Source organism: Crotalus tigris, unplaced genomic scaffold, assembly GCF_016545835.1.
Source record: "Crotalus tigris isolate CLP2741 ecotype Arizona unplaced genomic scaffold, ASM1654583v1 scf7180000017536.10889498, whole genome shotgun sequence".
In the NCBI taxonomy this organism is placed as follows: Eukaryota; Metazoa; Chordata; class Lepidosauria; order Squamata; family Viperidae; genus Crotalus; species Crotalus tigris.
The window spans coordinates 3,376,869-3,509,144 of NW_024096460.1; the positions used below are offsets into that span (position 1 = coordinate 3,376,869).

Here is a 132,276-nt window from a genome sequence, read left to right on the forward strand (position 1 = left end):
TATTAACAAAAGGGAATTCACTGCTCTTCCGATAGGAACATATGCAAATTTTTCTTTCAACTGGAATATCTGTAGAATGTGTCTAGTCACAATATTCTTTATTATGACTGAAGGATTCAGCTAATAAAATGCAACTCATGAATATTCCCAAATATTATACGTGCACAATACATCTCAAAGGGGTTGTATAACCAGTAACAAATTGGAGAAATACGCTAAACTGAAAAAGTTACTTGCTTCAGGTCCAAAGGGATGATTGTTTGAGCTACCATATGTTGTTTGCTCTGAAATTCATGTTTATCTTTTCCTTAAGGCAGCTGTTTTTACATATATGCATATACTTAATTCCCTGTTTACCTTTTAATGATTTCATCCTTCTGTTTGTTTCATGCAACAGATTTCAATGCTTCTAATAGATCAGCCTGAACTGTTCTGGAATTTGCCTGTTGACGTTTGCCTGCAGGATGTATTTTCAAGTCCATATGTAAGAAAATGTAAATATGTAATGTTTAACGATGATGGGGACAAACACTAGTACAAATGTTTTCTTCCAGGCTATACTTCAATAAGAAGAGAAAATCCCAAGTTTATTTTGGGATCTGGATATAATACTGAGAAGTGACAATATTTGAGTTATAGGTTGGAAAGAAAAAAGAAAAAAAGTTATCAGTTCCTTGAACTGAAAGGATTTGCTCATTATATGGCTGAATTCTATGCTCAAGTAAGGATTAATTTCCAGAATCTTTATCAAAGATCATATCAAATAAAGGATAATGATGATCAAAGTCCACAGTTTTGGAGGGTCCCTAAATTGGAGGAACCCTAGGCACACCTAGGTAATAGGCATTGTCCAGCTTTGACTCATTATTACATCACAACGCCTATGTGACGAATAGACAGCTATGTTTTTCAGCCTTAGCAACTTTGAAAAGTGTGAATCTCAAACTTTGTTCCCTAGAAACTTTGGGAGTCAAAGTCCACAAATCTTAAACTTGCCAAAGTTAAGAAGCACTATTCTATCTGTTCATTTGAGAAAATTTCTCATCTCCTCTCTGAACTGAAACATTTGTGCTTTTTTGCCCAGGTTGCTACATAGCACAAATGAAGGAGGCACAATTCTCTATCCCAGTAAGGTTCCAAGTCCAGCATTTGAAAAAGCCTCCATGCAGCTACAACTTTTAAGATAAGGGAAACAGAAATGTAAATGAATTTTGTGAGGGATGGAACTAGTCACATGTGAAATCCTGATAGTTTTCCCTCTTCTCTCAAAAAAAATCAAACCACATCTATAGAGGGACCAGGGGAGGATTGTACTTTTTAAAATAGATGCTGGTGGTCAAAGGGTCACTTCCATTTTCAGTAACGTTTAAAATCCTAATATATGTTCCAAATTATTTGCACATTGGCTTCTTTCTATCCCTGCAGCATATTTTAAGGTTTAAGATGGAAGGTTTAAGATGGAAAAAAATCCATTGGCTTTAAAAATAAATAAATATAATCTTCAATTTTCAGATTTATAATCAACATATCTGCCATATATTTTATTTCAGATTTTTTTAAAAAAAAATCTTTGGAAAATGTTAGACCAGAAATTGCCTTACAAAAAGAGACAGCAGAATAAGGAACAATATTGTGGCGGAATAATACAGTTACAGATAAACAGATTTTTCCCCCTTTATCATCTCTCCAGATCTGTCATGAGAACTTCTGTCTTATGTTGTACATTTTACATTATATTTATAGTGTACTTAATTTTAAATCATTGTCAGTATATGAAAGTATATGAAAGGCTATTTTGATCCTCCCATATCACCATTTTATCTTGATTTGAGTAGTTTGAATAAACAGGAGATTTTTAAAAAACTCCCTGTCAAATGTTAGTGCTGATTGCCTAGAGACAATAAAGGAATAACTCTGTTATTCTGGAAACACGCATAGCACAACTTTAGAAATGTAGGAAGTCTAATGTGAAAATAAATGCTAGAGTGTATATTTTTGTCAAAGGTAAGTAACGGGAAAGATGTTCTGGAACAGCCACTTAAATTCAGGATAACAAAGAAGTTTGCAGAAGTGTAAAGGAAGAAGTGCTTATCAAATCATGATTACAATATCAGTTGTGTTCCTTGAAAAGAGGAACAGTTGTCTTTTATATAGTCAGAAAAATATAAAATTATAGCTCTTGTTTTCATCCTCTCTCTCCAATCAATCATATAGCTGTGCAAGATATTCCTGATGAAAGTTATTTAGTATTATAACTCAGGAATTTCAGGAATGTGAAAAAATATCGTTTGGGTGAAATAATCACACAGAACAAGAGATAGACAGATTGGGAGCTGTTATAATTTGCAGTGCTTGAATTTAGTGCTTGAACTGAGTGATGGGAGGCTAACACGTATAATACATGCTAGTATATGGATGCTCTGCATCTAATGTTGTATTGGTTTTTAATCACTGAAAAGGTCTGCTTTCTGCATGTATGTGTGTGTGTGTACTGTGTTTATTACATTTCATCTTTCTTTCAGGAGCTGATGGCACCATCATACATACTATCCCCTCCTTCAATCTTTCCAACAATAGTTTTGTGGTATATGTTGGGCTGAGTGATAGTGATGGCCAAAGTCACTCAATGAAGGTAGACTTAAACTTGATCTGTCTATATGCTAGCTCACAGTCTTAATGATTAGAGCAATACTGGTTTAGAATCTAGGGTACCTTCTGAAATGTTCCTATCAGCTTTAAGAGAGAATGATAAATTCTGAAGATCAAAATACTTATTTTGAAGTTTGTTATTTGTGCAGTGTTTTGTAATGTTTCTACAGATCCTGCGCTAGGTCAAATTTATTTTCTGACTTAATGCTGCCTGAAGGATTCTTTGTGGACTTGCCTTTTTGGTAAATATTACATCATCTTTTCATGTGTCTTAAATTGCCTACTTCAGAACAAGAATCAACTAGTTTCCAGGGGCACCAGCATTTCAAACAAAGTTAAAAGCTTTTCTTTAAACTAATATGCACCAATGTCTCCTGCACTTTAAATGCATTCACTCAGCACATAGTGATAACAAATGAAGACTTGTAAAGACAGCTTTGTTAATAAATAATGCAAAGTTCTTTTCATTATTATTCTTGTAAATGTACAAATTCATCTGAAGAGTGGTGAATGCAAAAGGTAGGAGGAAGATAGAATTAAACAAATCCATGCATCAAATGGATCCCTTTGCTTTCTTATCACTATCATTTTCACATATTATTGGCACAATTGAATCATATTTGTCCTTATACAAAACCCTAAGGAGCCTGAGGCAAAGCATTATTTCTTAGAATGGCCATATGTAATTTTTTTTTTTAAAAAAAATGGTGCTTTAGAGGAAAAATTTTCATAAAGTCTTCTTTTAGTTATAATAATAATAATAATAATAATAATAATAATAATAATAATAATAATAATAATAATAATAATAATAATAGTAAAGTTGGGAGGGACCTTGGAGGTCATCTAGTCCAACCCCCTGCTCGGGCAGGAAACCCTACACCATTTCGGACAAATGGCTGTCCAGTCTCTTCTTAAAAACCTCCAGTGTTGGAGCATTTACTGCTTCTGGAGGCAAGCTTTTCCACTGATTAATTGTTCTCACTGTCAGGAAGTTTCTCCTTAGTTCTAGGTTGCTTCTCTCCTTGATTAGTTTCCACCCGTTGCTTCTTGTCCTGCCTTCAGGTGCTTTGGAAAATAGCTTAATTCCCTCTTCTTTATGGCAGCCCCTGAGATATTGGAATACTGCTATCATGTCTCCCCTTGTCCTTCTCTTCATTAAACTAGACATACCCAATTCCAGCAACCGTTCCTTGTAAGTTTTAGCCTCCAGTCCCCTAATCATCTTTGTTGCTCTTCTCTGTACTCTTTCTAGAGTCTCAACATCTTTTTTACATCGTGGTGACCAAAACTGGATGCAGTATTCCAAGTGTGGCCTTACCAAGGCATTGCAGAGTGGTATTAATACTTCGCATGATCTTGATTCTATCCCTCTGTTAATGCAGCCTAGCACTGTGTTGGCCTTTTTGGCAACTGCCGCACACTGCTGGCTCATATTTAAGTGATTGTCTACTAGGACTCCGAGGTCCCTCTCACAGTTGTGAGTTATGTCCAGGTACAAAACAAAAAATCATAAGAAGGATTTTAGAAAGACCTAGAAATAGCATATTAACATTCAACATGGATAAAGTATGGTTGGGGTTTTCAAGTACAGGTAGTCCTTGATTTACAACAGTTCATTTAATGACTGTTCAAAGTTACAAAGGCAATGAAAAAAGTGAGTTATGACTGTTTTTCACTCTTATGACTGTTGAAGCATCCCTATGGTAATATGATCAAAATTCAGATGCTTGGAACGGACTTATATTTATGACAGTTGCAAGGTCCTGTGATCACTTTTTGCAATCTTTTGACAATGGGGAAGCCAGATTCACTTAACTGTTATTAATAACTGCAGTGATTCAAGAAAAGTTGTAAACTGAGGCAATACTCACTTAATAGCTGTCTCACTTAGCCACAGAAATTTGGTGCTCAATTGTTGTCGTAAATCAAGGACTACCTTTGATAGCCAAATAAAAGTGAAGGGCTTCCTTAATTGTTATATCTTGTTTAACATGGCTTCTTACTAAGGCTGAATGTTAACAGAGGTTTTGGTATAGGTAATATACCAGGTAGAACATATAAAACTCAGTGCAAGCTAAAATTTATGCCTGCTGAAACAAGGCAGAGTATAAGATAGTTTTAAAATTGTGCATTAAAATAATTTAAATCTCCAAAGCATAAGAATAATTACATGGAATTAATATCAAACTGCCTAAAGACCATTATTTTCAGATAGCCTTGGGTCTTGTGCATAACACACCCAATTGTTCCTCCTTGTAGTCAAAATAGTACATCTGATTATATAGAGTTTGCGTGTGTACTCATAATTCATTTTCAAAAAAATAATTTGCTCTGATATTTTCTCTGCCTTAGAATAGTGCCAATTGCTTCCGAAAATGTGCTATAGCACTTGCTTGTGTTATATCAACACATAGTATGGTACTTTCAGAGAGCTTTGAGTCAAATATTACATTTCCAGGTGCAGAATTCTTTTTACTACCCTTATTTTTATGGATAAGGTATTTCAGAGAGGGGCAAAAGATTTAGTTCAATGGATCGTGCTTCTAGAAAATCCCATTAGCAACTAAAATGATTAAAGGCCTGGAGACTATAAAGAATGGTTGCAAGAACTGGATATGGCTTGTCTAGTGAAAAAAAGAACTAGGGTGATACAATAATAGTATTCCAGTATTTGAGGGGCTGCCACAACGAAGGGGGGGGGTCAACCTATTTTCCAATGTACCAAAGGATGGAACAAAAAAACAATGGATGAAAATTAGTCAAGGAGAGAAGCAACCTGGAATTAAGGAGACACTTCCTAATAGTAAGATCAATTAACCAGTGGAAATGCTTGCTGTCAGAAGTTGTGGGTGCTTCATCATTGGAAGTTTTTAAGAAGAGACTGGACAACCACTTGTCTGAAATGGAATAGAGTCTCTTGCTTGAACAGCAGATTGGACTAGAAGACCTCCAAGATCTATTCTATTCTATTCTATTCTATTCTATTCTATTCTATTTTATTCTATTCTATTCTATTCATACCAAAGCACACGACATTAGATTTAAATATGCAACCTCCATTTTGGATTTCTTCCTTTTTATTTTTTGCTTTTCTTCTTTGAAAAATGACCTTAAAACAACTGTGGACATTTCCTGCTATAAACTTTCCACTTTACTTAAGTTAGTCCATAAAAAGCATGTCTCCCATGAAGTGTGGCCAACATTCTCCCTTGTATGAGACAGGCCAACACCACAGAGTGTAGAAAATTAGGGAACTTTGGTGGCGATCCAAGTAGCATCATTTGTTTACACCATGACTACAAGAAAGTTTATTTCAATTCTCCAAATATATCTAAGTTCCAATTTCTTTTCTGTGAAAGCTGTACCATGTTATATTGTTATGATCATTATTTTGTTTAATAAAACAAAGTACATTGAAATATTTATTTTACAATCTAGTCAGCACCTATTGCAAGATGCAGGTATATGATACAGTTTCCAGCTAGGCCAATGCCTCTGGGACTCAGCAATACAAGTTCTGACTCTAATTGCAAAGCAAATTAATATGAAAAAAAAAGAATATGTACAACTATCTCCTTTCAATTTCACTGCTCCATTTTCTGCCCCTGTTATTATAGTTACTTTCAGAGAAATCAAGCAAAGTTTGTGGGAGAGAAATTATTGCCAGGAAAGATCACTTCTAAAAAAGAGATGTTTTTCTGGCTTCATGGACCTGTCCTCAGATTTCCTAAAGTTTTACATGCATGGCTGCCAGTCTGCAGAATTAAAACATCTAATCTCAAGGCTGAAGCTTGGTTTGTACAGACAGAAACTGAAGAGACAATATTTACAGAAGTCAGTGCAAATATTTTACCCTGGAACAAGTTGCTTTGGTTTAAAATAAGACAAACATCTCAGAATTACATTAAAAAGCCATCAAACTTCACCTGTATTCATGCTGATGTTAAAGAATGTGATTTAGAAATAAACTATGCATTGTTTCGAGTGTGACAAGTGCAACCCCCCCCCCCAAATACATCTCTTATTCAATAGATTGTGGAAGATTTTGACTGGCTAACAAGAGGATGGGCTGTAGAAGATTTGGGCAAATCAAATGGTAAAGAGAATGTGTCTCCTTTACTTTAATAGTTGTCTAGAAGACAGAATCAGTAAACATAGAGACTACTATTTGGGACCACTTGTTCTGTTCTTGGTTTGTGATGTCATCAGGCTTTGCAGTTTTTCATTTCCATCCCAGGAATGAAAATTGAAAATCTCATATCTTGAGTAGACATGATTGTGAACAGGGTAATGTTGAGTGATAGTAACCTGAGGAGAAAAAAAAGTGAATTTGTTGCCAAGTATCGTTAAAGTAAATAAATTGTATCTGTAATCACACATGCTTATCAGTAGATAGAAACAGTATTATTATTACCCATATTATACCTGGGTTGAAGAAAATCCAAAAGACTATTAGGCAACCGTAAAGAAATTTTGAAATCTTTCTTCACATCTAGTAATTGCATGAATTTTGTATGGAGATTTTTTTTAAAAGTCAAATCTCTTCCTCCTACTGGGATAGCATGACTAATAGACCACAGCATTATAGGAGGAGCAAAAAGACAGTTAAGGGAGGAAATAGACTCATTATAGAAGATATATTTTAACAAGAACATGAGAAGATTCAAAGTAAATCTGCTTTAATTAAGCTAAGTAAAGGATGTGTGGGGAAATTACTTGGTTAGACTTTCAAGACTAAATGATACTATCCTACTTTCGTAAAAAATCTTCCCAGATATATATTTCCTCTTGTAAGGTTTGAATATTTGTTTAATCTAATTGCACTTAATCGTGGCATAAACATGCTATTACAACATGTTTTTCTGCTGGATTCCCCATAATGCAACCTATGTGGATAATGTGTTTGTGTGTTGTTTTCATTTATTATATGGTCCACTGAATTCAAAATGTGTTTACAGGTTGCTGTGAATAAAACAGGAGGCAACATATGAACATCTAAACAAGAGGTGTCAAACTCAATTTCATTGAGGGCCGCATCAGCATTGCGGTTGCCCTTGGGAGGCTGGGTGGGTGTGGTCAGGGTGGGTGCAGCCTACTGGGTGGGCATGGCCAGCTCTACATCATTCATGTCAAGGGTGCCTGTCGGGGCCTGGGCAGGAGTGGAACAGATCTGAGGGTTTCTGGCAGAAGGGGGTGGAACCGGGGCAAGTGCCAAGGCATGGTCCATTTCTTCATTCCTCACAAAGGATGATGCTTCCCCAGCATGCACCCAGGGGGCAGGGCTGACACGGCAAGGGCTGGTTCCTCGCTGTTTCTAGATGGCCTTGAGCTAAGACTGAATGCGTTTCAGCATAGATGGCCACCACAAAATTGTACATTGTACATTGGCTCCCGGCCAGCCAGTTCCCTCACTGTTTCCAGGATGGCTTCATGGGCCACATGAAACTACTTCATGGGCCCTATCCAGCCCCCGGGCCTTGTGTTTGACATGTCTGATCTAAACCTTCCCTAGAACTAGATGAAGTACTCATCCTTTCCTAAATGAATATAATAAATCCTTGACCACATTGTTTATAGAGACTGCATTCAGATGAATTTAATCAGCAGCAATAGGTTAAATAGGAGATATTGCCTATCATTTCAGGCAAACTAGAGTTCTCAATCTCTAGAGTTTAAAACATCCAGAGTAACTAGACAAGTAGCCCCAAGTGCAACTACTGTCATCACCAAATAAAAGAGGATGGATGAAGGGAAATAATTAAGAATGGAACAAATTATCCATAGAGAACCAGTAGTAACCTGACCAGTAACCGGGAAAAAAAAAAGACCTAAAAGTGTCTATCCTGTGACAATAAGATATTTCTTTGCTTTGTCACCTCGCTTTTCCTTAATAGTTCTTTAATAGTACTTTAACAAATATTCATTCAAATTCATACTGTATTCTTTCCTTTGGACTCTGTAATTTCTTTAGTTTCATAGGTCTTGGCTTCTTGGAAACCCAGTGGGTTCACTTGGAGGGTAATTAGGTAACACCAACCGATGCAGCTCTCTTCATGTTCAATGGATCAGTTAGGGAAGATTAGGAAGAACTATTCATCAGCCTTTGAATAATGTTGATACCAATATCAAAACAAGCTGTTGTTGCACTGTAGGGGGTCAGGACAACTGTGATTTGATTAAAGTCAGCCCACTGAAGTGAAGGGTGTCCAGCTGGCTCAGTAATTTGATAGCTCAGAAACTGGGAGTGAATGAGTTGAGTGTGACTCGGATTAATTAGACCTGAGTCATCAAATTCTTTTCACCGGATCAGTGATGAGGTTTGCAATACTTGAGGAATCATATTCACAGTACATGTTTTTAATTAAAAAAATCTTAATTTAAACATATTTAAATGTTTGATAGGACATGTCATTTATCATTGAAAATGTTTTCTTCAAAGAGATGTAACACAATCTTGCAACTTTCTTTTTACCTTCCACAATTATAGTGTCACCATAGTAATTTGCTTAATAAACGTAACTAGAAGCCCCAGTTTTAAATAGCCTTTGGGAATTCAGAGAACATCTAATTTTTTTAAAAAATTGTCAGATTTTAAAAAAGAATAACCAAGAGGCATCGTTTATCTTGTCATCGTGGAAAGATCTTTGAGAGTAACCTGAACCTTTTCCTTAGATAGACTGCCTATGATATTATAGCTTGGAAATTAGCCATTGAACCATAGAGTAAAAATATTTTATTTTATAGGAAATTTGTGGAATGTGCTTCCTATATAGGTGTAATCTATTTTAGGGGACAGTCAATTGAAAATAGAGATAAGCAATGGCTCAGATCTTCCTGTTTCATTGAATCACCTTCTTTTATTTCCTCCCTCCCTCCCTCCCTCCCTCCCTCCCTCCCTCCCTCCCTTCCTTCCTTCCTTCCTTCCTTCCTTCCTTCCTTCCTTCCTTCCAGTTTGAACATGCTATCTTAGTAAACATGACCTAAAATAAGCAGGCTGAAATGCTGCTTCCTTTTAAGCATTTTGTAGCCAATTGCCCTTGCACAAATTCTATTTTTCAATTCATGGATTTACAAAATAAATGCATTTCATTCAATCAATAATCCTTACCTCTTCTCTCTCTTCCAGCGCACATGGCTATATAAGATTCCAAAGCAAATGTTAATCCAGGCATTGCCTGTTTAGGCATGCTTATCCTGGAAAAAAAAATTACATGGTTTCAAATCAGACCTAGGATAGAGATGCAGAACCAGCAGCCTTCAAGATGCTGCTTAGCTGCAACTTCCAATATGTCTTCTGTAGTTCACATTATTATTTTTGTTTTTTTAAAAAACTGTAATTAGGAGTCAGCAACTTGGATATCAGGGCCTAATTTCTTCCATTTCTCAATCTAATTTCAAAATTGTCTGAAATACATCAGGCAGAAGAAAACAAAGATATAGGGAAACCAAAAGATGGGTATAACTATCCCCAAGATAAAGAGATTTGTTTGAAAGAAAGGATTCTCTACTTCCACTTACAAAGTATAAACCTATGGCAATAATTTGTGAAGGACAGACTAAAAGTATTTTCCATCCCTGAGAGGCTGTCATGGCACACAGTCAGTGTGTGACATTGAAGTTCTTTTTCTGGGACATTCCTATCAGGAAAGCAAAACAAAAACAAAAACAGAAGAGTGTTACTAATGGCACTAGTTAATTCTGTGTGAAAGATAGAGTTTTACATGACCTTATCTAAATATCATTGCCCCAGGGCATTTTTTCCATGATTAGGATCCACGCCTAACTTTGGAAGTATTGGCTTTTTTGGACAATCTTTTTTATGCTTGTACATTTCTTTACATCTTCCATATAACAGTTTACAATTCTTCCTGTACTGAAAGAGAATCAATAGGAAACATCAGGTGGTGTGTGTGTGTGTGTGTGTGTGTGTGTGTGTGTGTGTGTGTGTATACTATAATTTATAATCCAGGAATAGGTAAGAATCCCTGAACCATCTTTGATTAACATTCTGTATAAAATCTATTGCAAGCTTCTACTAAAAAGCGAATTAAAAATAAATGGAACATGTTTTAAATAAAAATTAAAGCCATCTTGGTCTTCTTTAGACTGAGGAGAAATAAAGTGCTTGTCATATGGTGGAAATATGTTAAACTTCAAAGAAGGAATTAGAAATGTTCAGGATGGCAACAAGTTTCTGATTTTTCTGAGGTTTGAATGTTATGCCAACTTTAACATTATAAAAGATTAATATGTCATTCTATTGGATAGTTAAGGGGGGAGGGAATGAAAAGTTTTCAATTTTCCCCAAAACATTGGATCATTCTTTGGAAGGATAGCTCCTTACTTAAATTGCAAAGCTGGAGCTTAATGCAGGCTTCCATTTAACTTAATCAATCTACTTTATATTCTCTATCCTAAGGGAGCCGTTTTCTTTGAGGTAAGGCCCCACCCTAACACTTTATGAAGTGGAATGTGTGTCTTCCAGAATAAGAAATCAAGCCTCAAGGCAGACTGTGTTGCTTCCACTGTAATAAGCAGCTTTAAAGTAGAGTAGGCACTCTATTGTTCTCTTCCCTTCTGCTGTTTTTTATGCTTCCCAAGAGTGCCTACATTAGGCAGTTGAAATGACAATTGTTATGTGCAAAAAGGACATACTTGTAGATAAAACCCTGGAACAGAAGTTTCTATATTCAAGTGGAGAGGGGAGTGCAACAGATCTAAAAAAGAAACATAGAAAAGAGATACATAACAATAAAAAGTAAGAGCTCTCATTTTCTTGTAATATAATTTCTTGGTTTTACTGTACTCTGAGAAACCATTTAAATTACCCTCAGAGCATAATAAGAGCTGCCAGGTGAATAAACAATGATTTAAATGTAAAAGTAGAATAATGAGATTTTCTAATTCAATTCTTCTTCTTCCCCCTCCTCTTTTTAAAATTCTCCTACTAATGCAAATCTAAAATGTTGCATTTGCACTGAGAAAGGATGATATTTATTTATGAGACTTATTTTATTTATTTATTTATGAGACTTATATACCGCTTTAAGTGCAAGCACTCTCTAAGCGGTGTACACCAGTAAGCAATGTATATATATATTTACTTTGCCCCCAACAATCTGGGTCCTCATTTTACCTACCTCGGAAGGATGGAAGGCTGAGTCAACCTTGAGCCGGTGAGATTTGAACCGCTGACCTGCTGAACACAGTCAGCTAAAGTGGCCTGCAGTACTGCACTCTAACTGCCATGAAAGTCCTGTAATGTAACTTCTAAAGACACATGGACTTCATATGTCTGAATGTAGTACACAGCTAATCTAGATCAGAAGAAATGTTACTTAAATAGCCACCAATGATTTCTTCCTTGGCCAAAATGAAGTACCCAACTGCATTAAGTTTTGTGCTCTATTAACTTTTGGGCAAATATGATGCACATTAAAGTATTCTAAATTAATTTTAGAAAATGACTTCAAATAATTAGATTTAGGTTACAGTGGGAACTCATGACCTTGGAGTTAACCTTTGTTTTAAGGCTCTCAACAGGTTTCAGTGACATAAACACATTACAGATACTTGACCAAAGAGCTATGGTGGCACAGTGGTTAGAGTGCAGTACTTCAGGCTAACTCACTGTTCACTCCAAGAGTTCAGTTCTGAGTGGCTCAAGGTTGACTCAGTTTTCCATCTTTTCAAGGTCAGTAAAAAGAGGATCCAGATTGTTGGGGGCAATATGCTGACTCTAAACCGCTTAGAGAAGGCTGTAAAGTACTATAAAGTGGTATATAAGTCTAAGTGCTATTGCTATTGGTATCAAACTGGGTTCGGTTGTGCACATATTCATGAATCAGTAGTAGGGCTTGGACTACTTACGTGCAAGGAAAGCATGGGGGATTGAAAGAAGCTGAACTACTAAGCAGAAGCATTCTTCACTGCAATATTTTGTTGCAAAACTGCTTCTTTTAATAATCTTTTTCATACACATACACCCCAATCCATTTCAGTTAAAGTCATTTGTTTTCAACATCTTGTTATTATAGGTGTGATGTTTTCCCCACCCCAGTTTTCCATTTTCTTTTTGTGATTACTACTATCCCACATACATTTTCCACATAGTATCATCCCATCCCTAGCATAGCTTTTAGTCAGACCTACAGCTATCTAATTTTTTCTCTCTTCCTTTTGAAACAAGGAAAAATGTGCTATTCTATGTATCAACTTTTGATATAAATATAAGCTTAGAGTTTCATTACTTTCCATTGATTGGCTTAAATCCAAGAAACAAACTGAACATGATACAGGCAAAGTGATGGCAGGAAACTGAGCAGAGATAGATCAAAACTTCTGTAACTCTTTGCCTGTGCCATTATCTCCTGATCTGAATTTCTCTTGTTCCTAATGCACTCATAACACATAGTATTTAAAGACTGTAAGAGGAGAAGAGAATGTTTCTTTAAATGCTCCCTTCCGACTCATATCTACTTCTCCCTGTCCTGAATATTTTATTATTATGATCTTCCTTCATGACATTTTGTCTATTCAACAGAGGTTCCAGTACACAGGACCATACATATAAACTCAAAATTTTAAAAGCATTCTTGGGATCCAGTTTAATGTATTAGTTTTACAGTCTGAAATAAACATATTTTCTTATGAACTCAGCACTAAACCATAACTTAAATGGAACTAGGGCAATTGCTCCTCATAGCCTGCTATTTATAATGTAAGGGAAAGTTTCAGTGCCAGAGTTATATCTCAGACTTGCCTACCAAAGTTCTTATTTCTGTTCAATCCTCTTCAGTAAAAGTCAGTTCTATTCCCCACAGAGTCATTGGACTATAACGGGACACTGATAAAATGGATGAATTTGTTAATTAAATCAGTCACAACCACAATAATTGTAAATCCATTGTTTAAGCACAATATTGCTAATTATAGGAATGAATCCATTTTAAATCCATTTACTTCATCTTTGCTTGCTGGGGATTTGTTTTCCTAATGACGTGTACTGAAATGCTTCCCAGTAACCAGTGGCACACTCTAATACACACAGATTTTCCAGACACCCTCATTTGTCTAATTCTATCTTATTCATTTTATTTTATTTATTTATTTGTTCAATTTATAGGCACCCTGATTACCAATGACTCTGAATGGGTTACAATTAAAAAGTAATAAAAAATTACAGAAGTCAAAAAGAAGTAATAAGTGGTCCGAAAGCCACAAATAACAAAGCAAACCCCATCTAGTAGAGGTTCAACCTTCACTTCTAAACCTGGAAAAATAGCCAGCATTTTAATTGCTTCCTGAATGTCATCAGGGTGGCAGCCATCCTGATGGATATCATTCCAGAGGGCATGTGCCCTGACAGAGAAATCACACTTCCTGGGTCCCAAAAGCTAGATTTAATTAATTAAATCAAATGCATTAAATTTGTTATACTTGCCCACAACATTAGGCCCTGCACAGGTTACAGAATCCAGAAAATGATTAAAACAAACACCCATAAACAGACAGGACTAAAACCAACAGACAGAACAATAAACCAAACAAGTGTGAGAGGAGCTTCATAAATACATCATTAAACACAGTAAGCTCAGGCATGGGAAAACCACCAGGTTTTAAAGGCTTTCTGGAACCCCAGGAGAGTGAACACCATTTGTATCTCTGTGAGATGTTGTTCCAGAGGGCAGGGACAGTGACATAGATGGCATGCTTTCTTGGTCCCACAAGATGGCAGTGCTTAATAGAGTCATCCCTACATTCTGTCTGTCTGAACATAACAGGCAGTCAGGAACAATTGGAGATAAGCAGTCTTCAGGTAAAGCCTATGGGGATTTATAGTTAGCAACCAGAATCTTGAATTGCACCCCGTAGGCATTGGCTAACAATGCAGCTCACACAGCACTAGTGGTATGTGGGTATATCATGAAGTTCCTGTTATGAATGTGCTGCTGCATTTTCTACTAACTCTAGCTTCCTGGTGATCTTCAAGGACCGCCCCATGTGGAGTGCATTGCAAGAATCCAGTTGTGAGGTGTCCAGGGCGTGAGTGTCTGTCTCAAGGGCCTCATGGTTGAGGAAAGGATGCAACTGATGACACTGCTTGATCGAAGGGATCTAAAGCATGATCACTGCCTGATATCACTGAAAAAGTAAGTATAACCAGAGACAGTCAATCCCTCAAATCACCTGACCCTATGCCACAAAGGACTTTATAGGCGACAAGCAGGACTTTGAATTGTAAATGGAAGCCAATTCATAATCAGTGCAGCTCACAGAGTACTAGGTAGCATCACATGGATATTGTGGGGGCAAACTGACAATAAAATTCATGCAATTTTACTCCATAGGTGGGACCAAATCACCACTGTTCTCTTCAATTAGAATTTTTTTTTTTTACATTTCTTATCAAGGATCTTTAGCCAAACCAGAGAAATTCCATTAAGCCAAAGAAAATGAAAAAAACTGTGGTTTAAAATATGTGGTAATACTAGGAATGCTTGCTTGAAATCGCTTTCAATTATATAAGCAAATGATATATCTCCAAGTTACTGATCAGAAATATATATTTTATTTTTATTTTATTACTTATTATTAAAGTCAATTTAGTCCCTGAAGTTTACTTGGCAAGATTTCAAAAGTGGTTTGCCATTGCTTCCTAGCTAGGGCTGTGAGTGAGTGACTGGTCCAAGGTCACCCAGCTTGCTTTGTGTCTAAGGCAAGATCTAGAAACCAGTATGCTAGTTACTAAAGCGCACACTAAGCAGATTAATAATGGGTTTACTTCCATTTTGGATTTTAGGCATATAAATCTATGTCTATACATAGATTTGATCACTGACAGCTTTTAACCCTTGCCTTTAACTCTGATTTTTTTTTTACGTGTACCTCATGTAATACTTCAAAATGATGACATCAGCTAATATGTTCCTAGGAGTTCAGACTTAATTATTCAGATTAAATACATGATAGCTATTTCTTTTGATGTAATTTCTAAAGCATTTTCTCTACAATGCTAAATATATACAAAGGAAGTAAGTGCACACTGAAGCATGAATTAGAGTAGCCTGCCTAGTGTTCTCTTAAAATTACTGCTTTTTAGAAATGTGTGATTAGTCCTGGTGAACTTTTCTACTTTGGTTTTTGTCCAAGAGTCCACTTCATTTTTTTTTAGTAAAAAAATATTTTCTATATTCTTTACAAAGGAGAAGAAGATGTCAATTAAATTCTCAAGCATGAAAGATGGTAAGTAGTTATGAGATGACAAAAGATATATGATTGTTCTGCAAAACCTCTCTCTAGCAGCCTTCAACTTCTCTGGCTTTCCATACTTGTTAAATGCATACAGGAAGACAAGATGTGTCATCTTCTCATTGTTTTTCTCAGATTAAGAAGAAAGAGTCACCAGAAAACCTAAGAGGGATTGGGAGATTTCTAAAACAAAACCCCTACAACCAATAGTTTCAGACACCTGATAATAAAGTATTGTCAGAAACCATCAAACGTAATGAGAGAGAAATTTTCAAGCTGAAGAAATATTTAAGCAAATTATAAAATGTAGATTCATAGTGTAATATTATCTGCCAGCTGTACAAAGCAAGAAAAAAAAACACAGGCATATTATCACTCCTGTCCATTTTGAAATACCTCTTCCCAAAACATTGGAAAGCAGGATCCTTGGTGCTCTCTGAGCTTGGTAGTTTTGTTGCAGACATTTCATTACCAAACTAGGTAATATTATCAGTGCAACCCTGAGCTACAACTATTCTCTTTGAATGGTACATACAAAAGCACTGTACTACCCTGTTGTATAGTAACATTATGATGTCATGTGATTCACAAGAGACCCAAAGAAATAAGGGAAATTTTATTTCTTTTGACTTGTTTCCATTTTGTATATTACCAATTTTGGAGAGAAGCATAACAGCTTAGCAGAAATCAAAGGTTAGTTGAATAGTAGAGCCAAAGGATTTCTAGAAAACAAAAGAAAACAGACAGAACTTCAGGTGCTTCCACCTACGACATCTTTAATAATTGAACTCAAGAGTTCAATGCTCAAAGCACACAAAAACAGTAAACATTATACTTAGTATTCTAACTCTCAACTTGTAATGAATGCTCATTTTAGTAAAAAAAGAAAAGAAGTAGTATTCTATGCTATAGTTTGACAGCAGACTGAGTAGAAATGCTAAATCATAATGAAAAATATACTAAACAATTATTTGTTATTCTGTAACTTTCAACAAAGTCCATAAGGAAAATGCATCTTAAGCATATGTGGTAAACAAAGAGTAAAAGTATTTGGAATTGTAAAATGAGGAACCAACTTGCAGGAAGTTCAGTCATATTCCTAGCTTTACTAGAGGTCTTTTCAAACATATCTCAAATATGCTTGCCTGGGTGGTCTACCTACCACAGCATTTCCAACAGTGTAAGCTAGTTTGTTTACCAATGCAAGTATGATAACAACATGTGTCAACAGGCCCCAAACAGATTTTATTTTGTTAGTAAGTTTTAAAAAACCCTGAATGTATCTGTCTTGCACAAAATACCTTGTTCTTTTGCATGTATAAAAAGCTGTTCTGTTAAGCTGAGTAATTTTCTGTGGAAAGACAGATGTGTACCAGTAATTATCCTCTTTGAATCAAACAAATCTGCCTCCCTCTTAATTGCAAAATAAATAAGAATTCATAGCCATATGTGGGCAACTGTGCATACTCTAATAGCTAGTTGTAATAGAAAGGAACAGAATGCAAAAGTCATAGTGTCCTTAAAATGTTGTGGATACAAGCAGTAAATACCTGAGGATGTGCAGATGGGTAAAAATCCTGCCTTTACTATAGTAGAATGTTTGTTTTCCATTCTGCTATTTTTTTCCTGTGAAATCAAAACTACAGTCATAGATTTACAATTTGCTCTAATATATAGCTTGGATGCATATAAAGGGAAAAATATGATCTACCTTAAAGCAACAGCAGTATTTTTTCTTGCTGGGATCCCCAGTTTTAAGTAGCTAAGTAGTTCCTTCACTTTTTCTCATTATTTCCACCTTGCCAATGACTCCAGACTATAATGTGATCCCCGTGTTTGTCTGTCTTTCATTCTAGGCTTTGTTAATGTAAATGTGTCCGACGTGTGGGTGTTAATTTTTGTTCAGATATGTGCAGGTACAGTAATCCTCAACTTACAACAGCTCATTTAGTGATTGTTCAAAGTTACAACGGCACTGAAAATGACTGTTTTTTGACATACTTTTGACCGTTGCGGTATCCCCATGATCAAGTGATCAGAATTCAAATGCTTGGCAACTGAGTCATATTTATTTTGGGACTATTTTGCAGTGTCCCAGGCTCATGTGGTCACCTTTGGTGACCTTCTGTCAAGCAAAATCAATAGGGAAGCCAGATTCACTCACTAATTTAACAACTATAGTAATTCACTTAATAACCATGGCAAGAAAGATCGTAAAATGGGAACAAAACTCATTTAACAAATGTCTCACTTAGCAATAGAAATTTTGGGCTTAATTGTGGTCATAAGTTGAGGACCGCTTGTAGATGTTATTGGAGTCAGATAGAATTGATGTCCAGATTCAGCAGAATGCATTTAAAAACATTTATGAATCCACTCCTATTGAAGTCTCTATAAGACATGTTGATCCCTAAATAGCATTGCAGCAACCAGAGAAAGTTGGTTGCAAAGTTTTTCTTGATTATTTTTCTATGGAGCTATTGATCATTATCTTTTTTCAAGGTATTAGCGATATTTTTTTTGAACTGGACTGCTCACATAGAGACAACCTACCTTGTCCTGACATTAAGAATTGCAGAACTGCAGACTTTCAAAGCTTAAAAATATTGGGATGGATTTAAATATTATGTCCTGTGAAAGGAATATGCATCTTCTACCTGTTCCATAAATTTTGGATACAGACCACTTTTCCATGAAGAAAAGATGCCATTATCTTTTTAAGCAATGTTAACATACTTGTTATTGTACAAATAGCAGAATTCTTTTGAAAGCCAAGGGCCACACTGAATGGAAATTCAGGAAGTCAAGTCCAAAATAGTAGTAGTGGGTTAAGACAAAACTTTTTATTTTATTTAAATACACTGAGTAGAATATTTTCCATCATGTACATAATACTCTTTTCATTTTGTTACCGTAAGAATGATAGAACAGTAATAATTTGTGTCCTCTAAAATATGCCCTTCTGGCAGTTTTACAGCAGTTAGATGACAATACATTCCATAGTTAATCTTCATTTTGTACAACAAATCATAATTCTAAGGATTATAATTTGGTGAAATGCTGAGAATTCTCTCCTGTCACTTATAACAGCATTCTCGATGTTTCGTAAGAAGAAGGAATGGTTATGTAAGTCATACCAGCTTCCATTTGTCACCCATAAAAGAAATTTATTTCATATGATTCTTAGACTTTTAAATCTCATTTATAGTGTTTATCAACAGGAGTGAAGTGGCATAAATCCTGAAATAAATAAAATAAAACAAACAAATCAATAACATATGTTGTGTTACTGACAACAGTTTTTGCAGTAATTTCCTGAGGTGAAATGAAATATATCAATCATGATGGAAATTAAAAAATTACTGCTGTGAAGCATAGAACTAGATGCAGAATTAAACAAAAACCTTTAGGGAGCATTGTGATGGTTGTTACAAGACTACAGAATTTCTAAAAGTAGTAATTTGTTCTAATTTCCCTTTTCCATAAACTACTAACTGACAAATGGCATATGGTCCCAAAGCATTTCTCCTTCACTCAGGAGAAATTTAATCTCTCTTATTTCCTGTATGTACAATTTAAAAATTTTAAAATATTTCTCTGTGTGTCATTTTGTATGCATTAGCTGATCGACTTGAAATGTATACACTAATGAATTTGGCAGAATATTTATACAAGTAAAATGTGGTGAAAAGGTCAGGCAATATCCTAATATCTCTAAATATGGAAGTACCTGCCAAACCTTTGACAGGAATATTGTGAACATGTTTTACAGTAATGTCTAAAATATACACCAGTAGAGGTAAAGCTCACTAATAATATTACTTTACCATTTTTCCTTCTTTATATTTTACTTTTTCTCACACCTGAAAGTTAAGATACCCTTTCCTCAGGATATACCAAGGGAGTAACATTCAAAAAGGGAGAAGAGAATGTCAAAACTTCGATTTATTTTATAACGGAATACAATTCAAGAATAAAATTTCTTCATCAAATAGTAACATATACTGTTCCAATTCAGCCTCAAAGCCTTGATTTACTTAGCTGAAAATCAACTTACTGAAATCTATAGAATTTACTTCTGAGTAGACACGTGTAGGGAGCTAGTTTTGTACAGTGGTTAAGGCACTAGGATAGAAAGTGGTAGACCATGAGTTCTAGTCCTGCCTTAGGACAAAGCCAGCAGGATGACTATTACTCTCTGTCAGCCCTTTTCCTTAACAAAGTTCAAAGTAGCTAAGAGCGATCAGTCTAAACAAAAGGTGGGCAGAATGCAAAAAGATATATTGTAGATTAGAATTTCTTGCTGATTGTAAATTAAGGAAACTACTCATCACATATCATGTGGCTGTCAAGTTGTGGAAAGATGATTATCTGGGGGTTAAAACATGGCAGCTGAGACCTAGAGTTGCCTCCAGACAAGTAGGGTGGCATATAAGTTGAACAAATTAATAACAACAAACACTGGTTTCAAATATGATCAAGGTGATTCATAATACTGTATATCCAGTTATATGAAAAAATATTTAAAGAAAAAACTTCAAATCTCCTTATGGTATTTATTTGACCCAAGGAGCCCAGATAAAGCATTTTCATAATACTACATGCCTTTAAGACCCCAGGTTGAACAAGATTCTTTTTATATTTCTTATGTTCAAACTTTAGAAATCTTTCAATTTATTTTTATCTCTCTGTCTACCTATGGAATGCACATGCATGTTGTCATCATCATGGAAAAACTGGCCTCCCTCAGAATGATTCATGGAACTCTTCTTCTTAATAGAGAATGGCTAGGCCAGTTACAGACACAAGATGTGTGTAACTCTTGTCCCTATTTGGTGTAGTTCTTAGCCTTTGCTATTTGCAGAAGAGAGTTAAACTTGTCAGAAAAAGAGTGAAAAAGAGAACAGAAGCAAATCGAGTTTCACATTCATTTACAGTCAGCTCTTTCAAGTAGAACAGGTCATGGGGCAGAAAAATGCAAGAACTACTGAAATTGCACTTCATTGCTATGAACTTCATGTTTTTGCTATAACAAAATCTGAAAAGCCTTGTAGGGTTTCCAAAGAAAATCAAGGTGAAGTTATCTTGAGTCTCTTTCTCATGACCCTTTCTTTCTCAGGACGGAATTGCCATTTACTTTTTCAAAATGGCTCTTTCACTTCTTCTTCAAAGATATCTCCAAATCTTACTGCTGACTTCACTCCCCTCTCCTATTTATCTTTTAACTGGCTAGCTCTGAACGAGTGACCAGCTCCACAGTGGGGATCGAAGTTCTTAGATCTAGTTAAATGCTGATTCTTATGAGATGCTATTTCTCTACCAGATCTAGAGAGAGGAAGATGCAAGCAATTATTTTTTCAGGCATGTAGACATAGATATGTAATTTTAAAATAGACCAGGAAGAGCTGTTTGATAGAGAAGATTTAAAATAGTATGTGCTCAGTCCATTTCCCCCCTTCTTCTGTTTCCTTCATGTCTTCTTGGGCTTCATCATTAAGCAAATCAAACTCTTGAATGTTTAGCAGCTGGCATTGGACCTGCAGAATCTCAGAGTTTCATGAAAAGGGGAGCAAATACAGAGGGGGAGGGGGAATCCTGGAGCATGCTTACCAGGTGTTAGCCACAGCTAAAATCTTCTCCATATGCAAGCATGTGTTCACAGTTGAAGAGACTCTGAATAATTGCATGTGTGAGACATCTTCTCTTTAATGTCTCCAGCATGTTCAAAGGCATCCTTACTCCCCTATCCTCATGAAAACACCATCAGTGACATTGGTGTTGTGACCTTTGTTTGTACTTAAGTGGACACTGCTTCATGCCATAAATATAATTGGAATCATTTGTGCAGTCTTGTTCACTGACAAATATTATTTGTATCTCATTTGCTATTGGCTGACATGGCCATTGCAGTTCCTGAATCATAGGATAAAAGAGGCAGGTATATTAATTCTATCCCTTTAGAATTTAGACTGCAGAGATTATCATTAGAAAACTTCAAACCACTAGTCACTTTCTGCTCTTCATTATTGAATATTTCTTAAGGCAAGGAGGCTATATCCATGAACATCAATACTTTGGTGTAACCTCCTGCTTTTTCTTGTCGTTCTTGCTTATTAATAAGCATACACTTCATTATATACCTGGTGGACATCAGAATACTGGAAATTATTTTTTTACTGTGTTGGCAGTCTACATGAATAATAACAGCTTACTAGCAACTAATAACAGCTCTCTAGCAACTTTTCCAGACCTACCAGGACATTCTGTGTATAAAATATGTGCTGCATTATAACTATCAATACTATTATTATTTTTTAAATCATTACTTCAGCCTACCCACCATTAGTACTTTTCAGTTATACAGAGGGTGAGTCACAAAATTTGAAGGAAAGCAATTCATCACAAAATGCCCTTACAATATAAAAATCACATTTCAAGTCACAGATAATTCTGCTTAAAGAAAGAAGAGTTTCTATTTAGAAAATAAGGTATATGTCTTCCTTCATTATGATACATACTTTAGCTACCAATACTTGCAGTGTATATTTATCATATACATCAATAAATTTACTAACAAGAAATTGTTTCCTTGCATTAACTCAGTCCTGATTTGCAGTCAACTTGAACAAAATAAGCCAATTATTGTCACCCAAAATCTTGTTTTTTAATGTATTGACCCACAGTGATATATTTTCATTCACTGGTATTAATGCAAGATATTCTGCATGGATGATGTGTTTCAGTACAGCCATTCAGAATTTTGGAGTCAGCGGACATCAGCATGTTGATGTTGCTCAATGCTATAACTTCATATTAATTCCAAAGAAATAATTAACTAGATAATTAGACTTCCCCAGAAACAGTTGGATCACAGTTTGTGAGTGTTTCTTGGCTCCTATATGTGATGGATTTATAGATGATGGCTGAGATATGAACCATATTTGCAGAACAACATGCATGCTGACTACAATTCTTTCTGAGAAACTTTGGCTAACTATAGTGAATAATATGTTAATTATATCTTGTCTTAACTATTGCAATGTGCTTTATATGGGGTTATTGTTCAAAAGTGTCCAGAAATTACAATTTATATAAAATAGAAAAACCTGATTGCTAACTTGTGCAAGATCAAATGATTATATGATCACTGTACTGAAATATCTACAATAGTTGCCCATTGATTACTGAGTATAATTTAAGGTGCTGGGGTTGATTTTAAAGCCCTAAACTAAGTTATTTAACATAATGATATAAGATTTTTCCCCAGTAAGAGAAACACTGAATTATTGGAAATAAATGTATTATTTTTCTCTGTGTTTTGGTTTGACAATTTTAACTTGTTTTACTTCCATGTTTACATTTCTATTGTTAGTCAACTTTGGCTTACTTGACAAAAGGTTTAGGGTAAACAGATTTATAAATAAAATAAAACAAATCCATAGCAATCTCTTGTTTAGGATTTTCTGGAATAATTACTTCACTTTTCATTTTATATGAAAAGAAATTTGTGTAACACAAAGGCCTTGTGTATAAATGATTTTGACTTGTGCAACCCAGTTTATCCAAAGAAAACATATGAAAACATCTGGTTATTTTTTCTGTTTCTTGCCTGTATCCCCTTCGTCTGTATTTCATGTCATTACATTTTAAAACATTGTTTCTTAATGGATATGACTTTATCAATTTTCCAACCACAGGAATAAGATTTAGAGGAGCTTTTAATTAAAAGAATTGATTTGGGGGGCTTTTTATTGATTTGGGGTTCCTTGAGCTTTTACCAAAGCTTTTATCTCTGCCTGCTTGGCAAGAATTATTCAGTCTTACCCCCAATCCCAAATGTAAAAAAAAAAAAAAAAGCAACATTTTTCTTTTTCTTTGTCTTTTACTAATTGGACTTTTTTTTTTTTTTTTTTTTAAAAAGAACAATGTTTAATGACAACAATCACATCTGAAGAGTCAGGAGTTCTGGAAAAAACTGCACACCTGAAATTATTTTTATTCATGTTGCTTATCTTCTTGAATTTCTCTTCAAAGTAATCTTCCTTAGCCACGTCATTCTTCTCCTTTTTTGACTATAGAGGGCAGCACTGATGAAAAGTCAAACTTCATTTACACCAGTGTTTCTCAACCTTGACAATTTTAAGGCATGTGGACTTCAACTCCCAGAATTCCACAGCCAGCATTGCTGGCTGTGGAATTCTGAGAGTTGAAGTCCACATGCCTTAAAATTGTCAAGGTTGAGAAACACTGATTTACACTAACAACAATTTAAGGTATTAATTAAAGTAAGAGTGCTATACATCACCCTATTTGTTAGGAACTCAAACATCCTGTAAAAAACAAAATTGTACCAATGAATGTGGAAGGGCTGATTTCTCATTATTCTAATTATAAACAAGATTATCAAACTGGGCATTTTCATTGCAAAACTCTTCAGATTTTTTTATTGCTGAGCAGAAACTAATTTACTGACGTTATAGAAAAGGAATGAATAGTAAGAGCAATTAGGTTTCATTTTTAATTAAGGAAAGCCTCAATAATGAAGAAATATATGATGTGCCTTGAGGCTGCCTGTGTATTTGATTCTCATATTACCTCTAATATAGCTACCGGGAGACGGGAAAGGAATTCTTGCAGAAAGGAGTATGTTAAATCTGTCTCCCTGATCATTCTACAGGCTGTACTCCACAGAACAAGGAGGGTTTTTCATTCAGATGTGTTTGAGACAGACTTACCTGAACTAATATTAGGGGTCCCTTTATACTTTAAAGTGATGGTAGGAAAACCATCATGAAAAGGGGTATTTCTTATTTCTCTCCCTCTTTTAATTATCATGTCTCCTTCTTTAGCAGCTGTTACATTATTGTGGACTGAAACTTACCTGTGAGGCAAAGTAGATGCAGACAGAAGGTCAAATTGCTCATCAGCTATTAATTATGGCTGCCATCTAGCTTTTCATCTCTTGAAGATGCAAAATGTTTCAAATAAAGAAAAATATTTGTAGCTCAGAGTTGATATGGTGCTCTCTGAGTTGATTGTTTTCTTGCAGACATTTCATTACCCAAACTAGGTAACATCATCAATGCATTTCATATGGATGGTTGGCTCCTTGTTATTGATAACAGTATTGCTCAAACAACAAAACAACCCCAGTTCCTTTCCAAAATTCTGGTACACATTTTTTGGGAATAAGCCTTTATGACAGTGTTTCTCAATCTTGGCAGTTTTAAGATGTATGGACTTCAACTTCCAGAATTCTGGGAGTTAAAGTCTATACACCATAAAGGTGTCAAGGTTGAGAAACACTGCTCTATGGTTTGAATGGAATCTAGTTCAAAAGAAACAGGCAGAAGAGACATTCATTAGTAAACTGTTTCTGCAAGGATAGAAATGACTAATTGTTTATTAAGAGGAATACATGACCTGTAGCTGAGGGACACATGTTCTGCTAAAGCTTTTTCATCCAGCAAAGTCCTGTCCTCAGCATGTGGAAAAGGTGGGAAAGGGTCAATGAGTAGGGATCAACTTATTAAAAAAAAAGAAAAATAATTGAATGAATTGACTTTCCTTCTTGTCCTGCTGTCATGTGAGTTCTGAAATACCCATTCTGGATGTGTGCTGAACCAAAAGGTTGTATATCCATGTTCTTAAAGAAGCTCTGGGAATACTGGGAAAAAGTACTCAGCTTATGATCTGCTCAATGAAACTAGTCTGATTCAGGCAAGCTCTTTGTTTGAAAGTTATATGTGTATGATAGTAATATACATATAAAGAGTGCAATAGCTCATTCGTTGCTCTCACCCTCCTTTGGGAATGGAGGAAGGAGGTTCTCTTTAGCAGAGAACCAACTTGCTCTGTGGAGGGTCTCCTAGTATTTTAGAATTTGAGCTGTGAGAAGTTAGTTACTTATTATGGACAAGCAGGTCATTTCCATTTGTTCAGAAGAGTTCAGTCTACTTCATTTTCACTTCACAATAAACCCTGCTGGATTTTAGGGCTCAGATTCAGCTCTCCTGCTGGCTTGCTGTGATAATATCAATAGAAAGGCCACTATATGGATTACTCAGATAGGATGGACAATATTCTCTCTCCTTTCCCAGCTTTCTCTCCATGGGGTTGTGATAACATATGTTCAGGGTGAGAAATGCTGCAAAATGTGATGAAGTCCATCCTAAAACAAATCTTACCCCAAATCCTACAGTTCCCAGGCACTCCTCTTTCCAAAGTACATAAAGTTCAAATGAAAACCTTCTTTATAGTGCCACCCATTTTGCTTTTATGATTTGGATTCCTGTGTTTTCCAAATTCCTGTAACAGTATGTCCCCAACAGTGCATCTGTAGTTCATGACGTTCAAACATATTAGGCCCAGCAGTATATTTTACTTTTCTGTGTAAAAAAAAAATGAGCCTCCTAGTATTTAAATTTATTTCAATAGCAATAAGGCTAATATATTCCAGTCTTTAAAATGTACAGGAACCCTGGATTCTGGTTAAGGTAAAATATCAGCATTTCTCCACCTGCACTTCTTATGCTTCCCGGATGATATTAATAAATATCTGTGACAACTCTGAGCAAAACAGAATCTGTCTTTTTGGCATTGATAAAGTTCATGTACACCATTGAACACATATATGAATACACAACAATAGGAAATTAGGAGGGAAGAAAGGAGAGATGTAAGTCAAGATAATTATTGTTTTATCTTTTGTAGTCTGGAAATTACAATATGGCATCTGTCTCATAGCTTGAGACAGATGGCTCTTGAGAACTTTCCGATCAACCTTAACATTTTTCAACACAATTAATTTACACATCTATATTCTAAAGCTATAATTTATATTAAAAAATTCTTTCAACATGAGGTGTACTTTTATTTGAATCAAACTTTTCTCTAGAGAGCTTTGTTGTCAGACCTTTTCCCTGTAACATAGGAAGAATGTCTTTGCAAATTTGAAGACATTTTTCTGTCCCTCTGACCTTTACACAAGGGCACATGGATTGAAATGATGATGTCCAAGATATGCAACTGTCACGGCTGGAAGAATTTTCTGATCATATCAAATGACTTCATAAAAATTAGTTGCTACATTCATTAATTTATCATAAAGTTGTGAGATATTGAGATTTGAAAAAAGCAAAAGAAGTTTCTAGTGTCAAGCTGAAGAGGAAGAAGTTTGCATTATTTTCATCCAGATATTGTTATTCCCAGTCTATCCTACAGCTCTCTGATTTTCTGATTATCTCCCATTGTAGATGATTCCATAATCATCTACAGATAACTTTAAAGAAAGAATCTATCATTGTAGATGATTATGGAGATAACTTTGAAGAAAGAATGTAAGAATGGTTACATAAATACCAACTTGTCCCTGAAAGAGATGAGATGAAAAAGAAAGTCAAAATAACTCCACCTTGATTCTTTTTCTGGATTCTCTTATTATGCTATATAATAATAATGTAGTCCTTGCATTGTCTGTTCACAATCAGGCCTACCTCAAAGGGCTGAAACCTGTAAAGGACAGTTATGCAACCTTTGTGATCTAGTGCTATCACTAGATCTTTACCTAGATTTGGATAAAAAAGGTTTAAAGAGACAACTATTATTTGTTTTTAGGTGATCGTTAAATAAATATTCTGATATATACTGTACTCTCATGTGTAAGGGCTTAGTATCTTTTATTTAGCATTCCATACCTCTATGGCAGGCATGTCAAACTGCCGACCCATGGGCCGGATGTGTCACACTGAAACCGTGCCCACCCCATTGCTGGCAATGGGAAAAAGTTGTGATATGTTGCATGACGTCCTGTGACTCGCAAGTTTGACATGCCTGCTCTATGGTGAGATCACATTATTTCTATCATTCTAACTTTCCTAAATTAGCATATTAAATGAAATAGTATAATGTTAAATAGATAATTGGAGATACATTTTAATCACAATAATTTAATAAATTAACACATCCAGTCTCTAATTTTGAGATATGAAAAACTTAATAATATATTATTTTATTACAAGAAGGAGAAGAAAATTTTAAACAAGTGTGAAATATATTATGAGATTTGTAAGTGATATAATAAACCTAGCAAGACACAGAAATAGTAGCAAGAAAAACAATCCATTAACAATCCATTAAAGTGAATAGTGACTCTGCATTGATTTTACATTGTACATTACTGCATAATAAATTTAATTGACAGTTTAGCTAAGAAGGAGTTCCTCAAATAAGTAACAAAACTACCCATTTAATTTATTGAGCAGACATTTGGAAATTGAAAGATAATAAAATTAACATATATAATTAATATTGACCTCTACAGCATTTTTCTTTGGGCACTGAAAGACCTTCCAGTATTTTATAAAGTGATGAAGCATGTTATTTTCCTTGAAAGCACATATAAGCTACTTTGTTATATTGTCACAGCTAAATTTACATCTCAAAAAGACCCACAGGATTGTTTTTCCTACAGTTGCTACTCCTAATTGACAAAAACAATTAGAAGAAGAGGTGATTATGTTCTTTGTTGAGAACCCTATTGCCTGCTACATTATTTTATAGCTCTATAAGTCTTCAAGCTAACTGGGCAATGGTTTCTAAATAAATGTTCACTCAATTGTTACTTTATGAAACAATGGCCTGAGACAAATGACCTTTAGGTTAAATTCTTTAACTCCTTTTTCTGCACTATTCCTAAGAGTTTTGTTTGTTCAAGAAATGTGTAACTCAGTTTTTTTTTCTCTAAGGAAAAAAACACTTTTTTCAAAGTGACATACAATTAAGATGCTAAAATATATTTATTACAAGATAAAAATACTGGTAAAACCAAAAGCACACACACAGACACATATATACCCATTAACACATACCAATTAGCTATCTAGGAAGATGACCTAAACTGTTGGAGATAATAGTTCTATAGAAGTGACATTGCCACTAAAAAAAATCCTCTTGAATTCACTTGGACAAAACCACATGGAAAAAGTTTTCCTCCTATTCATCAGACCATATGATCTAATGTTGTCATATTGATAAGCTCTTACTCAGTTTGTATCTTTAGGTGCACTTTTTATGCCTTGATAAAAACGCTCTTCCCTTACAGCTAATTTTATCAAAATAATAGAAAGATAGTGTCATTCTGCCATGCCTTCCCATCCTGTCTTATTATTTCCCTATCTTCCTATCTTTCCTATTTCCCTATTCCTTCCTATCTCCTTAGATGTCTCACTGCCATCACAAAACATAACTGCTGACACTGAGTGATTTATCTTCCTTCCTAAGCCTCCCCTCCCTTTAATCCCTTTCCATATCAGTTGACAACTCCATCATTCACCCTGTTTATCAGGCATGCAGCTTTTCTGTATCTCTGATGCATTCCATCCTCTTCTCTTGTCTTTCATGTTCAGCTTATTGCCAAGTTGTACCACTTTCCCTCTTTCCCCTAAACTCTCTCCCCTAAAATTTGGTTCATCTCTGATTTTGTCACAAGCTTCTCTGGCCTTTCTTCTTACTCCCATTACTCAGAATTCCGATTTCTGCTGCTCCACTTTCAAACCTTTGTGTTGGCTTTCCAGCATTATCTCTATCACCAATATAGGTTCTTTAGTTTTACAGAGTTTTAAAAAATAATAGAAAAACATCTTTTCTATTTCTTCATCTCTTCCACCACATGCCACTTGAAAAGCTCTTTAGAACTCTGTTCTTGCAGCCAGAATGGTTGCCTGCTTATGTAATTACCCATCAACAAAAGAATTATATTGTCATCTGAGATGAATAAAAGTGAACTGATCGTAACGTTTGATAGGCAAACTAATCATATTAGTATAACCGCATTAATTTTTATAAAAGGAAAAAATATCCAGTTCTTTAATTTCTCAATCTTGAAGTTCAAATGCAGAAAAACCATGGGGTAGTTTTCCTGAAATATCTAGCTTCTCCAAATGCTCCACTATCAAAAATATAACTGAATAAAATTGTTCTATTATATAGAAGGAACATAACGGTAAGCCTCCTTTGTAACATACAATTATCAATATATGTCTAAGTTATCATATACAGAACATCCCAATACATTACTAATTTACATTCTAAAATGGCATTCTTAATGAAGGAAAACCTGTACTTATCTTCTGAATGTATAAATTGTATACATGCATATATAATGTTGATAATATATTTAGTCACTCATAACTACCCTTTTCACTCTTCTTTTGATATTATAAAATAATGACTTCAGACTTAAGTATTTTACTCCATGCATAAAATAAAAAATATATAGTTCAACAGGACATCTTTTGCTCATATCCATACTGGCTAATATTGATTGATTAATTATGTGCTATCAAGTTGTTTCCAAGTCTGGTAACCACATAAATTTTCTTCATGAACTGGATATATGAATGCATAAAAGAAAGTTTTTTTTAAATTAACTGTATTTTTTTTATATCATTTCTACAAAAATCTTTTTTGAGATTTTCATTTTTTCACCATTCTTCAGAATTACCATATGAATACTATAATCCCTCTTATTGTAATATGTTCATGTGATGATCTTTCCTGTTAATCATAGTTTACTTTACAAACTAAGCCCACTGAATATCTGACTAGAAACATTTTTCATATGGATTAAATTGGGTAGTAAACAGGGTAGTAAATAACCGTTTGCATGTTTACAGATCAGGCAAGATTACAGATGATGCATGCCATGTTTATATTCTGCTCTATATAAGTAATGTAGAATTAGATTACTCCCTGCTTTTGGAAAAGGTTTAGAGGATTAACCATAGATTTCAGAATTAGATGATTGTATTTGATTGTAGAAAAACTTTAATAGCAAGCAAAGAATTATGTTTCTGATACTTGGCACCAAGAAGATAATTTTTATCAATATTTTATTAATTTTTTATAATCACAAATCCTTAATATTTTATCAGCAACATGTTATCTGGGTTCCAATATTTAGCTTAGTAATACAATGTTAAACTTTCTCTCTACCTCATTTTTCTAGTCATTGATAAAATGTATCCCATGTTCTAAAGTATTTTGAATCTTCTTTCTTTTTCATTTTCAATATAAGTCTGTCCATTTCCATGCAATCCAAAATTTTCTTAATTGTTTCTTCTTCCGCTGGTAATTCTTCATCTTTCCAATGTTGAACAAATACAATTCTCGCTGCAGTTAATACATGTAACATTAAATATACACATTCTTTCTCATAATTTCCTACAATTCTACCTAGCAAAAATAATTCTGACTTAAAATTACATTTTTTATCATTTTCTCTAAGCATATATGTATTCTTGACCAAAATCTTTTAGCCTTAAGGCATTTATTTATTTATTTATTTATGAGATTTATTTATTTATTTAAGTGCAAGCACTCTCTAAGCGGTGTACACCAGTAAGCAATGTATATATATATTTACATTGCCCCCAACAATCTGGGTCCTCATTTTACCTACCCCGGAAGGATGGAAGGCTGAGTCAACCTTGAGCGGGTGAGATTTGAACCGCTGACCTGCTGAACACAGTCAGCTAAAGTGGCCTGCAGTACTGCACTCTAATTGCTGCGCCACCTCGGCTCATTATAGACCATGGCATGTCCATTATAGACCACCTTGGCATGTCCAACAAAGATGATAATATCTGCCTGATTTTTGTCTATATTTCCAACAATTACTAGATATATTTTTGAACATTTTTGCTAACTTCACAGGTGGTAAGTGCCATCTGTAAAACATTTTAGATAGGTTTTCTTTGTTATTTTAGAGTTTCTTTTCCAAAGGCTTTGTTATGCCCAAAGTTTTTGCCCATATTATCATTGTTTCTTTAACTTGTTCCTCTTCCATCTTTAAACTTAACATATACTTATAAAGTTTCTTAATCAATTTTTCATCTGATGCCAATAGTATCTGGTCAAATTCTGGCTGTTCTTTATAAAATCCTAAGTTTTAGCATCTTTTTCATATCTCATTTGAATTTGCAGGTCTGGCCACCACGGTAAATCAATGCCCTGTCTTCCAGTTCTTGTCTAGATTTTAGTTGCCCTTCAATATTCAAAATGTCTTTATAAGTCACAATTTTCTCACAGTTAATTAGGTTTGAGTGAAAGCAATCTGGATATTTTCGCTTTTACCCCTTCCCATTGTAAAAGAAGTGCATTTCTTATACAGTGGTTTTGAAAGTAGCTATGTATTTTATTATTCCCATACCACAGGAAGGCATGCCATCCAAATTGTAGGTTATGCCCTTCTAGGTATAATAATCTTGTAGATGGGAAGCTGGATTACAGAAGTAGCAAAATAGGGAGAAAAGGAAGGAATACACTACCTAAGACTTTCTTCAAAATGGAAGAAGAAATTTGTATACAGGATATATGGAGAGAAAAGAACCCCCCAAAAATCACAATATATATTTTACTCAAACAGGCACAAATCATGGTCTAGAATTGATATGATACAGTTATCCCCTGAATTAAGCATGATTATACAAGAGATCGAGATAGAAACCAATATATGGGCAGATCATAATCCGATAAGGATGACTTGGAGAGGAGCTAAGAAAAAAACTAAGATGGTCTCTGAAGCAATCTTTACTGAAAGAGAAAGAATTTATACAAATAGCAACACAGGAAATGGATTTTTTCTTTAAAATAAACAAAAAAGAAGAGAATGTGTGGGATACAACTAAGCATATTATAGAGGTTTGGCTATAACTTACATGGTGAAAAAGAATAAAGAAAAAAGCAAAAAAAAAAAAATGAAGTTAAAGGAGGAATTTATAAAATTGGAATCAGAACTACAAAGAGATCCACAAAAGAAAACTCTTAAAAAGCAAATGGAAATAATAAAACATAATTTAAACTTAGCAGAGGCTGAAAAAATGATCCAACATATTAAAAGGGCAAAACAAAACTTTTTTTTGAAAATGCTAATAAACCGGGTAGGTGGTTAGTATACAAAATGAAAAAAGAAAGAGAGAAAAAAATTGATAAACAAATTGCAAGATTCAAAAGGCGATTTACAATTCCAAAATGATATAATTAAAAAAATAATCAAAGACTTTTATGAGACACGTTACAACACAGAAGAAACTTCTCAAGAAAAAATAAAACAATAAATAAAAAAGCTGACTTACCAAAAATCTCAGAGAACATCCAAAACATGCTAAATGAAAAAATATCAATGATGGAGGTAACGGAGGCCATAAAAAAGCAAAAAAATGATAAGATCCCGGGCCCAGATGGGCTACTTGCAGAGTTTTATAAATGCCTACAACAGTGTTTCCCAAACTTGACAATTTTAAGGTATGAGGACTTCAACTCCCAGAATTCCACAGCCAGCAACGCTGGCTGTGGAATTCTGGGAGTTGAAGTCCACATGCCTTAAAATTGTCAAGTTTGGGAAACACTGGCCTACAAGATACATTAAGCCCATTAATGAAAGAATTGTGTAATGAGGTATTCTTACAGGCTAAAATACCAAATACTTGGATAGAAGCCAACATTATTTTAATACCCAAAGAAGATTCAGACTTGACCCAGGTAAAGAATTACAGATCAATGTCCCTATTAAACATGGACTATAAAATTTTTGCTTCAATAACAGCAGAAAGATTAAAGAGATTTTTGACTGAATTTATACATACGGACCAAAATAGATTTTTACCTAAGAGATAAATAAAAAGCAATTTAAGAGTGATTTTAGATATTTTGGAATACTATGAAATGTACCCAGGGAAGCAGATGGTGCTAATATTTCTAGATGCACAGAAGGCTTTTTATAACGTAAACTGGCAATTTATGATTCAACAACTAAACGAAATGGACTTTGGAGAAAACTTTATAAATATAATTAAAACAATTTATCATAAACAATTAGCTAAAATAATCATAAATGAGGATTTTACAACAAAGATTCAGACTTGACACAGATAAAGAATTACAGACTAATATTCCTATTAAACGTGGACTAAAAATTTTTTGCTTCAATAATAGCAGAAAGATTAAAGGGATTATGATTGAATTTATACATACAGATCAAAATGGATTTTTAACTAAGAGACAAATAAAAAACAATTTAAGAATGATTTTAGATACTTTGGAATGCATGAGGGAAGCAGATGGCGCTAAGATTTCTAAATACACAGAAGGCTTTTGATAACGTAAAGTGACAATTTATGATTCAACAACTAAATGAAATGGAATTTGGTGAAAATTTTATAAATATAATTAAAACAATTTATCATAAACAAATAGCTAAAGTAATTGTAAATGTAGATTTACATTTTAATATTAAATTTTAATATTAAAAAAGGCACAAGACAAGGATGTCCATTATCCCCATTATTATTTATACTAACACTGGAAATATTGAATAGAAATATTAGGCAAGACTCAGAAAATTAAAGGAATGGAGATAAAAGATGGAAAATATAAACTACAAGCATTTGTGGATGACTTGGTTTTTATATTAGAAGAGCCACTTGAGACAAGCTTCTGAAAAATATAGAAGAATTTGGAGAAGTGGCAGGACTGAAAATAAATAGAGAAAAGACCAAAGTGATAACCCAAAACCTCACAGATAAACAAAAAAAAATCAACTGTCAGAAAAAACAGATCTTCAAATAGTTAAGAAAGTTAAATACTTGGGAATATACCTAACAGTAAGATGTGCAACAATAAAATAAGATAATTACATAAAATTATTAAAACAAATAAAACTAGACTTGGAAAAATGGTGAAGATGAATATTTTACTAAAATTACTTTTTTTATTTCAAACAATACCTATAAAACTGGGGAAAAAATTCTTTGATGAACTAAATACATTGATCTTGAAATTTATTTGGCAAGGGAAAAAAAAGCCAGAATTAGATTGAAAATGCTACAAGAAGCAAAAGAAAATGGAGGATTTGGGCTGCCAGATTGGTCCTTATATTATCAAGCATCTGTATTAACATGGTTAAAAGAATGAATAACTCTTAGACATAAGAAGATAATTTTAATTACCTTGAGTTCTTGAATTATATGTATTCAGTTGCAGGGATGGTAATATTTCAGAATATTTCAGTATTCTGTAACTAATATTATGTGGAATCCTCTTTATAAACAACAATCTTTGACATTTCTTGGTAAAATGATTTAGTAGTTGATTTAAATGATAGAACAAAACCAAACAGCAAAGGTGTGAGATTTATATGTTGTCCTAAATCCTGGAACATACACATTTATTTACCTATTTATAAATTGTGCTTTCTGCCTACCAGGTGCCTGTAGAAAATAGAACAATCTCACAGTAATTTATAATACAACCAAGAAATGCATGATCAAATCTTTATCACAATAAGAAAATGAAAAACAGGATTAAATTTGCCAAGTTACATACTGGAAGAATTTCACACATTAAAAAATATGGACAGCAAAGTAAACAAGGAAACAATCTCATTTGCTTGCTGATTGTCTTCTTTTTTTTTCCTTCTATCTTTCCCAGTATTTGCATAATGTATCCAAAATAGGATAATTTGAGCCAAATCATTTTCACATAGAATGAAAACTCTGGATAGATTTGTTCAGTGGTGGGATTCAAATATGTGAACAACCAGTTCTGTGTGGATGCCGCTTCCAGAAATCTGTTCTGGGCCTGGACAACAGAAAATTAGCTGCCTACAATATCACAAAGAAAAGCATGGCCTACATAATTTAGATCTATGCAGGTCTACCTACAACATAGCATATGAATAGTTTTCTGAGGAAACTTGAAAACTTTAATGTAGTCTTACGATAAGCATAATTAGAAGTCCAAAAGATCTTCAGCTCTTCTGTAGCAGCATTTTGAATGCCATCCAAGTTTATATGAACAACTTCCATTCCTGCCACAAAGGCTTAGTACAGTGGGGCTTGAGAGGGCCTCTATTCCAAACCATGTATTAATTAGGAGATACAGATAGTTAGATTGCATTAAAATTTATAGAATTTCTGAAGCATTCTTAATGGGAAATGTTAAGTCCTTTGTTTAATGGCGAATGAAGATCACACATGGTCGAACCAACAACTCTTTATTTCTCCTTCTGCTCACTCCAACAACAACCATGAGACTCGTAGGTCTCTGCTTTTGTGTCCGGATCCCCGGGCAAAATGGTTACAGATAATGGCGCGCTTTTGCACCTCGCGCATGTGCGCAAGGCTTGTGCTGCTCAGTCTGGTCCCAGGCACCTTGCAGCAACCCCGGGACCATAGCAATGTCCCGAGCTGCTTTTGTAGGCTCAGGACACAACACTCTTCCCCCCAGATGAAACTTTCTCCGCACACATGTGCAACCTCTCTGAAGGGACGTGGTATAAGTTTCCATCAATCACATGCATGGACTGTGGATGTTGATGTTACTCGTGGATCACACCCTTGTGTGATACCATACTATCGTTTTGGGAATAATTGTACCTGACACTCCAAAAACAAACCAATAACTTTACCATTCATTTATGGCATTACTGCCTTGTTTTCCCCGTGACTTGACAGCCACTTTACAAACTCCCTAAGGTGTTTGGGTGGGTATTTAACCCGTTGTGACCTCCTCGGACCTAGGGAACACCCTTGGCTTCCCTGCTCAATTACTGGGTTTGGGGTGCCCACTGTTTGCTGCCCCAGTTGCCCAGGTGACCTTGGTTCTGTTGCCTGGCCTGCTTGCTCGCCCACCAGGCTTGACAGACCAGGACTTTGCTCCTCTCCATACTCAGTTTACCTGCCAAATTGTAGTCTGGCTGGACCCTCTGAGTCCCACCCAGTACTCCTTGGACTTGTGATATTCTCCAGGTCCACAATGGACCTTCCTTGGGAACACAACCCCTCATTCCCCAACCCAGCAGATGGATTGTCTGGGGTAATTGCTGTGCCCCAATGCCTTGTGGCCCCTCCATTCAGTACCAGAGGTGCCAGAATCAGGATTCACCTCTCTGTCTACTCCTTTCCCATTGACTTCCTTCTGGGAGCAGTTGCGGAATTGGGCCAGTTCCCTTGGGTTGATGCCAATTCTCTTGTATTCTTTGATTTGTTTGGATACCCCCGGTTAGTCTCCCTGTCTGGAGTGCTGTATGGTGTGGGGAATGTTTCCCATTCCAATGAATTCCTGTTGGGAACACTTGCAGAAACTTGAGATGGGCCTTCCCCGGCCTCCTCAGCGGCCAGTGACTGCTCATAGGGATCCCCAACATGCACACTATAACCCTCCTCCCCGCCCCAGGAGTGGAAGAGGAAGAGTCCAGTCTCATACACAGCTGGTCTATATGCCACCGGAGAACGCGGCCGTCGTCCATGGACACCTCATAGGACAAAGGTCCAGTGACCTTGCAGACCACAGCTGGAATCCAAAGATGACTGGGCCCGTAGTTCTGGGTCCAGACCAGAGCACCCACTTGCAAACACCTAGGTGCCTGTGGCAGTGAGACTTGAGATGCCACCCGATCACGGTGCAATCTGTCAAGCTTAGTTATTAGTCTGCGACCCCAGTGGAGTTCAGCTGGGCTCTTTTCCATGGATGTACAACGTGTGGTGCAGTGTGCAAGAAGAAAGTCTGCTAACCTGTGATGCCAGTCACCGTAAGTCAGTTTTTTGAGGGCATCCTTGGTGATGCGCATCATACGCTCAGCCATACCATTGGTGGAGGGGTGGAAAGAGCCGAAGTTGCATGACGGATCATGTTGGCCTGAAGAAAACCCTGGAATGCAGAAGAAGTGAATTGAGGACCGTTATCTGAAACCAGAACATCTGGAAGGCCATGTGCAGCAAAAATGCCTCTCAACACCTGGATTGTCCTGGCAGCAGTAGTGGAGGAAACAGGAACAACCTCTAGCCACTTTGAATGGCTATCAACAACAACCAAGAAGAATCGCCCCTGAAAGGGCCCAGCGTAATCTATATGCACTCTGGACCACGGTGATTGAGTTTCCTCCCACCTATGAACTGGGTCCTGGGGCATTTCTGGCTGTGACTGCTGGCACAACTGACACCCATGCACCTGAGCTTCTATATCCTTATCTAGCCCAGGCCACCAGAGATGGCTGCGCGCAAGCGCTTTCATTCTGACAATGCCAGGATGTCCCTCATGCAGAGAGACCAAGATTCTAGGCCTCAATGAGGCTGGGATAACTACCCTGCTACCCCACAACAGGCAACCCTTAAAAGTGGACAACTCGTGCTTCTTGAGCCAGAAGCTTTGAAACTCCGTACCTGGACTTCTGTCAGGCCACCCTGACAATACCCATGATAGCACACATGTAAGAGTGTGATCTGTGGCAGTTTCTGCAGCCACATCCCTGGCATTGAGGGAAGATTCTGGCAACTCCTGAATGGAGAGAATATTGGTGGCAGGAGCAGGGTCTGCTTCTACCAGCTTCAGAGGTAGTCTGCTTAGGCCATCAGCGTGGCCCATCTCCTTACCTGGTTTGTGAACTAAAATATAATCATATGCTGACAGGAAAATGGACCCCCTCAGCATTCTAGGGGAAATAATGTGAGGGGTTTGTTTGTAGTTGTAAACAACCCCAGCAGAGACTTATGGTCTGTGTAGACCGTGAAATGGCGGCCATATAAGAAATCATGAAATTTCTTAATGCCAGCCACTATGGCCAATGCTTCACTGTCTATTTGAGGATAATTATGCTCAGCAGAAGACAGAATCCTAGAGTAATATGCCACAGGAACCTGAGTTCCATCAGCCCTCAAGTGACTAAGTACAGCTCCCACCCAATAAGGAGATGCATCGCAGGCAATGCAGACAGGTAATTGTTCATTGAAATGTGCAAGCACATCATTGGACATTAGCAAGGCCTTGACCTCATTGAAGCTCTTTTCGTGGACTTTTGTCCAATGCCAAGATGCCTGCTTGTCTAAAAGCCTATATAGTGGTTCTGCTACAGCAGCTTTGTGAGGAAGAAAAGCATTGTAAAAATTCAAGAGGCCCAGAAAAGCCTGCAGCTCACTTTTAGACTTGGAGCTAGGAGCCTGCTGTATAGCCTTCAATTTAGATTCAGCAGGGTGAATACCTTGGGCATCTATTCTGAATCTTAAGAAATCAGTAGACATGACTCCAATAATATACTTATCTTTCTTCAACTTAAGGCCTGCTTTTCGAAATGGATCAAGATAGCCCTTAACCTCTCTGCTAAGTTTTGAGAAGATTCTCCAGCAATAAGGACATCATCAAAATAGGGGCAGACTCCAGGGATACCCTTAAGTGTACTCTCCATGACAACTTGGAATATGCCAGGGGCTACATTTACCCCAAATTGCAGTATCTTGACTTTGAATGCACCCCTATGAGTTACAATGGTCTGTGCTTCAGCAGCTGCTTCATCAACAGGTAACTGTTGATATGCCTGTGCCAGATCGAGCTTTGCAAAAACTCGCCCCCCTTTGAGGGAGGCCAAAATATGCCTGACTACTGGTACGGGGTACACGTACTGTTGCAGTGCCTTGTTTAGTGTGCACTTGTAGTCTGCACATATGCGTATGTCCCCATTAGCCTTGAGAGACGTGACTATGGGGGTTTCCCATGGACTTGAATCTACAGGTTCTAAAATACCTTGCTGGATCAATTTATCCAGCTCAGCATCAATTTTACCTTTTAGTGCAAAAGGTACTCTCCTAGCTTTCACCCTAATGGGTGTGATGATAGGGTCAAGCCTCAAAGAAACTGGAGGCCCCTTGTAGGACCCAAGCTGTGGACTAAACACATCTGCAAACTGCTTGCAGACTTCTGCTAGGCCCAATGTTTGCAAATATTGCAGCCCAGTAACCTAGATTCCCAAGGCCTCAAACCAATCAAGTCCTATAAGACTCGTTTATTCACCCCCAACAACCAACACATCTAGTGGACCCTCAAAATCCTTGTGTTGCACTGTAAGGGTGGCCTCCCCCTTTACACACACCTTGGAATTTTGAAAATCTATTAGTATTATGTTGGAAGGCCTAAGTTTGGCCTGAAAGCCACTGCTGTTGCAAATCTTCCTAAATGTATGAATAGAAATAATTGAAAGAGTGGACCCAGTGTCCAGCTTCATGGCTAAAGGAACCCCTTGCAACCTAACCTAAAGTGACAGCTTTTTTTAAAGGGGTTTGCGTGTGCCTGTTCTGCAAATACTCCTGTGCGACATGCAGAAACCTACCCTATTTTGGCAATTCTTCTCAAGGTTGTACCTTGTGGCGACCCAAACAAACAGATGCTATGTGGCCTTGCCACATGCTCTGCAGATGGCAGAATGGAACCTGCAGTCAGCTCTCTTATGGTGACCTCCACACCTGAAGCATTTGAGCGCTGCTGGGGCTTTTTCTTTGCCTTCCTTCTGCCTTCTTTCTGCTGATTGGTAAAGCCTATCCACCTCTTCTTCAGGATCTTCCTCCAATCCTTCTTGGAAGCCCTCCTGATGCACAGAGACCACCTCCAGATTGCTTCTGATGGGCCGCATGTTCTTGACTGCCCCACCTGCTGCTTCCTCAGCCGTCACCTCTCTTAGAGCATCTTGGAACGAGATATCTTCCTTTGCAAAGATCCTTTGTTGTATGTCCCTGTTCCTTAGACTGCATACAAAACGGTCTCTCAGCCTTTCCTCCAGACCCTTGAACTCACATGGTTTGGCTGCTCTCCTCAAGGCCACAATAAACTCCTTGGCTGATTCACCTGCCCTCTGGTTCCCCTGCTCAAACATGTATCTCCATGCAATAACAGACATCTTGGGCTAGAAATGTTCTTTCAATAGCTTCTTTAAGTCTGTGTATGTTACAGACTCCAGAGGAGCAGGGGCTGCCAGATTTTCCATGATTTCAAATGCGTCCTGACCACAGACACACAACAGAGTTGCAGCCTTCAAGCCGTCTTCTCTGACCTGGTTTACTCTGAAGTAGTTTTCTACTCTTGCAACATAAGACTCCCATCTCTCTGGATGTGAAACATCAAACTCAGATAAGCGACCTATCTTCGCCATCCTTGCTTCTTGCTTGGGAAGGAGTCTATCAACTGAGCTTACCTCCAGCAACGCTGTACTGGCAGGCTAATACGCTGAGTTTAACGCCATCTTCCATTCTTCAAGGACTCCTTGGGTAAGTCTTACAGCTTTTCTTCTTTAAGCTTGCAAGCAATCCCACCTTCGTCGCCAGTGTTAAGTCCTTCATTTAATGGTGAATGAAGATCACACATGGTCAAACCAACAACTCTTTATTTCTCCTTCTGCTCACTCCAACAACAACCATGAGACTCGCAGGTCTCTGCTTTTGTGTCCGGGCAAAATGGTTACAGATAATGGCGTGCTTTCGCGCCTCGTGCATGCATGCAAGGGTGGCACTGCTCAGTCTGGTCCCGGGCAGCTTGCAGCAACCCCGGGACCATAGCAATGTCCCAAGCCTGCTTTTGCAGGCTCAGGACACAACAGGAAATACTGTACAAAAACACCCAAAATCACTTTATATGACATGGGCACTCAATTTTCAATAATATCATTTTTAGTGCTAGACTGCATTTGCATGTGGGTACATAAAGACTCAGAGAAGCATTATTTTTTATACAGTTTGGGGAATCATTTTAAAAATGGTTTCATTCAAAATGGCATGCTACATGACTTTCTGTTTCTAGGCAGCTAGAGGGCCATAAAGAGCAGCTTTGTGTCTCATATATAAGAGACTTTGTTCGTCTCTTATACAAAGAGATATACTGTAGAGCTACTCTTAAGAGTCTGTATTATTAGAAAAGATGACCATTTAGGACAGAAATTCAAAGAAGTACTTGCTGGAAATAACTTTATGTACATCTTTGAATGAAACTATCTTTTGTAAAAACGAACAAAAAGGATGGTTAAAGTATATAAAAAAGCTGATTTAAAACACTGCAGCCTTTTCCCAGCAAAACCCTCCAAATTCTTAGAACCATCATTTTGTGCTAGAAAAATCATTTAATAACGTGAACAGCTGAATGAATAGCTGAAAATACCATGAGTAATGCATAGAGAAGCTTCTGGGTGAGGATCTATGATGGGCTAGATGTACTTGAACGAGTGGAGATGACATTTCAGCAGTGATTGGTAACCAGATGGCAAATTTTGGCTAGTGCAGTTTTTATGAATAAAGGAGAGATTGCTCAATCACCCATTTGCACTCTGTTCAGCTGCTCCTTACAAATAGACTGAAGGACCTAAAGTTTTTGTGGATAATTTATGAATTGAATTGCTGGGAATCAAGGGATTTCAATCAAGCTAACAATTGTAATGCAGCCTATATGGATACAAGGATCACAAAGGCTTATAACTATAAGAGAAGCTTCTGAAGCTATTAAAAAGATTAAACCAGGAAAGGTAGCTGGACTAGACTGATTATCATGTTCTTATTATAAATGTTTCGACAATGAATTCTTGCAACCTTTACAAAACTTGACCAACTCTGTCTTTCAGGAAAGAAATATGCCAGAGAATTGGAAAGAGATAAATACAGAAATAATACCTAAGGAGGGACAAGATTTGACTTTAACAAGAAACTATGAGCCAATATCATTAATCACAACGATTCTGGCTGATGTATTGAAAATACTTTTGCGATAATTTATTCATAATAATCAATAGATTTTTTTAACTAAAAGACAAATAACAATCTTAGAAATGTATGGGATATTTTGGAATAGTTGTAGCAACATAATGAAAAACTAGCCACACTGATTTTCTTATATGCAGAGATTATCTTTAACACTTTGAACTTGGCTTTCTGGTTCAAAGTCTAGAAGATATGAACTTTGCAGAAAAGTAGGTAGGATCAATTTGTACTTCACAGATTGAGCCAGTAGTTTTTACAAATAAATGTGGGGATTTGATTTCTGATTTTTGAACCAAAATAGGCTGAATACTAATACATAATGAAAAAGTCTTTAAATAGAAATTATTAGTGACCAATTGTGGTTCCTTTTCATTTTTATCTTATGCCTGCATTATTCATTCAAATAACATAATTTGTTATCTCAGTATGCACTGAGCAATATAATTGATTGATTAATTGAATGTGGGCTTGCTTTATTCCTGCCTGGACAATTATTAAAATTTTGAAAAAAACACTATTACTGTTGGGCATCAATCAGGAATAAATCAGGATAATTTCCAGCGAGTAATTTCATAAATTTCATAAATCTATCTGTATACAAGGCTCTCCAGCCCAAGATTAAAGAAACACTAAGAAAGACCAACAAAAAATATTTCTATCATTTGAAACCATCATAGGACACAAAGACTTAAACAAAGACTTTATTGTTTACTTACAATAGATTATAAATTATTTGGATTTTTGAATGGGTCCTTTTTACAAAGTTTTCTTTAAAAGACAAAAATGATGATTAAACTGAGGAGCTTCCCCAAAAGTCCAAGCTAAATACACAGTACTTTCTCCTGGTTTTATCCTCCTAACACAGTCCTCTGAAAAATATTGGAGAGAAAATAATTGCCCTCAAATCATCTTGAATTTCCATGAGCAAAGTTGTCTAAGGAGATTCTCAGTCATCCAGTCACGGTTGTCCCAAAGGTGCTTTTTCAACAGGCAACTGGTCTTTCTTGTTTTTAGACTAGACTAGACTAGACTAGACTAGACTAGACTAGACTAGACTAGACTAGACTAGACTAGAATAGAATAGAATAGAATAGAATAGAGCTGGAAGGGACCTTGGAGGTCTTCTAGACCAGCCCCCTATTCATCCAAGAAGCTTCTTCAGCTGTGACTGGATGGTGGGGAATGGATGGATTTATATTCCTTGCAGACAGTTGGTCATTTGCATTATTTTAGAAAGTTGTTGAGGCCATTTGGAGGTTTATCTGTGTCCTCAATGTCATCTGAGTGGTGTGAAGCATTCTCCTTTCAGCAGTTCCAAGAAGGCTATACACCCATTTGCATCACAATAAGAAAGTCTAGTTGCCTCTGGAAAAACATTTTTGGGACATGATTCCTACTGCAGTGTGGGACTAAACACATGTACTGTAGGGTCTCACAATCAGATATAAGTGACAATAATCTGGCACAGATTTGAAATTTTATGCATTATATTAGTGCGGAACTCACAGAATCATTTACTGAAATTGTGAAGTTTTTCTTGCTCTCCCCTACAGAAAATATCCTGCTTTCTTTTATTTAAGAAGGAAAAGAATTTTAGGAGTAGACAGGGAGGAAAGAGTCTTTCTTAAGAACCTTTATCTGAATACTCTGTGGCTTGTTAGCAAATGTTTCCTTAGCTTATTTTGTTTCCTATTTTAAACAACAATAACTTTGCTCACTCTCCATCAGCCAACTTCTGTTGGTCTAGTCTCAGGCCAAATGCTTCTTTTTGATGAATTTACATTCTTTTTCTCATTTTAACAAAGACAAGAGATTACCTGTACTATACAGTTTCTCTTCAGATTTATCTCTTCTTTCCTAGAGATTTATCCTGGAATTAGTTATCATATCATATTGCAAAGTACTTGTTAGGTTATTTTGTCTGTGAGAGGTTAGCTCCAGTAGTCTTATCGTGCATTCCCTTAGTCAGACAAAGTTCCCACTGACATCAAAAGGCCAAAGAGTGCATGATTAAGTTGTATATATAACTAAAATCCAAATTCACCTTGGTTCCCAGCTTCATTTGCACACAAGATGAAAGTAAGCAAAGTGATTATATGTTCTCAAATAATTGCACACATTATTAGCCTGTGGTGTGAAACAAAGCCTCTTTATAAACAGAAGGTTTATCACTGCCAAAGGTCTCCTTTAAAGCTTTCAGCTGACCAATTTCACAGGGCGCTTCTTAAAAAGTTGTTTTTCTGCTGACCAAAATCTCCTTCACTCAAATTTAATTATCCTCAGCTGAAAAGCTACAGTCAAATAATTTATGATGCAGAAATATTTTCTTAGATTGTTTTTAAAAAAGACTTTATTTTTAAAAATAATGATTTTTTTCCCCCTTTCCTCCCTGCATATTTGCAGTCCACTGTTGTCACAGATTATCGAATATAGAGATGGGATAAATAGACAGCCACTCAGTAATATACATATCAGTTTGAACATAGGTATTCCTTTTGTTTGTTTGTTTTTTCTTTGAGGAAAGTAAAATCTGTCAACATTCTTTGGACTTCACGGTGTGTGTACACGTTGTATTTTTTAGACTTTCTTTATGATTCATGCCCTCAGGGGCTAGGTTGTCATGAAGGATTTGTGTTTGCATCATTATTATGTGTATTCAAAGTTCCACATTCTTTTTAACTGCAAGTAATTCCACATCTGTTTTCTTGGCTACTTGCCTTAACATAGATATGGAACTTCCTTTTATGTATATGCTTTTATGCCACTTTAGAGCTGAAAAATATTTTGAGGTTGATGCTAGAGCAATGTTTGCAAAAAAACATCAGTGTTCATAGTGCCTGAAGGTTTTCTATTAACTGGTCCTATCTTCCAGGAGAAGGTTATTATGTTTCCATTCAGATTCACTAATAAAAACAACTACCTATCTATGAATGAAGTGGAGATGTTGGCAGATCTCTGTTCAGACATCCTGGTCATCCTGAACCATTGGGGACAATGGTAATTGGAAATCACCACTAGAAGTGAACAGAAAATATGACAGAGAATATAAGCTTCAAGTGCAAGTTCTACTGTCTTTTCCTTCAACATCCCTTTGCAAAAGTGATTTGTAAATCCTCTTTACAACTATAATCAAATTTTGCAATTGGCTAGATATTACATCAACTCCATGACTTTCTTTAGCATATCTAGCATATCATTTGCTGGCACATACATCTCATGAAGAATAACAATTGGTATACTGAGTTTAAAGAAAACAAGGAGCATTATTAACATTGTCCATGGGGTCGCGATGGGTCGGACATGACTTTGCAACTAACAACAAAATTTCAATATAAATTTCCATTTGTTCTATTTCATACACTGCTGTGTGAGTCTGTACATAATACATTGCTATATAAATGTGTTAAATAAATATTTCCTTTAACCTTTTTTTTTAAAAAAGTCATAGGTTTTCATTGAAAGAGTTTAGTCTTCATTCTCTTAAGCAACTCTGTAAATTATGAGACTGTTGATGCTATGATAGATTTCATTCTGGTGGTTTCTTACTTGAAAACAAATACAAACTAAGATTCTTCAGTATCCTTTGGATTTATCATTCATTGCTTCTACCAAGAGTGTATTGATAAAATCAGTTGTTAAAATTGGAGGGCAGAGTATTCTGTTATGGACTTAAGATCTTGGAAGAAATGTTTCAAATAAATCTAGTTAATCATCATTATCATCATCATTATCATCACCATCATGAACAGTAAAGTGTACTGACAGCTATCCCTGACAACTGATTGCTTGCCAATATTTTCTTTGGCAAATGTTAACTTTCACCCCATTATCACCATTCAATCTATGCAACAAATTCATTTTGTACACCTAACTGAGAAATTGGCCAACACACATAAGACTAATCCTGACATTAAATTTCAAGACCAGAGTTTTCTTATTTACTGCTACACACACACACACACACACACACACACACACACACACACAACACCCAGAAGGTTATTTTGTTTGGAAATCCCGGAATAATTTGACAGTGTTAGTTGCTATTCTTCCTCAGATAGCAAAATATAAATATCACCATGAATCAGAAATCTACACAACAACAGTAATACCTTTCCCATACCTTTACCTTCCAGTGGAAAGAGACCCAGAACACAAAGTAAGTGTATTTGCATCAAATATTTTTAGATTACATTCCAGTCATAAGCAAACCTACAATAGGTCTCCTTAAGTGCTCCTAATGCTTAGTGGTCTTCTCTCATGCTCCTGCACTCTTCACTTATCTTCTTCCAAATGGAAGAGAGTCTGAAGAAGCATTGGATTCATTAGAAGAATGGAGACAGTTTCATGGATATACTTCATGTTGATAGGAACAAAGATGTTTGCTAAATGCATATTCAAGGAGAGGAAAAGTATTAGAGAACTATTGTTTTCAAAAACTACCATTGTATAACATTAATAATTCACAGTTTGCTCAGTATCACACGCCCTACAAATCAGCTACAAATAGTTTTTTATGTGTGAATTCAAGATGGGTTTTATATTTATTTATTTGTTTATTTTTGTGCCTTCATGTTTAGATTAGTCCCTTCAGTTTTCTTGGGAATGGTTTTTCAGAAAGGATTTACCATTGCTTTCTTCCTTAGGCTTCATATAGAACTAAAACTCATGATGTCCTAGTTTTTAGCCTGATGCCATAACCATTACACCTACTTCTGAACTAGTTATACTTCTTCAATAATGTTGCCTGGGATCATTAACATATTCAGTTATTTTGTTGTAATCCTCTTGGATTGGTGTAAATGGTGGTCAAAATAATGAATACAGACAGACAGCAGACAGATACCAATAAAAGGGAATATTTGTAGCTCAGGGTTGAAATGAGGTCCTTGGTGCCTTCTGAACTTGGCTGTTTTCTTGCAAGCATTTCATTGCCAAAACTAGGTAACATTATTGGTGCTAGTGATGTTAGCACTAGCAGTGATGATATGTTACCAAGTTTGGATAATCTTCAATAAAACAACCAAACTCAAAGACAGATACATATACACACACATGTCCAAAGTCCCAATAAACAAATGCTATTGTTACTAATGTGTTGCAAGGTGTGAATACTGTACAGCCTTTGACGATCTGGTTGTATACATCTGGCCCTATATAGGAGATCAGAATTTGAGGATTTCTACTTGCAGAAACATAATACAGAATACAACTGTATTATTTATCCCAAACCAAAGAGGCACTGCTGTGTATAAAAACTGTGTGGGTAAGTCCTTTTTGAAGCTAGTATGCATCTGCATCCCATTCTTTAGGGTAGAGATGCTGTGAAGACCTGGAAAGTATTTAATATGCTTTTGGATGTGTAACCAAATTTATATTATATTCTGGCATATATGAGATAAAGCAATCTTTTCAAGATGTCTGTCATATATTCTGGCAGACTAACTCAGCAAATCACAAAGACAACAACTGATTCTAAAGCAAAGCAACATATTCTAGAAAGACTCACCAAACCATATAGAATGAACTCAGGAAGGTTGTTACCAAACAAGTTTTAATGTAAATTTAATAACAAATTTTAAGGAAGAGGCAAGAGACAGAGGTGATGCTGCTTATTATGTAAGTGTATGAATGAGAATTACTTAAAGGTTGACACCTTAAGCCATTATTGCTTTGCTTGAGGTTTGTTGAGATAAATGTCCAGTTATACTGATCATACTAAAGAAGGACGCAGTCTCCAGTATTCCATCTGTAGCTCATTCCTCACTTGGGTATATCATGTGCTTGTTTGTTTCTTTTTCAAAAATAAAGAGAAGAAAGATCTTTAGGAAGTAAACCTCTCTCTAAACCATCTTTAATGTCATCCTATCTCTAAAATAATCTTTTAGAAAATCAGTCTGAAAATTGATAATTTCATTTCTTGGGGGCAGTTGAGGATTTAAAGTAAGGGATGGGAAAGATTATATAGATCTCATTGAAAAAAGATCTGATATGAGAAATAATACAGATATAGCTCTATTTTTTCCTAAGTTGCCAGCATAAAATATCCTTTTTGTTAATAACTCTCAAATCTGAGAACATCTTGCAAATTCCTCATGGTACAAGATATTTTGCTATTAAAAGTGATGGTTACTGTATATGACAGAGATGACATTTTCCATTGAATCCTGGCCTATTATTGTGTTACAACATTAAATGAAATCGATTTAATCACTTCATCTTGATTTCTAAAGCACAAGAGTCTGTTGTATTAGCCAATAAGAGCAGCAATCTTTGATATACTTCTGATGCAATACTGAATATTAACAAATACATTGACAGCTTCTGTTTATCTGCATCCATACAGCTTTGCCTATACATCCAATTTCAATTTTGCAAGTTGTGATTAGCCAATATATTATAGTAAACCCCATAGTAGTGCCTTCTGAAATAATCTTTCTAGCTGATTATTCATTCATTCATTCACTATTTTCATTCATTCATTTATTCATTCATTTTCTATAGCCACTCATCCCAGTCAAGTGATTGACTGATTGTCTATAGCAATAGCACTTAGACTTGTATGCCACTTCATAATGTCTTGCAGCCGTCTCTCATTGGTTATAGAGTCAGCATATTGCCCCCAACAATCTAGGCCCTCATTTTACTGAGCTTGGAAGGATGGAACACTGAGTCAACCTTGAGCTAGTCAGGATCAAAGGAGACATTTCTTTCTTTGAGAAGTCCACATATCCTAAAGCTACCAAAATTAAGAAGCACTTCTCTAAAATGTAGGACAACATTCTATGTAGGATAACTTTTACCAGCTTGAACTATCCTTTTTTTTTTAGCTTTCTTTTTAGCTATCTGCTCTATTCTGTAGGTTCAAGGCCAAGAAAGCTGTATCCCATGATTTGTAAAAACATAGACTCCCAGAATTTCTGCATTCTGTGAACTAGAGCATATTATGGATAATAGCCCAATTATGCATATTAACTTAATGTGTATAGATTATTTTAAAGATGAAAGGCAGACATGGCCATTTTGTAACAAAAAAAACCCCTTTGTATGCAAAGTACCTTCTGAATTGAATTTTAGATGCCTTTTAAATTGTTCAGAAGGTTTCAACAGTCACTGTCTACTGTACCCACACACTAGTTTGTTACACTTGGTAGTTGTGAGAGGGACAACATAGCATGCTGAGTTGATGTGATAAAATTCTACTTTTTAAGTTGAGCTTTATTGAATGACATCAAGAGCAGATTGTATACAGCAAAAGAGAGTATATGTTCATGTTTAGAATGCAATTAGGATGTGTTTATCATTCCATGTGGCTAGCAGTGTGGCTGGTATTAATTATGCAACCCTTCTTGCATTTCCATAGGCAAACCTCAACAATCATGCAGTTTCCTAGGAAAGAAAGGCATTGTCTACTTGTTAGTGAAATAATTAGAACAGAATTTGGCACACCCTGTTCTCCAGGGATGGGATGGGGAGGGGAGAAAACTCATGGCTTATGCTTTGTCATAACTCCATGCCAACCAAATGCCAAAACACAGACAAATATACAAAATGTTCCGTAGGGGGGAATTTGAAACCTTTTGTTGGAATGCTGCACATTAGTTGATGAACAGCAAAGTTCTGTGAAAACAGCATCTTTGTCCAAGCTGTAGGTTGTCTCCTTTTTTCTTTCTTTGAAAATGTTCAGGATCTTGTAAAATGAGCCACAATTGACTGTTATGAGCAAGTGAAATTGACAGACATCTGGATCTGACACAAGAAGGAATCCAGGCCTGCATTCTCAAGGTTATCCTATGTGGTAAGAGAACGCTTCATTTTGATTGAGTTAGATTTCCCTTCTACTAACTTTTAGAATCTACATGCAGTAACAGAAGATTTGCAGCTCAACACATTGGCAATGGAACATCAGATTGTGGTGGTGGTGGTCGTGGTGGTGGTGGTGGTGGTGGTGGTGGTGGTGGTGACTGATTGACATTTAGTCCTTGAGATTTATGGCTCCTGCTGTTCAAAGTAGAATTATAGTGCACAAATTTTAAGTCCAGAACAGAACCCTTTCTTCTCATCAATTTTTCCCTCCAAGTGGCTACCATTGATGACATCATCAACATTAATTTGTTTGTCAGCACTGTGGTATACCTCACTCAGTTCACTTAAAACAAAGATAGTAAGCTGATAGTTTCCAAGATATTCCTGAATAACATGCTGGACATAAATTTAATAAATAAATGTCCCTACTGTGTCCTATTGTCGATTATCTATGGACCTGAGGAGATGTTGGACTCCTGAAAATTCAGGAGGACACAGTTCTTCAGCCCAAACTATTTCTCTGTACATAGGGGAAAGTAGGCAATTATTAATTTTGTGCACTGGGTCATTGCCAGTTTTATAGCTAGAATTCCTATATGATTCCAGAAGCAAAGGAAGTGCTAAAGGTTGATCCCTTGGCCTCTGAGAGGAACTCAAATGATAATTTATCTCCAAATGCATATTAAGCTCCCACTAATTGGACCAGAAAAGGTTCAGTACAATTGTTTCTTTTATTCCTGAATAAAACTATCCCTGGATTAACTATCGCTCAAGCTTGACCAGAGGCATGTTTGTTATGATAAACACATGGACACCTGGGCATCTATTTTTAGTCGTCTATTTCTCTGGATTGTTCAATCCTGAGAACTCACATTGTATGAACATTTTTTTAAATACAACAACCAAAAGTTATAGGGGAAATATTGTATGCAGCAATCAAACTTAACTGGCTTGAGTAATCTATAATTCTGGGGGAAATGGCAGGATAGAATATAAGGCAATCAGCAGCAAAGTGAATGGATTCAATTGCAACAGGATAGGTACATTGTTTATTTGTTTTTCTATTTTATTTATTACATTTTTATCCCAACATACCATAAATAACACAAGGAAACAGACATGCCTAATGCTCCTTCCTTCTCCTATTTCCTCCACAATAGCAATCTTATGGCCCACACTGGCCCAGAGTTAACCATCTGGCTTTCATGCCTAAGGCAGAACTAGAATTCCCACTAACTTGGTAAAAACTGTATTTAACTTAACATGCTTGAACATAAATAAACAATTATATAGTTTATATATTTATTTATTTAAAACAATTATATAGGCGCCCATTATATAACCAGTTCTGGGCAGCTCCCAATCAAAAGTTAAAGCATTATACAGAACTATATTAAAACTATAAAACTAAACACATTACACATTAAAAAAATAATTAATTAAACAGATACATATTTAATTTATTTTATTAAATGAATTATGACTGCCCATTCTAGAAGACTCTAGATATCTTAAAACATCCAAATAACTGTCCAGCAAATAAAATTCTGAGCCCACCACTTTGGCAGCATAATCAACTTATTGTCCAAAAAACTATGGCTCTTCAAATATTAATCAAAATAATAAAACAATACGTTGGACTTCAAAAAATGTCTTTTCATATCCTAAGACACATGCACTATAAGACCAGTGCACTATTCCCTCTTTTTTTTCTGCCACTCAGCAGGAAAAAAATAATTTTCCTAAAATAATTATTAGCATACTACAATTATGATGTAAGTTATTCTTAAGGTGATTGTGCCATTCTGTATTATTTAGTTATATGTCAGTGCTGGTATAATGCAATAACATGTGTGATGGGAGTTTTAGAATCACACTTAGCCATGTATTAGAGAGCAAACCCGACTCCCTTCTAGCCCTGATGATGTTACCTAGTTGGGTAATGAAGTGTCTTCAAAAAAAAAAAAAAAAAATCAAGCTCAGAGAGCACCAAGAACACTGCAATTCAACCCTGAGTTACAAATATTCTCTTTTATTGGCAATACATATTGTTTGATGGTGCAACACTTTTTTTAATAACTGAGAGAGAAAGAGGAAATTATCAAGTTCTGAAGAACAAATTGGAGCAATAAAAAAAGTCAGCAAAAGTATTAGTCTTTGTGTCAATACAATTTTCCTTATAAGGATTTTACAGGGCATGACCCATTTAAATTTGACATTTCGTATATTTTACCTGACAAGAAACTAGAGCAAGGTATAAAATAACAAAACTACATTTTGCCTATAACAAATGGTGCTTTTATTGGAAAGAACGTACAGTTTCTTCTGCTAGCATTTATATATTAAATATGGATGTATGTATAATTTTTGCATTAAACTTATGACTAGCCTTTAATTATTTCTCATCACTTTACTTAGTAAATCCGGTGACATTAGGTCAAAATGTTAAAAATCTCTTCTGTTATTCTTTCTGATATTTATATTTTCAGAAGCTTCCATATTTCCGTGTAGAGAATGTTAATGTAAATCCATAGGACTGAATCCAAAGGTGAGCACATGGAAAATGTCACCATTTAATTTTGGTTGATTCTATACTTCCACATCTTATTACCATTTGATCTGGACTATGTATAAGGCATGAAACAATGATGATGCTTTTCAGATGGTGAACAGCCCGAAGGAACTGGGTGTGGAAAAAAAATATATCCATGGTTTCTTGGCATAACTTTGGATCCAATCTGTAATAATGAACTTTGTGAATTTTCCAAGTGCAGGTTGTCTATGCTGGCAGATTTGTGGACATGATGCTATGGATGTGATTCTAGATTTTATTACAACTTTACAGAAGTTGTATTTGAAAAATTCAAGTATGTCCAGACATGAAATATCAATGTTTGCCTATCTCAGAAAATATTGTTCTTACTTCTTACAGCAATGTTTTTATACTTGGCAATTTTAAGATGAGTGGACTTCAATTCTGAAAAGGTTAAGAAACACTGGTCTACAGGATCTCTTTGATACAAGGTAATGATCCAATCACAGAAATCTTCCAGCTTTTTAATCCATCCCCTTCCTGTCATTCCAGTTGCTAAATTCTAATCAGTATCGTGGGAAAAGTAAAAATACATTCCCAGGACAATAAATGGAAGGACCTCTAGATTCAGTATATGATGGTGTTAGAAAAGGGGTGTCAAACTCGCTATGTCATGTGACATGTCGTGATGTATCGTGACTTTTTTCCCATTGCCAGCAATGGGGTGGGCGCAGTTTCGCTCTGACGCATGGGCCGGCAGTTTGACACCCCTGTGTTAGAATGATGTATATGCTACCTTGATGGACAGGTGATTTCTCTTTATTCTTTTTTACACCAAGATCTCCAAGTAAATTATAAAAGTTTCAGAGGTTAAGAATTAGAGGAACTAAAAAAGTAATTTCCTTCATTTCCTTATGCTTGAGTTTATTTACTTTAATTATTTTTACAATTGCTCTTTTTGAAAGTTTGAGCCTTTAAAACCTCATCAGATACAATTATTTTATAAATTCACAAATTATAGCAATGACATTAGAAGTCATTTCCCTGAAGCTAACAATAGTCATGGTAAGAAAAATCTATTGGGAATTTTATTTTTCCTATGTCTGATGAACAAAAGTGTCATTTCTTTAAGTATTAATCAAGAGATGCAAAGTTCTTATAATTGAGCTTCTAACAATCACCCTTCAATGTCTATTAATCATATATGGCCAACATCCTGAACACTCAGTAAACCAAACAAATTTCTCTTGATGAAGCATGCAGGCTACAAATCTAGCTGAACTACAATCAGATTATTTTCATGAGTCAGTCGCAGATCATTCAGCTATTGAACTCAGTCATGGAACTCTGAACCAACAACCATTAGACTTTCTAGTTTACATCCTTTGGAAGCAGTGTGTGGTTGTTTACTATTAATTTATCTCCTCCAGAATCTAGATTATATGTTTCAATATGTTGAACTCAGATTGTATTATGTTAAACCTACTATAGTGTTGGTCTAGTTCAGGGATAGGCAACCTTGGCTCTTTTATGACTTGTGGACTTCAACTCCCAGAATTCCTGAGCCAGCGGGCTCAGAATTCTGGGAGTTGAAGTCCACCAGTCATAAAAGAGCCAAGGTTGCCTACCCCTGGTCTAGTTTAATGGGTCATATAACCTTCCACCACCCCCCAGCCATTTGTAGCTTGGAATGTTATGTAAACAATCATTATAATGTGATAATTCAAAAGAATTGCATCTAGCCTAGTAGATCCATGCTAATGTGTAATGTATAAAGTGTAAAGAAGAGATATGCAATTCCTCTTCATAAATTTAATTAGCATAGAGTTTAATTACAAGTTTGTTAAGAGGCTTATAGGGTCTCCTCTAGTCTGAGTGGGTGATTGAGGACATATTTAATTATCACACTCGTGTATGGATTGCAAACATTCCTTATATGCAGTGCTTTTTTCCCCCTTTCATTCCCATTCTCAGTTGGTCTCACTATTGATATTAGAATCAAGCCAAGGAAAAATGACATCAAAAATAGTTTGCATTCCTATCAAGTACACCCTCAAACTACTTTTGCTATTTAAATAGGATTCTGTTCTGTTATGAGCATGACTGGAGCAGAGTCATATTTAAATGAATAGATTCCTATCCTTTAATATGTATTAATTCAACTAAAATTGTATGAATAATTTAGTTGGTGTAATTTTTGAGGTTTGCAGAATGATACAAATAGTTAAAGAGATAATTACTCCAATAAAATGTCTTGAGGAACATAGAAAGCTCCTGTAAATATTGTGCAAAAATGTTTTTCCTTAGATCAGCCTTTGCCTAGATTAATATATGATGGTGGTGGTGGGGGAAGTAAACACTCATTCTCAACTTTGCAATAATCAAGTAAACCAAAAGTCATAAAAGCTGAAAGAGACTGAAAACTGAGGTGGAAAAACAGACGAACTTTTTCCAGATCCTGGAGAAGAAAACTTTGGAAATTGGAAGGTATCTTGCACCACAGCATTTATGTCAACATCAGTGATGCTATGTTTGCACATTCTAATCTATTTTCTCAATCCTGTAACAAGAGATGCTATATAAACAGAGATCCCATGATTAAAATTCCATGCACATGAGATCCCTTAAAGAATATACACCATTAATGTAACCTTTCTTTACATCACTGTAAGTGAAGAGGGAAAGAAATACTGACATTTGTCCTCAATGCCTGCTTTCTAGATTTGATTATGCAGTTATGGTTAGGATTCTGCTTCATAACATATTAAAGCAAATGTAAGTTTTGTTGGAAACTATGGAGATTAGAAGTGGTTTAGAATAAAGTAAACAGACTAGGTTCTCACTAAGAATGGGTATTTCTAAGTAACAGAAGAGGAATCACATTCTGATGGAAACTCACTTCTCCAACATTCTTCATTATGAAGCCATGTCAAATTAGGGCCAAACACTAACAAATTTACAAAGTGGTCTCCATTGAGAAACTTGAAACTCCTCATTGTTATGCAGTGTGCTGCTTCAAAGGAGAAAACAGAGATGTCAAAAAGCCTGTTCCACATTTTGCGTCTGTCTCAATTTGTATACCACCTTTGGATAATTAATCACACATAAACTAGCTTATGGGGTCTCTGTATGTTACAAGAAATGTACAAGAAACATAACTATAAAATGAACAGTTTGCGGGTGTATGAAACACACAAACACAAACACATATACACATCTATATATATCCATATAGATGTATCCTGAGCTTAGAAGCAAACTACATATTACACTCACAATGCTTACAAATTTGGGGGACAAACAGCTGCATGTATGTCACCTTAACTTCTCAAAACAAAACAAAAAAGCCTACCAAAACTTTTGTTTAGTTGCTTATTTATGATCAAAGACCAAAATTGCTATATGGTAAAAATAAATACAGCATAAAATACTATTAGATAAAAATAGGCTAATTAATATATTGTTAAAAAAAAAACCTGGCTCTTAGATTTATGTGGAGGTGATCTACTTCCCTGAGAGTATAATTTGATCTTTGATTATGATGAATGAGTTTCCTCCTCATGATGCACATTTACATATTATTGCTATTCGATGTGTGTTCTTTTTTTTTATTCTTATGCTGTTATTAAACTTTGATGTATAAATTGTTTAGAGTTACTTCAAGGAATAAATGTTTTTTTAAAAAATAAAGTTCAGTAAACTGGAATTAACAATTTTGGCATTATAGTCAGGTCCTCCTTGCAGCAATTATCAGTGGGCAGTACCCACCAGCTTTCTTGTATATTTCAGGAAAGCATGACATTAGCAGGAAATAAATATTTTTTGCACAGGCTGATCCAAATGATACAGCTAATGGGGGCTGTATTATGACAGAGGGCCAATGGAACAATGTGACATATGGAACTGAGAGTGCTGGTCCTTTCAAACTGGAACAGAGTTGATCTTATAGAGGGATATTCTATCTCCCCTGCAGAACTATAGATGTAATTAGCCCATGAAAACCTATTAAAATGTGACCTTCTTGACAAATGTTTTAATTAAAAAAACTTATTTTTTTTCTGAAGAAAGACTTTTGTCATTTAAAGAAAATGGCTTTATTTTATTTATTGTATTGTTATCTTTTGGCTTCTCTTATACACACATACAATTTCTTTTCTTGAAAAGGAAATTTGGTGTATTGATTTCCTGACCCAATGTCAAATCTATCCATACATATAATCCCTGCTTTAACTGATTACTTTTACTGTCATCAATGAAACGAATTCGTTGATGTGATGATTTCAAATTTGCTCCATGTGCAATTGTCCAATTGGCTCAGTCTTTTAAAAAGGCCCAATAAGTTTAAGGACTGTAGCAGCCAGTATACAGTATGTACTCCAATTTATTGTTCAAAGTAGTAAAAATCTTTATTCAACACATTCTGAATTCTATATGTGACCTTTCAAGTGGTATCTAATCTTCTACACTATTAACCAGTACAATGGAAATCCTCTCCATATTTCACCTTATTTTCAAAAGCTCTAGACTGAAGTCTCCAATCTTATGCACATATGAAGGTAACTTTCGTGATAATGCCCCAAACATCAGAGAAACAAATAGTTAAAGGTTTTTAGTATAAAGATTGATATCATCAGACTTTCCACTACAGCAATAATATATTGTTATAAGCAGTGGTTTTTTGTAAAAAAAAAAAAAAAAAGGTACCAGAACTCACACATAGCCTTGCCTACCCTACAAGGTTCCATCCAAAAAAGGTGCCGGAACTCCGTTCTGGGCGTTCTATGACAAAAAAAGCCCTGGTTATAAGCTTATATTTATTTTCATACAAAATATTTTGGAAGGGTTTAATTGGAACAGAGAGTGAAAGCCTACTCTTGATTTAGAACTTCTTTGACAGAATAGCTAGGAGGGATTCTGTAGAATATACATACACCTGTATTTCCAAATACTTGGTCCAGCTGAACCCAATGAAACAATTGTAGGAGTAGACATAAGCACAATTTCAGTATGAAGCAGAGAAAATGTTTTATGAGCATATTTTATGAGTCTATTTTACAGTCTGATTTTTTATTTCTCTTTTGATCCATATTTGCTGTTTTGTGTCAGTGGCATTACATTATAGGAGAGTCTCCATGGATAGTTAATCATTCTTCAGAACAGAAACTAAATGGGCATGTAATAGAAAACAATGGCATCTAATCTCTGGAAGTAATTCAAAGAACACGACATTTGTAATAAATATTTCTGAGTAGCACAGAGTTCAGTAGCACAGAGTACATACTAGTGTTCCATCTACTGACCCATAACAATGACTTTGAAGCTCATGAAAAATGTTTGCAATGCATCAAAAGGTATTCACATATTGTCTTCATACCGGATCTAGTCATGCTGCTTTCACCCCCTTCAGACATTAAAGCACATTACTCAGTCACTGTATAAATGGTAAGTATTCTGGTTTTGTTCTAATCCATTAACATGTGTAGTGCTGCATTTTAAGGATGGCAATAACAACAAATATTTAGGACAACCTTATATTGTTATTCTATTTTAAGTCAGCAAGTCTTATTTCACAGCATAGCAAAAATTTCCACAGGATAAAACATTCTCCAGATTAATTATTGGAATCTTCAAAGGACATTAAAAGAACCCAACAAAAGCAGACACACCCATTTGAAAAGACACAGACATCCCCCTCAAGTAAAAGCACATTATTAACTTTAGAAATACAAATATAAATTCTGAAATATAAAAACAAATGAGATATTTCCTTGAAAAAATATTAGTAATGTGTAGACATATATTCTTCTCTCTACAATCTTCCCAGAGATCAATGGTGAATAGGAAATAGCCATGCACAATAGTTTTGTTATTCACTGTTAAGTAATAACTATTGAAAGTAGATCTACAGTAATTTTCTGAAAGTATCCATAGAAAGGCTTTCTGAGGAAGATATTCCTCATATACTCCATCTGATAAATTTTGGATCTCTTTGGCAGATTAAATTTATGTTTCTTTGTGCAGAGAATAAAGAATATTACCTTGTCAAAAGTTGTAGGAAAAGAGCAGGCATAGTTAAGCAATTTAATGTTGACCAGATTAATGTCAGGAACAAAAAATCAGGACCATTCGTAAGGTTGCAGCATAGAAGATTTATTTAAGCCCATACACAAGAATCTGGTCAATAAAATTCAACACTAAATTGGTGCTGGATAAGAATCAATGGGATTCAGGAAGTATTGGATTTGGAGAACTTGTGGGAATGCAATGACACTGAACTGATGACATGCTGAACTCTACCACCACTACCCCAGCTCTGCCTGCCCTTCTCCTACAGAAATATGCAATATGCAATAACCATCTTTTAAGCAAAGAGAATTGAAACATTTTTTTTTAATTCTGAGAAATAAGATAATATTTGGAACCCTATTCTTTGGGTTCTAAAAGATAGAGGAGGTAGAGGACATCAGATTTTTAAGATTTTCTCTCAATGAAATATAGTTCTTGTCCTCCTATAGAGATTCCTGATCTAATCTACCTAAAGAGGCTGACACTTTGGCAGATAAACATGTATCAATATAATTAATAAAGGAGACATTTGTAAGAGAAATCTAAGATAAATATTCCTTTATCTATCATTCCAGAAGAAGTATCTGAAGTGGGAACACTCATTTTCAAAATGTAATTAAAACTGCAAGAACATTGTCATGTCATAAGACAGATTCTAATATCTGTCTTTGATGGCCTTGGATAGCCTTCCTTAAAGAAGTATTTTTCCCCTTTATATTTTTTTCAGAATTTTCAGATTGTGTAATAACTCCAACAAATCTGTTACACTAATATGTCAACATTGATCATATTGTCTGAGGATTCCAGAAACATATAAAGGAGAAGTTGAGAAAACATAACATTCCTAGAAGCTCCTTCAATTAAATCAATTGTGTGCTTCTCTATACCCCAAAATGTGCAAGTACAAGAAAAACTGTAACATGAGAATTAAAAAGGTTAAGAAACTGTGAAACACTGAAAGATCTAAATAACCAAAAGTCCTGTTCTTTTCAAACAGTTCCACGGATTTATTGTTTGTGTATTTAATATATCCAGTAGAGCATAAGCTCATGCAGTGTTTGGTACTAGAAATAGATAAGTGAATGGATAGTTTATATTGCTAGCTAGTCAGACCGCCTTCCTACTGTTCAAAATTCCAGAAAAAACACTTTTTCAGTAGAATTATGGCTTTGTATTCACGCAGTGACTATGCATTATAGATCTTACGTGTCAGCAAAGTCCACTGTGGAATCCCGTTGACTTCCTTGTAGTTAGCCTGAGCAGCAATACAAAGCAGTGAAGTCTGCCAAAAAGTTCAACAGCTTTCGTTCCTCCTTAAATGGTGAAATATCAAGAAGCATCCCAAGATGGAACCAATAGATTCCTAATAAAGAAACCAAAAGTAAGAAAAGGTATTGGAAGTCTACACTAAGGGCAAAGAAACCACTCAAAAAAACCTGACTCAGACCAAGTATTTTTTTTTTTTTTTTAGGAAATGATGTCTATTTGGTAGCTGATTTGGGGGAACTAATAATAAAAATCACAGAATGCCCTCCCTCCATTCTTATTTTAATGTGTTCGTGTATAATGTGATATGCTTTTAGATGCATATCAACCATTGATGACCTTCCCTACTAGCGTCTGGCAAAAGTCAATGGGGGAAACTGGATTTGCTTAATGATTGCATGATTCAATTTAAAACTGCCATGATTTGTTTAACAACCATGGGAAAAAAAGGTTATAAAATCAGGCAACACTCACTTGACACAGTTCTGCTTGGCGGTGGAAATTCTGGTCCTGATTGTGGTCATAATTCAGGAATATGCTACCGTAACTAATATTTCAAAGATGTGTGCATATTTCTTTATCAACATTCCTCCAGTAATTCAAAGATAAGCACAGCCAGTCTTGAGACTGGAATTCTTACCTCTTTGCTTATTCCTAGAAAGGAGTAGTAAATTCAGGATAAGCGGTGTCAGAGGACATATATTTCTGAATCTGCATAAAAACTATAGAACTTTTGTGGGGAATTCTGATGTCTGGTTGGGGATTCTAATATTAAAAGACTAGATTTGGCATAGGAAAGATTGTGTGATTTTATTGTGGATGTACAATGGTAATTCCAGTGGGTTTGGACATAGATTTCACTAGATGGTGCTGTAAAAAAGATTTTTCCAAAAGTGAAAAAAAACAGCTCTGGAATATCTTTTTTTAAAAAATCAGAATTAGAATATTTTTTATATTTAAAAGAGCCTTCCTTATTATACATGGAGCCAAAGACCCTGAGTGTTTCAATTGTTATTCCCTTTTCATTTGCTTAATTGAGTCATTGTATTTTAATTAAAATGTAACTTTATTTTCTCATTCTATCTACTATAGCACATTTTTCAAATTTTTGACGTACTAAACACAGAAATAGACTGCCCTTCCTTTATTCAGAAAGGTATTCTATTTATTTAATCTTTTAAATATTACTTCAAATAATCTTTCAAAGACACATATTAAATCAGAAAAATATTTTTTTTCCATAATGGCCTGTCTGTCTTTGCTCTTCCTATGGGCCATTTTGCTAAACTTTATGGAAAGAAATCATGGCATATAACTAGAGCTTTCATTCACAAACCATCTATCATTACAATAGGTCTTGTGGAGCCCATGGGACTACTCTCCATGCCATGTGGTTTATAGATGTCTGTGTTTGCTATCACACTCTTCACCTTTTAATTAAAGTCTCTCTGTCAGAAAGAGAAAAATAAAAGGGGTCCTATTTGTCACAGGAAATTTTACAGCACTTAACAAAGGGATTCTCAGGTGTAAGCTGCCAAGAAAGAAACCCAATCTTGGTTACTTTTTATTAAAGTAACTTTACCCTGTTGACATTCGCTTCTGTCCTTATAAAACTTCCCAAATGCCTGCAAGACTGAAGAAAGTAGAAAAGCTAAGCATGGAAATATCTGGGGAAATGGAGTGTGATTTGCCACTTTGCTATAGATGCAGCTTCAGGTCAGATTCTAACAAAGCTAATCCTAGTGAGCAATGCATTTAAACTAACTGGAATGTACAACTATAGGACATCAAAGCCACAATATTCATGACATCATCCAAATAAAAGCTGCTTCTAGTTATAACATAAAAGGCTGCGTTTATCTCAGTGTGCTGTCCAGGTATGCTCACAGCCTACCTCCTAGTGTTTTATGGAATATTTTGAAGTACAAATCAGTGTTAACATATATCAGCCAGGGTTTTCTTCTTTCCTAGAATGGAAAGAAACCATGGAAAATATAACACTGAAGGGAAGTAAATGTGTGCAGGACTATGCATGCAGTGTTCTTCCACATATACGCATGCATATGTATCTTTATGTCACATAGTAGAACCAATTCTGGATTCTTGTTTAACCTGAATATAATTCCAGTCTAGTACTAGAATCATTAAATCTCAGTAGAAAAACACAACCAGCCCAGAAAAGCTATGAAATATAATGAAGCAACTTACTTTAGACCTTCAGACTCGTCTTTCACGCTACATCTGGAATCACATTAATAAAAATCTAAGTACTCGGGTGCTCAGTTGGAACACTGAGTGGCTTTTAATTTAAAACAAGAACCCCCCACAGTCTATGATGACAGAAAAGTCTTAAAATGGAATATGGTGAATTCTACATAAAACATACTGAAGTCATTTACGTTAGAAAACTAAAGTTCCAATTACTAAATTATTTCACAGGGCGTTGTTGAATATCAACTCCTTCCACCCTCCTTCTTGCTTGGTTTCAAACATTTCCATTAATTTTTGCAGAGTTGGGTAGCCTTTGAATTAACTAACCTAAAACTCCAGAATAAATCTAAAGACTTGTAACCTCTGGTCTTGTCTTCAATAATTTGGCAGTTCCAGGATAGATTTGCCTGTTCTGTGTTTTTATGTAAATCAAGCTGGTTTGCTTTTCTGGATTTGTAGATCAGCATGCCATTATCATTTCATTTTGTCACTTTATCACGTTTTCGATGTTGACTCAAAAATATATAAAATATGTATTTTAAAATACCCTCAAAATATATCTTTATAGCACAATATACCCAAAAGGTTTAATTTTAGTGTAAAACATACAAAATCATCTTTGTGATGCACTATGTTGTCATTGAATATAAATCAGGCAAAATAGACTAAGAAATGTAGAATTGGTTCAAATTATTTGCCTCTTCTGTACATATGTTACAAGAAGAGTATGGAAGCATCAGTCCTTCCTGATGTTATACAAATACCAGGCATTCAGCAATTTGCTTTTGAAAACAGAAGAAAATAGTCTAATTTTCTAAAGAGCTTCAAAAGAGCTTCAGAAATGTTTGAAAGATGTCAGCCAGCTAAAAAAAGCAATAATTTCAAACTGAGTATACATCCCAAAGATTAAAATCCCTATAAATATAATTAGACCAAGCCATATCAGTTTTTTGTGGGTTGATTGATTTGCTGAAAAAGCTATGCCAATGCAACTCTAACTCAAACTCTATCTAATCAGGAAATATTTCATAAGATAAACTAAGAAACCGCTTTCCTAGGTCTCAAATAATATTTGACAAATAGATTTATCTTCTTAGTTATCTTTTCAAAGTTTAATATAAAATAAGTTATGATCTCACTCGTAAGGTGTGATAATTAAAAAAATTGTATTCTACAATTGGGAATACAAAGACAACAAGACACAAAGAGATTGTGTGTGAAAGAGTTAGAGTGAGTGAGAAAGAGAGAGCAACAGTGAAAGAGTGAGCGAGAGAGTGAACGAGAAAGACAAAGAGAAATAGATGTCAGTAGTAAGCTGTATTTGAACCAATCCATGCAAAGAGTAAAAAAAGAAGGAAAAAATATATATGTTTCCAAATTATATGAACTTTTGGCCTGTTATTCAGTTTAATTCTTTTTAAGGAACAGGAAGTGAATAAAATAGGGAGTGGCAAGAATTATAGAGAATAGGAATATATGAATCAATGAATATTTTGTCTAAGTTAGCACAAAGGTATTCATTAACTACTCTATTCAATTTGGTTATTTATTTGCTCATTTCTTGCTTGGTTAGGTGACATTAGGTTGGATTTAAATCTTGTGACCATAACAACAATAACAACAACAATAATAACAACAACAACAATAACAATAAAGTTGGAAGGGTCCTTGGAGGCCCCCAACCTTTTGGGCACCAGGGACCAGTTGTGTGGAGACAGGTTTTTCTGTGGACCGGAAGGGGTGTGGTTTCACATGCTGCTTACATCCCACAGATGGGGCTTTGCTTGTTTGTGTGGCCCAGTTTCTGGCATGCTGCGGACTGGTGCCAGTCCATGGACCTGGGATTGGGGGACCCTGTTCTAGTCCAACCCCTGATCAGGCAAGAAACCCTATACCATTTCAGACAAATGGCTGCCCAGTCTCTTCTTAAAAATTGGAGGCTAAAACATATAAAGAATGGTTGCTGGAACTGGGTATCTCTAATTTAATGAAGAGAAGGACGAGGGGTGACATGATAGCAGTGTTCCAATATCTCAGGAGTTTCCACAAAGAAGAGGGAGTCAAGCTATTCTCCAAAGCACCTGAAGGCAGGATAAGAAACAATGGATAGAAACTAACCAAAGAGAGAAGCAACCTAGAACCAAGGAGAAATTTCCTGACAGTTAGAACAAATAATCAGTGGAACCACCTGCCTCCAGAAGTTGTGAATGCTCCAACACTGGAAGTTTTTAAGAAGAGACTGGACAGCCATTTGTCTGTAATGGTATAGGGTTTCCTGCCTTAGCAGGGGCTTGGACTAGAACAGTGGTGGCGAACCTATGGCATGGGTGCCAGAGGCGGCACTCAGAGCCCTCTCTGTGGGCACACATGCCATTGCCTCAGCCTTGCCTCCCCCGCAACCCCCTCCACACCAGCAACCCATGCGTTACACTGCAGCCAAGGACATGGCAGCCAGACAGTATAGACAAGACTCTGCCCTCACGCCCCATCACGCACAGTTGATGCTATGGGGCATGGGCAGAAGGCGTGGCCGCCATGGCCTGCTTGGCGATGTGTGGCAGGCCCTGGAGGTGGTGAGTGGCCCTGCAGGCAGGCAGGGTGGGGGTTGGGCAGGGGGGAGTGGGGGCAGGGCCAGTTTTTGGGCACTCGGTCTCTAAAAGGTTCGCCATCACTGGACTAGAAAATCTCCAAGGTTCCTTCCAACATTATTATTATTATTATTATTATTATTATTATTATTATTATTATTGCTGCTACTACTACTACTACTACCACTACTACTACTACTACTACTACTACTACTACTAAATTCATATTATGATAATCCATGATTCAGAATTAGAGATTAAACCCAGATATCCCACATATTGGCCTAACACTTTAGAAGAAACTGTGTGCATAAATTAAAATTTAATGGGGAAATAACAAGAAAGTTACACACTGAGGAAATAAGAACAAAGAAGCAGCTGAATTCAGGAGAAGAACCCAGTTAACAGTACAATTTGAAAGTGATAATAGTCTGCAAGGAATATCACACACAGACTACATTTCCAACCTTTCAAAAAAAATGTGGCTTAAATCTCAGGCTCCTCCATTGCATATAATCTAAATTTGTGTTGGGATATAAATCTAACAAAGAATATGTAGTTGGAAAAAAAGGATAGAGAACAAAAATATGTCATATTTGCTTCATATTTTAGCTCCAACTGATCATGCCTTAAAAAATATAGATGGATGCCCGCACAAACACTTTGGGCATTTCAGTAACATTTATGATTTTTTTTTATGGATAGCAGGCTGCTGTCATTAAGTTATTTGCTCTCTTTTAAGTAGTTCTGCACTTATTTCAACAGGCATCAAATGATGGCTCATTAAAATGTGTTATTATACATAACAATGAAACATGTATTCCTTTTATATTGTATTTAATAATTTGTTCTTTTTACTTTATTTTATATTGTTATATAATCCCAGTATATTAAAAGCAAAACCAACAAAGCTGGAATAAATTCCAAAAGCTGTGAATATTGTTGTTCTCTGTCTGGATTTATAACTTTCCACATAATAAAAGGAATTTTTAAAATGAGAAAAATTTGTAGTTATAAATATCAAAGGAAAAACCCTTGTATATTTATCCAAATAACTAATATTGCATGTTATTTTCCTACCCAATTCATTTTTGTTTTTCCATTCAGTGAATTAAATATTTAACAATTCATCTATAGAATTTATATTATCTTTTAATATCTCCAATTTATTCCTATATCAGCTGTCCTTTTTAAAATTAAAAAGATTTTAAACATTGGTAAAATGAGTATAAATGATAATTGTGATAAAAAAGACTATTTTTTATTTTCTGAGTTCTTCTTTGTGGTAAAACAAGGGATGGAGATTTTATTATTTAATCCTTTGTGGTAAAACAAGCGATGGAGGTTTATTATTTACTCCTTTGTGGTAAAACAAGGAATAGAGTTTTATTATTAAAAGTAAAAAGATAGTACTTCATCACTAATGCAGCAGAGTTTTGTAGAAAACTGTTGAAGTTGGTGTGGCAAGAATTGATACATTCCAATGTACTTGTCCAGCATAGACAAGTAAAATAATAATAATAAAAAAGAAATAAAGTATCTCTGGATCAGTTATGTAATTTTGTTGCTATAAGGTTTCTAAGCTCAGAATTACATGTAATCAGTGTACATTTTAAAAAAGACTTTCTGTGACCCAAACAGACTACAAAGCCAGCCTTTTACTCCAAGTCAGGTTTAATTTAGTGTCATAAAGAGACAATTAATTGTTTATTGCTTTGATTTAGTTATTAGGGCTTAAGGCTCTCAAGTAACATTGCTGCCACTTAAATGACAAAATTGTCCACAAAGATTCTGGACTGTGCAGCAGTGGTGGGATTCAAATACCTGAACAACTGGTTCTCTTATTGGATGTAGGCTTGGGCCTCTGAGGTCTAGAACAGACTTCTGGAAGTGGCATCCATGCACTTCCGGCGGGCCATTCTAGGCCTGGGAAGCATCTTCCAAGCCTCCGATGCCTAGAACGGACTTCCAGAAGCAGTGTGCATTCAGCCGGTTCTCCGAACTCAGCAAAATTTAGCTGTTGGTTCTGCTGAACCAGTGCGAACCAGCTGAATTCCACCACTGCTGTGCAGGCAATTTCTAATAAATAATTGAAACACTTCATTTCAACCATGCTGCTTCTGTGTACGCTGTGCAGGCAAAACAAATCTTGTCCAGAAAAAGGAAAAGGAAAGATTCAGCTACAGATAACTAAGCAGGATTAATATATTTAGCCTTTATTAGTTCCTGATTATTTAAGTGATAGCAAAGCATGGAATAGATCCAGTTACTGAGCAGCCAGCCTGCTTCCCAATATCTTTCTCCAATGCAGAAGAATGGGATGCATGCAGGAATTGAATTATCTAGTAACGGAAGTTTCTTCTGTCATTTGGGATGTTGAAGTCTACCTGATGCCCCATTTCCAAGAAATAAATGGCAGTGAACAATTATCCTTTCCAATCTGCTTCCCAAAATTTTTCCTTGCTATGAAAACAGCCAAAGCCATTGATTTGACCAAAATCGGCTTCCATCTAGAGCAGGGGTTCTCAACCTTGGCAACTTTAAGACTTGTGGACTTCAACTCCCAGAATTCCTCAGCCAGCACACCCATCTCAATTAGGTAGCTGCCAGTGCAAAATATTAATACTCTACCATTCAATTCTTGGCAGGCAAGGGACATTTGAACACAGGTAAGCTGAGACCCAGAACATCTTGTTCTATAGGGAAAATTGTGGTGGACAGCACAGGAAGAGAGAGATCTTTGTGCACAGGCAAAAGCTCTCCGAAGGAAGGGGATTGCAGCCTGTGACTTTGTTTCCTTTTGCATTCGGCCCTTTAAAAAAATATAGTTTCTTACCATAATTCAAATAATGAACCAAGCCCATCACAACTTTAAGAAGTTCACCTTCAAAATATCTAAAAAGTTATAATGATGGTAGAAGAGTTACAAATAAAAAATTGAGAGTCTATTCTATTTCTAAATTAAAGAATGGAAAAGGTAAATATTAAAAAGTCAAGAGTCCCTTCAGATGAGCTGGATTCCTTATGATTGAACATTTGTGTAATCTTCGTTATGACTATATGGAAGTAGTTTTCCACTGTCTTCTTGGATTTCTTCTCCCATCCAAGTATTAAGAATTAGGTGCCAGGTTGGTGTAGTGCAGGGCTTTTCAACCAGTGGTACAGGTACTACCTGTGGTACATTGGCAGCTGGCAGGTGGTACGCAACCATCCTAGAAAAGTGGTAGCGGAGGAGGGGAATGAGCTGAACCAGTGGCAGCACCATATAAGCCTGAGCGAGAGATGGCTGGAGCTACAGGGCTGTCAGGGCTCAGTGGAAGCGCCAGGATCAGTGCTGCTTTCCAGCTAATTGGCGCTTCTTTGGGGCTGTCAGGGCTCAGTGGAAGTGCCAGGATCAGTGCCAGGCTCCAGCTGGAGCCCGGCGCTGATCCTGGTGCTTCTGTTGAACCCTGAAGAAGCACAATCAGCTGGAATGTTGCAGCATCTCCAGGGTCTTGTGATTTACATTCAGATGCTTGGCAACTGATTCATATTTATGACGGTCACAGTGTCATGTGAAGTGACCAAATCCTGCTCCAATCACCCAGCAGATGGGGGGAATAAAAACCAAACATCCCCCTACCCCACTCCTGCTGCTAATCCTCAACAGAAATGCTCACAACAGTGAAAACCTCGGACAGGAGGAAGAGCGCCGCCGGGCGGGCAGGCAGGTGTCTTGCTCAGCTGTGGCTTGGGGGGCACTTTTTTCAGTGCCATTGTAACTTCAAACAGTTACTAAGTGAAATGTTGTAAGTCGAGGACTACCTGTAGTTTATTACTTTTTTCCTTTTTTTTCGTCATTGAGTTTTTGACACCTTGCTGGTGGTACTCGGATGTTGCCATATTCTAAAAGTGGTACAATGGGTGAAAAGGTTGAAAAGCTCTGGTGTAGTGGTTAAGGCATCAGACCAGAGAGAGTGTGAATTCTAGTCTTGCCTTAAGCATAGATCAAGTCATTAGTCAGCCCTGGGAAGAAGGAATGGCAAACCACTTTGGAAATCCTATCAAGAAAACTTCATGGACTTGTTCAGAAAATTGCCAGGACATTAACATCGACTGAAAGGCACCCCCATCCAAAAAAGGAGAGATTTCTTTTCTCATCCAAGTATTAAGTGCATTATAAGCTACTTAGCTTTTCTGAATTCAGTCAAGGTTAGTTACACATCTCTGTAACTAATGGAGTTTTATTTGCTGTTTCTACTTTGTCCAGATCTGAAATAATATGGAACCAATTCAATTTTTTGAATGTATTATTTTTCTGATTCAGTTTATTTGGGTTAGCCCCCTCATTCTTCACCTTGTAACAGTCTAAAAAGATTAGAATAAGAAACCAGGCTTGCTGCCTTCAAGTCACCATACAAGCTCCTTGGAGAAGAAGACCTTGTCTGGGTTCAGAAACTAGATTAGGGAGCCAAAAATTATCCTGGCAGAACACTACAGCAAACAACTTTGGCAATGCTACCTAGAAAACTATATAGACATCTCTATAAAGCTTAGCTCAGAAAAACCCCAACTTTACCTTTCTCCTGTCAGCAACTTTCCTATTGCCCGTTATATCATTTCCCTTCATCTTGTAGCAAGATCTACTTCCATCATAATTATCTCTATGGCAAGTAGCCATTTTATGCCATTCTGGTGGAACACATCATTTGCCCAGTCACTAACCAAAGAGCAATCCAAAAAGTAGTGTAGAAAGAAAGAGAAGCCACCAGTTATTCCATAAAGTTTTCTCTTTCCCCTTATGTGGCTTCAATGGCTTTGAGTTAACTGAATCCAGGATTCTTCCCAGATTACAATTGTGCATTTAGCTATAGCAATTTCTCAGTATTTTTCATTTTTCACACTTTTCTGCTATTCAAATGATTTTCCTACAAACTGAGCAGTGTGCACACTCCTTTCTGCCATTTCATTCAGGCATGCCATTTTTTAAAGCCACCATTGTATTTCTCCTTCAGCTGGTTTTTAATCCTTTCTCACAATCAACCAGCCAATTGTTATTGAGGTACTTTGAGTTTTCTTATTAGCTTTTCTTAATAGTCTTTTCTTCTTGCAAACTTCACAGATTTCCCAAATGTGTTGATATATCTGTTGAGGTAAATAAGACTGTTAAATTTACTGTTCACATATACATCAGCATTCAATGGCTAAATATCAAAAATAGAAAAAAATATCAAAAACATGCATAGGAATAATTCTACCACTGTGCCAAATTTCTAGCTGGTCCCTCTGTGTTGTCTTTATCCTTGTATCAGGCTTTAGATAAAGTTTGTTAAAATTATTAGCAATGCTAAACTTTCAAAATAATTTGCTACCTTTGGCTTTTCATCCTGAGAAAGCCTGGGACATCAGCAGATCATTAAATCTTAATGCTAAGAATTACATTCTAAGCTTTGCGATCTGCATCGTTTACACAAACAACATGTTCTTTCTTTTAGAGATAGAAATAGAACATTTATGCTTATCTGTTCTTTACAAATAGGCCATGAAATGTTCAAAGCATAAAAAAGGAAATATGACTTTGCCTGTAGCTGTTTAGAATGAGCCCAACTGCCATGAAATCTGAAACTCTCCAGAGTACCTTACACGTGGAAGCTACTATCTTATTAGCTATTCCATGGTGAAAATAAAAAGTTGCCTTCAGAGATATTGATGTATTGAAGGCAGGACATTTGGATAATCTGTAAGCCGCACTTAACAGAACATGCAGGAAGGTTTCCCCAAAGCAGCATAATTTGCATGCTCCATTTGGAGTGCAGTGAGGTGACTTCTAAAGAAAAAGGGAATGCCTTTAACCAGGATCTGAACCCAGCAGCATCTTCAGGTGGAATCAAAAGAACAGGACGTGGGTTATGGCATCTTTTTGTCCTTTTCTACAGCATAAAATAGGTGAGCTTTGTCGAAGGACAGTGGACAGCTTTAGCTTTTCTTTCCTTTTGTTGCTTTTCTCACTGGGACTAGAAGGCAGCCAGAGGAGCTCTGGACCAATTACAAAGAGAAAGCACTGATAGCATCTGAGTGGAGGAAGTGGCAACCGAGAGAATGAAGCAACTTTCAGGATAAAGTGCAATTTAGCAAGTGGCTGATTGGAAGACAGGAATGGAGTCCAGTAAAGCTAGAGCAGAAGAACTGAAAGAAGAAGCAGAGCTCAAAAGCTTCTCCAGTCCAGTATATCATATGTGTTAAGTAGTAAGTTAAGGAATAAGTACATTTGTTAAGCTTTGGGTATAACAAAAGCCTCCAGAGAAATGTAGAAGTAATAATAGTATTTTTTTGTTAATGGTCAATGCCATTATCCAAAAGAACCCTTCACAGGCTTTGATCACAGGGCTGAAACTCCCATAGATAACATGGCTGGATTTCAGGACTGAAATTTACAACTCACAATTAAGAAGGTATAAATGCCATTCAAGAGCAACATATAATCAAGATAATGCTAAGCAAGAGGAGATAATCATATAAGACATGATCCATCACATGATCATTAAAAAAGTAAAACATCTGTTCACTCATTGTATGAGGTCACTATACAGCTTTCACTTGCACTTCAGACATCATGCATGAATACAGGGTACGATATAATAGACCTGTTCACGCAAGAATCAACCAGATTAATGGGAATTATGTGTTTGAGACCACTACAAAGATGTGGTCAACTATAATGTAGTGAAATTTATCAATTTCTCCCACAGATGGCCACTTTTGCCCAAGGTTAAATGAAGTCTTGTCATTCCCACTTGAACCCAGTCAAACTTTAGTCATTATGTTTTTTAATTCAGTGTTTTTCAAACTTGGCAACTTCAAAATGTGTGGACTTCAACTTTCAGTATTCCCCAGTAAGCCTAGAAATTGAAACCCACGCATCTTAAAGTTGTCAAATTTGAAAAACACTGACCTGACTGATGCTCTCAAAACAAAGAATCATTAAAAAGGCAAGCCCTTCATTACATAACTGACTACCAAGATCCAACAGCACAGAACACCTATTGAACATTGAGTGACTGTAAAGGGCTGCCCTAGTAATCACTGGCTGGACGCTATAAAAGATGACACTGGGATGACCATGGAGAATCTGAAGGAGGCAGTGCGAGACAGAGGGGCATGGAGAGTACTGACCCATAGAGCGGCTGAGGATCGGACACAACTGAATGGTTGACAATGATAATGAAACATAATGCTCACAGTTCAAACCAAGACACTCAGTGCACAACACTTGATTTAACCAACCCCTTCTCTGGAGTCAGCACATGCACATGCTCACTCCCCACATTGTCATCCCAGAATCAGCAAGAACACACTTCTACACCCAGGACAAGCTCCCGTATAAAACAACCCCATTGCAATCGGTAACCATGGCAGACAGAACCAGACAGCTACATCTGTTACTGTCTGCTTGGCCAGTGAGAAAAAGGTGATCCTGATTATGTCATGAAAACTTGCCAATATTGAGTAGGCATAAGGGTTCATTGGCTATAAGGCATTTTAAGAGGAGGAAGATTCTGTATTCCTAAAATGGTAGTGTCTGTGGTTGCATGCTACCAAAAGCACAGGTAAGGAGATATAAATTATTCCGGGGCTGATTGGGTTAAACTTGTTTTATGAAAAGCCAGTGTTTCATTCCAGGAAGCATGACTCATGGGAAGAGCTGGTCACACTTCCTGGAATGACTTTGGAGAGCACAGTATTGTCATACTTGCAAAAAATATACAGGTTGCCCTTCTTTGTTCCTCTTAGAAGCAATGGAAGAGATTTCATTTGGGCCTCATTCTTCATGTTTTTTTCCTATTCCTTATCAGATGCAGTTATCCTGAAGCAACATGATTACTTTCAGATCCTCATCAAACATATATGTAATGACAACATCATCCATTCTATGCTTATTTAGAAATCACTCCAAGGAACTTACTCTTAAGTAAGTATGTACAGGATTTTGAGCCAAATCATTTTGAATCACTGTCATTTCATAGAGAGGTCCACCTCCATCCATTATGCCCAGGCATACACATTCTTGTAATATTAGAATTCCTAGGTTTGCGGTTTAGCTTTCAGCTCGTGCTTTGCTCCAAAATTGCTTGATTTTTTTTTTCACATTACAGTGTTGTTGAAAGATTTGTGGAACAGGATCATGTTATTCAAAGCCTGTTTAGACAAACCTTTTTTATTACTCTACTTCCTTATTGTTAAGAATCAGATAATTTTGCTTTTTAAAAAATAATGATTGATGTATGTAACATTCAGTGCCTTTGGTAGGCTTGCACAGTCTTGTCATTTCATTTCATGCTGGATGAGAGAAACTACCTCATAAGCTACATTATTGATTTGTGGTTTTCCTTAACAGCTATAATTAAATTCTTCCAGTTCCCCTTTATTGGCATATTTGATTTGGTAACAATAGAACAATTGTTTTCCTTTCAATTTTAGAGGCTTAGAGAGCTGACGCTGCAAGTTTCTGTAGTGAATTTATAATCTCTTAATTCACTTTATTATTGTTGTTACTTCTGTTAAACAATACATTTTTAAAAAAGATTATAAATGCTCAACAGATGAGTAATAGATCTTAACTGCTCCTCTTTTGGACAAGCAAAGATAAATTTCCACTACTATCAAGTGTGTTCTGGGAGTATCCTTAATATACTGCATAAATATCCAGGTTGCCGGGATATGGACAGTAGGATCAGAGAGGCCAACATGTACAGAATAGTGTGAGAACACGGGATTAAGTTGGGTTTTAGTGACATTTGTTACTGACAAAAATATGCCCAAACTCACTTGTACTATTCTTAATATTAACAACTGTATATGGGCCCAGAAGTAAAAAATATAACAAGCAAAGGAATATCAAAACACATCTATATGTGCTTTATAGAAACCTTCAATGTGTTGACCATTGAAAATTCTGAAAATGCCTCAAAGAACTGGGAATATCACCACACCACCTCCAGTACATTAGCCATTGTATTCTAATCAGGCAGCTACTGGTTCAGAATTGGAAAAGGCATTTGACAAGGTTGCATCCTGCCCCCTATAATACTATTTAACATGTATACATTAATAGTTATGAGAAATGCACATTTGGAGGAATGTACCCATTGGGGTTAAAATAGGTGGTAGGAATACCAACAACCTCCAATATGCAGATGATGCAATATTGCTCACAGAAAACACGGAGGTTCGAGAGTGGCTAATCCAGAAAGTCAAATTTGAACTACACCTTAACATCAGGAAAACAAAGATAATGACAACTTCAGAGAACACACAGGTTAGAGTGCAGAATAACAATGACACCATCAAAATGGTAAAGGAATTCATCTTCCTGACCTCTAAAATCAACCAAAATGGTGACTCTAGTCCTGAGATTCGAAAGCGTATAGCACTTGGAAGAACTGCAATGTCTGGCATGAATAGCATTTGGCAAAGTAAAGACATCGGCCTCACAACCAAATGCAAATTAATTAACGCGATAATTTTTCCAATTGCTATTTATGACTGTGAAATTTGGACTCTGAAAAAGGCAGACAGAGAAGGGTGGATGCCTTTGAAATGTGGTGCTGGAGGTGACTATTATGTATCCCATAGACTGCAAAAATAACAAACAAAGAAGTCCTAGACCGAATCTCACCAAAATTATCACTTGAAGCCAAAATCACCAAACAGAGGCTGTCAAACTTTGGTTATGTCATGAGAGCTGACTCATTCAAAAATTCAATCATGCTGGGAGTGATCAGTGGAAAAATGAAAAGGGACTGCCTTAGCACCCACCCAGCTGGACACTATAAAAGATGACACTAAAATGATCGTGGCAGATCTGAAGGAGACAGTGCGAGATAGAGGGGCATGGAGAGTGCTGATCCATAGAATAGCTGAGGGTTGTATATGACTGAATGATTGACAGTGATGATGACAAAAACCTTGATTGATCAAAGCTTTGATAGGAGATGGAGGTCAGTATCTATAGGTCATCTAGTAATTTTCATGACATATTGAAAATTGTGACTTTACTGGAAGAAGAATAAATGGTAAAATGGATGAATTAATAAATTGAATGAAAGGCAAATAAATATGCAAGTAAGCCAAAGTGGGAACATGTAACAGAATTGGATGAAGGTATTCTGATGTTTTTGTAATGTGAGTTTGGTGTGGATGGCAGCATGGAAATGAAAGAAAGAGGGAGGAGAAATGAAAGAATCTAAAGTAGGCATGTCAAACTGCTGGCCCGCAGACTGGATGCATCATGCCGAAACCATGCCCACCCCATTACCGGCAATGGTGAAAAAGTCCCAATACGTCATGACACGTCATGTGACATTGTGAGTTTGACACCCTTGCCCTATAGAAATGAAACATTAGCATGAGTATAGGCAGAAACAACCAAGGGAGTAGCTTATGAAATGTATTAAGGGAAGGATTTGGCAGAATTCTGATAAAATGGTATGAGAAATGTCTATGAACAAAATTTGGGAGTGGGCACACCATTATGTTGAACAAAGATGCACAGACCAGATTCTTGCCTCTCCATAGGTACCTGAGAAAAATATAACTGTCAAAAAGAAAGCTGACTTTATGTTTGTTGATTTAAAGAACACATATGATGAAAGGGTTTGGTGATAGACACAAGTGCTCATGTGCTAGATGAAGTCTCTGAATGATTTCCAATGCTTCTTCCCATATTTCTTTCCACCAGGGCTAAATTTCCATTATGAATTAAGTTTTCAGTTGACTTGTTGGCTTTTTCTGGTTTATTTATTTATTTGCCTCCTTCTCCTCCACTCTTTCTCAGCTTCCCTATAAACTCTCTTAACAGTAGCCAACTATGAGTTTATGGGAAAATTCCTAGGACTTTTCATATTCTTCAAAAGTTAGCATTAGAGGCACACTGTCTTAATACTAGAGCTAGTATCCAGTCATCATGACTAGATATTCCTCAGACATTTGAAAATAATGAAAATAATCTGTAACCTTTATCCAAGCTATAAGCTACCCTTCTCTCTAAGATAATAAATTCTGTCTTTTTAATATATTCTAAATCAAGGAGTATTACTACAAATATAACTATTTGTATATCATGAATTATCATGTATAATTCTTCCATTCTTTCTCTACTTCTGGTGAAGCAAAATCTGCAGAGGTTATAAACTTTCCTTATGAGGCGTTATTATGTCAGCATAATAGATTTGAGTGGTATTTCTATAAATATAACTGTTGCTTCATAAGAATATTCTATATAAACTTATTCAGAAAAAGACAAATTATTATACTTTTATAATAATTCATACTTCATACATTTTAAAGAGACAGAAATCAATTTTCCCTAACTGTCAGAAATACTTAAATTGTTTTTGTGTTACTTTCCCACCAAAATGAAATCAACAGCTTTCTTTAAAAGTTGTAGGCATACAGTTATTTCTCTAGAGCCAAAATAGGACATGGAGTATGCCTGATGGTTTTGGACTACAACTCCCCAAAGTCCTTGCTATAACCCAGTGGTGGCGAACCTATGACACGGGTGCCAGAGGCAGCACTCGGAGCCCTCTCTGTGGGCACATGTGCCGTTGCCCCAGCCTCACCTCCCCTTGTGACCCCCTCCTCACCAGCACCCCCCTTGAAGGAGAGTTGCCCCTGAGCGTGGTCCACGCGGAGCAGCGCAGCCAAGGACATGGCAGCCAGGCAGCGTAGACAAGACTCTGCCCTCACATCCCATTGTGCACAGCTGATGCTGCAGGGCACAAGCAGAGGGCGTGACCGCCATAGCGCTGCTGGGCTGCCTGGGCGATCTGTGGTGGGCCCTGGAGATGGTGTGGCCCAGGTGTGGGCAGGTGGGGCAGGGGATGGGGGGAAGGAGTGGGGATGGGGCAGGGGTGAAGTGGGGGCAGGACTAGGTTTTGGGTATTCGGTCTCTAAAAGGTTCGCCATCACTGCTATAACCTATGCTGGCTGATAAGTATTGAAGTGTTAAACAAATTGTGTATTTTGTGTATGTCCCCGGGGGGGGGCGGGATATGATCGGACATGTTGTATGATTGTATTATTTTATTGTTTTATTGTTAGATTATTGTTTTAATTTTGTACGCTGCCCTGAGTCCCTTGGAATTGGGTGGCATATAAATAAAATTAAATAAATAAATAAATAAATAAATAAATATTTTTGTTATAGAAAAGTACAGTAGGTAGCTACTATTTATTATTAGTTTTGCTGTTGTTGTAGCAGCTCTCAACAAGCCACTATACTGGAACCTTGATAATTGTGCCAAATGAAATGGAGAACATCATTTTAATCTTCTATACTAACTTTGCTTTTCAATATATATGTTAAATTACACTTCAGGAAGCTTATTTCAGCTCTTTAGATTGACAGTTATAAGGATTTCTATTGGATATAAATCCTATTTATCAGATACAATGTTGAGGAACCCTGTATAGCTTATGGATAATGCCACGTTTCAATATACTAGCTAAGTTCGAGGGTTTAATTTATTGCATTGGATAAAGTATTTTCTTTTTTATTGGTCAATTAGCTGATTAAAGATACTGACCAAACATTCAATCTGGCCTAATGGAATGCATAGTATTTAATTTAATTAGCATGATCCCTCCATTTGGGGAGAGATGCTTTTTCACATCTCTTTCTATATGAAAAATATACTAGTTTTTGCTAGAGATAACTATATATTTGAAAACATTGTTCCTGGTAAAAGGAATTTTTATGTCTGCTGCACTTATTTGATATTCTTACTGGCCAAGGATTAATCTACATAGCATGTTTCCACTTCTTTTACGTGGATATAGTTTCATATTTATTTGAAACGGAAGTAATTCTTTTCAACAAACTAGGAACCATTCGGATAGCCAAGACCTCCAGGAGTTCTTGTTTTTCAGATTCTAATGTGTGTCTCTTTCCTGCTTTGACATGTTATTTCTGCAGAGTGTTAAAATCTCAATGACTTAATCATGTAGATTTTTATAGATAAGACAAATAGAAGCTATAGAAAATCAGTTACAATGCATAGTAGAAGTTGAAGGTTTTTTTTTTTTTTAAAAAATGTTTTTTGCCTTCGCCATTAGATAAATTGCTAGCCAAATCTCATGTGTCCTAAATTTCTATAACACAAACCAGGTTGCCTAGTAAAACAGGGTTTAACCCAGTGCCCCTCATCTCTTAATGGCCCCTTAGGGAACAACAAATTGGAACTACATAATTTTGAGCAAGGGAGTTTTATGACATTGCAAACATGTTGGAAAATCCACTTGGGACTGAAAAGACTGCATGAAACTGAATGGGAGAATTGGCTGTCATTTAGCCAAGTTACATATCTGTTATTTACATGGCTTTCAGATTGAAGTAACAAAACAGATTTTTTTTTTTAAAAAAGGCATAACATGCAAATTGATTTTCATCCTCTTATTCCTTTAAAAAATAGAATGATGATCATTATTATAATGAGGAATAAAACTAATCTTTTTGTTCAGCCATTACATGCATATTTTTTTAAAAAAAAAAATAAATTCAGAAAACAGATTTCTGAGAAAATAATCATTTTATTTGCTGAATTAAGGTTTTATATATTCAGCCTTTATGTGATAGGATTTAAACTTTTGTACACTTTTGGAGGGATAACATCTGCTGTTCTTCTTGGTTCCACTTCTTCATTTGTAAGTCAAAATCTTATTCTTTCTCAGCCTTGTGTACCATAAGCTTTAGCTTTGTACTCTTTGAATGATGTCAAAACACAAAGTGTTTCATAATACTATACATTTTAAAAATGTGAAGTTATTTTTTTTGTTTACTTTAATACGCTGTTAAGAAGGAACAAGAGCTGACCTTCTAGCCACAAGGAAGTAGTTCTTCTTCCTGTAATCTTAATACAATAAAAGAAACGATGTGTGACTATTTTCCCCATGCGGTAGATACAAATCATTATAAATTGAATCAAACAATATTTTTTTTGAGGTTGCCTATTAAATTAGTCACTAGAGACAACTTAGTTTGTTTCCATCTGTAGCACTGGGTAATCTAATAGCTTAGGTCCTGGCAACTGGGAACGTGTAGATGATTATATCCTGGTAGGTAGTTAAGGTTAAAGTCCAAAAATCTGTGAAATAAAAAGTTGTTTGTTTTTCACATTTGGCTAGAAACACAAACAGAGGTGGACCACCCACAGACTGCCACTTAAGAGACTGCGAAGTGTTGAATATGCTGAAAGTCAACTATGGAAATCCAGTTGTCAACAATCTGTTCAAAACTAAAAATACATATATGTATACATATGGTATATTGATGCTAAAAAATGTAACCAGTGACCAAGATAGAGATATATTATCAGATACAATGCCACTTAGTTCTCTGTATCCTTTTCTTCATCCTACTTCATATCTTCCCCTCAGATCAGTGTACATTATTCTTCCATTTGGAAGAGAAGTATACAGGGAGGTTTCAAACCCCTAAGAGGCAGAAACTGGATTTGAAGAATATTTGCAATGCACATGCAGTACTGTGCAAATGTGCTAGGCAGTTGTGCAAAATTGCTGTAAATTAAGAATGCTTTCAGAAATAGAAGTATTAATCATTCATTTTTATCAATTAACAAAATGGAAAGCAAATGAACAGAAGAAAAATCCAAATCAAATCAATATTTGGTGTGACTACCCTTTGCCTTCAACGCAGCATCAATTCTTCTAGATACACTTACACAATTTTTGAAGGAACTTAGCAAGGTTCCTTCAAGGTTGTTCCAAACATCTTGAAGAACTAACCACAGATTTTCTATGGACGTAGGCTGCCTCAAATCTTTCTGTCTCTTTAGCTAATCCCAAACAGACTCGATAACGTTGAGATTAGAGCTCTGTGGTGGCCAAACCATCACTTCTAGGACTTCTTGCTCTTCTTTAAGCTGAAGATAGTTCTCAATAACATTGACTGTATTGTCCTGCTGCAGAATAAATTTGGGGCCAATCACATGCCTTCCTGATGGTATGGCATGACGGATATGTACCTGCCTGTATTTCTCAGCATTGAGGACACCATTGACCCTAACCAAATCTCCAATTCCATTTTCAGAAATGCAGCCCCAGACTTGCAAAGAATTTTCACTATGATTCACTGTTGCCTGCAGACACTCATTATTGTACCTGTCTCTAGCCCTTCAGCAAGCGCTGCCTCCTGCTACAGCCAAATATTTCAAATTTTGACTCATCAGTCAAAACTTTTGATGCTGGCATTTTTCTGCACTCCAGTTTCTATGTTTTCATGCATAGCTGAGTTGCTTAGCCTTGTTTCCATGTCAGAGGCATGGCTTTTGCAAAAATTCTTTCATGAAGATCATTTCTGGCCAGACTTCTCTGGAAAGAAGATCAATGTACCTGAGTCCCACTTTTTTTGTGCCAGTTTGTGTTCATGGCACTGATGGAAATCTTCTAATGTCAAAAGGAAGTAGGCATGATGTGTCTTTCATCTGTTGCAAATTTCTTGGTTGATCACTGCATTTACAACATTCCTGTTTCTTTGTCCTTCTTCAAAACAGCTTGAACAACACATCTTGAAATCCCAGCACATCTTGAAATATTTGCCTGGTTGAGACCTTTCTGATGCAGTATAACTACTTTGTGTCTTGTTCCTGTACTCAGTTTTTCCATGGTGTGTGACCAGTGGTGGGATTCAGCCAGTTCGCACCAGTTCGGCAGAACGGGTAGCTAATTTTTTGTTGCCCAGGCCCAGAATAGACTTCTGGGAGCGGCATCCACACAGACAACTGGTTGTTCATATATTTGAATCCCACCACTGTGTGTGACCCATAACATGAAACTGTCTTCCACAACCTCATCTAGCAGACTTTGGCTGTTCCCCAGTTTTAAGCCTCCTACACAACTGTTTCTGTTTCAGTTAATGATTGTGTTTCAACCTATATACAAAATTGATAATCATTAGAACCTGCTTGGTATAATTGGTTAATGATACACCTGACTCTAATCCTACAATATCCCTGACTTTGTGTAAGAATTGTTTTTGTTTTGAAGACAAAGGATGGTCACATCAAATATTGATTTGATTTGGATTTCTCTTCTGTTCTTTTACTTTCCATTTTGTGAATTGATGAAAATAAATTATTAACAACTCTATTTCTGAAAGTGTTCTTAATTTACAGCATTTTTGCACACCTGCTTAATGCTTTTGCACAAACTGCACAACTGCTTAACACTTTAAAACCTTTTACATACAATACAATACAGAGTGTTATACATAATATAAAGTACAGACTAAGTACTCCTTAGCATCAGGTTCCATCTCAAAACATGGAGATGAAAATAGGAAGATTTCCTTGACTATGCAAGTGTATATCAATAATTTGAAAAGAGGCACCAAAACCAGAATGTGTTCTACTAAATTCATAGCAGCCAGAACTTTCCTGAAATCATCAGGAGTTTAAAGGTACGTCAAGAAAAACATGGAAACAAGAGAAAATAAAACAAATGCAGACTTTCAAATTCTATTTAAGAAAAAATATTTCAATTTTTTTTTAGTGGCAGCAGAAAATCATCATAGCATTACATTTTCCTCCCATTTCATGGATAGATTGAATGAAAATATGGTTCAGGGGAAAAAAACCTACTCCTCTTCAAATATATACAATAATGTTGACATTCTTTATGACTGTTTAGCAGGGAAAGCAGTTTATTATTGAAATCACAGATTTCATACAAACCTTTAGACTGGCATTTTCTCATTGAATAGATGTACAGGTGCAGACTGGTCTAAACATGAGATATCTACTTTCAGGCACTTCATATTTTTTTTTTTGTTCTTAATGATTTGTGGTGTTCTAGTGTGAATCCGATTTCCTTTTATATTTCTCCTTCCTGTTCTGGAAAATGTATGTCCGTTTACAGCATATATCACCACATCTCATTTTATAAACAACTAGGGACTGAATTCTTCAGAGAAAGATAAATTGAAGGCAATTTCAGAGTTGTGTGATTTCACAACTGAGAGGGTTTGTTTTGCCTTAGGCTGAGATTTTGGCAAATGCTGCATGAGTTCTGTTCCTTAGCTAGCTTTTTGCTTCAAGAGAAATCCTCCTGCATTAATTTGATACAAAACAACTTGTTTTAGAGAACCTTTCGAATGAAAGGCTATTTTCAGAAAATTGTTAAATGTGAACAGTGGTGTATTTGAGTTATGAGATACATATATAAAGTTGTGGTGGCGCTTTGGTTAGAATGCAATATGGCAGGCTAACTCTGCTAATTGCCAGCAGTTTAATCCCGACCAGCTCAAGGTTGACTCAGCCTTCCATCCTGCTATCCTTTCATTTGTCTATAGACTTGGTCTATAGGTTCCTTGGCTTGCCAAGCTACCTTCTGATATTTTTTTTTCCTGATCCTTCCCTTGGAGATTTTCAGTAAGCACTGCAGTAATAGCTAAATGTAAGTCCATCACTTGAGAAACTGTTGAAGAATTCATCCTTCTCATGAAGAACTTTAGATAAAATATTCACCCAATTTGTATCCCACAAATGTTGTAGACTAGAGAATTAAGAACAATTGTTATTGTTATTATTTATGTATTTAAATTTATTGCTGCTGTCCACTCCAATATACTCTGGATGGCTTACAAATATGAAAAGGCCATTTGTACCCTATTTTAATGCAGTTTTGATAAAAATCTCGTAAAGCAAGCTGTATTTATTTATTTATTTACTTACTTACTTACTTACTTACTATCTTTCCTAGATTTCTGTTTTATTTTAGTTTAGTTTAGTTTAGCCTCAGAATAAGATGATAACCTCACAAAGAAGTTATTATTCTCATACTGTCAAATTATAATATCCCTAAATCTAATTTTATGCAACTCTTTTTCTTTTTAGAAAAAGCAGAATACCATAATGTCAGAGTAGAAATAGAATCTATGGAATAAGAATATCTTTCTACACTAGAAGCTTGATTGTCCTTTGGGAGGTAAAACCTTTTCTCCAATTTTCACCAGTTCTGCAGAAATGAATGAAAGCTGTCTTTCTTTCACTGGCTTGAAAACATTTTTCCATGCAATCTGGTGCTAATAAATCAAAATCCCTAATTATGTGGAGCAATTTAAATGTAAGCACAATCTGACAACTTTCTGAAAGGCCCAGTAATTAATGGGATGATTCTTAGACCTAAACAACCAAAAGATAGGAGAGAAATTCATTAATAGTTTAGCTTATAAATAAGTAGCACAGGCTGCAAAAAGCTTGCCAGCAATATACATGTTCAAGATTTCCTCCTAATTTACTGATAAATAAGTGCTAGACATTTCTATCACAGTTTCCTTGAGTCTGGGCCCTAAATCTTTGCATTAAAACATGTTATTGAAATTAGTGTAATTTTTGGTTCCTCAATTGTTACCTGCTGTGAAAGGTTTTCCACATAATTCCTCTTCAGAACTCCCAGCTGAGTCAAGAAGAAAAAAATGGCGGGTAGGTTTGTACCTGTTCTCTGCAGATTTGGAGCATTGAAAGGTTCCTCTGATACCTGAGTCTCTTCTACATTTAACTATTTTATTTTATTTATTATTTATTTTATTTTATTTTATTTTACTTTTTTACTTTAATTTACTTTTTATTTTATTTTCTTGCCTTTATTATTTTACAAATAACTCAAAGTAGCAAATACATTCAATGCACCCTACTGGTCCTCATTTCCTCACAACAATAACCTGTGAGGTGGCTTGGGCTGAGACAGTGATTGGCCCAAATTATCTAAAATAGGAATAAAGATTAAGAGACTTTGCTTCTTTGACTTCTTTCCCCCCCCCTACAATACTACATTTTATTATAAGGAAATGCATTTAATTATCTGTATTCTCTGTCATGGCCTCCCTCTCTAACAGCATTCCACTAGAAAAATGATGCCCTCTCATTAAAAGGGTTCCCAGATCCCTTTAGATCTGGCTTTCATCCCAGACCTGATATCTGAGATTAGCTGTCATGCTTTGTTTTAAGGGCTGTTTTTTAGCCTGGGCTATTTTGTTTTGTTTTAATTATTTTAATATAGTGTTATATTTTGTAACCACATACAGACTCTATTAAATTCAATAGACCCTTAGAAAGGATTCAATAGGTGGACAAAAATGTGAAATCCAGTTTAAATATCTGGCTGTGTAACCAACAATAATAAGTCTAATTGTCGAGGCAGAAATGTACACACTATAGTTTCAGGATAGGATACCATCCTCAAACCGTGGGCAAAGCCCCAATGTTTAATGTCATGGGGAAAGAAACTATGTGTTTAATGTATGCCATGAATTAAAATTCTATTAAAATGATCGTTGTCATGCTTAAATCTGGAAGGCTAATTGTATATGCCGATGCATTCCTGCTTTAGGATGATTGATGGCCACCATCTCAGGAATTAGATGACAGAAAGCTATTAGAAAACAGAGAGTATGTGTCACAGGTCCAACCTGGGACAGGTATCGTTCCCACTAAATTTGGCCCTAAAAGAATACTCTGCCTTAAAAGAATAAGTCTGAAAAATAAATATTGTTTCAGCATATGAATGGGGGCCAGTGGAGGAAGAGAATTATTGTAAACAGAAATTTTAGGGCCACCTTACCTTTACACAATTTTTTCCCATATATAACATTGTGGGTAATGGTTCTCGGCATACAGTACTTTGGACTACAATAGTACAGCTCATTGTTTTAGTTACACAGTTAAACCACATTAATAGATTTGGGCTATTATAAATTATACTGTACTGAAGTTTTATCCAAAAGACAGGTATATAAAAAAATAAAAAGAGCAATCTTAAGATTTCCCTAGCTGTTCTGAATTCCTGTGCTGATACATATAGATCTAATTTCTGAGCAGGAAACCGGTTCTAAAATAAAATATTTTTCATTAAAATAGGATTATAGAAAGGATAAAATTGAACAGTTAATGCTAAAAATACTTTAAGAGCTTTGTGCTATGATTTCATGGTGGCTTTTGAATGATATATAAGGTTAGATATGACACTCTATACTGCTTTATATGATCCATCTGGCAATCATTTGTCCTGAAAATACCCATTCCCCTCTCCTTATAGAGAGACATAAAAAGAAATAATAAAACTAAAATTGATAAGGAGGTGGCTGCTGTTAATTAGCTCACATGTCTGTTACGTATACTTCCTAGTCATTCACTGAAAAGGAGCTTAGCTCTATGAATAATATAAAATATTTTTTAAAGCCATAAAAATATAAATAGAATCCTCCTTTAGTATATTTGCACAGTTTTTAAGCTTCAGGAACTTGAAATTTTCAATAAGTCATCTATTTCAAAGCCTGAATACCTCATTTTATTTATTTATTTATTTATCCCACCTTTCAGATGGTGAATATGCCTAATATTCCTTCTTCCTCCTATTTTCCCCACAACAACAGACCTGATTGCTCATTTGGGATGAGAGAGAATGACTGGCCCAAGGTCACCCAGTTGGCTTTAATGACTAAATGAAACTAGAACTCACAGTCTCCTGGTTTTCCACGTTCTCTGTGTTTGGATCTTAAAAGGGCTACAATTTTAACCAGACCACTAAGTTTCTGTGTCACAGGCTACAGAAATTCAACTTTTCCAATCTTATAAATCTCAGCTGTCCTGCAAATATATTGAATTTCAATCCCAATTTATCAATGACCATGACAGCAGAACATTTTGGGATTACAGTCAAATATATGTAGAAGACAACAAAGGCTGGGGTTATTTGTCATTCAGAAGCATTGGTGTTATTAGTTCATTTGCCTCTTAAAAGTTGGCATCTTAACTGAACAAAACCACCCTGATCTTGAAGCTCATATCTCTGATTCTCCCCAACCAGGCCATATTGTTGAACTGGATTGGGAACAATTTAAACCCTAACTTGATAGCCTGTTAACAACAAAGTGCACATTTCAAGAGACAGAGAATAAAACCTGGCTAGAATGCAGTACAGTCCTAAACAAACCAAGCAAGATGTATTGGAAAATTAAAATTTCACAGAACACTTACCTGTTTTGTTTTAGAATTCAGCTAAGCTATTCACTGATGAATTGCATACAATGTGTGTGCTTCTGTAAATATAGCTGAAAGAAAAATTACACCTTTGATTTTCAAAATCAAGACTGAACCATTTTTGAAATAGTAGTGTTGAATTTTGTCTCATAATTTGACATCTCATTGGCATTGCCTGATATTGTTATACTTTAGGTCATTTTTGCCCTGGATAGCTGCCATGTGTAAGATTGTTGTATTGTATATCAGCTTTGATAATAGTCATGATTCTTAAATTCATTACACTCTGTGCTTTTCCTAAAGTTTCCCTGTCACAAGCAGATACTTTTCTTGACATTCATTTTCAATTCTGCATAAAAGAACAAGTCGTCCAACAAAATTTTCTTTGAGAATGAACAACTGCTGATAGTAAAGGAGATAGAAAAATAATTGAAGAATATGTCCACAGCAGTCTAGCCTGCCCAAAATAAAATCAAGTCTGAATACTTTGTTAACTAATATTTTCAGATGAATGCAATTTTTTATGAGTAAGCTTGTTAGCTAACTAGAAAATTTCAAATAAAATCTTCGTAGATGATTCAGTGAAACTTATTACAAATTTGAAGGAGTTATTGGGAATGCATCCTGTCAAATATAGGAGGTTTTATTTATAAACAGATATTCATAGGCCCACTTTTTGTAGGTACTACAAATATAAAATCTGTGACTTTCAAATTACTGAATTAGAATTACAAGCCAATCCTAACAAAGTTGTAAACTGTATGTAGAGGAATAAGGATAGTCCTTGATTTACGAGCACAACTGAGGCCAACATTTTTATTGCTAAGCAAGACATTTTTAAGTGAATTTTGCCCCATTTTACAATCTTTCTAGCCACAGTTGTTAAAGGAATCACTGCAGTTGTTAACTTAGTAACACGGTTGTTAAGTGAATCTGACTTCCCTATCGACTTTGCTTGTCAGAAGATCGTAAAAGGTGATCACATGACCCTGAGACACTGCAACCGTCATAAATGCATGCCAGTTGCCAAGCATCCAAATTTTGATCATATGACCATGGGGATGCTACAACGGTTGTGTGAAAAATGGTCATTAAGTTACTTTTTTCAGTGTCATTGTAACTTCAAACTGTGCTAAATAAATGGCTGTAAGTCGATATACTTGTATATAGATAAAGTGGAAGAAGTGATGCTAGATCCGTTAAAGCTAGAGAAGAAAAAAAATCAATTCTGAAAGGAGAAGAGATGAAAAAAGAAACTCAAAATAACCCTACCTTAGTCTGTTTGGTATAAAACAGAACAAGGGATATTCTGGCAGGCTTTCAATATTCTGTGAGTATACCCATATAGCAGTAAAATAGTCTTTCTGCTCTGTCTGTTTCTGACAAAATGGTTCAGTAACTTCTGGATGGTCACAGATTTTCCTTTTGCTGTGCTAAAAACTTTAATCAATCTTTCAATAGAAAGCAAAGGATAGAATTGACCCATAAGATCATTCGAATGTAATAGCCAAAGTTAACTGGCTTGACTATTGAACTTCATGTAATTGGAAGAAAAAAAATAATGCAAAAGTTTTTATTCTTTCTTTTCCATTCTGGTTTCCAAAAGACTGTGGTGGGTATAGAAGAGGAGATCATGCTGCGAAGCAATGTGTTTCTCTTATATAAATGCTATAGAAGGATTGCTGAGTATATAAAGTGGAAAGCTGGAGGTCTCAAACCTCAGTTTCCAGAAGCCTTCTGGATCTGTTCCCAACTCTTGCTTTGGGCTAGCGACTGAGTAATTCTCGCTGACATCTAAGTTCCAGGTGCATCTCATTTGGAAACTTCCTTTTCTCACTTTGGTGCCTGAAAAAGATAGAGTCCCCTGTTGCCTTTCTGATAATTAAAATTAAATAACTGAGATAATTACAATAATGGCATCTCCCGCCTGAATAGGCCAAAATTGTGGACTAAAGGTTTCACCTATGTTCACTCCTTAGAGATAGATCAATCTCACCAGATAGTCAACAAAGTCAAAATTAGAAAAAAGAAAAGAAAGAAAAGAAAAGATAAACCATATAAACATCTTTTTAAATGTGAAATATCCAAAAGCAAATAGAAATCAAGTTAAGATAGGCAGGAAAATGGCAAGTGAACACAAATGGTAAGTCTAGCCTAGATGAGTTCAAATCACCAGGACCAGATGGATTACACCCCAAGTTTCTTAAGGACCTGGCAGATGCGATCTCAGAACCACTGAACTATATTTTTCAAAGATCCTGGAGCACTAGGGAACTATCAGAGGACTGGAAAAGAGCTGATATAGTTCCCATCTTCAAAAAAGGGGAAAAAAAGGACCCAGGAAATTACAGACCTATCAGCCTGACCTCAATACCTGGGAAGATTCTGGAAAAGATAATCAAACAACGAATCAGCGAACACCTAGAGGCAAAGTCATTACTAAAAGCCAACATGGGTTTGTCAAAAACAGATAATGCCAGACAAATCTTATTGCATTCTTTGACCAAGTGACAAAATTAGTGGACCAGAGGAATACTGTGGATATAATTTACTTGGACTTCAGTAAGGCATTTGACAAAGTAGACCACAATCTACTCCTACTTGAGAAGATAGAAAAATGTGGGTTAGACAGCATCACCACCAGATGGATCCATAGCTGGCTGACCAGCTGTACTCAGCGTGTGGTCTTCAATGGAACCATATCTACATGGAGGTAAGTGTGTAGTTGGGGTGCCCCAGGGCTCTTCAACATCTTCATCAATGATCTGGACAAGGGGATAGATGGGGAACTCATCAAATTTGCAGACAACACCAAGCTGGCAGGAATAGCCAACACTCCAGAAGACAGGCTTAGGATACAGGAGGATCTGGACAGACTTGAACACTGGGCGCTATCTAACAAAATGAAATTCAATGGTGAAAAAAGTAAGGCTCTACATTTAGGCAAGAAAAACCAAATGTACAGGTATAGTATAGGGCAGGGATAGGCAACCTTGGCTCTTTTATGACTCATGGACTTCAACTCCCAGAATTCCTGAGCCAGCCATGCTGAGGAGAAAGGGAGAGGTTTCCAAGCTGAGCCATGCTGGCTCAGGAATTCTGGGAGTTGAAGTCCACGAGTCATAAAAGAGCCAAGGTTGCCTACCGCTGGTATAGGGGGTACCTTGCTCAATAGTAGTAACTGTGAGAAGGATCTCGGAGTCCTAGTGGACAATCATTTAAATATGAGCCAGCAGTGTGCTGCAACTGCCAAAAAAGCCAACACAGTGCTAGGCTACATTAACAGAGGGATAGAATCAAGATCACGTGAAGTATTAATACCACTTTACAATGCCTTGGAATACTGCATCCAGTTTTGGTCACCACGATGTAAAAAAGATGTTGAGACTCTAGAAAGAGTACAGAGAAGAGCAACAAAGATGATTAGGGGACTGGAGGCTAAAACATATAAGGAACGATTGCTGGAATTGGGTATGTCTAATTTAACGAAGAGAAAGACGAGGGGGGACATGATAGCAGTGTTACAATATCTCAGGGGCTGCCATAAAGAAGAGGGAATCAAGCTATTTTCCAAAGTGCCTGAAGGCAGGACAAGAAGCAACGGGTGGAAACTAACCAAAACAACCTAGAACTAAGGAAAAATTTCCTGACAGTTAGAACAATTAACCAGTGGAACAACCTTCTTCCAGAAGCAGTGAATGCGCCAACACTGGAAATTTTTAAGAAGAAACTGGACAGCCATTTGTCCAAAATGGTATAAGGTTTCCTTCCTGCGCATGGGATTGGACTAGATGACCTCCAAGGTCCCTTCCAACTTTATCGTTATTATTAAAGGCAAAATAAAATGCAATACTGAAAGTACAGCAAATCACATGTTTTTTGGCTGCTACCAACAGACCTGGCCATAAACAGAAACAAGGTAGAAAGTTTCAAATTAATGTTATAGATTAGCAGATTTCTGTGATGATAAAAATTTTCTTGAAAAAAATCTAAAATAGGGAGCTGAAATTTAAGCATTCACTTCTTCAACTTATGCAATAACTCAACCACATACACAGAAATATAAATCAAGAGCCTTTTTTACTGAAATAGCATTTTTCAAAGCAGTTCTTCTACTTCGTTTACCTGGAACTTTTCCAAGCTCCTGTTTAATTAGAAGCTATTTAGGAGATAGTCACATTTTTGTTCAGGTATCCCTTTGGGCTTCTTTCCAGTTCATGTGTCTTTTGTTCTTACCAAACTAAATGTATGCATGTATGTATGTAAGTACCAGTATGTATGTATGTATGTATGTATGTATGTATGTATGTATGTGTATTTATTTGTTTGTTTGTTTATTCATTCAATTTCTATAGCTGCCATGTTATTCAATATTTTCTATCTATAGCATGGGAATCTAATTCGGTATGTGACCAAGATCTATATCTTACTTGCTAAAGCAGACTGTCCTGGCGTGAGGCTGGCCTGTTCTGAATATCAAAATCGGGAGGGAGGCATTAATTATAATGGAACAATGAAACACCCTATGTTTAAAAATATTCCATAAATCCACCATTAATGCAAACTGACATCTCTTATGTCATATAGACCCTTCTGATTAAGGGCTGGTAGATCATTGTAACAATGTTCTGTTTCAATTGGCAACACAGAAATCTTACACCATTTTTTTCTTTTTTGAATGTATATATTTAGGGGAGAAAACCCCCACAGTTGTAACTGAACTTTCATACATTTCATCTCACCTTTCCTTATAAAAAAAATAAAAAGGCATAAAACATACCTAATGGAAGGGAAGCTATTTAAAAAATTGTGCATAACAGTGGATATATATGCATAAAAATATAAAAATGCATATGAATATATACACATGTTTTTGTCAATTTCACAAGGTGATAAGGAAATTGGTCTAAATAAATCAAGGAAAATTAGAAACAGCCATCCTAAAATACTATACAATGTGCTAAGCATTTTATAGTCTGATGCAAATAATTATCCAGATTTTTTTTTCAATATCAATTGATTTTCTCTCCTCTACTTTTCTTTTCCTTTTAGTAATCTCAGAAAACAGCACAAAAAGCTACCATCGCATTCCAGAAAGCCTCATTCTTTAAGTATGTGCTTTAGAGCCCTGCTTTTCAAACATGGCAATTTTAAGATGTGTGGACTTCCGCTCCCAGAATTCCCTAGCCAAAAGTTCACAGATCTTAAAATTGCCATGTTTGGGTTTTAAAGCATCGAAAATACCACTGCCAATGCGATGAAACACAAAAAAGGCCCTTCCCAAAGAGTAGTTATATAAAACGGTCTTCTGGGCATCCAAAGGTCTAAAGTTCAAATTGGCTAAGACCAAGCAAAACTCTAAAAGGATGGGGATTAATTACGTTGGTTTTCATACCCAGGCAACTTTCAAATGAGTTATTTGCCAAGGTTTTTCTGTATTCTCTTTTGTCACATTAGTTTAGTTGTCTGCTTTTTCCATTACCGGACAAATCAAGTCATTCTGTGTTTCTTTGATGGCTTGCTTTGCTGAAGGTTTAAAAGGAATTATAGACTGAAGGAGGGCAGAGCTCCATTTTAAATCCACAGAGAAAAGACGCCAAATGTTTATATAACCACAGAGTCTTAAACAAATTTGTAGTTCAGCCATAGTACATTCATTGCTTATACAAACAGTGTTATTATTTTGTCAGATAAACCGCCCCTCTAATAGTGTACTTAATCTGTTCACATTACATGCTCTGAGACAATTAGAGTCTGTTCTTCTGTCAGTCCCCAGAATAATGTATAGTTGAATGGTTAATTATTCCTACTCCAGTCAGAGAGTCTTCAAAATAAAACACAGTCTTAATAGAAGCCATTTCCTCCTTATTATATTACCAAAGGTCAGGAAAATCGAGTAATGCTGGCCAAATTCCAGGATATGGGGTACATTTTGACTATGTACACTGAATAAGACAAGACATGATGGCAATAACAATAAATCAGAACTACCTCAACAGACCTTACTTTTCTGGGAATTGTATAATGAGGCTTATTTCCTGGTACATGTATTCAGGATAATATTAATACCAAATAACACACTGCCTGTATACCTGAAGCCCCTCATTTAATATTATTTTCTAACTTATCTCTCAAAGGTAATTCACTTTTATTATCCCCGTCTTACAGATGGCAGCACAGAAATATCCATGCAGATGTGTCAGAGCAATTCCCAAATGCATGTCCCTGACTCACATAATATATAGTGTAAGCCGCATACTGTATATCAATTGCTTTGGTTCAGATGCCTCTAGTTCTGTTCAATTGATAATTTGATAATGTTTTTTTGATAGGACATTGACTTATGATTCCAGATTTAAAGGTCATCCCTACATTTCATTAACTAAATTATTTAAATCACTCATTCTAAGGGCAAATAAGATGAATGAATGCAAAGAAAACTGAAGATGAAGAAAAATTACTGAGAAAAATGTCACGGCTATCAATACGTTTAAGTGAACTCTGAAGGAGTACAGAAGTTGTATTTTATCCTATTCAAATCTTCACTTGAATGTGTCAGTCCTGCTGGGGAGACAATGGAGCACATACTAGACTTGCCCCTCTCTTTCTTTGATCTTCCCACCTTCACTGAAGAGGTCTGAGGGGGAGTATTTACTCAACAATAGGCAGTTTTTGCCCAATATGAAATATGGCGTTATTAGAATCTTAAAGCTTAAGCCCTATTCTCTGCACAATTTGAAGTCCTCCATGCACTCAGAAGAATGTCTCTGTTGTGCCCTGAGCCTGCAAAGACAGGCTCGGGACATTGCAATGGTCCCGGGCTGTTGCAAGCTGCCTGGGACCAGACTGAGTGGCACTGGCCTGCACACATGCGCAAGGCGCGGAAGCGCGCCAGATTACCTTTTTGCCCGGGGATTCTATTAAAGGAGACAGAGAGGCCTGCGAGCCTCTGAGTTATGTCGGACAGAGCTGCTGAGAATAAAGGCTGTTAGAATCAACAGAATGTGTGCTCTTCTTTCGCCATTGACTCGAGGACTAACACTGGCGACGAAGGTGGGATCGCTTGCAAGATTAAGGAAGAAGACTTGTAAGCTTACCCCAAGAGTCCTGGAGAGAGGACTCAGCATCTGGCCTGCCAGTACAGCGTCGCTGGAGTAAGCTGGCTGATAGACACCTTCCTAGAGTAAGAAGCAAGGATGGTGAAGATAGGGAGATTGTCTGAATTCGACGTTACTCACCCAGAAAGATGGGAGTCTTATGTTGCTAGAGTAGAAAATTACTTTAGAGTGAATCAAGTTAGAGAGGATGGCTTGAAGGCCGCTACTGTGGTCAAGATGCATTTGAAATTGCAGAAAATTTAGCAGCCCCTGCTCCTCTTGAATCTGTCACTTATACAGATTTAAAGAAGTTATTGAAGGAACATTTCCAGCCCAAGTTGTCTGTTATTGCGTGGAGACACATGTTTGAACAGAGGGATCAAAGAGCTGGTGAATCAGCCAAGAATACATTGCAGCCTTAAGAAGAGCAGCTAAGCCCTGTGACTTTAAAGATTTAGAAGAAAGGCTGAGAGACCGTTTTGTATGCGGGCTTAGGAACAGAGACTTGCAACAGAGACTCTTTGCAAAAGAAGACATTTCCTTCCAAGATGCCTTGAGAGAGGTCACTGCAGAAGAGGCAGCAGGTGGGGCGGTCAAGAATATGAGGCCTATCAGGAACAACCCAGAAGCAGTTTCCGTGCACCATGAGGGAGACCAAGAGAGCTTGGAGGAAGATCCTGAAGATGAAGTGGATCATCTCTACCCATCTAAAGAAAGGAAGCAGAAGGAAGGCAAAGAAAAGTCTCCAGCTGTGTCCAAGTGCTTCGGGTGTGGAGGTCGCCACAAGAGGACCGACTGCAGGTTCTGTTCTGCAATCTGTAGAGCATGTGGCAAGCAAGGCCACATAGCAGCTGTTTGTCTGGGCCGTCAGAAGGCACAACCTTGAGAAGAATTGCGCCTGAAAGGTACCAGGGTCCCCAGCCAAAACAGGGTGGGTTTCTGTGCATCACGCAGAAGTATCTATAGAACAGGCACACACAGGCCACTTAAAAGAAACTGTCACTTAAGGTGAGGTTGCAAGGAGTTCCATTGGTTATGGAGTTGGACACTGGGTCTGCCCTTTCAATCATTTCTATCCACACTTTCAGGAAGATTTGCACTAGCAGTGGGTTCCAGGCCAAACTTAAGCCATCCAATATAATCTTAACAGATTTCCAAAATTCCAAGGTGTGTGTAAAGGGGGAGGACACCCTTACAGTACAATATAAGGATTTTGAAGGTCCATTAGATGTATTGGTAGTTGGGGGTGAACGAACGAGTCTCATTGAACTCGATTGGTTTGAGGCCTTGGGAATCCAAGTAACAGGGCTATACAATTTGCAAACGCTAGGCCTAGCAGAAGTCTGCAAAGAGTTTGCAGATGTCTTCAGCCCCCAGCTTGGAGCTTACAAAGGCCCCCCAGTTTCTTTGAAACTTGACCCCACTGTCACTCCCATTAGGGTGAAAGCAAGAAGAGTACCCTTTGCTCTTAAAGGGAAAATTGATGCTGAATTGGACAAATTGATCCAGCAAGGTATTTTAGAACCTGTTGATTCAAGTCCATGGGAAACCCCCATAGTCATGCCTCTCAAGGCTAATGGGGACATTCGCATCTGTGCAGACTACAAATGCACACTAAATAAGGCATTGCAATAGCATGCATATCCTGTACCTGTAGTCAGCCATATTTTGGCTTCCCTCAAAGGGGTGCGTGTTTTTGCAAAGCTAGATTTGGCACAGGCTTATCAAAGTTACCTGTTGATGAAGCTGCTGCTGAAGCACAGGCTATTATAACTCATAGGGGGGGCATTCAAAGTCAAGAGACTACAATTTGGAGTAAATGTAGCTCCTGGAATTTTCCAAAGTGTTATGGAAAACACCCTGAGAGGTATACCAGGGGTTTGCCCCTATTTTGATGATGTCCTTATTGCTGGAGAATCCACTGAGAGATTGAGGGATGTTCTGCTGCGTTTCAGAAAAACAGGCCTAAAACTTAAAAAAGACAAATGCAAAATAGGAGTTTCTTCTACAGATTTCCTGGGATTCAGAATAGATGCCAGGGATATTCACCCTCCTGAGTCTAAATTGAAGGCCATACAGCAGGTTCCTAGGCCTAACTCTAAAGCTGAGTTACAAGCTTTCCTAGGCCTCTTGAATTTTTACAATGCTTTCATACCTAACAAAGCTAATGTAGCAGAACCACTTCATAGGCGTTTAGACAAGCAGGCAGTGTGGCAGTGGTCCCAAGCACATGAAAAAATTTTCAATGAGGTCAAGGCCTTACTTACATCAAATGATGTGCTTGTACATTTTAATGAAACTCTTCCTGTCTACATCGCTTGTGATGCTTCCCCTTATGGGGTGGGGGCTGTACTTAGCCACTTAAGAGCTGATGGAACTCAGGTTCCTGTTGCATATTACTCCAGAACATTGTCCTCTGCTGAACGAAACTACGCCCAGATAGATAGAGAAGCCTTGGCCATTGTCACTGCAATTAAAAAATTCCATGATTTTCTATATAGCAGACATTTCACAGTCTATACTGACCATAAGCCTCTGTTGGGGTTGTTTACCACTAACAAACAAACACCCCATATCATCTCTCCTAGAATGCTGAGATGGTCTATCTTTTTGTCAGCCTATGATTTTTCATTGGTTCACAAACCTGGCAAGGAAATGGGCCACGCTGATGGCCTAAGTAGATTACCTTTGCAAATGGTAGAGGCTGAACCTGCCCCTGCCATCAATATTCTTTCCATTCAGGCGTTACCTGAGTCTCCCTTAAATGCCAGGGATGTGGCTGCTGAATCAGCCACAGATCTCACGCTTACTCGTGTGCTGTCATGGGTTTTGTCTGGATGGCCTGAAAGTTGTCCAGGTACTGAGTTCCAGAGTTTCTGGCTCAAGAAGCATGAGTTATCCACTTTCCAGGGTTGCCTGTTGTGGGGCAGCAGAGTAGTTATTCCTACCTCATTGAGACCTAGAGTCTTAGCTTCCCTCCATGAGGGTCATCCTGGCATTGTCAGGATGAAAGCACTTGCGCGTAGCCATTTATGGTGTCCAGGATTAGACAGGGAATAGAGGCCCAAGCACATGGATGCCATTTGTGCCAGCGTTCACGCCCTGAAATGCCTCAGGCTCCTGTGCATAGATGGGAGGAGACACAGTCACCTTGGTCTAGGGTGCATGTAGATTACGCTGGGCCCTTTCAGGGACAATTCTTCTTGGTCCTTGTTGACAGCCATTCAAAGTGGCCTGAGGTTGTTCCTGTCTCTTCCACTACTGCTGCCAAGACCATTCAAGTACTGAGAGGGATTTTTGCTGCACATGGCCTTCCAGATGTTCTGGTTTCTGACAATGGTCCTTAATTCACTTCTTTTGAGTTTCAGGCTTTCTTGTAGGCCAACATGATTCGTCATGCAACTTCGGCCCCATTCCACCCTTCCACCAACGGTATGGCTGAATGGATGGTTCGCATTACCAAGGATGCTTTAAAGAAACTGACCTACGGGGACTGGCACCACAGATTGGCAGACTTCCTTCTTCCTTACCGCACCACACCTTCCACTTCCACTGGGAAGAGCCCAGCTGAACTTTCCTGGGGGCGCAAACTGATCACCAAACTTGACAGGTTGCATCCGGACAGACTGCCTCCTAGGGTCACCCAACCCAGGGCACCACGGTGTCTGCAAGTGGATGCCCCAGTATGGACCCAGAACTATGGGCCCGGTCACCTGTGGGTTCCGGCGGTAGTATGCAAGGTCACTGGTCCATTGTCCTATGAGGTTTCACTGGATGACGGTTGTGTTCTTCGGTGGCATATCGATCAGCTGCGTACAAGACTGGACTCACCCTCTGCAACTCCTGGTTTTTCTCTGGGGGGGAGGGGGACCACTGTGGGCAAAGGGAAGGGTGTTGGCAGCAACCGGGGCCAAACGGAGAGGCTGAAGAAGGCCTGTCCCAAGGTTCTGCAAGTGTCCTTAACAGGAATTCAGGGGAACAAGAAACAATACAGGCACCAGTGCTTACTCCAGCCAGGGAGTCACCCAGGGGGCATACTCATTATTCACAACCCCAATTCAGCACTCCAAGCAGGGAGAATAACCAGGAGCATCCAAACAATCCAAATAACACAAGAGAACTGGCACACAAACAAATAAGCTGGCCCAATGCTGCTACTGCTTCCAAAAGGAAGTCTACACACAGGGAGGTAGTCAGAGAGGCAAATCCTGATTCTGGTACTTCTGGCATAGAATAGGGGGGGCAACCGAGTATTGGGACACTGCAGAAACCCCAGACTATCCCGTTATGGGGCTTGGGAGTGAAGGGATGCGTTCCCTTGATAGGTCCATTGTGGACATGGAGAGTACCACAGAAATGCCAAATACTGGTGGGCACATAGTGGGGCCCGAGAGCCTGCAGTTAGGCAGGTCAACCAGGTACAGTGGGGAGCAAAGTCCTGGTCTGACGAGCCCGGTGGGCAAGCAAGCAGACCAGGCAACAGGACCCAGTTCACGGGGACCACCAGGGTTTAAAAGAGGGGGCAACTCCACTACAATCTCTGCACAGGATGATTTAGAGAGTTCTCAAAATCTGAGGAGATCACAGTGAGTAAAAAGATCTCCCAAATACCTGGAAGATTTTGTAACATTGCTGTCAAAGCAAGGGAGGCAAAGAGGGTGCCTTGCTGTTGGGGAACTTGAAAGTGTGAGTGTTGGGCACTTAATTCCAAAACAATAGCCTGGTACCATGCTATAGTGTAGCTAGTAAGTAGCTGCAACAGATGTGCAGGTTCCATTGGATAGCACACCACGCCCGTGTTGAGGTCGTGTATATCTACCCATATAGTTTAATAAAGTTTCATCCGGGGGGGAAGGGGTGTTATGTCCTGAGTCTGCAAAGGCAGGCTGAGGACGTTGCAATGGTCCCGGGCTGTTGCAAGCTGCCCAGGACCAGACTGAGTGGCGCCGGCTTGCGCACATGCGCAAGGCGTGGAAGCATGCCAAATTGTTACCTTTTTGCCCGGGGACTCTATTAAAGGAGACAGAGATACCTGCAAGCCTCTGAGTTGTGTTGGAGAGAGCTGCTGAGAATAAAGGCTGTTAGAATCAACAGAATGTGTGCTCTTCTTTCGCCATTGACTCGAGGACTCAACAGTCTCAACAAGGTTTTTATAAAGACAGGAAGAGGGAGAGATGAAAACAGACCAATGAAAATGATATATGATTAGTAGTCTCCGTGAAGTGTTAACTATTCATTGGGAAAAAAATGAATGATAGTAAAATAACGGGCGGGAGTGAATGAGTTTCTTAAACCACTTATATCTTGCTTATCTTGAAAACGTAAAAACTGGCCAGCTGCCTGGCTGAAACTTTGGGCATGAATATTCCTGTTATCCAATAAACATATACTACAATATGCTGCAGTTCTTTATTCAATTACTATACTACAAAAATATGTTTCATTAAAAATTTAATGCAAGACAAATTATGTCCTTGTGACTTCTTTCTTTCTTTCTCTTTCTTTCTTTCTTTCTTTCTCTTTCTTTCTTTCTTTCTTTCTTTCTTTCTTTCTTTCTTTCTTTCTTTCTTTCCCTACATTCCTCTCCCTCCCTCCCTCCCTCCCTCCCTTTCTTCCTTCCTTCCTTCCTTCCAATGTAAGATAGAATATGCAGACTGATGCCTTTAGCAATGTCTGATTCAGTCTGGGTGGGGCCTGACCCGACCCAGGGAAGCATAACTTATATTAAGGTTGGTATGTTAAAGCAAGTCCTTTTTATTTTTATTTTTGGTGAAAACACATGAGTACAGGATATCTCCAAAACTGACTCTTGAGTTACATAAAGCATATGCTGTTCCCACAAATGAACGTTTAAAAAAACAGATGTCAAATCTATACAAGGGAATTCTTAGTCAAAATTAGTTCAAACATAGCCAATTTATCAAATATTGAATGAGAGGCTTATACAATCACAAGTACTTTGCTTAGAGCACTTCTCTATATGCCTTTCTAAAAGTGTTTCTGAATCATCCAGAATTTTGCTTTCTTAGACTTGCTTGGCATCAAATATTCCCTTCCTCTGCTGATCTGATTAGATCAAATTACATGCTTTTTACTGCCCCTATAAAAACCATGTAAGATGGTTTAAATTCTATGTAAAACTAAGATATGTCTTCCCCTAAAAGCCTTACTTTTTTTTTCTTCCTTTTTTGAATTGCTATTTTTTTAGGCTCCTTTCCAGCAGCTAGGCCCCTGTAACAAGTCAAGACAGTGAACCTACCTTCCGGTTAGAATTGCTCTGGCCATTTTTAGCATCTTTGACAGCTTGCTCAATGTACATTAATGGCCTGGGAAGTTCAGTTTGGTTGTGATGTTATTCAAATTTATATAACGCTGTTAGCATTAATAAGCAAGGTTTTGATGCAGCCAGTTGCAAGTGATACTGCAACTAGATTATGATTTAGTGAACATGGATCAGTGATGGCAAACCTTTTAGAGACCGAGTGCCCAAACTGCAACCCAAAGCCCACTTATGCATCGTCCAGTGCTGGGTGGGTGTGGCCATTGGCTGGGTGTGGCCAATTGGGTGGGCGTGGCTGCGGTGGGACTAAAAAGTTCAATCAATCAATTTCAACTTTGCAAGATCTTTTTTTTTTCGCCGCAAGAAGTTGAAATTGACTGATTGAACCTTTTTTTTTTTCACACAGCATCGGAGGCCTAAAGTGAAAAGGTTTCATAAAATCCAGCTGAAGACCTAGGACTGGGGCAACGGTGCGCATGCCCATAGAGAGGGCTCTGAGTACTGCCTCTGGCACCCGTGCCATAGGTTCGCCACCACTGACATAGATCATAATCTAGTTGTAATAAAAAGGGCAAAAGAATTGAAAATTCCTTTGAAAGCTGAACCTCTTTATTATCCTGAAGCAAAGAAAAATGAAAGACTGATACTAGCCTGTGGACTTTTGGGGAAAAGATCTTCTTGTTCAAAATGATTAGATTTAATTTATTCTGTTATCGGTTACAGGAAGAACTGCTCATAGGGAACCACTTTTAATGTCAGATAATATTCCAGAACTGGCATTTTTTGTGGAATGTATAGCATAACTATATGTCAGAATTACTGCTTTTGTCTTGAAGAACTCTAACTATGGCAGAAGATCAAGATATGAGTGCAATAAGACACACATGAAAAAAACAGGGCTTTGCCTTGGCCTCTCTCCCACCTGCCCTCTGTATATACCCTAAAGAGCACAGTTCAATTAGCTAATGAGGAATATGTCTATTAGAACTTATGGCATTTTTATTCATTAGCATTAGCTCTCCTTAGTGTTAAATATCCGCAGATGCAGAGCAGAATCACATTAAAATTCAAACTGGTTCACTTGCTCAAAACTATATGACTATTTATAGGGTACCACTGCAGTGTTTTCATTAAAAGCTATATAAATGTGGAAAAAAATTGATATGTTAAAAATAAGTTTAAAATTAGATTGCGTAAATAAAATTGCAAATAAGATTGCTGTATAGACTTTGCTGATGTTTTGCAGACTTGGGATGAAGCTTTCCAAACTTAATTCAATATCAAATGTTTTAATCACATGCTTTTTCCAGGGTACATGGAAAGTAGCAGAAAATCAAGTTTTAAGAGAATAATAAAGAATGTGTCATATAGCAGAGATTAAAACATAATGCTAGAAGCCTATAGCCAAATTTTAAGTTGATGCAAACCTACACAAATTATACTATCACATCCCTATACATTTCTTCCCCTAGGCTCTGGTGGTCTTCTTTTCTAATATGATTCTAATTTGCAATAGTGGCGAATATCTGTAGCTCAGGTGTACGATGACACACAACATCCAGATCACAACACATCATACAGATGACTGCCATGCAAAAACTAACCCGACCATACACACAAGGGGTGTCAGAAAAGGCAGCCAGAATTCTCCAACCCCTAGGAATAGTGTTAGCCCACAAACCCATAGCCACACTCCACCAGGAATTATCCAGAACCAAAGACAAGATATAGAAGGATGAAAGAAACATTGTAATCTACCAAATAAACTGTAACAATTGCAACAACTTCTACGTGGGACAAACGTCATGTCAATTAAAAACCAGGATCCATGAACGCTAGCAGTCAAACGCCACAATCCCAAATCCTTAATCTCTGCCTACACCGTCACCAAATAACACCAGTTTGATTAGAGCAACACTAAAATCATTGACCATGCTACCAGCTGCCACATTTGTGAGTTCATCAAAACCTGGCACTCCACAGACAATTCCATCAACAGACATATGGACCTACAATCAGCCTAAGAACCCCTCAGAATCCAAATCAACCACACAGCAACCAAGACAGCACCAACCCTCAACCAACCCATGCAAGCCCCAGCCTAGCAGTTCACCTTCCAATGACCCTGACCTGATGTAATCTCCCCATCACAAGACCCATCACCAGCTTCTTACTGATGACTCACACCTGACCCACTGATGATTCACACCCTCCAATGACCCTGACATGAAGTAACTTCCCCATCACAAGATCCATCACAAGACCCTCATTTGACACACCCACACCTGAAGCACTTATAAACAGAAGAGCACTGACACAAACATCCCCTAAATGCCACTTAAGATGTTACCTAGCCTGGTAACGAAATGGTTGAAAACCAACCCACACACTCGGAGAATGAACGATTCTAATTTTTACCCCATTTTTCCTTGTCCTTCCTGCTCAGATCACACGTCCCATTTTGAAATCCTAACCACAGTTCTACATTTCTCTGAATCTATTTTCTCCTTCTTCCCTCATTGTCAAACAAAACACAATCTTGAGACAGTATAAAATATAAGAAAGGATAATGCTCTGTAATTTTTTCCTTCCTTTAATCTTTACACATCCAGTTCAATCTGGAGTTTTTTTTCCAAACCAAAGAATATTTGATACAGCAATGTGGTCTTGTGGTGAACAAAACATTGGTGCTGTTGTTGATTGTTCCAGAACATAGTAAGTTATCGTGACAACTCTCAGTTGGATACTATATTCCCATGCTATGAAGCTAAGCAGACTGATTATGAGATATTCAGTGGATATATTGAGCTTCTCCCATCTTAATAATGATACACATTTTCACTAGACATGATCTAAAGAAAGTTGATCACATTTAAGTACTGTGAACATTACCCCTAACTAGCATGGCTAATTAATTTCATGGTATCTTAAGGACAGAATGTTTGGATTGTGCATTCTTTAATAATGTCATAGTTGGAGCCATGTTATACAATGTCTCCATATTCTCTTCTCATTTCATTGTTTAATGTAAATAACTACCACTTTATTGGAATAATTTTTTGCGACCCAATACTCATTTAACTAGGAACCAGATCTATTATTTTTAATATGGTTTACTCCCAAATAATAGGACAAGCCTATTTATATGTGCAAACAACTCCTGGCATGGTAATTAAAACATGGAGAGACACTTTTTAATGAAATAAACACCTTTTGTGAGTTTCAAGAAAGCAAGGAAAATACTGGACTTTGCAGATCAAAGTTTTTTTTTCTCATACTTGCTGTCACCTTATCTATTCCTCCTTGTTTTGATTAGAACACATTCCTTCTGTGTTTCTATTTTGCTAATATGTTCCACTCTTCCAAAAACTTATTTCTTCACAGAGAGAAGGGGACTTTTTTGACACTAAGGAAAAGTTTCAATAAATGAGGCAGGAGTGAACAATTATCCTACTATGGGGGAGGGGGAAGGAATTATTTTATGTATTGCTCAGTCTCAATCCTGATTTCCATACTAAACCACATTTGCTATTTACTTTTTTTAAAAAAAATGATTCATTTTTTAAAAATTTATCCTATTGTACAGTATATTGTTGCTTCACTGAATCATTTAGAAAAAACAATGGAGGAAGGCTATTGAGTGTGGCTCTAGATGCTCTATGTTTCCTATCTATTCTCCAATATACATGCATGATGGAGGAAGCATTAGGGATGTCTTCTTTTGCATTCTTTCAATCTAAATTGATTTCTAAAGTGATGGTCCTTACATTATCTATAGCAAGTGGTTTTTCTTTCTTTTAAATATCCTTTAAAATGGATGTTGTAGCTTAACTGTTGCTTTGCATTACAAATATAGTGTTTGCAAAACATCCATTGATTTTTCCTATTATTATTATTATTCTCTGAGTTTCGGCACCAGTGTGTCTGTGCTGAATGTTGTATCTGTTTGCCAGATTTGAAAATGACTTAAAGTGATTATTGTATTTTGCATTGTGTCTGCAAGGAATTAATTGGCCTTATGGAACTGCTGAAGAAAATAAGTGCAAATGGCTATACATATATATTTTTACATACATATGTACTGTACATAACCATCAAGTATTTTCTTTTTGATAATGCTTATTTATGTGGAACAGAGAGACAAAAAAAGCAATAAGCCAAGAAATAAAAGGTTTGCAATAATAGAAAGGGAAAAAGCAACGTTATTAATTATATTTTTTCATATCTTTCTAACTATAAAAGATCTTCTTACTTCTACTACCTCCACAGATCACTTCATGGACTGCCATTTGTTGTTTAATCCTCTTATCTCTTTATCTGAGAATCAAATGACTATTTTCTCGATTAGCCCATTCTTCTCAACCCAATGACTCTCAGATATCTGTTTTGCAGTTTGTTCCTCATTCATTCTGTAAAGCCAACCATTTCTTTCATAGTGGTTACTTATTTTTTTTATTCAATCCATGTTTCTTTATGATCCATTTATTCTTGACCCAAACACATATATGCAGTATTAATATTTAATATTTCACTGCAAGCTTTTGCATCCTTTCAGATAGAATTTTGAAAACAACTTCTTGAATACATTCAACAAACAAATCTGAATCCCATAGTTTTTGCATTCAGTATTGCTCTCTACCATTTTGCATAAGGCAACAATAACAATTGCCTTCCAATGATAGACATAGATGCAGTTTTCATAGATGTTAAGCCTACTCCACTATAAAAACACACATAGATTCAGTGTTACTATTTCTCCAGTTGCAGCATTTATAGTCAGTTCTGTTTGTCAGCATTTACTTATTTAATATTTTTCTAACCCCGCACAATCTCCAAAACTCTGTGATTGTGGGAAGTTATACAAGGCAATACAAACATAAAAACCAAAATATAAATAATAGAAAACCTAATTATAAACCTGAAATAAGATTCCAAATGAATTCCTGTAAAACAGGCTATCACACAAACCCTAGGGCTTAAAATATGCTGAAGCAAAACCACTTTAATTTGTTTCTAAAAGAGTGACAAATTTAAGGTTTTATGTATCTTTGGGGAAAGAGAAGACCTGCCAACTAATCCACAGCCATGTTCTTCTCTCTGTTGTATCCTTAGAGGCTCTCTCTAAAAGGACAGTTTGGACGGGCAGTTGAGTTCTATGCAGCATTGATTGATGGAGTATAATGTTGCACTGAAGCAGTTACCTAACATGCATAACTTTTCATATTTTTTTTATTTGGATGTTAACATTTGCAGTATTTCAATTTCACTCTTTCACAAATCATTATAATACCGTAGAGGTCCCTAAAATATTACGGGCAATCCTGTGCTTCCATTTCTTCCCAAACATTTTTATTTTTAATTCCATTCACTCTGCTGGAGGCACATTCTTTAGTCCTTCCAAAACTTCTTTTTTTAAAAAAAACCCATTAAAATCACTCCATATTTTCTTGTCCTTTTTTAATCTTAACTAATTCTTGATATTTTTACTGCATTCTTTACAATTATTTTCCGTTCTGTAAATATTATGCAATATCATTCAGTCTCATTCTTTGTTCTCTTACATGCATTTTCCACATCCACAGCCATTTTATTGTTCTACCAAGAACAATTTTTCATATTCCCCATTAGCAAAACTCTCCACAATTCCATGACACTCTGTAACATAATTATTTTTATCCTGATCCAAGCAGTTTCCACATTCACTTTCTATTTAGTCCATTAAAGGTCAATCTGTCTTCTAATATATTTCTTATACAACGTTCCATATTCAGAACCTATATCATGCTTGTATATTTTACTAATCATTTCAGTCTCTCATTGTAAACAATAAAATCAATAATCTTCCTAGATTTATGTTCAAATACTGTATTTAAAACAACAAAGCAGATATTTACCAATCACAATTGTTTTCACCCATTTGTTCATGTCACCTAATGGAATATCACTCCCCCCACACACACATATACACTACATGCCTTTAGAATGTTGCACAATAATGACTCTTTCATTATCACCATTCACTTGAGCTTAACATGCAACTGACACCAACTAAGAATTGCTACTTCATAAGCATCCATAACACTGAAATGATGAAATGCATTCATTTGACATACATTTTTGTACTTTTATTCATAATTAAACTTTTACCTTCACTTCTCTACATGTATTCATAAATACCACCCGTCAAAATCATAACAAGCAACCAGCAAGTTATTTTCATCTGTATAACAAGAGTTTGATAAATCCTTGTTAAATTTTAATAAATCTAACAAATGTTTAACACATGCTGTATATGTTTAATTTCAGTTTTGAAGGAAAAAGCAGCTTGTCTGGGCTGGATGGGAAACCACCAGTGTAAATATGACTGCTGGGAACTAGGAAATTAAAAAAGAAAAAAAAATCCCACTAGATGATAAAAGCAAACTAACACCCTTCTTTTACCAAGACCTGGGTTTGCACATGTCCAGGAAGTCACCAGGAAAATTTAACTTAACTTGAAGAAAACTTATCTTTGGAACCATATATATATTAAATATATAAATATATGTATTCTCTATAACTTGCCTAATTGGAGAATTGAAAATCTCAATCTATGTACTTTATTAAGTTTGGTACTTTATCAAGTTGGATTACAATGTCTTCAAGAAGAACAAGCACCTTTTTAGTGATTCTTGATCAGATCATGAAGAAAATGCTATGGCCACATATTCTGTTTAGCTACCTTTTGTCTAATGCCTTTCTATGGCATTCTTAACTAGCAGCAATTGCCCATAGTAAATTACATAAATTAGTTAGTCCTTACTAGCTAATTTTTGACTTTATTTTTAACAGAAGAGATGAGATACTGGGACTTCTCCAGCCTTCTCCAGCCTTCAGCTTTCCAAATGTTTAGATAGATAGATAGATAGATAGATAGATAGATAGATAGATAGATAGATAGATAGATAGATAGATAACCTATAACATATAAATATTAATCACTGTCCATCTTGAATACATAATAGAAGGAGGAAGTTTTGATACTATATGAACAAGGCTGATACTATATGAAACAAAACTGTGACTGAATCTGGATGTTCTGCTTCAGAGCCTCCTCCCAGAAGGTAACAAGGTAAACAGGTCGTGAAGAGCATGTGTCATGTCCCAGATAATCTTACGGACCCTGCTCAAGCCACGCTTATGTGCCGTATGCTGGATGGAAGGAAGGGAACTGCCAATGATATTTTCAGCCATCCTCACCACTCTCTGCACCGCCTTCCTATCTGAAGCAGTGATGCTTCTAAATCAGACTGTGAAGCTGTATGACAGGATACTCTTGATCATCCCTCTGTAGAAAGTGGTAAGGATAGGGAAAGGAACAGTGGTGGGATTCAGCCAATTCGCACCATTTCGGCAGAACCGGTAGCTGCGTTTTTGTTGCCAAGGACCAGAATGGACTTCCGGAAGTGGCATCCACACAGAGAACCAGTTGTTCACATATTTGAATTCCACTGGGAAGGAAGATGTGCTTTTCTTGTGTAATGCAGAAAATGCAAGTGCTGCTGTGCCCACTTCACCAGTATCTCGCTGTTGTGTGACCGAGCCAGCCTATTTGTTAATTGCACATCCAGGAATTTGATGCTGGTAACCATCTCCACAGGTGAATCATTAATGCATAGAGAAGTGTGCTATACCTGCCTTTCCTAAAATCGACAATGATCTCTTTGGTTTTTCCAGTGTTTAAAACTATGCTGTTTTCCTTATACCAGTTCACCAAATACTCAAACTCCTTTCAGTAAGCAACCTCACTGTCATGAATAAGGCCCACTACTGTTGTATCATCTGCGAACTTCACAATATGCTTGGTGGCACAACAGTCATGGCTCAACAGGGTGAACAGCAGCCGACTTAGGATGCAGCCCTGAAGAGAACCTGTGCTCAAGAAAATTATGTTAGAAATATTTGTTCCAGCTGGCACATCTTGGAGCCTGTTAGTAAGAAAAACAAGAATCCAGCTGCACAAAGGCAAGTTTAAGCCTAAAAGGCCCAGTTTCTCTACTAGACGCTGGGGAATGATTGGGTTAAATGCTGAACTGAAGTCAACAAACGCATATGAGTATTTCTTTCCTCTAAGTGCTTCAAACTCAGATGGAGAACAGAGGAAATAGCACCCTCCCTAGACCAGATCTCAGTTAACATATGAAAGGTCATACTGGCCAGGAACGATAGGACATATTTTGTCTGGTTGAATAGCTCCTTCTACATATGTGAAGATATATTGATTGATTGATTAATTGATTGATTGATTGATTTTTATTTATTGTAGAAAATTTATATAGCTGCCTACTTGCTCACAGCAACTCTAGGTGGTTTACAGACAATAAAAACACAATGTATAAATAAAAATAATAATAAAATAATAACCCCTCCACCTATCCCTTGGCAACAACACACACTCAAATCAACCATTTAATGGATTCCATCCCACTCTGGGTTCTCTAGAGCAGGGGTAGGCAACCTTGGCTCTTTTATGACTCGTGGACTTCAACTCCCAGAATTCCTGAGCCAGCATGGCTGGCTCAGGAATTCTGGGAGTTGAAGTCCACGAGTCATAAAAGAGCCAAGGTTGCCTACTCCTGCTCTAGACCCACTGGCAAAATCACGTCTTCAGGGCCTTACCAAAGAGTGTCAGAGTAGAGGGCCAGTCTAATTTCTGGAGGGATAATGTTCCAAAGAAAATTTCTGTTTTTAGTTTTAACTTTTCTGTGCTTTGTCTTAAACTAACAATGTGTTTTAAAATATAGTATTGGGCCAAAATGCTTACAAAGTATTTTTGACTAAGCTTCCTAACAAAACTCAATCCTGACTATTTCTATCCTTGATCATCATTTCAATTCCCATTAATCATGCTGAATATATCTGACCTATGGATCTGGCCCCTGAGTGTAATTAAAGAAATCCATTTTCTTTTAATGTTAACTAAAGAATATTTACTATAAAGTGTTATAAAATTAATTCCTCTTCTGAAATCTCTTCTAAACATTAACATTCAGCTAGTTACTTGCAATGAACTATAGAACCTGAAAAATTAGCTTTATTACAAAATCTTAATATTAGCTGTGCAGTCAATGCAACAATATTAAAAAAGGAGAAATCTTTTCAGTGAGATTTCTGCCTGTTTTCACTTTTTATAACTTTTGGATTATGCAAGCATTAAAGATGCTTCACTAGATCAATATAATTTTAGCCTTTGACACAATTAGCCTCTTTGGTAGATAGACTAATTAGACCCAGGGCATTGACCTAGCTGGCAATTCACTTTACTGTTGTTGAGGATCTGCACCAGGGGGGGATTTTTTGAGGTTGTTCAACCAAGCAGATTTCATTTATCAAAAAGAAAAGAAAAAGGGAAAGGAATATAAATTGTTCACTCATACTGTTAAGACAACCATATCCTTTCTAAAGCAAAAGCAACAGATACTGTGTTAATATATTCTTTACTTCCTCCATCCCCTTTGGTTTCATCATATTTCTAAATTTAGGACATCTGTTTTTTTAAAATATGGCATTCACAACCTTTAGAATCTTGATAGATGTTAATTTTTCAATAATGGTGAAAATGGCAATGAAAATGAATCTTTCTCATTCCTTTTTCATTTTCACTGGAAATTTGTCCTCTGTCTTATGCAATTACTTCTTCCCAAGAGCAAGTAGCATGATTTAAACAAAGGGAATGCAAAGGGAATGCAAAGAGGATTATACAATTTGTCATGTTATTCTCAGTGACAACTTCTGAAAGCCCAGTCCTGCTCACTAGCTCAGAAGATCTGTCCATTGATCCTGTTCACTTCTGGTGGGTCTTTTACTGCAGATTTCCCTCCACCTGTTTCTTGATAACACCAAATATTTCTGTCCCATAACAACTTCAGGAACGCCAAACCATCTCTTCCTCCAGTGTTTAACACATCTACTTTTTTTCTTTTTTGTGATGCAAATGTGCCTGATCCAGATGTTTTAATCAGACACTCAGCTAATTTTGGCACATAGAAAAAAAAAACCTTTTGAGACCATTATATCTTTCCAGATTCCTAAGGCAATTCTCCAGCATAGGATATAGTGATCATATATAATTTCAGTAGTTTTGAGAGGGATATTAGACAAATGCATGAGGGTAAAAACTAATAATGGCAAGAATAGCTGAATAAATCTACTAACTAGCACTATTGCCTTGGTCGATAGTATCTGAGCCAAACTGAAAATCAAAGCTACCTTTGCAAACTATGCCTTCCCTAAAATTATGTATTCTTATTTATTTAAACAGTTAAAATGCAGAATGGGCATTTTAACAAGTTGCACAATAGAGTTGAAAAATAAACCCGCCTTTCCAAATAGTACAATCATAGCCTTGGGTCCCCACATGAATATATCAACTCTTACTACTAAAAATAAAATAAAATAATGAGATTTTCTCCTTTCTAGCCAATTAGCACACACCTTATACAAGCATCTGCCTGCAGCAATGTATTTTTATATATATAAAAAAATCTGCCAGGAACATGTTGAAAAAATAAGTGGGAGAAGATGAAAGGAAGGGAAAGAGTGAATTTTTTAAGTCATCATTGAAATACCTTTTTGATGTGGCTATGCCTGTTCAGTTCTCAGCTTTTCCAATGACTCCCTTTGGTTTATTTCCCCTCCTGAGCCCATTCTATCCTCTGAAAAAATAGTACAATTCAAAATTAATGTGTACATTAATATGCACGTAATTCAGAGATCTCTTGCTCATGGATATGTTTAGCAATGCTTTCTTTCTATGCCAGGATGTATTAGAGCCAGGTATATTTGGAATAACAACAAACAGAACCAATAATATGAGTCACTGAAAGAGAATTCTCAGAGCCGAAAACAAATATCTGCTTCTTAATTACTATGTTCTAGTGATTTTTTTTTTTACATCTATGTTATTGCTTGTATTACTGTTTCATGCACCTCTACAAAACATGACCCTGCAGGTGGTTTCATTGTTGTGTAACTATGATAAATGCATCTTTGTTTAGCAGATTTTAATCTAAACTAGGCAATGAAAGGTCAAAGGAAATTTCAGCCATAGATTTATTGGATGAGAAAAATCACTTTCCGGAGAATGAGCAGTACCTGAGGATATGGTAAAGGAAATTTTCTTGAAATTAAGTCCAATTGCATTTGATGGATGTTTAGTATTTCTGAGTTCAGTAAACATGCATCACATTTCTTTATTTAGTTCCCATTTTATGGGGCTATTTGTACAGGATATCTACTCTCAGAGGATTATCATCACCCTTGACAGGGTAGGAGGGAGTCATGATGAGGATTATGCCATCAAAAATCGTGAACCATTGGTAGGAATACTACTGCTGGTAGACTCTAAAAAGATCACTTTTATTGAAAAAAGCAAAAAAAAATGAAGTGTTATTTATGGTTTGATAAATACAAAGGATAGACTATAAAATAACATTGTAACCTTAGACAAAGAGAATAAAATATATATGTAACAAATGTTAAGATTAGAAACTGCTTCTTTACATTGCTTTTTCTTTTCTTTTCCTTCCCTTCTCTATTTCTATGCACTTTTTTCTCATTGCATTTCTTTATTTCCTTCTTTCAAAATTTGTATTTTTATTCTCTTAACATTATTTAATGAAATGTCATGTACATAATAGTAAAGGAAAATGAAGTCGAGCACATGGTAGAGAAGCAACAAAGACCTTGGAAAAGATATGAAGGTGCTGTGATGCATCTATACCCACAAAGTTTAGAATAGTGCAAGGAGCAGTATTCCCTGTGACTGCCCTATGGAAGTGAAAGTTGGACTTTGAAGAAGAAGGATAGGGAGAATATTGATGCTTTTCAACTTTGGAGGTGAAGAAGATTCCTGAGAATGTCATTGACAGCCAAGACAACAAACAAATGGATCAGCAAACAAATCAACTTGGAGTTCTCACTCAAGGCATTAAATTAAGGACTTAGATTTATGCATGTGGAAACAGCTGTCTGACAGATAGCTGATTAATTGAGGTCACCAAAGGTACATTTCTAGATGACCATGAAAATGTAGCAAACAGATACAGAAAACTCAAACTCTTTGCTGACAACTAATGGTCACTGAATGATTGTGATCAAAATCTGATAATTGTGAATTAAGACTGCCTTCCTAGAATAGGACTGGAAGCTATGTAAAGAAATGTAGTGAAATTATCCATCACTGTTTTGAGATATGTTCTTCAGAAGACAATTAAGATTTCCAAATGTGACTTAAATCTATGTTTCACAGGAAGGAGAAAATTAGTAAATAACCTTTATATAAACACTCATATCACATGCAACTTCAGTGATTTAGAATTTCATTAGACTGAAAACTCAATGTTGTAATGATTTATAAAACTGTGGATAGTTGAATACTATAAGAAATAATCACAGAATTTATAGTTTACAACTGGAGAAAGAAATTCCAATTGTTTTCTTTCTTCAGTTTTACAGGAAGTATGAAAATTAATTTACTATTTGTGACAGACATGAAATACTAATTCAGATATGCCATTTGAAATCTGTATTCCAAATATAGTTTAAGGGGTTAAATATCTTAGCTAATTACAAGAGTCTGGATAATAAAAACCTGATTAACATTCAGTTGTTTACACATTTACACAAATGAAGTCAAAGTTCTACAAAATAATTCTTCCAGTATGCATTTTTTAAAAATTTATGCATTAGAATAAAATGCTAAATCAATACTTTATTATCTAAATTCAATAAGAATGGGTCCTGGCTTTGCCATGAGAAATGCATTTGCCATTGCTCAATAATTCATTTATTTTTTTCTATACTTCCCACTCACCCCCCACCTATCTCTGACTGAAAGCAAGCCAAAGTGATTGGTGCCAAAATAGAAACAAAATTCTTGCACAAATCCATAAATTGCATGACCATATGGCACAAAATTGCTTGTTGCTTTAGATTGTAATTTGCAATTTTGCAGATGCTGTTATAAATCCTTCACTATATAAAACAATGGTGTACAATAATGGCTATTGATAAAATTTTTTTGCTTAACAAAAAATGATGGCTCCTGAAGAAAGAAAAGCTGCAGAAAATGAACATTCATTTGTCTTATTACTAATTATCCTTTATTTCAGTCCTATTGGGAAGGTTTGCATCCAATGCCAGGATACTGGACAACCTTTTATTGAAGACATTTTCCTCATACTTAAAAGAAAAAAATTATCTAGCCAAGCTGTGGCACAATATAGTAACTCTGGACCAAAAATACATCTGATTTCATCTTGTTTTTCTAGCTGCAATTTATACTCCCAGGAAGGAAATTAAAAATATAAGAGCTTAACTAATCACTGGAAAACAAAGTGATCCTTTCTTATTTGTTCTTTTCAGTGCTTTTTTTCTTAAAAAAAAAAAAAAAAGGTGCCAGAACTCACACATGTCATACAACCTGCCTTGCCTACAAGGTTCCATCCCAAAAAGGTGCCGGAACTCCGTTCTGGGCGTTCTGTGAGAAAAAAAAGCCCTGGTTCTTTTCTTACAATTGCAATGAACAACGCATAGGGAAAGCTCACATCCTTCATTCCCATTTGCAGGCAAAATAATGTGTTTTGCTCTAATGTTACCTGTTGGGAAAGTAATTGGGTTTTCCCTTTTCAAAATTTATGATCTCTTGGAAGGAGAAATTTAGATTGTGGAAATGATAACTGTGCTTATGTATGTTTTCCAGCTCCTGTTTTCTCCTCTATTTGAAAGTATGGTATCTATCCAGCAACACCTGTTCTTCATTCTCTCCTAGGAACAACTCAATCTGGGTACAAGCCATGACCTGGGAATTCTTCCATGTTCTCTCATGTGTTGCCCCTAAGGGTGAAATCCTAAATAACAATGAATGCACTGCTGAAAGGAGTTAGAGTGGGAAAGACACTCCTTTCTTTCTACGTTCTGTCAGCAGAGCAGAAGAGGATGCTGTCTGAATTGCTAAAAAAAGAGGCAGGGAAAATGGGAGGAGGCAGATCATACCCCATCCAACCCCACCCAGGTTAAGGAGATAGCCATGATGCTATCAGTGCTCACAGTGCTAATCAGACTAAGGATAGTTCTGAGTCAATTTGAACGCATTAGTCTGGTTCACACATAATGTAGTTTATTTGTTTTGGTCTTAGTATAGTATGAACTTAATCACTATGTTTATAAACTATGATTTAATGTGTTGTATGAAGCAAACCAATTATGGTTAGATGATTTTAGCACAATGCGTGAACCAGCCACTCTAATCAAAAAGAAATTCAAAAAGTAATTCTTGTGATTTTGATGTAACACAAATAAATCTAGCCTAATGTTAGCTCAGTTAAGCCATAGCTATTTCAGTTATTTACATCTCACAAAATATCATTGTTCCGAGCCCCTTGTGAACACTCCACACTCCTGGATGCTATTTTGGAAACTTAAAAAACAAATCTAAACAGCTTCTTTATAACTACATTGGTAGATTTTATTACCTTATTTACTAAGTAATCTTCTCTGTACTTTATCCCATTTCATTGTACAGGCTTTGTACTAGGAAAAAAACCCCACAGAATTCTAAAGTTTAAACATATATTTCGGTAGACTTTATGTCTATTCTAATTTTCTACATTGTATACATTTAGAGATGAGTAGGAATAAACTGCCAGGTCAATCTGTCAATCTGTCTGCCTGCCTGCCTGTCTGTCTGTCTTCTAATGTACACAATATGTTGTTGTAAGTGATAAAATTTGATTCCATGAAATTCCATGAAAAGAAGATCCATTGGCAACTTAAAAGTTTTCTTTTTGCTGAAATGGATTCCCTTCTATTGTTACTGACTTATGGAAAATGTATTATAATATCAAATGAAAAAATCTTTATAAATACCAATATCTTTTCCCCCCACTTTTAGCCATTTCACATAGAGCTTCTCTGGAGCATGTGGAGAAATCTGATGAATGCTACAATTGTTTTGCAGACGGGAAGTGATTGCATTATTAACACTATCCAGAAGTGAGCAGTGATAAATTTTGGCATAGCTACAAACAGAAAAGTTGGGCAGAATGACATGGTTCTATAGAGTATTTTTGAAGCTCAAAAAAACCCACATGAACTTACAAAGTACCCTGATGAAATAAATTTCATCCTTTTCAGACTAAGAATATGTTTGAGACCAGATGTGCATTGCACACAGTACATACATACACACATACATACATACATACATACATACACACACATTATGCAAATGTATGTGACAAAGCAATAAAATGAGATATTTATGAATAAATTTGTACTTGGTATTTAATCTGTCCTAATAAATGATTTGTAGTTACCATCTTGAATTTATCTCCAGATAATTTCCTGCCATTATTGTCTCAAGATTTTGACAATTTAATTGAGTACAACATACAAATAAAAAAAAGAGGGTGTTCTTTCACTTTAACCTGAAATGTGATAGGAATACATTATTTTACATATTTCCCATGGTGCAAATTAGTATGTAAAATGAATAACTACCAACATCCTGGTTTTTTTTAATTTCAAAAAGTAGTTAGTTTAATTTTTTTTGTATTTTAACTTTTTAAAAAAAAATAAAATAAAAATAAAATTTATAAAAAGTAGTTAGTTGATGAAATTCTCTGGTTTTGCTTCACTGAGATGACCCACCTATTCCCTCCAATCAAATGGATGCAGAAGCAGATAAAAATAGTATGATTTAATCTATCAATTATTAAATATTAATTAGTTTTTTTCTGGTTTTTGGAAGGAACTTTAGAATCATAGCTAACCTTTTTGATATATATAGGAACTTAAATTCTCTCTCTGCCTTAAGAGATATTTTCTCCAAATTGGGTCAGCAAAGTCAGAATATTTGATTTGGCATTTTCACTTTTTACTTCTTAAATTTAGCCCATGCAGGGATAATCAACATCAGGAGATGTCATTAAGTTTCTCCCATATTCCTTACTCAGCAAGTTAGCTAGCCATAAGCAGCCTTAAGTGAGCTCCATGCATTAGCTTATGTAATACATACAATTTTGGTAAGAAACAGAATAATTGTTACAACATATGTAATGTGTTACCGGTGGAATCTGTGCACATTTATTATGGGGAGAAAAGTTCAATAGGATTCCAACATATACAGATCTTTTTTTAAAAAAAAAAAGAATCTGCAACTGAAACTTCTTACTGGTCAACAAAAATGTATATGTATTTACAGAAGTTGTATTTGTATGTGCATTCTCCTACAAAATAATAAATATACTTTGCAGAATTGGATGCTGAATGTATGTTCATTTTGCCATGTTTTCTGTTTACTTATTACCATCAGCCTTTGGTTTTAATTAAAAAAAACCTAGTAATTGCTCTTTAGAGTAAGCTCTTCTAAAGATAATATTTAAAGAAAACTCATTATTGTATTGAGAAACAACATGTGTGCATGTGAACAACATGTACACCCACAAACACATTTGGGGAAAAAGTTTAAACGTCTTAATCAGGCACCTAGCTTCGGGAATATCATTATGAAGTGGGTGTTTGTTTTTTACATTTTAATAGGCATGGCAGGGTGCTGAGCAAATATAAGCCGCTAGGAAGAAGAAAGATTTGTATGCATTGAAGGAAAGGATTCCATGCTTCCAAGGAGCTAAATCAGGAATCAGAATGCTATAAAAGAAAGAAAGCAGTACAGTAGCACATAGATTAACACTTATAACACCAATGCATTTTAATAAACAATCCTAATAGGCCTGGGGGGGTTTGGGCCAGTGTAAGTCCATGATGGTTCAAGTGGTTAAGATGCTGGACTTGTCATCTGGAAAACTGACAGCCTGGGTTTAAGACCAGTGATGGGATTCAGCCAGTTCTCACCAGTTTGGCAGAACCAGTATCTAATTTTTGGTTGCCCAGGCCCAGAATGGACTTCCAGAAGTAGCATCCATACAGAGAACCTGTTGTTCACATATTTGAATCCCACCACTGTTTAAGACTCAAGTGCTGTGCAATGGATGAGCTCCCATTATTTGCCCAGCTCCTGCCCACCTAGCAGTTTGAAAGCATGCAAATGTGAGTAGATAAATAGGTATCACTTTGGTTGGAAGGTAATCCTAGCCACAGAATTGTCTTTGGACAATGCTGGCTCCCTTAGCTAAGAAACGGAAATGAGCACCACCCCCTAAAGTCGGACACAACTGGATAGGGGAAACCGTTACCTTTACCTTTAAGTCCTAATGAATACACTGATTCAATGAAAGATTTTGTTGTGAAAGAATATAAATAGAATTAAGTTATGAAACGTCAAAATTTAAGAGCAGGTCATCAAGGAGATGAAATTTCAGGAAAACTCACACTAGACTCAAAATAGATAAACCTGAATTAGCTGTCCAGGCAGCAAGAAAAAGACATTAATGTATAAACCTCTTAATCTTACTGAAATAAATCAAATTATATATTATATTATATATTATATACTAAGAATATTAATGTGTGCAAAGAGAAACATTGAGACAAATTAAGTTGTATGTATATCAAACTCTTGATAACACATTGTCCACCTTAGATGGAATTAAAAACTCATACAACTGTACATATCAAAGTCTTTCCCCATTAACAGTCTAGTTTTGTGGATATTCTGTGGAAACCAACATCATTTGTTTGTTTATTTATTACATTTATTTTAGGAACACCAACAGTACATAGACACTCTTGACATATGTCTGGCTGTCAGCTTGCTATATCATACAACTATAACAAGTTAGATATTCACAGGAATGAAATCCTGTTAGTGTGAGTAAGAAGTTACCAAAGTGTTCATATTAGGGAATTGTTTTTATGGCAAAATGCTCTGTGTTCTTTGGTCATTCCAGTTATGTTGCTTCAGAGGAAAGTTTTGTATTGCTAGCAAAGCAATAGAAGAGAAATCACAGCTATTTTTCACATTTCCAAAAGCAATCCCATTTAAAAAGCCATTAAACAGACTAGACAGATATCTGCCAAAGCAACAATGCAAGGAACATTGGATTTTTATCAATCTGTGCATCTTTCACAAAAGAGGGCACTTACCAGGAAAATATGAGTGAGCTTTCCATCTATTTCCTGGACACCGAACAAGCTTTAAGGCAATTGAAAGATTCAAATTATTTTTATAAATACTATAGATATTTAGTGAGGTGTTAGGTGTGTCTAAATTGAATTTCACTCATTTTAAAGCTTTTTCTGAACATGGATCGATGACTAAGTCTTCTATCCATTCACTTATTATTATTTCAACCTCATGAAAATAATCCTCATTTCAGTTCGACTTGTTTAGTGGCCATTCAAAATTACAACAATGCTGAACGACAGGCAATGATAACAGATCCTTGCATTTGTGGCTGTTGCAGTATCTCCATGGTGACATGATTGCGATTCAGGTGCAACCAGTTCACAATTATGGCAACCAGTTCACAATTATGATGGTGCAGCATCCCATGGTGATATGTTCACCATTTGCAATCTGGCTTGTTGGCAGGAAGTTGCAAACGGTGATTGCAGGATGCTGCAACAGTGCAGAGTTTGCCTAATGACAGAAACTGGGACTGCAAGAACTACTGTTGTTGTTGTTATTATTATTATTACTACTATGTTAAATGTGTATGCCATGGCATTCAATAACTCTTGGCAGGGTACAAATTTAATAAATAATAATAACGTGTGACAAGAAAAGCATTGTTAAAAGGTCTTCCACCACCAGACAGTTTTTAAAGAGAAGTGGCTTTTCCTTCCTTCACAACAACACACAAAGAAATGAATGTTCATATAGTTCCTCTTCATGTTGAATGGCTGGTGGTTCAGAAAGCTAAAACTAGTGCTGAGAAGGAGTTTTGGAATTTAAAACAACATTTTAGCTTATGAACAATATAAGGTCTACAGCATGAGGGTGTTTGCTTCCTTTTGTGTTTGTTGCATAAGCTAGAAAACACAACCTGTCAGACTAAATGAAGGTCTCCCATTGTCCTGGATAAACATTCTTTTGCTGCTTTCCGGCTTAAAGAAAGCATTACATAGATTAAAGCATACATTGTAAGAAAAGCTGGATTCATAAAACAAATTGGAGGAGTGTTGGTGCAATGACTACTACATGAAATTAAAGCCTACATTAGATAATATTTTATTTCAAACTACAGTCACCTATTGTGAACGTTTGTCAGCCCTGCAGTTTCACATTCTGCATATCATTAAAATAACCTATGCAATAACTGGACAGAAGTTCACTTGGCTGGGACGCTATGGGGGAATTTACAATTTTACCTAACCGCAGCCTGCCCTCAGATCTTTCATTGGTCCATCATAATATTTATCTTGATTTGCACATACACTTTATTTCCTTTGTGAGGTTCCTCGTGTGCCTTTTTAAAAACATATTAAATTTAATTGTTGCAGGAAATGCTTTAGGCCTGTCTTTTAGAACCAGAATGGTTTCTGCATCAATAAGTCACCACTGGCTCATTAAAAACAAAGGCATTTATAATACTATTGCCTAAAAAATAAGAGGCACTAAGCCGATCAAAGAAGAAGGTTGTAGTCTGTAAAAAATGTCTCTTGTGGATGCCTTCTGTCAATTTGTTTCACGGAAACAATTCTGATCAGAGCATTTTTAGAAGGCATCATGCAGAAGCAAGTGAGTGAGCACATGACAGGGTCTTAAACAAGGTGAATAACTATTGCAGGAATGAAAACCTCCAGACCACAGGCCATTGTGAACCGGATATTTAGTGATACCCAAAACACAGAGACAAGAATCCACATTTCTAATAATAATAGCAAAAAAAAAAAAAGAGGAATGTTTGATGTATCTACAAGCCGCCAAGGTTGAGAAACACTGCTATAGACATATACATTTTAACTTCTCAGGTGCATAGGACTTCCCTGTAGACCAGGGTTGGAGAACTATGGCCAGAAGTCTTCAGCAGTATTCTAGGAGTTAAAATCCACTCAACTTCATGTTGCCAAAGTTGAGAAACATCGGTCTACAGATGTCTGGAAGTCGAGTCTTGGCAATTGGACTTCTTTTACTTTTTGATATGAAACATTTTGCTATGTCTAAAGCTGTGATGGCGAACCTATGGCACACATGCCAGAGGCGGCACTCAGAGCATGTGGGCATGTGCACCATCACCCCAGCCCCACGGCCCCCTCCTTACCAGCAGCTCCCCTGGAGGAGAATCACCCCGGGGCATGGCCCGCCCGGAGCAGCATAGCCAAGAATATAGCTGGGCAGCAGGGACAAGACTCTGCCCTTGCACCCCATAGCATGCAGATGATGCTGCAGGGTGTGGGTGGAGGACATGGCTGCTATGGCACTGCAGGGCTGCCTGGGCAATCTGCAGCTGGCCATGGAGGCGATATGTGGCCCAGCGGGCAGGACAGGGGACGGGTGGGGGTGGAACAGGCAGGGCGGGAGGCAGAGCGGGGGCAGGGGGTGGTTTTTGGGCACTCGGTCTCTAAAAGGTTCACCATCACTGGTCTAGAACCTTCTTTTCACTCCTTCTGAAAAAGAAAACTGGTATAGACTTCACTTGATGTGTTTTGGCTACATTTTTTTCTTCACTCTCTGTTTTTGACTTCATCTTATCTAATGAAAAATTCTTGAAATATTGAGCACTTGCAACTATTTTGTAAACCTTCAGTTACCCTAATACAAATATTGTCAATGCAGATCCTATCATTTTGCATTTATTTCACATATTTATGTGGACTGTTCTTTCTATAGTAGAAATAGAATTTCCACAATTCAGCTGTGTAACATTAGGTTCAATTTCTTTGCAAGAGCTTTGAGATTTGGTTTTCTTTTAAAGGAAAAGCAATTTAGAAATGTTGAAATAAATAAATAACCCTGTAAGAATTGGATGGCTGCTTATTTTCAAGCTATAGTGCTGTTCTTCATGAGCCTGAAGGTGTAAATAATCTGAAGCTGACTTTACTCAATTCCTTTGGTTGAACTATATTTGAAAGACCAAAAGTGGTGGTGATCTTGGTCCATCACTCACCTTCTTACTTTAATAATGCACTGCATGATAAAGTCTTGCCATTTAAAGCCTATTTTTGTACAATGGTGTCTGCTAAAAAAAAGGGTAGCATAAAATTATATAAGCAGCATGGCCTGAATGCACGTAGTACTATTATTATGCTTGATAAAGCTCTTTTCAATTTATATGACCTAAACATGAAAAAATCTGTAAGCTTTTATCAACATGTACTGTGTTACACTGGTAAAAAAAAAAAAGCCTCTGCTATTTCAAGAACTTTTTATCTAGATCAGGGGTCTGCAATCTTGACAACTTTAAGACTTGTGGACTTCAGCTGCCAGCATAGTTGGCTGAAGAATTCTGGGAGCCGAAGTCCACAAATCTTAAAGTTGTCAAGGTTGCAGATCCTTGATCTAGAGTAGACTTTTAAGATAAAACAATTGAAGAAGAGATTTCTTTAGTCTAATATTCTCTAGAAGTATCATAATACATTTTCTCTCCTATCCTTGATTCTGGCTAGGATTAATTGAAGCTGTGATCTAAAATTTGAAGAAAAACTCTTGAAACAGAATAGTATGAGCTTAAAGGCAGCCTTTAATGTGTTAATATTATTTTTTTAAAATAAAAACATAATAATCCAGTGAGTTCATGCTATTGGAGACTTTGCAGAATTTTGTTCAGTTTCTCATACCTAGGATTAAATAATATTTTGCTGTAGTGTGGCAAATGTTTTGGAATAAGCCATATTTCACACTGAATAAATTACCCATCCCACAGCAAAGTAAGCCATAAATCATTTTGCTATGATTTAAAGCAAGCATAAAGTACCTCATGAATTTGGAGTTGTTCAAAAGTAGGGAAAGAAGAAATCAGAAACCTGAAAACTTTGCAGACTGAGAAGCAGCTTTGTCGTTGAGCTTCAATCAATTAGCTTTCAGCGTTGCTGTTGACAGGCATCTGATTTTGTTTTTTGTTTTTGTTTTTTTTTAAAAAGGCAACATACAGATCACTTCTGTTGTTCTCATCTGTCTGGAAAGTCCACATCGGTTGCAGCACTTAGAGAGGCCTCTTTGTGGATTCGGCATTTACCACACTGAAAAATTTCTTTTCTGTGTGGTCAGAAGAGGAAAGGAACCAATCCTTTAAGATTCCCCCATGTGCTTCCTTTTAAAATGATGCTTTGCTGCAGAAAAGATTTTCAGTGTGGGCGAAACCACCTCCATCACACAAAAGCAATTCCCAACAACCTTAAACTTTATTTTTCAAAAGGGTGCCACAGTGAAAGATTTTTCACTCCTGTTCCAGTGACAGGAGCTTACGCCTCATGCAAACTCTGGTTTCAGTGTCTCTAAGTATTTGTCTTTAGCTAACCACAAAGGCTCATGGAATTCCTGTAGTTTTCCATGTTCCTAGAGCTCAATATGCTTTCAATTATTTTTCTGGCAGAATTGAAGAAAGGGGTTTTTGATAGTCTAAGGTCCTTATGTCAGGAACATATAAATGTGTCTTTTAGAATGATGGGAGTGCCTCATTCTTATGACAACTTGTAGTCATTTTAAGATAAAAAGCCAGGCCTTCTTCTGAGAGTATGCTCCTTGTATTGGTAGGCATGTTCAATATTTCTGAGCTCCTACCTCCATCTTCCATGGAGGGACTCAATATGAGTTAAAATGGGATGAAATCTCTATTTATTATTGAGCCATAAGATGTAAGACACGGGGGAATCATATAATAATGAGTAAAATCACAAGAGAGTTGAGTGATATTCTTATGAACTCCAACCAAGTGACCGATAAGCCTATTGAAATCATTATCAGGAAGAACATTTATAAATTTATGTACTGTAAGCTACTATTCTGATAATTATGATAAAATATTAAAGGTTGTTTCTTTCAGAATATAATATACTCTCTATATTGTACAAATGCTTGTATATTCTAGTCTTTTTTAATCCTATTAAATTTGTGATTTGAAACTTTTATGTATAGCTATTATTCTGCTTTTAGATCATACATGCCTCCCAATTCATTTTCAGATAAATCTAACATAAATACTATGTATTCACCACCATTTAATGTCAAAACCTTTGATAAACCTGGATTCTGCTTGTTCAGAACCAATCAATTGTCTCTCCAGCTGACCAATAAGGGAATTGAAAACTATTATTCTGAACTTCCGTAGCTCCTGGAGTTAAAATACATAAATAAGAACTTTGTCCTCACTCCTTTCAGAAGACAAAGGTTGATTCAGATTTTCAATTGTACCCATATAATGGAGAAAGGGAAGTCCTGGGCTGAATCAATCTTTGGTATAAATGGAGGAAGAGATCCAAGGGAATACCATTGTGATGGGTGTGAATATTGCTATCATGTTATCCCCTAATGTCTTCTCTCTCTCTCTCTCTCTCTCTCTCTCTCTCTCTCTCTCTCTCTCTCTGTCTCTCTCTGTGTGTGTGTGTGTATGTGTGTGTGTGTGTGTGTGTGTGAGAGAGAGAGAGAGAGAGAGAAGGCATATAAAGCCTTATTTTTAAGAATAAGGTTGGAAACACCATCCATCCATTATATGTTTCTGTGACAAACTACCACAAACTACCTACAACCTTAATGTTGTCTACTATGACCCAAGTGCTGTAGAACAAGAAGCCTCTGTGTGAATCCCCCCTCAGATCTTTAGCCAAAGATCACATTAAAAAATAAAAATCAACAATGGCATTAAATGAAGCCAATCATTCTACTCAGAATTGTTCCCCCTTTCAACCTCTTTCATTTCCCTTATTTTTTTCCTGCTACACAGAAAAGAGAGTTTCAGTATCTGCAATAGGGAGAAAAGTAGAGTCTCTATGCAAACACTGAAAGTAAAGAATATCTCAGAAATAAAAAGTACTATCCTTGGTTTGCAATCTTATGCTCAAGAAAGAATCAAAGCAGCTGACATAAGGGAGTTCCGAGGCTTAACACAAAAAGAAGGAACTGCAAAGTGGATTAAAAAAATAATCTAACTGTTTGGATTATTATGCTTCCAAATACAAGGAAAAAGCTTGGGAAATTGCTTTCAGGTATCGTGTTTACTGAAATTGCTTTCCTGTATCATGTTTACTGAAATGCACAGTTATTATCACCTACCTGAGGTAACTGGAGATAGACTGAGGAGTCTGTAATATTAGAATTGTTGATGGAACAGTGAGTGAAACGCAGATTGCCATATGGAGCATAGATGTGTTCTGATTCACAGGTGCGTGCAGGCACCCATCCTGACTGATTATATTCTTAATTGCACAATGTGGATGGCTCTGCATTAAGTATCAAGATTAAAGTACTTATTAAGGATCAAACAACAAGTCAATGCCATATTAACTTTATGTTCCATTTCAGGGGTTTCAAGTCTATATCCATTCTTTTAAAAAACCCTTCAATAATGCCACTTTAATTTTCTAACATCTATTTACTACTCTGTAAAAAACAAAAATATACAAGTAGTCATTTAATGACCATTTGAAGTTAAACCATCGCTGAAAAACCATTACAGCAATCCCCATAGGTATGTAATCAAAATTCTGATGCTTGGTAACTGTCTCATAATTATGATGGTTGTTGCGTCCCAGGTCACGTGATCACCTTTTTGCAACCTTCTGGTGAGCAAAGTCATTGGGGAAGTCAGATTCACTTAACAGCTGTGTTTGAAGCCATTAGAATGAAATTTAACAAGTACGGTTATTCACTTAACAACTATGGCAAGAACGGTTGTAAAATAAAGCAAAACTCACTTAACAAATGTCTCAGCGGCAGAAATTTTGTTGTGGTCATATGTTGAAGACTACATGTATTCAAACTTCTAAGCCAAATCAGGAAGCATTTTAATTATTGTTCCTGGTTTTTCTCCAGGAAGAAGAAGCAAAAGACAATAAGTGATGCCATATCTTACAGATATTTTTCCTTATGCATTCCTAATATAATTTCCTTAATCAAAGACGCTGCTTGGTGATACAGATATAGAATTTTGGATCATATGAGCTGAAAGATAATTGGTCCTAAACTTTTGCAGCTTTTCTCTAATAAGGTCATCTAGTTACTTCATCACTACAACAAACTAGAAATATCCAAGCAATTTAAATACTATAGTTTTGCATCCTTTTAAAAGTTTTTTATAATTTTATATTTTATGACAACCTCAGAGCTGTTTTTTGCAATATAAATACCAAATCCTGTACTACTATTAGTGTACTCATGTCAGATAAAATTAATTGAACCCAACCATACTTTCTTTGCCTGCTTGCAATTACCCCTCCACAAACAATGCAATGTTTTCACTATATCCAGGCATTCTCAACAATTTAGACTTAACTACAATTGTAAATTTATAATGTGACTCAATTTGACATGACACAGAACTGCTACCCAATTATGGCCCCAATCTCCAGCCACTTTGGAATGTGCTCTGATCTTGCGCACATTTGCAAAAATGCCACGTCTTTGATCCCTCGTGATACTTGTGAATATGCTCAAAATTGTCATTTAAAGTCTGGAATTGGTTGAACCAGCCGGCGTACCAAAAGAATATATCACGCTTCCTCTCCTATACATGATCACTGTGTTTCTTTGGAACAATAAGGGGATAAATGCAAAGAAGAGAAGGAACCAGCATAGTGAGAGTAGGCTCTATGTGAAGTTTTCTTTTGTTTCTATTGTAAAAATAAAAGTACATAATTGTTTATTGATTGAATTTATATTCAATTTCAAGATCGTGATGCTTAACAATATAAGTTATGAAGAAAAAAACAAATAAACAAAGCATTCATGGTAACATTAATACCAAAGCACCTAAAGAATAAAAATATACAAAATAAAATGGCAACCACAATACCCCAGAACAGTAAAAATAAAAAGCAAAAGATGGTGGAATAATATCTGGAAAAGTTCAATTTTAGTAAACTGCTGAAAGTCACCAAGGAAGGGACTAGACTGATCTCCACAGGGACAGCAGCACTGTCACTGAGATGCAGGACTTTCTATGTTTGGTTCCCTTTTGATGTGTACGTGCATGGAGAATTTCTTCCTTGGTGCTCCAGCAGGCTAATGCAGGTTGGAAGAGGTGGTCTAGCAGGTATCCAGATGCCAAGTCAAATAGCTTTATAGGTTAAAAAAAAACACACCCTTGTACTCAGAACTGAAACAGAGGGACTGGCCCCAATTCTCCCAGTTGTCTTTTATTCTTGGGCAAGCATAATCATGGAATGTAAATGGCAACCCACAACTCTTTCATTCTAATGGCTGCAAAATATCCAAATAGGTTTTTAATGCTGAGGGAATGTAAAGAACAGGGACAGACTGTTACTGTTTCTCAATTAATTTTGAAAAAGATTGGGCACAGGACCCTGAAATGAATGAGGCATCAATAGAACATTGCTTCTGATAAGAAATTGTGCCTCTTCCAAGAAATATATTATGTTTCCCTTTACTAGTCAATCATTCCAGCCAATCAGTTAATTCAGATACTTTCTTAAAGGAATATTCACTAGCATTTCAAAGTTGAAAGCCTGTTTAATCATTCACATTCCAATTTGGAAGCTGGCTTACCTATATCCAATGTACCTAATGGAGTGGTTGAAATCACTGAAATTATAAATGTGCCTCGCAAAGAAACCTGAGCCAAGCAAAGGATATGATGCTAGTAGGATAAGGAATAAAACCTTTCTTGGTTAAAAATCATGCCAAACTAGCCTATTACATTTTTTGGAGAGTATTAACATGGATGTAGAATGTGGTGATTTATAACAGATTTGATAAAAATTTAGACAGGTTTGGAAAAAATCAAATCTGCCTTCAAGATTATTGCAGCAAACTAAACACTGGGGGATAACAGGCAAGGAGGCAAGACTAGTTAAAGAGCAGAAGACAGACTCCTTGAATAAATAGGTGGGACTTGCACTTGAGAATTGCACCCAATGGTCCATTCCATGGAACCGTCCTGAGCTATGAGTTTAAAACAAAAAGCTAAAACCAGAAGCAACAGAAAAGAGCTTTAAAAGAATATTTGTAAGTGTTGTTCAGCATGAATAAATCTAACTGATGCACAGTCCCTTCCAACTTTATTATTATTAGTAGTATTAGTATTAGTATTACAGTGGGTAAACACTTCAATACTACACATGTGTTGATGGGGACTTTCCAGTTGATACATATTTTTATTGATCAGGAAAAAGACAGTTAAAGTTGGACTGAAGAAAACATTTAATTTATTTTTTAAAAAGGAATTAAGAGGGCAAAGTTCAGTCAACTGGCATATTTGCCACTGAACATCCTTTTACTTTCTTCCCAGGCTAGGTGATGCAAGCTTTCCAACCATTTCCAATCATGTGACTCAATGTCACTGTATGACTATTTGACTTTTGCTTTATTTCCTTTCCCATCATCTATAAGATTCACCTTAGGCACATTTCTAATGTGTTTCTATGTAGCTGAAGAATCCACTTCCTCCCTGCTACATAATTCCAGAGGGAGATAAGAACAATATGGGACAATCTGTCCTATGTTGCAGTGGGCCCCAACCTTTTGGGCAACAAGAACCAGTTCCATAAAGAAAGTTTTTTTTTCCACAGACTGGAGGGGGCATGGTTTCATGTGCTGCCTGATCCTGCAGATGGGGCTTCATTTGTTTGCGCGGACCAGTTTCTGGCATGCCACAGACCAGTGCCAGTCGACAGACTGGGGATTGGGGGCCCTTGCCATATTGCTTTGATGATTGTAGCAATCTGATCATGTGTTGTGAGTTTAACAAATTTTCATTGTGTCCTCTGATGGTTAGTTGATATTCATGGATGCACATTGCTAATATTCTGTCTGTCTAAGTAGTGGCTGTCATAGTATTTGCAGTGAAGAAAATAGTACCCTAACTGAGGAATTACCAAGGAGAAAACCATATCCCACACAAAAACTGACAAAGCAAGCTACCATATACAAACAATGCAAAAACCTCATGTTCACTGATGATGATACCTAGTTGGGTAATGAAATATCTGCAAGTAAACAGCCAAGTTCAGAAAGCACCAATGACTACACAGTTTAACCCTGAGTTACTTAGAATCTAGTACAGGGGTTCTCAACCTTGGCAACTTTAAGACTTGTGGACTTCAACTCCCAGAATTCCTCAGCCAGCTTTGGAAGTCCACAAGTCTTAAAGTTGCCAAGGTTGAGAACCCCTGATCTAGTAAGCCTTAATAGCTGTTAAGATTATGTAGCTATTTGTTAGTCTGGAAGTTAAAAGTTGGAGAAGACATTTCATTGCTGTGTGAAGTTCCTTGCTTCACTGATTACCACTGATTCTTTTTATATGATGAACTGAAATTAATTACATGGACTGTACAGGGAATTAAACTAGAAAAATAATTTAAAAGACATGTATTGGAACACAATGAAGAACTATGTGCCCAAAAATGACAGGCAAACAAAGAGACAATGCTTGGGTGGGAAGCTGGGTTGTACAGAACTTCAGAATCCTGGAAGATTAACAAAAAAATTAATTGATGTGAGACATCAAGCCAAAATGAACTTTTTAAAAGAGAGAATTCTCCAGTGGGGATATGCAGTGTTACACATTTAAAGATTAAAGGGTGCTTTGAAACACAAGAGATGATCATATAGCAGCTATAGGTAATTTCTCAAAGCAGAACTTTCTTTTCCATGCATCTGAAATTGTGTTATATTTCTGTTTCTGACAGGAACTGTACATGTATTTCATGAAAGGGAATAGCTCACCAATTTAAGCTACCGGTAGTAGAATAAAAAAAATACAGAATGGGACTCATAGGCGCTCAAATCCTATTGCTTTGTTCTCAGATGAAAATAACACTGGCAAAGGAAGGAAGGGAAAAGTTGACTTTTCCCTTAAGTTTTGGATGAAATTAACATGTGAATTTTCCCCATTAGTTCTTTCTCAATGTAGTTCTCCTTTGAGAAACCACTGGGCATCTTACTTAGACAAGAAATAATTAATAGAATAACAAAATAACAGCATTGGAAGGGACCTTAGAGGTCTTCTAATCCAACCTCCTGCTCAAGCAGGAAACTCTATACCATTCATACAAATTGTTGTCCAATCTCTTCTTAAAAACCTCCAGTGTTCAAGCACCCACAACTTCTGGACGCAAACCGTTTCACTGATTAATTGTTCTAACTGTCAAGAAATTTCTCCTTAGTTCTAGATTGGTTCTCTCCTTGATTAGTTTCCATCCATCATTTCTTGTCCTTAAAGTCCTTTGATGTGTATTTAGGTATTCTTCAGTTCTGCATGCCAAAGTGCAAAAGTATAATCACTCAACAGGTCAGATACATAGACACTATCTTATACCAAGCAACATTGTTTAGCCATATTGTTCAGCAGTATCTGCCCTGATTCCTAAGTTCTTATAGCTTTCTGTTGGGTGATGAGCTTGTTTCTGAGTTCAGAAATCCATTGCTACCACTTGAAATCTAGAAACCATCCTAGTACTCAGGCTACACAAGAGTGTTATTGAGAAAAGGAAAAATGAAGTAAATATCCAGTAAAAATGAATTCACAATGATTCAGTGATTTTTCTTTTCTTTTTTTCTTTCTTTCTTTCTTTCTTTTTTTCTTTCTTTCTTTCTTTCTTTCTTTCTTTTTTTTTTTTGAGGATGAAAAGTCCTACTGATTCTTAAAACAGTAGTAGCAAATGGCCTTTCATAATGAAAACTATTCAAAATGACAACAGCAGAAAGTAACTCTCCAGCCTATGTATAAACATAATAGTTTAGTTTGGGGCTGGGGGATTTTTGCTCCTTCAGCTCAGATATTTTCAAACAGCATGCCCCCTGCCAAGATGTTACATTTTTTCCTCTTTTTAAAATAAGCAGTGAGGGCAACGGCATGATGAACAAATTTCATTTCTTATGCGCAGTTTTTTCCATCTTTAATAGAGCTTCCAGCAGGCCAGATGGCACCAGCACAATTGCTAGTAAGTCAATACATCTGGCCACATTCCTGAAATGACAAATCTGATGGATAGAACTGCCGCTCCTATACAAAGCCTCTTTTCAGCGTGCTCTCCCTGGCACATGCCTGCTCAAAAGCAAAACCTAATGTATGAAAAACAAAATAAAAACTGGGTTATTTCACCAGCCAGTGCTAGCATTTAATTTATTCTTGTTGTTATTATTATTGCAGTGCTGTATGGCAGTACAGATTAGTCAATGCAAAAAAACCTAGACATGACTCCAAACTGGCCCTTACACTAAGGATGGCTTTCATTCACTAAAAGGACTTGGAAATCTTCTTTGAAAATAGGGGAGGTGAGAAATTCATTTCACCTTTCAGCCTTGATGATTTTCACCACACAAATTAGGAATTAGACATCATACCAACATATGGGGGATAATCTTTCAGGCAGTAACAAGGGTTTACACTGGCAAAGATTAGATGAATGCCTGAAGAGACATAAGGAATCCATTGATTAATAAGTATAATTTGCATTTTTACTGTATAGACTTGTATTAATAAAAAAGGTTGGCACTAACAGTTGGATTTTGAGAACTGCTCAAACTGACCTGGATTTTGAGAACTGCTTTCATCCATAATTATCTTTCTAAACTTTAAGACTGCCTTTGGGAAACTTGCTTTTTGACCATTTCCTACTGAAAATATATTGTAGGCAAGCCCTTTTCATTATTAGTGCATTCATGAGGAGCAACACAGACATGTGATATCATAAGACAAGCTTTGGCCCTTTTACAAGTGGGTATAATATTTGTATTATTACATCAAAAGGTGCAGTCCAACAGAGTGTAATAAATTCTTCTGTCTGGGTCTCTTTTTAGAGGGTCTGTGAAATAACTATGAACATCTCATTGTTTGTGTTAAGAGAAAGTTATTCAATGTTGTAATGATGTTACTATTGACCTTGTTCTGTATTATTATTGCTGCATTACATAAACTTTATAATAAGATTGTATTGTTTAAATAAATATTTATCTGTTGCAAGTTATTTTGAATGAATCTGATGTAGAAAAGTCATATCCACATAAACACACACAGCCTGATAATATCCTTATGTTCTTCCCAATTTTAAGATCCTTGAAGAAATGCTTCACATTTTACTCCCTGTGATCTCAAGACAGCATTTGGTATATGCTGAATTCCTTTACAAATATGCAAATAAACTTTATTATCTAGAAGTAGACATTTTGTTACTATAGAGATTTTGCAATAATGTCAATTTAGAGGCTTTAAGTTTCCTTAAAGAAATATAGTTTTTCACTGACATCAGAACAGCCCTAAAAACATGCTGGAAAGGTTCACTGAAATTCAATTTCAAGCTCTTACATGGCAAAATAATAGAATTTCCACAAACATACTTCAAAGCTAAACAGCACTGGTCATTCTTCCAAACAAAGCATTTTTTCACCATGTTTATTACCTAAGAATGCCTTTAGGGTTTATATTTTGTTTTGCAGCATGCCAGTTTCCTCTTTCTTAAGTTCCCACTTATTTACTTTTTTATTAGATTGCTTTTTAAATCAGCTTAGATAAAAAGCATGGATGATACTAAGAAAAGAATCCAGAAGCTTGTTGATAGCCATGGGCTCCAGATTACCTGTCTCCAATCCAGTCCAAGAGGACACTACTGGCCAATTCTGTTCAAATTGTTGAACAATTATCTTGCAAACTTACAAATGCTGGCCATTCTTAAATAAAATGCAGAGATTGGAACTCACAAACATAATCACAAATATACAATTCACCTGTAGTTTGGTCTGTTAATGCTAGACCATCTCCTTTGTAAAAACCTTCAGGCCAATAAAAAATGTGAGTGTTAATTTACTAACAATTGGTATGTCACAAGTAGTAAAAGTGCATATTAACAATCAAGTGAAATAGATAATGTACACACAATGTGTTTATACACACACACACACACACACACACACACACACACACACACACACTGACAGGTACTTGAATGGATAATTATAAGATTTCAAGTAGAAAAAAAGTGTGTTCTTAAATTTACAATAGACCTTAAGAATGGTTTTGTTCCAGAATATTTCTCTCTGTTGAATTATTGACAAACTGAGACATAAAATGTGCCAATTTAGTGTTAATCAAATAAATTATATTGTAAATCCTCCAGGGTCACTTCAAACAGCAAGATGGGCAGCAGTAATAAATATTCAACTCAAGAAATAATTGAATTATTTAATAATAAAAATGCAAACTAAGTGCCTTTGAGGAAAAAGCATTTCTGAGAAGATATAGACAATATTAAAAACCACGAGCTTTTCTTGAATGCTTAGTAACATGATTATCAAATAACATATCAAGAAGATAAATAGTGAGAACACAAATGAATCCAATTTTATCCTTTTTAGTTTCTTACTTTCTTACCAGGTAGCATTAAACCTTTGACCTGTTATAGTTTTGCAACATTTTAATGAATGAAATTTCATTTTGCAATATAATATTTTGAGGCACTTAGTGTGGACCATTTGACAACTTTTTCTGCTTATCTCTAGCTGTCATCCCATTTTCTTCATCATTCCAGGCAACCAAGGGAATACTGTAATCCAGGGGTCCCCAACTCCAGGTCCGTGGATCAGCACCAGTCAGCAGCATGCCAGCAAGTGGGCCGCACAAACAAGCAAAGCTCCATTCAGGCACTATTCAAAACCACACCCCCTCTGGTCCACAGAAAACCTTTCTCTATGGCACCGGTCCCAGGTGCCAAAAGGTTGGGGACATGATTCATGGGAAGACAATGGCTGTCCCCATATTATACCATTAGTTAGGAGTTCAACAATAGAACATATTGTTTCCTGAAAAACAATGCAGGAAATTATCGAAGTGCTTTCAGGAATTCAGACAGTTCACAAAACGGTTGGGACCATTTTG

General features: G+C 36.4%; 3 long non-coding RNA genes across 4 annotated transcripts; 1 reads left to right on the plus strand and 2 right to left on the minus strand.

The window, feature by feature from the left end:
* Nucleotides 1–5,562: 5,562 nt before the first annotated feature.
* Nucleotides 5,563–110,233, minus strand: LOC120303358. 2 transcript variants are annotated; one of them, XR_005555534.1, is made up of 6 exons: nucleotides 109,957–110,233; nucleotides 60,079–60,235; nucleotides 16,556–16,625; nucleotides 11,308–11,369; nucleotides 9,761–9,846; nucleotides 5,563–6,960 (listed from the first exon to the last, which is right to left on the minus strand). It is a non-coding gene; the product is annotated as an uncharacterized LOC120303358 (long non-coding RNA). The 2 variants fall into 2 exon arrangements; XR_005555495.1 differs by lacking the exon at nucleotides 60,079–60,235.
* Nucleotides 50,046–54,344, plus strand: LOC120303973. The gene is made up of 3 exons (XR_005555584.1): nucleotides 50,046–50,265; nucleotides 52,763–52,821; nucleotides 53,206–54,344. It is a non-coding gene; the product is annotated as an uncharacterized LOC120303973 (long non-coding RNA).
* On the minus strand, nucleotides 68,849–105,563 carry LOC120304018. The gene is made up of 3 exons (XR_005555591.1): nucleotides 105,497–105,563; nucleotides 85,970–86,043; nucleotides 68,849–70,061 (listed from the first exon to the last, which is right to left on the minus strand). It is a non-coding gene; the product is annotated as an uncharacterized LOC120304018 (long non-coding RNA).
* Nucleotides 110,234–132,276: the final 22,043 nt, after the last annotated feature.